The sequence below is a fragment of the Pelobates fuscus genome, chromosome 2 (assembly GCF_036172605.1).
Source record: "Pelobates fuscus isolate aPelFus1 chromosome 2, aPelFus1.pri, whole genome shotgun sequence".
In the NCBI taxonomy this organism is placed as follows: domain Eukaryota; kingdom Metazoa; phylum Chordata; class Amphibia; order Anura; family Pelobatidae; genus Pelobates; species Pelobates fuscus.
Genome location: NC_086318.1, coordinates 86,721,961 through 86,823,454, shown reverse-complemented (window position 1 = coordinate 86,823,454; position 101,494 = coordinate 86,721,961). Strand labels below are relative to the sequence as shown.

At 43.6% G+C, this 101,494-nt stretch overlaps 3 protein-coding genes across 5 annotated transcripts; 2 read left to right on the top strand and 1 right to left on the bottom strand.

Annotated features, from left to right (window-relative positions):
- The first annotated feature begins 13,590 nt into the window (after nt 1-13,590).
- On the top strand, nt 13,591-19,460 carry DTYMK (deoxythymidylate kinase). Its single transcript, XM_063440974.1, has 5 exons — nt 13,591-13,804; nt 14,973-15,081; nt 16,560-16,650; nt 17,356-17,553; nt 19,174-19,460. Exons 1-5 carry the CDS (start codon nt 13,666-13,668, stop codon nt 19,288-19,290), a joined length of 654 nt encoding a protein of 217 aa, XP_063297044.1. The 5' UTR covers nt 13,591-13,665; the 3' UTR covers nt 19,291-19,460.
- Nucleotides 19,461-28,255: 8,795 nt separating this feature from the next.
- Nucleotides 28,256-47,942, bottom strand: ATG4B (autophagy related 4B cysteine peptidase). Its single transcript, XM_063442425.1, has 13 exons — nt 47,660-47,942; nt 46,736-46,837; nt 41,652-41,723; nt 41,041-41,139; nt 38,917-39,015; nt 38,477-38,549; nt 38,286-38,365; nt 37,866-38,026; nt 33,815-33,893; nt 32,797-32,942; nt 32,665-32,721; nt 30,792-30,885; nt 28,256-28,993 (listed from the first exon to the last, which is right to left on the bottom strand). Exons 1-13 carry the CDS (start codon nt 47,670-47,672, stop codon nt 28,920-28,922), a joined length of 1,149 nt encoding a protein of 382 aa, XP_063298495.1. The 5' UTR covers nt 47,673-47,942; the 3' UTR covers nt 28,256-28,919.
- A 107-nt stretch (nt 47,943-48,049) lies between these two features.
- Nucleotides 48,050-97,361, top strand: THAP4 (THAP domain containing 4). Of its 3 annotated transcripts, XM_063442422.1 has the most exons (6): nt 48,050-48,182; nt 54,243-55,189; nt 94,407-94,566; nt 94,957-95,066; nt 96,002-96,105; nt 97,124-97,361. In XM_063442422.1, the coding sequence occupies exons 1-6, from the start codon at nt 48,106-48,108 to the stop codon at nt 97,241-97,243; spliced, it is 1,518 nt and encodes a 505-aa protein (XP_063298492.1). In that variant the 5' UTR covers nt 48,050-48,105; the 3' UTR covers nt 97,244-97,361. The 3 variants fall into 3 exon arrangements, with proteins under 3 accessions (XP_063298492.1, XP_063298494.1, XP_063298493.1); XM_063442424.1 differs by lacking the exons at nt 48,050-48,182; nt 54,243-55,189 and adding an exon at nt 79,022-79,107; XM_063442423.1 differs by lacking the exons at nt 48,050-48,182; nt 54,243-55,189 and adding an exon at nt 94,197-94,279.
- The last annotated feature ends 4,133 nt before the right edge of the window (nt 97,362-101,494 follow it).

Genomic DNA, 101,494 nt, shown 5'->3' with positions numbered 1-101,494 from the left:
TTGTGCTAAAAACAGAAGATCAGCCTTACTCTCTGCATATGGTATTACTAGCAGGCTGCACTTGTCTATGGTCACTATGAGCGGGTGGTTAAAGGGACACTCCAGGCACCCAGACCACTTCGGCTCATTGGAGTGGTCTGGGTGCCAACTCCCACTACACTTAACCCTGCAAGTGTAATTATTGCAGTTTTTTTTAAACTGCAATAATTACCTTGCAGGGTTAAGTCCTCCCCTAGTGGCTGTCTATTAGACAGCCACTAGAGGACACTTCCTGCTCTATAGCACAGGTTTTCTGTGCTAGAGCGTCGCTGGACGTCCTCACTCTGTGTGAGGACCTCCAGCGTCGCTCTATTCCCCATAGGGAAGCGTTGAAATTCATTTTCAATGCTTTCCTATGGGGTGTGCTAATGCGCATGCGCGGCATTGACGCGCATGCGCATTAGGTCTCCTCGGCCGGCTGGCGAGATCAGTCTCGCCCACCGGCCGACGTAAGCAGAAGGAGGAGCGGCGGGGGAGGAGGAAGCGTCGACGAGGGACCTGTCGCTGCCCCTGGTAAGTCACTGAAGGGGTTTTCACCCCTTCAGCAACTGGGGGGTGGGAGGGAGAGGGACCCTTCAGTGCCAGGAAAACTGATTGTTTTCCTGGCACTGGAGTTTCCCTTTAACCCCTTAGGAACACATGACATGTCTTTTATTCCAGAAGTTTAGTCCTTAAGGGGTTAATATACCCAGGGAAACATCATGGCCTGGAGATAGTCTAGCACAGCTTAGCTACCAGCTCTGGTAAATGCACGGTGCGTGCTGTGGGTTTTATTCAGAAAATAGAGGACTGGTAGGGAGGGGAACAGATGCCTTTCAATATTAGGTTTAGGAATGATCGTGTAAGCCTGGTTAAAATGTTTCAGTTGTAAGTAGACCGCGTTGTCTTTATGATATAGGCCATGCTTTGAGACCTTATGTGTATGATCAGATTGGCTGGCAGAGAGTGTGCGCAGTGGAGTCCATTGAATTTGGATGTGGCCACAAGGTATTTTCCCCTCAAGGTAAAGGCCATGTGATGTTACTGCAGTCATGCGACAGGAGGTCACATGATACAAGTTGCTCCCGGAAGTAAAGAGCAGGGAAAATTAATCTCTGGCAGTGAGTTGAGTCTGCCAATCTGTCACAGACTTTATGGAGCTTGGGCTCCTGGGGGAGACAACTTACCAGTTTTCAGGCTGACTGCAAATATTTATAAGCACCATGACCGCTGTGGTGATTTGAAGTGGTCATGGTACTTGTAGTCTGTATGTGCAAGTGTTTCACTATGACACAAGTTTAACACCTTTGCTGCTGGAGGTGTTGGTTCATTTATGGCAGTGTAATATGTCGGCCAAGACAATATCAGTCTGGAAATATGTTCATTCTGTTCATATTTCATTCATTGGTTGAGAGCAGAAGCCAGATACAACTAATCCGATCTCCAAAGACCCATGGTGACACATCAGTGTGCTGTACTGGTTATGATGGTTGTTTCATTTTGTTTACTCTGCAACAGAGTGGATTAAAAAAAAATTGTGTCTAAACAACTCAAAGAGATACTTATCTTCATATCTTTAGAGACACTGCAATAATTACATTGTATGTTAACTCCACCTAGAGAGGTGCTTCCTGAACTTGGACAGAGTTTAACCCCTTAAGGACACATGACATGTCATGATTCCCTTTTATTCCAGAAATTTGGTTCTTAAGGGGTTAAAGGAGGACGTCCAGCGTCTTCAAATCCCCTTATAGGAAGCATTGATTCAATGCTTTCTTATGGGGAAGGCCCATGTAAATGCTGTGTTCGCAGAGCATGCACATTAGGTTTCCACATCTGTGAGGCTTCGGGGGATGAGATTGAGCTGAAATGAGACAAATGTTAAAAGGCTGTTTTAACCATTCAAACACGGGTGCAGACCTTTAGGTATTGGCAGAAGGACATTATTATTTTATTATTTATATAGTACCAGCAAATTCCATAGTGCTGTACAATGGGTGGACTAACAGACACGTAATTGTAACCAGACAAATGGACGCACAGTGACAGAGGGGTTAAGGGCCCTGCTCAATGAGCTTACATGCTAAAAGGAGTGTGGTATAGTGACACAAAGGGTCAAAGTAGGGGTAATGAAATAGGTTGCTAGACAAGTAATCACTGAAAATTTAGGTTATTTTTGACAGTTGCAGGAGAGAAGTCATGGGGAGAGAGGATGAAAACCCGCTAACAGTTTAAATGATATGCGTTCCTGAAGAAGTGTATTTTTTTTTTTTACAATATACTTTTTATTTGATTTTGAAGCATAAGTACATAAACAGATTATGATACATTTCAAGAACAATACATGGATTGTAACAAAACATCATTTGGGTAATCATGTGAAACAATAGGGTTAGGGTACAGGGGGGATTCGGGTTACCGAGGTACCATGAATTAATGAACAATTTTTTCAAGAAGGTTTACGTATATAGAGCTAACTTAACGTTAGTCTTAGATATCTATAACTAGGTCTGGGGGTTTGATTTGTTAAATACTGATTAAGTTCCTATCCAGCTATCTGCTGGTCATACATTTTTACCCACGGGGACCAGGTGGTGTGGAGCAATTGTGCAGAATTGGTATTAGGTGTAGACATTTTTTCGTGGATGTAGAATTGCTGTATTTTGTCCCACAACTGGGTTTTGGTAGGGCATTTTGTTGACTTCCAGTTTAAGGCTATAAGATTGCGGGCATCCAGGATTATGATGGCACTTAGTTGTTTGTGCGACTGATGTAGAATTATTTAAAAATCTTTATTGCACCTGTATTGAATTATTGTACTAACTCCATTTTAATCTCACATAACCTCACATTATGACAAACCCTCCATTTTGTCTACATTACATGACAGAATTTCCTAACAGCATTTAGTATAATGAATAGAGACTGTATTTTCTAAAAAGACATAGCTGACTCCGGAATTATTGAATCTCCTGTAACATGCAACAAAGTATAACCAAGGCCAGAGCCAAGGCCATGAGAACACTGTACTAATGAAATGTTCTATTCATAAAAGAACCTTGCACCTGCCCACAAGACTGACATCACTAACTACGTAAAATGCCGCCCAAGCCCCCCTTTCCACCGAGTAAACCTCATGCTGGGAAAGATGGCGCTTGAGCCATCTGTCCACACCCGTGTCCAGAACAATACCACCTCCCGGTGGGAGGACACCTAGCTAGTCACTCAAATCCCTGAGCCAATTAATAATATTGATGGGTGGACACTGATATAGCCACTTAACATTTAATCCAATTAATTATGTTTATTTGTTATTATCTGATATTCAATGATGATGTCATTTTGCCTTTAAAAGGGTCTGCATACCCGTTTTCTAACCAGATGCCATTAAATTTTCTGAAGTGCTTTTAACCTGAACTCCATGTGTCAGTGTGAACTTACTTCTGCGTATACGCAATTTAATCATCTCAGATTTGGACAGGAACAGATAGACATTTAAACATATTTGTTTATTTCTAAATTAATCTACATCACGAGTACGTGTATGCCTGTGGGAATCTCAGCATCAGGTACATTTCAGGGGTGCTTTGCGCGCCCGGGAGTTTGAGGGCTTGTAGTGTATTGCGCACTTCATTCCATAAGGGTTTGATTTTAGGGCACGTCCACCAGACGTGAAGTAAGGTACCAACAGCTTCGCAACATCTCCAACAGAGCGAGGGGGTGGTCGGGTAAATTTTGTGGAGTTTGTGTGGGGTTAGATACCACCTATATAGAAGCTTTTTGTGTGCTTCTATGTGCGAGTAACATTTTGTCCATTTAGACAGATCATTCAGTGCTTGTATCCATTCCTCATCTGTGAGAGCAATGGCACAATCTTTTTCCCAAAGTGTCTTACAGTGTGGTGTGTTATTGGGTGTCGTGTGCCCCCATGCTGTATAGCACAAGGAAATAGCTTTTGGTTTTGTTGGGTGTTTCCAACATCGGTCAAGTATTGCCTTTGCTGGTAGTGTAATGCTGTTGGGGTTTGTGTGTTTGTTATGCACATGTGCTGAGATGATCCCTTTGAGTTGTAAGTATGTGAAGATAGCGTTGCTGGGTAGACTCCACTTCTGTTGTAGTTCCGGAAATGGTATCACCCCTTGGGGTTGGAGTAACTGGTATATGTGCGTTATTCCTACCCGCTCCCAGCTCTTGAGACGTATGTCAGGTGAGATGGATCTAAGGGCTAGTAGAGGGGCCCTATCCTGGAATGATTGTTTTTTCCCTATAGTCTCCAAGTATGCTGTCCAGAACTGGATAGTGAGTTTTGTGGTGGGTAGTAGGTGCGGCTGCGCTGTCCTAAAGGTGTTTGGTGTCCAGAGGTATGCTAGTGCCTGATTATCCTTGAATTGGGCTTTTTCCATGTCCACCCACTGTGTGGTGCCCTCCTTGGTGTGCATTAGTATCCCTGTGGCCAACGCAGAGGCTTTGTAATAGAGGCCTATATTGGGCAACCCTACGCCCCCTTGTTTCGTATGTCTATACAGAGTCGATCTGGCTATGCATGGTTTTTTGTTACCCCAGATGAAGGCATTACATATAGCCTGGAGCGTTTTTAGAAGTGTTTGTGGGATGCAAATGGGGAGCATTCTGAAAATGTAAAGTAATTTGGGTAGTATCATCATTTTGAATGCATTTACTTTGCCCAGCCAAGAGATATGTGTCTGCGACCACTTGTGTGTGTCCTTTTTACACTGTTGTGGCAGGGTGAGGTAATTTAGTTTCTGCATTTCGGCTATGGAAGGTGCAATCTTTACACCAAGGTAAGTTAGTGCAGATGACCTCCAATCGAACACATATCGCTCCTTCAGGGAGGTCGTAATGTGAGGAGGGAGTTTTATGGGCAATGCCTGAGTTTTGTCTTGGTTTAGGCGGTAGTGTGATACCTCTCCAAACTCCTGTAGGGCCTCCATCGGGTGTGGTAGTGAGGATTGCGGGTCCCCTAGAGTCAATAGGATGTCATCTGCGAACAATGCTAATTTATATTCGCGTCCTAAGATAGTCATGCCTTGTATGTTGTGATCGTTCCTTATTTTTTGTGCAAGGGGTTCGAGAGAAAGGATGTAGAGTAAGGGCGATAAGGGACAACCCTGTCTCGTACCGTTGGAAATTTGGAAGGGGTCAGAGATGTAGCCTCCGTGGGCCACTTTAGCCGCTGGGGTCGTGTATAATGCCATAATGCCTTTGGTGAGGTCGTCAGGGAAGCCGAATTTTTTCAGCACCCGTAGCATGTATGCCCAATTGAGTCGGTCAAAGGCCTTCTCTGCATCTAGTGCCATGAGGAGGCCCCCGCCCGATCCTTTCTCTAATGTCGCCAAGATGTTGAGGACCTTACGGGTATTGTCCGAGCCTTGACGACCCTTGACGAATCCCGTTTGGTCATTGTGGATTAAGTTACCTATCACAGGTGTGAGTCTGTTACTTAATATTTTAGCGTAGAGCTTGGCATCCCCGTTTAAGAGGGAAATAAGTCTGAAGTTTTTGCAGGCGGTGGGAGGTTTGCCTGGCTTGGGCAGTGTGGAAATATGTGCTAGTAGTAGTTCCGAGGGGAGCGTACCCGTCTGAACACTGTGTTGGTATAAATTTAGTAGGTGAGGGGTCAATACTTGTGAGAAGACTTTGTAATATTTATTGGGGAGACCATCTGGCCCTGGGGATTTGTGCAATGGCAAGTCAGCTATGGCTTTAGATATTTCCTCTCCGGATAGTGGTTGGGATAGTTGGTGTATGTCATCGGGCGATAGAGTCGGAAGGTGTATATGATCTAAGAAATTGTCAATATCTGAGAGTGTGGGGACCTTTGTCTCGTTGTCGTCTTTGAGATTATACAGGTTGTGGTAATAGTCCGAGAATGCATTTACAATTTGCTTCGGATCAATGATTTTCTGACCGTTCGGTTTGTTTAGGAAGGCAATCCTGGAGGCGGGTGATCTTTGTTTGAGCTGGGAAGCCAATTTAGCTCCCGCTCTGTTTCCAGAGGCAAAGTAATTATGTTTGTGTTTTTGTAGCAGATATGTGGTTTTAGCTAATTCAAAATTTCGTAATTTGGTGTGGGCTTTCAGTAGAGCGGTCTGCGTGGTCGGTGACGGTGATCTTTTGTTTCTATGAGTTAGGGAAGTAATTTCTGAAATTAGTTCTGTGTACGTGGCTTGGCGTGCCTTTTTGGCTTGACTGGCGTGCTTTATGAAGCTGCCCCTTATTACTGCTTTATGTGCAAGCCATAGGTAGTCTGGGGACGTATCCGGGTATAAATTGTCAGTAAAGTAATTTTGGAGGTCCGTTGTGATGTGGGATACTACGATAGGGTCGTTAAGTAAAGATTCGTTTAATCGCCAAGGAATTCTATCTTCCTTGGAGAATCGCTCAGATATAGACATCGTGATAGGAGCGTGGTCTGACCAGGAAATGACGCCTATCTCTGTGTCAATTACTTTCTCTAGGGACGTACTTTTAAGTAGGAATCTGTCAATTCTAGAATAACTTATGTGCAGCGGTATAGCATGTGTAATCTATTTCCGCTGGGTGGTTTATTCTCCAGGGGTCTACAAAGTTATGTGTCTGCAGTGTGCGACAGATGTTGGCTGTTTGTGTGTGTCTTTGTTTCGTTGTTGTCGTGGTTACCGTTTTTGTGGCGGAGGAGTCCATGTTGATATCGAGAAGGAAGTTTGTGTCGCCTCCAAGAATTACCTCCCCAAAGCTATGCAACGATAGAAGAGAGAACACATTAGCTATAAACACTGGTTGATTTGCATTAGGACCATAAACATTCATTAGGGTAAACGGTTGATTATTGATGCGACATTGTAATAGCAGATATCTCCCTTTTCTATCACCTATCTTACGTAGTAATTCAAAGACAACATTTTTACTAATCAGTATCGAGACACCTCTTTTTTTTTTTGTGGAAGCACGCATGATAGGATATTGGGAACCAGGGTGAGTCGAATCTGGGTTTCGCACCCCATTTGAAGTGGGTTTCCTGGAAGAAAGCTACATGGGCACCCTGTCTCTTGGCCTCCTGAAGTGCCAACCTGCGCTTGTTGGGTGAATTTAAGCCTTTCGTATTCAGTGATAGGAATTTGACGGCCATGTCGGATGAAAAAACTGCGATATAGTATATGGCAACCACTCACATTTAGGCTCAGGTGGGGGAGTCCTATTGGGTGTGGGTATTTTCGGTGTTATGGTAGGTCGTTCCCGGTTGGGCAGGTCGGTGGGGGATGGGGGAGGAATAAAACTATGTAAAGAAATCCGTTAGCCTGTAGGGCCTGTTGCAAGGTTATGCAGACGGATATATGTTGGCCTACTCTATAAGCCTAGTGTGGGGGTGGGTGGTAAAGAAGTGTTGGATACAATAACAAATGCGTACCTTATTCGTCTATGTTAACGCAAGTAAAGTCAAATTATAGGTAAGCTGTGTAGGTACACTTTTAAATGTGAGTCACAGCACAGCAGTGAGCGGTGACTCAGCGCCGGCCATGGGCCTTTAACTATTGGCCGCCATTTTATACTGAAGCACGTTAAAACATGATACACAGGAATAAAACATTCAACCATAAACAACTGCAGTGTTTGCAATACAATAATGAACACGTTGTGTGAATTACGTGTCTGGGCGCACAGTCTGTGAGGATTTAAATAGCAGGGTCTCTGCGGTCCGGTGGTGGCGTTCTGTTCCATGGAACCTGTTGCCAGTCTCTCGCCATTTTGCGTGGCGGTGGTAGGTCTTGTCTGCGATTATCTAACACCGGAGTTGAGATATTCCAGTCCCCTATGAGCTTTAGGCCTTCTTCCAGCGACATGATGGTCCGGTCCACTCTGTTTCTTCTTACAATAAGCTTGGTAGGAAAACCCCATTTATACAGGATATTGGCGTTGCGTAGTGCTGCTGTTATGGGAGCAAATGACCGTCGTTTGGACATGGTGGTCGCTGAGAGGTCGATGAAGAGCTTGATGCCTGCATAGTCGCCCGGCAGTTCTGCGTTGAGTCTGGATGATTGCATTATCTGGTCCTTTACTGTAAAGTAATGAACTCTGGTGATTACATCTCGTGGTGTAGTTGCAGGTAAGTACTTTGGTTTAGGGAGCCTGTGGGTCCTGTCAAGGCGAAGGTCCTCCTTCGTTAGTGTAGGGATTATAGTTTGGAATAGCGTTTGCACATACTGCGCAAGTTCTTGCGGTTTGATGTTTTCAGAAATGCCGCGGATTCTGATATTATTTCTTCTATCCCGGTCTTCATTGTCAGCTATTTTCCCTTCTAAATAGGATACCTTATTCTCTAGTGCAGTATGGGCTTCTGCAAGGGCATTGTGGGCTTCTTGCAATCCTTCTGTCTGCTCCTCCAAATGTGCAGTCCTGTCCCCCAGCACTTGTATGTCAGCTCTTATGTCTGCTGCCAGTTTGTGAAAGTCTGAGCGGAGGTCTGCTCTAAGAGTATCTAGCATGGAGCTAATGGAAGCATCTGTGGCTGGGGCTGTGACCTGTGTGGATGGGGCAGTGACAGTGGAGGGAAAGCTGCTTTGACTCTCACCAGCATCTGAGTCCCATGCAGGCGATCGCGTTCCGCCGCCGCCATCTTGGATCCGTGCAGGAGTAGCAGGCTGCACTTGTAAGTGGGATTCCAGCGTTTTCTGCTTCATTTTCTTTGCGAATTTTGAAGCCATGGTGTGCAGGGTAGGTTGATCTATCTCAATGAAGGGCGGCCCGATCACTGTGGTTTCACGCTGTGGGACCCACGGCTCGGCGGAGCTCACGCCCCCAAGAAGTGTATTTTTTAAAGATTTTTTTGAAGGAGTGGAGATTGGGTGAAAGACTAACGGAGAAGGGAAGGGAGTTCCACAGAAAAGGTGCAGCCCTGGAGAAGTCTTGGAGGCGAGCCTGAGATGTGGGAGTACGGGGATAGGCGTAGGTCTTCGTCAGAGCGCAGGGGCCTCGACGGGACATATTTGTGTATTAGGGAGGATAGGTAGGTTGGAGCAGTATTATGTAGGGACTTGTAAGCAAGCACCAGAATCTTAAATTGAGCCCTATATCTAACTGGAAGCCAATGTAGGGACTGGGGAGGTGCGGGTGGACAGGAAAATGAGCCTTGCCACTGTATTCATTATAGATTGCAGAGGTGCAATCTGGGAACACGTAAGACCCCTGAGAAGGGGATTGCATTAGTCAAGGCAATAAAGAACAATGGCATGGACCAGCACCTTACCTGCATCTGGTGTTAAATAAGGGCGGATGCGAGCTATGTTTTTTAGATGGAAGCGGCAGGATTTGGTGATTGATTGGACATGAGGGGTGAAGGAGAGAGTTTAGAGTCAAAGAGAACTGTGAGATAGAACTGATGATGGTGCCGTTGACTTGAGACAGACACGGGAGTAGCAACACTTGAGGGAGGAAAGACCAGAAGTTCTGTTTTGGTCAGGTTGAGTTTAAGGAAGTGAGCAGCCATCCAGTTGGAAATCGCAGAGAAGCAGTCAGAGACACGAGTCAAGATGGGTGGAAAGAGAGATCAAGTGAGGACAGGTAGATTTGCGTGTAATCTGCATATAAACGATCACGGAAGCCAAAGGAGCTGATGAGCTAACCAAGGGAGGCAGTATAGATAGGGGACCACAGACATATCCTTGGGGAACACCAACAGAGAGGGGTTGTGAAGAAGAGGCAGAGCCAGAGAAAGATACACTGAAAAGGCGCTGAGAGTGGTAGGAGAGAGCAGTATCCCATAGACCGAGATTACAGAGAATGAGAAGAAGCTGTTGATAATCAACAGTGTCAAAGGCAGCAGAAAGATCAAGGAAAATTAGGGTAGAGTTATGGCCGCAAGATTTATCAGCGATTAAATAGTTGGATACTTTGGTCACAGCTGTTTCAACAGAGTGATGAGCGCGGAATCCAGACATTATAGAGTTAGGAATAAAGTTTTGTATTCCTAAAGCTATAGTGTTCCTTAAATTATGTAATTTGTTTTACAATTGAGTTAATAAATGTGACAAGAAGGGGTGAAAGTGACTGTTATTTATTTTTTTCAATCTGCTTTATCTCCCTCTGGGCAGTCCTACATTGTTTTTCTATTTTAAATGATTAGTTCAAAAAGTATATATAAGGACACTAGCCACAGCTGTATTGATGAAATTTGATGGCGGTAGCTCCACATTTTGTCTTTTAACAGGATTGGAATTTTAATAAAATATTTTATCTTTATGATCTGCTCAAAAAACAATTTTTGGGAGGTGTGTTACAGAGTTGGTTTAAACTCCGGATACTGGATTTAAAACTGTCCTGCTAAACCCATATTTTTAAGGTATGTATCTGGGATATTCACTACACTGAATTGTCAGAAATTGTACAGTGAATCTGTGGGAGTCTGTGGACATGGAGAGAAGCTCCTGCCTGATGCGCCCCTGCCTGATGCTACCTGAGCCTTCTGTACTGATGAAATTTAGACAGCGTAAGGACAGGGTTACACGGGCAAAGTCTCAGTTGATGTTGTGTTACAGGAACCAATTCATAACATGAATTGCTGGCAGTTACAGACTGATGCCTCTCAGCTGATGCCTCTCAATGTATCTAGCTTGATAAAGACCTGAATAGGTCGAAACGTTGCAATAAATCTGCCTGGAGAACATTCACAGTGAGTGCCTAGGATTTTTTCTATTTGCATATATTAATTGGGGTTCTTTGCTGACCCATGCTCAGTAGCACCCTGTGTTTTATTGTTGTGACTGAGTGCGACCCTATACTTTTTTTCTATCTCAATGTATCACTGTCTGCTCCCCATGATATGGTGTAAGGAGGAGCATGCCTTTGTCATATCATCATTTGAGAACAGGCTGCTGTGCACCGAGCATCCCTGCTAAATGATGTGTAAAACATTTAAAATTGATGCTGTACCTGCAGGCCCCATAACTCTTTTTGCTGTCTAAAGTTTCCTTTTTAAATACTCTGTATTACACCTTATTATGTTATAGAGTATTTAAAAGGGAATCTTAAGACTGCAAAAATGAGGGAGCATTGAATAGATCGCTCTCTGTAGACAACCTTATAGAGTCTATAAGGTTGTCCATAGAGAGCGATCTATTCAATGCTTCACTGTTATGTGCTGATAGACCTTATGTTATACTTGGGTGCTGTATAACATTGTTTCATATATTTATGCGCAATTTCCCTGCACTTAAATAAAGCGTAAAAAAAAAAAAAGACTGAATTATCTTTTTTGCCTCTAATACAAACCGTTATCTTACAAGATATCCATGTAAAAAGTATAATCTTCTGACCGTTCTATATGTTGCTGACATTACAGCTTCATAATCGAGGCTGCATGACCAACTTTTAACAATCCTCTCTCAACTTACCTTGCTTGCTGTTGTGTACCTATATTTTTAATACTTCCTTAATTGCATTCATTCTTATTCAAGAGCCTTTCATTGTCTTTCTTGTCCATTCTGAGTCAGAACCGAAAACAGTTGGGTTTTTACAATTTTATGTCTATTAATACTGATCCCTTTGAAAGTGTCAAAGTCACAGTAATTTCAGAAGTGAATATTGGGGGGTATGCAACAAGTATAGCAGCATGGAAACATTGGGGTGTATGCAACAAGTTAAATAGCAGCATGGAAATATTGTGGGTTTGTAACTAGTTAAATAGCAGTGTGAAAACATTGAGGGTTACGCAACATGTTAATAGCAATATAGAAACATTGGGGGTATGTAACTAGTTAGATATCAGTATGGACACATTGGGGGTATGTAACTAGTTAGATAGCAGTATGGAAACATTTTGGGGGTATGTAACTAGTTAGAAAGCAGTATGGAAACATTTTGGGGGTATGTAACTAGTTAGAAAGCAGTATGGAAACATTTTGGGGGTATGTAACTAGTTAGATAGCAGTATGGAAACATTGGGGGGTATGTAACTAGTTAGCAGAATAGACACATTGGGGGTATGTAACTAGTTAGATAGCAGTATGGATACATTGGGGGTATGTAACTAGTTAGATAGCAGTATGGATACATTGGGGGTATGTAACTAGTTAGATAGCAGTATGGATACATTGGGGGTATGTAACTAGTTAGATAGCAGTATAGACACATTGGGGGTATGTAACTAGTTAGATAGCAGTATGGACACATTGGGGGGATATATAACTAGTTAGCAGTATGGACACATTGGGGGGATATATAACTAGTTAGCAGTATGGACACATTGGGGGGGTATGTAACTAGTTAGATAGCAGTATGGATACATTGGGGGTATGTAACTAGTTAGATAGCAGTATAGACACATTGGGGGTATGTAACTAGTTAGATAGCAGTATGGACACATTGGGGGGATATATAACTAGTTAGCAGTATGGACACATTGGGGGGTATGTAACTAGTTAGATAGCAGTATGGACACATTGGGGGGTATGTAACTAGTTAGATAGCAGTATGGACACATTGGGGGGTATGTAACTAGTTAGATAGCAGTATGGACACATTGGGGGGTATGTAACTAGTTAGATAGCAGTATGGACACATTGGGGGGTATGTAACTAGTTAGATAGCAGTATGGACACATTGGTGGGTATGTAACTAGTTAGATAGCAGTATGGACACATTGGTGGGTATGTAACTAGTTAGATAGCAGTATGGACACATTGGCGGGTATGTAACTAGTTAGATAGCAGTATGGACACATTGGCGGGTATGTAACTAGTTAGATAGCAGTATGGACACATTGGCGGGTATGTAACTAGTTAGATAGCAGTATGGACACATTGGTGGGTATGTAACTAGTTAGATAGCAGTATGGACACATTGGGGGTATGTAACTAGTTAGATAGCAGTATGGGCACATTGGGGGTATGTAACTAGTTAGACAGCAGTATGGGCACATTGGGGGTATGTAACTAGTTAGATAGCAGTATGGACACATTGGCGGGTATGTAACTAGTTAGATAGCAGTATGGACACATTGGCGGGTATGTAACTAGTTAGATAGCAGTATGGACACATTGGTGGGTATGTAACTAGTTAGATAGCAGTATGGACACATTGGGGGTATGTAACTAGTTAGATAGCAGTATGGACACATTGGTGGGTATGTAACTAGTTAGATAGCAGTATGGACACATCAGGGGTATGTAACTAGTTAGATAGCAGTATGGACACATTGGGGGGTATGTAACTAGTGTGATAGCAGTATGGAAACATTGGGGGGTATGTAACTAGTTAGATAGCAGTATGGACAAATTGGGGGGCATGCAGTATGGAAACCTTGGGGGGCATGCAGTACGGACAGTGAAAGGTTGCATGGGATTTAGTTCTGTCACTGTGAATGGTCTATTTCCTCATTATGTCCTTTATCTGGATGGGAGCCAGCCCAGTCACTGAGAGCAGTCTGGTTCCCATCCCAGGCTATGGGGGCCCTGACCTCAAGGGCCAAAAGGTCCTTTCAGTGAATAGAAGACAGTCTGTCCATTCTGCCAGCTGCTTCCTGTCCCGTCACCCTCTGGGAACAACCGACTCCCAGGGTGTCCCACAATGCTTTGCCTCGCAGTCACTTCCTGTATGTCCCGGAAGTAGCGTGTTGGGCGCGAGCTATGATTGGGGCTGGCTGCTATAGGCCGAATGCGCAGTATGGCGGGACTCCGTGGGGCTCTCATAGTGCTGGAGGGAGCTGACAGAGCCGGCAAAAGCACGCAGGCCCGGCTGCTGGTAGACGCTCTCAGAGAGCGCGGTCACAGGGCGGAGGGCCTGCGGTTCCCAGGTAACAGGCTGCCATTATACTGGGGGACCAGGGGATATAAACACAATCACTGACACTGGCCGGGGTAACACGGACAGCTTATTACTGACACTGGCCGGTCACACAAACCGCTTATTACTGATACTGGCCGGTCACACAGACAGCTTATTACTGATACTGGCCGGTCACACAGACAGCTTATTACTGATACTGGCCGGTCACACAGACAGCTTATTACTGACACTGGCCGGGGTCACACAGACCGCTTATTACTGACACTGGCCGGGGTCACACAGACCGCTTATTACTGACACTGGCCGGGGTCACACAGACCGCTTATTACTGACACTGGCCGGGGTCACACAGACCGCTTATTACTGACACTGGCCGGGGTCACACAGACCGCTTATTACTGACACTGGCCGGGGTCACACAGACCGCTTATTACTGACACTGGCCGGGGTCACACAGACCGCTTATTACTGACACTGGCCGGGGTCACACAGACCGCTTATTACTGACACTGGCCGGGGTCACACAGACCGCTTATTACTGACACTGGCCGGGGTCACACAGACCGCTTATTACTGACACTGGCCGGGGTCACACAGACCGCTTATTACTGACACTGGCCGGGGTCACACAGACCGCTTATTACTGACACTGGCCGGGGTCACACAGACCGCTTATTACTGACACTGGCCGGTTGCTAGGGCTGTCAGTGGGAGAACATGCACATCATCATTGTGTATGTTCACAGGTAGCATGTTCTCTTGGCCCCTAATTAATAATAACCAGCTGCCTATACAGTTACAATGATTGAACCTGTTCTTAAACTCAAGTGTGTACCTGGTCTCAGTAGTGCATCTTACAGCAGACATTAAAAGTTTAATTGTATTAATGCATTATCGACCGATGAGGGCTCTAGTTTACACTGTCCCCATCAATATATTTTTTATCTAATGCTGTTTTAGGAGTCTTGTGCACACTGTACTGCCCCTTTACACAATGTGTAACTTCTAATTAGTTGAGCTTATTATGGCGGTGTGCAGACATGTAGTTTTTGTATGCACTATCTTGATCTTTTCTACTCACTGGAAAATCTTGGATGGGGTTAAGAAACTCTTGGCAGTGAGGTCTAACTCTTGATAAATGTTTTATTTATCTAATACCTTCCATCTTCTCTCAGAGCGAACAACCGAGATTGGAAAACTAATCGGCTCCTACCTTGAAAAGAAAAATAATATAGAAGATCACACTGTACATCTTCTGTTTTCTGCCAACAGATGGGAACAAGTGTAAGAACAAAGATCAAATGTATTTTTGATTACCATATGTAGGGGGGGGGGGAATCCACGCTACCAGGTTAATACAAAAACTCATCTGCCTTGCTGAGAGAGCAAAACGCAACGACCACATAACACGACCAATCTGCGTAACCCCAATGACTAGTGGGACGGTAGCAAATTGTGTTAAACACCACGTGTGGCACCCTGCAGCTAACTTACGAAACAGATGTGACTGCCCCACCAGAGTAACACCCAAGTAGGTCCCACTCCTACAGCCAAATGGAATGCGCACGGATATGGTGGCGGGCCTCAACACTCTCAAGGGCACCACAACAATGTCCTTGCCTATGCTGCACCACTCAGCACCCAAAGCCATGATGGCTCCTCCAGCTTAGACAAGTAGGCAGCATGACCTTGCACGGTCAACATGCTGGGGGTAGGGGGAGGGAGAGTGGGATAGCCACAGCTAGGTGGACCTCAGGGTACAGCGGATCAGACCCGGTCACTTAGACACGTTCACCACCATGGGCTCACTTGGGATACCCCCTTCCTCTCCCAATCTGGTAAATGTGAAATGTATGTCAACTATTCATAACAAGCATATCCTGCTAAAACAGGACACTTACTCAAAAGCAACGTGTTATTACCCTCATATACGATAAATTACAATCCCCCTGTTACTGATCTACTTCTTTTCCTAATGTGTATATCTACTTGACCATTGTATTTGTCAAAATTCTGACCTATTACTGAAAAATAAAGATTGTCTAAAAAAAAAAAAAAAAAAAAACTTAGGAAGAAATGCCTAGCAGGGTGGCTGGTGATCTATCGAAATTCATAAATATTTGTGGACACTGGGATGATGGTGACTCAGGATATTGCCCTTGCTGAAGCATATTACAGGTCAGATATGGTTAAAATTATTAAATTAATATACAACTTATTTATAATTTTCAAGGTACAAAATGTGTTTATATACATAAACAGTCCCCCCACTGCAGCTATTGGGCACACAGACTTGGACATGCAATACTTCACCAACCTATGCTTGTCACGCAGTGCATGATGAAGCCAAATTGAATTTGTAAAGTTTCACAGTGTTAAGGAAATAATCTGAAATGCCTGATGAGGAATTGAGACAAATGGGAGGGGGAAAACTGCTTTTTTAACAGGTTTTTCTCCCAATCTATACATTTACTAGCATGGGTGCCTATATTGTCCCTTAAGGATGGCAACGCATCAATATTAAAGGGAAGATCAGCTTTACTACAAACTGAAACACGTGCTTTTCTCAGTTAGGTTGGCAGAGCCTGTTTATTATAAGACTAATCTGATCAATGACAACATACCGCATGCATCATGGTTTTAAATCGCATAATCTAAAGCGTTTCATGACACTTGTTTGATTTGAAAGACGTGATCGTTTATGGGAAAGATTCTGCAACCTTTGTTACTGTTTGTCTAATTATTTTCTGTTTTGTTTGTAGTCCAATGATCAAAGAGAAATTGGCAAGTGGTGTAACTCTAGTTGTGGATCGATATGCATTTTCTGGGGTAGCATTTACAAGTTCTAAAGAGGTAAGGGTCTACTCGCACAAATGAGTTGCACTGAAATAAGCTCCATAACTTATTTTTATTACTCTGGTTATGCTGCAAGTAGGTTCCTGTACATAGCTTCCTTTGACATACTTTCTTTTAACAGCAGCTTTGTGAAAAAAAACAAACAATACAACTACAAAACCGTGTTGGTGGTATTCATCTTTCCAATTTATGCATATACAGTGCACATACTGCACACACATTTTGTTGGGAGGTTTGAAACATTGGTTTACAGTACATTATCAAAAAAAAGTCAAATCTAATGGCAGTCATTGTATGGCTGTTTATTGTGTGCCTGTGAAATATTCTCTCTAGTTGTATTAGAGATATATATCCAGTCTCCAACAAACCAAAGGGAAATAATGGCACTCTTGGTGCTCCACAGAACAGGAGTGGCACAATTCCAAATACCGATATTCATAGAAGAATCTGGGCACATAAGTGGTAGAAATGTTTTTGAATGAAGCAGAGCCACAAGACCACGTTTAGACTCCGTAGTGAAGTCTTTATCAAGTCTATGGAGTCGAAATGTTGTCTTGTGAGACTGTGCTTTAGTATATTATTTTGCCTGACTTGTCATGTTATCTCTTACAGATGTATCTATATAACTGCCCGTGTGATTCATACTGTCCCTCATTGCTCTTGGACCTTTTGTGAAATTTATAATTGCGATTTGTCTTGCAGAATTTCTCTTTAAACTGGTGTAAGCAGCCTGATGTGGGATTGCCAAAGCCAGATCTTATTCTCTTTCTGAATCTGAGTCTTGAAGCGGCTGCTGCTAGGGGAGGTTTTGGTAATGAACGATATGAAACAAATGATTTTCAAGTACAGGTACACAAACGTTACCGGGAGCTTATGGAGGATAAATCCCTTAACTGGAAGGTAATATGTGTGTAAATCAGAATTTGTCTCCTAAAGACCCTATTTAGTGTTTGCAGCTGTAGACACCCTTCTGTCACTACAGGTTAGAGGATTATGGAATTATTTTGCTATTTATCATTATGGGGTTAATGTAGTCTACTTCTATAGAATAAATTATTCTCTATGGCCAACCATGATAAAACTGCACATGACTTTACTGAATGAGTCGGGAAGTAGATTCTCGGCTCTCATAACCAGAGGGCTTGGAAGCGTGGCTTGAAGTCACGCTCTCAAGGCCTCTAATTAGTGAACTAAAGGGTTTTAGGAAGTAAGAGAGGGTGGCAGGACTGCACGCACTAGAACAAATTCAATAAAATGAATTTGTTAAAGTGCCTACAGTATCCATTAAAGACTCTATTTTAACTGCAAGGTGGTAGTGTACAGAGGTGATGATTTTTTTTTTATTTTTTGGGGGGAGGGGGAATTTTTTTTTTTTTTTTTTTTTTTTGGAGCACTATAGGGTCAGGGACACAAACATGTATTCCTGACCCTATAGGGTTAAAACCACCGTCTAGCCCCCCCTGGTCCCCTCATGCCTGCCTAAATATAAAAATCTTACTTGTATTCAGGTATGCAGCTGCTTATTTTGTCCCTGTTTCCTTTAGAGCTACCCAGTGCCTGCTGACATCAGCAGAAGTAGTAGCCTGATCCAATTAAAATTCTTCCCCATAGGATTGGCTGAGACTGACAAAAAGGCAGATCAGGGGCAGGGCCAGCACAATTCAAACACCGCCCGGCCAATCAGCATCTCCTCATAGAGCTGAATTAAATCAATGAATCTCCAAGAGGAAAATTCAGTGTCTGCATGCAGAGGGAGGACACACTCAATGTTTGGATACATTTTAGGCAGCCATGACCCAGGAAGGATCTCTAGCAGCCATCTGAGGAGTGGCCAGTGAAGTTATCACTAGGCTGTAATGTAAACACTGCATTTTCTCTGAAAAGACAGTGTTTACTTCAAAAAGCTTGAAGGTAATGATTCTACTCACCAGAACAAATTCAATAAGCTGGAGTTGTTCTGGTGACTATAGTGTCCCTTTAACTAAGGAATGTAAGTTAAAGTCTCTATTTCAGTTTCTGAAGTAAAATATTATATTTTAAAGTGAAACTAACTGTCAAAATTTGTATCTATTATTTATAGTTTGTTTTGTTTTAATTCTGTATATATGCGGATAATTAAAGTAGGTATGTAAACTTTGGTTACGTTTACAATGTTTTTTACAATCACCTACCTAGTTTACATGCCATCTTTAGCAAGCAACTCCATCTCTTGTTTAACCCCTTAAGGACACAACTTCTAAAATAAAAGGGAATCATGACGGAATATATCCGTCATGTGTCCTTAAGGGGTCAAATGCGAAGGGATTTCTGTTCTAAAAACACTTTTGTAATCAGACATCATTTGTTTTGTTCTGGTAAAATGCTAATAGGATATCAGTTATCCTCATTATTTTAGGAATTGGAGCAATACGTTATCCTATACAAAGTGTTTTAAAATAAAAATGCACAGCTTTCTTAAATTATACAAAAAGCAGACTATCCTATGGGTTTTCTGTACATTTTTTATTAATTTTTTTTTAGTTGGTTGATGCTTCTCAGAGTGTGGATGACGTTCTGAAAGTGATTACAGAGCTGAGCGAAGGAGCAATTGAAGAAGCAAAGACTCGGACTATAGGCAAGCTCTGGGTGGAAGAGTGACATTTTGGGACGGAGAGGAAGGAGAGATCATGATTATCTGAACTGGTGCAGCAAATCTAAATGAACTGCATTACAGTCCTTATTTAGTGCCATTTCCTACCACTACAGTATTCCTGGCCGTAGCTCTACAAAGGTCTTCTCTCCCCCAATTGCAATAAAACTTTTAAACATCGACTTGCCTTTTTCCAAGACCAAGGCTCCCTTTGTGCTGCTTACCTTTCTGCCTCCTATGTCAACACTGAGGAATGACCTTCTTCACTATGGTATAATCTATTGTAGATATTTTAGGACCTAATACGTGTGTGGTGTGCTCATTAAAGCTGCCCCATAGGAAAACATTGAATCAACGGTTTCCTATAGAGGCCTTGTGCCATGTGATCAGGTTTTACTTTTGTCAATAAAGTGTAAGGGCCTCTCGTGGTTGTCTTATTGACAGACACTAGAAGTGGATTTAATTTTGTAATGTAAATCTTGCAATTGCTTACAAAAATAACTGCAATATTTTTGTATTGTATGATTACAAGGACAGTGACACTCTCAATGATGTAGTCTGAGTGCAAAGTGGGCTGGGTCATAGTGTTACTTTAAATCGGAATAAAACCTATTGTGCAATTTTTATGATTAATGCTTTTTGATTGCTTAGGTGTAGAAAATATATTCTGGAAAGGATTAATAGCAGTAGATCTACACCACACAGCATTATGGAGGGGGGGAGGGGGATATTTGTCTTTAGAATTTGTTTTATATTTATATTAATCTAATCTTGCCTTTTATTGTAGTATAATTAAAGGGTTAGTCTAAGCACTATAATGGCACTAGTCTAAGCACTATAATGGCACTATGACTGCCAGTGCTTTATATATGCTGAGTGATACAATACTTTGTCAGGGTGAGGGTACTGCTTTCCTGGAATAGGTATCTATGGAGGACATAAACCGTGCATCCAACCAATGAGAACTGAATTTTTCTCTTTTTTTTTTTTTCTTCTTAATTCCATGTGCTCTTTACTTACATACATAACTAGCCATTTACCCAGAAACTTGATTATTAAAAAAACTTCATGCAAAAAAATGTTACAAGATAACCAAATAATTGCTTGATAGATTTTACAGCAGCAATTCTGAAATGCCCTTGTTTATCAACATCTAAAACTATTCTCCTGATCGATTAGCTTAGCTGAACAAACTTTTAATTGCTGCTTCAAAGATTAAGTCTTGACTGCTAACTTTTTACACACCGGTCACATCATCAAACCTGGACTCTGTATTTGCCATTCTCTGAAACAAATCCTTGATCTACTCCTTTTAAAACTATTAGCTATGGCATTAAACTGACGCATTCCCATTTTGTCTATTAATCACTAGGTTTGTGAATTTGGTTTATCCACAATTGCAATTTATCAGAATTTTAAGCCAATGTGTGGTACAGCCACATTCTGTACCTTTAAAACATCAAATGGACATATAACCGTTCAAACGAAAAATTATTTTATGACGTAAAGTTACAGGGAAAAAATGGACTTCAGCATTCGGGGAGATCAGCCTTATCCAAAGGAGCCAGATGGTGCCACAGTAACTGTCTGTCGTAAGGATTAGCCTGATGCTTTATTGGTGGTTTCTTCTAAAGCTGTGAGGATGCAGGAATAAAAAATTGCGTATCAACACATTTTGTACTAAATATGTTGAATTTAATGCTTAAATAATTATTTATATAGCGCCATCAAATTCGGCAGCGCTTTACAATGGGTGGACGAAAAGACATGTAGTTGTAACCAGACAAGTTGGACACACAGGAACAGAGGGGTTGAGGGCCCTGCTCAATGAGCTTACATGCTAGAGGGAGTGGGGTAAAGTGACACAAAAATGTAAGGATAGTATTAGACTAGTGACAGTTGCTGAAGAGGAATCCGTCTGGAGCTATTAAAAGTTCATAGTTACATAGCTGAAAAGAGACTTGCGTCTATCAAGTTCAGCCTTCCTCACATTTGGTTTTTTGCTGTTGATCCAAAAGAAGGCAAAAAAAAAAAAACTCAGTTTGAAGCACAGTTTTGCAACAAGCTAGGAAAAAAATTCCTTCTTGACCCCAGAATGGCAGTCCGATTTATCCTTGGATCAAGCAGTTATTACCCTACATTGAAAGATTATATCCTTGAATATTCTGTTTTTGCAAGTATGCATCTAGTAGCTGTTTGAACATCTGTATGGACTCTGATAAAACCACTTCTTCAGGCAGAGAATTCCACATCCTGATTGTTCTTACAGTAAAAAAACCTTTCCTTTGCCTTAGACGAAATCTTTCTTCCAGTCTAAACGCATGGCCTCATGTCCTATGTAAAGTCCTGTTTGTGAATAGATTTCCACACAATGGTTTGTATTGGCCCCGAATATATTTGTATAATGTTATCATATCCCCTCTCAGGCGACGTTTTTCTAAACTAAATAGGTTTAAATTTCTTAACCTTTGTTCATAGCCGATATGTTCCATTCCTTTTATTAAGTTCAATTGATTCACTTTTATGAAGAAGTCGGTCGTTAACGATTTTTTTTGAAGGAGTGGAGACTGGGTGAGCATCTGAAGGAGGAGGGAAGCGAGTTCCACATGAACGGTGCAGCCCTTGAGAAATCTGTAAGGTGAGCATCAGAGGTGGGAGTATGGACAGAAGATAGACGTAAGTCTTCAGCAGATCGTAAGGGCCGAGACGGGACATACTTGTGTATAAGGGAGGATAGATAGGTGGCAGCAGCATTATGTAGAGATTTGTAAGCAAGAACCAGAATTTTAAATTGAGCTCTATATCTTATAGGAAGCCAATGTAGGGACTGACAGAAGGGTGAGGCGTGGGAGGTGCGGGCAGACAGGAAGATGAGCCTCGTCCCTGCATTCATTATGGACTGTAACAGTGCAAGTTGGGAGCAAGTAAGACCACTGAGAAGCGGATTACAGTAGTCAAGGCGAGAAAGGACAGTGGAATGGACCAGCACCTTAGTCGCATCAGGCGTTAATTAGGGGCGGATGCGCGCAATGTTTTTGAGATGGAAATGACAGGATTTGGCAATAGACTGAACATGAGGCTTGATGTTGAGGTCATAGTCAAAGAGAACACCCAGGCAGCGAGCCTGCGTGTTGGAGCTGATGGTAGCATCATTGACTTGGAGGGAGACAGACACAGGAGTAACAACACTTGAAGGAGGGAAGACCAGAATTTCTGTTTTGGTCAAGTTTAGTTTAAGGAAGTGGGCAGCCATCCAGTTAGAAATAGCAGAGAGGCAGTCAGAGACACTAGTCAAGAGGTACAGGGAGAGATCAGGAGAGGACAGGTAGATTTGTGTGTCATCTGCATAGAAATGATATTGGAAGCCAAAGGAGCTAATGAGTTTACCAAGGAAGGCAGTATAGATGGAGAACAGTAGGGGACCAAGGACTGAACCTTGGGGGACACCAACAGAGAGGAGTTGGGGAAAAGAAGCAGAGCCAGAGAAAGAAACACTGAAAGAGCACTGGGAGAGGTAGGGGGAGCACTAGGAGAGAGAAATATCTTGTAGACCGATATTGCGGAGGATCAGAAGAAGCTGTTGATGATCAACACTGTCAAAAGCCGCAGACAGGTCAAGGAGAATTAGGATAGACCACAAGATTTTGCAGTGAGTAGATCATTGAATACTTTGGTCAGTGAAGCGGGTCTAGCAGAGAGTTGGACTAGAGGAAGTCTGTCAATCTCACATACATAATTCTTTCCAGGATCTTGGATGCAAAAGGCAGTAGCGAGAAATAATGCTTGTGTGTAGTATTTTATAAAAAATACAGACCTGCAAAGGTCTAAAGAAGTTAGACTATCCTTGGTAAAACATATGAAAAACCATTAGCAATTTTGATATTGCTTGATTTCAAACTAATAACTCGTGCACAAATCTCGAGTGTATACTTGCATGGTGCTGTGGGTGACCAGTCTATTGGTATAAACTGAAGCAGAATACCATCTGCACTGAAACAGTAAGTGTTATAAGCAGAACCGTCAGACTGCACGGTGCATAGACCAGATACACTGTGGTTGTGGCGGATTTTAAATTGTAACTGGGATTCACACCACTATCAACTTAATTAAATTCTCAAAGCACCATGAAAACTTCAATGATTCAAAGTGATCATGGTGCCTGTATGTGCAGTGTTTTGCTGTGAAATATGGCACATATGCATTTTAACCCCTCCAGTAGTGTCATTCATGCAGTTACACCTCACTTATTGTCATTGGAGCATCAGTCATTCCAGGCTACTTGAAGGGATACTATAGAGCTAGCAATACAAAAGTTGTGTTCCTGGCATCATAGTACCCCAACTACATAAATGGTTAAAAACACCTTTTGTTACTTACCAGAGGGACAGCAGCGCTGGATCAGGCTCTCTGCATGGGCAGCGAGCACCACAATATTGCATTGAAAATATGCTTTCTTGTGGGATTTAGCTCATGCAAAGTGTGAGGATGTCTAGTGTCAAGGGAGCAAAAGTCCATTAACCCAGAAATGCCTCTAGTGGTGGTGTAGTAGGCCACCAGTAAAAGGTGGAGATTACCCTGCAAGGTAATTATTGCAGTTTTTTTAATAACTACAATAATTACATTGCAAGGTTAAGGGGACTGGGATACTGCACCCACACCACTTAAATGAGATGTAGTGTTCTGGGTGCCCATAGTGTCCCTTTAAATTTTGAAATTTACTTTGAACTTCTGGTAATTCTCACTTTAGCAAATTACTGTTTTTAGGTTGGTTATTTTGGTCTAAAATTATTTTTCGAGAAAATCACTTTACTAAAAAACTAATTAGAGCAAATTAAAATACAAATATAACCTAAACTATCTGATCTGGAAAAATGCACACACTCCATAGTCACAGGTTGGTTGTTTAAGCCTAAATTGTGCAGTCAGCTTTCTACAATTCAGAGTTTAATGACTACCCTGAATATGTCCCCCTCCAGTTGATGTTTGCCAGAATTTCCGCTACATTTTGTTCTATACTGGGCTTCCCACAACAAATATGAGATACTAGAGCAGTGATAGCGAACCTTTTTGAGCCCGAGTGCCCAAACCGCAATACATGACACCTTTTTTTCCCTCAAAGTGCCAACACTGCAATTAAATCTGAATACTGAGGTTTAAGTTTAGAAAAAAACAACTCAACATTTGTCCGAACTAATTATCTTTTGTTTTAAAATAACACAACAGAGTTCAATGATAGAAGTTTTAAATAATGATTATAAATAAAATACGATTATATTTATTAGTATCTCCAACAAACGCAATGCCGAATACACACACACACTGCATTGAGGTTTGCATTGTATTTGTTTGTGTGTGTGGTGGGGGACAAGGGTGTTAAAGATACATTTAAAAAAAAAAAAAAAAAGATACAGAAAATCTTTATCCCTCCTCCCTTCTTCTTACCTTTGGCAAAGGAGGGGGGGAACACAGCCAGCCGTGGTGGTAAGTATGTGTCTGGCTGCAGCTCTCCTGTCCTTCCGTGCAAAGCTGTGTGGAGCGTTGTCATGGGAATGAGCAACGCTCCACACATCCTGCTCACAGGAGAGCTGCTTCCCAGATCCCTCCCCCGTCCTCCAGATACAAAAGCAGAGAAGGCGCCAGCCGTTTTGGGCAGGCAGGCGCTTACTCCGCATTGCTGTTCCCCCCTCACCCCGGCGACCTATGGCCGTGTGCCTACAGAGGGCTGTGTGCTACAGGTTCGCCATCACTGTACTAGAGTTCGATTTCTCTTGCCCCCTTCTCTTTAAATGGATATTCTAGTCATCAAAACAAAAGTAGCTTAATGAAGGCGTTTTAGTGTATAGAATTTAGATCGTACCCCTGCAGTCTCATTGCTGAATTCTCTGCTATTTGATGTTACATCACTTTTGTCATTGAATAGAATGCCCTATAGGCATTATTCCCCAGCGCTGGGCAAAGTGCTCGGCTCACTGCCATCATAGGAGACACACAGAGGTCCAATCAAAAGCTTCTCTTAGGGGAGCTGTTGGAGGATTTATCCGTCTCAGAGTGCATGCACCAGTAAGGGGAATAGAAAAAGGAGGATAGGATTAAAAAAAAAAAAAAAAAAGGAGGGGGAGAGTGAGTGAGTGAGTGTGTAAGATATACAACTAACACATACAAGCACAGATATACACACCAAAGTGAACTTCAGATTTAAAAAAAAGTAGCCAAACTGGAGTCAGAATTGAGAATTGTGACTAGGAGAAGGTTTTTTTTTTTTTTTTTTAAACACATACAGCAATAAAGCAATGTTAACTTCTGTGGCACTTGTTTTTATTATGTGCAAGAGGCAACATATTGTAAATATTAAATGTGGAAGGCAAGATCACATTTTTAATAAGTTTTACCCCACCCATTGTACATTTAAATAAACTTGCTGAATCCCAACAGGCTGCGCTAAAGTCACCAATGACACACAATACTCTGTTACCAACATTTTAAAAGTGTGATTATCACTGTATATTAGCATTTTAAGATTTTGCATATTGCATGAAATGGTTTAAAATGTGTTGGTCAGGGGGGGCGGAGCCGGCACCTAATCGAGCAGGACGCATCTCGGAGCTGCTCCGTAATTCAGCCCGAGATAAGGTCTCCAAACACCAAGAACACCCTTATAACAGACCAATACTGGAAGCTGCCTGATCCCTGACGGTATGGGCAAAAAAAATAAGAAGCTTCGTCCAGACCCGGGCTCGGGTTCCCAGGATATCGGCGCTTATATGCGCACTGCAGCGCGGCCGGCACATACCAAGATGGCGCCCACAGAGCCATATACGCACCTATCCTCAGAGGAGGACAGCAGCACCGCTGCCTTCTCCCCTCCACTGAGGCGACGAGGAGAACCACTAGTGACAACAGCACTTGGGGACCTGGCCCCGGCCACAAGGGCAGATATTAAAGCCCTGGCAGCAGAGATTCAAGTTATGTTCAAGACAGACCTGGCGCCAATACAGGAGGCGGTAGCCACCCTCACTGCCCGCATGCACACAGTGGAGGAAGGCATGGCAGGCCACAAGCTCGCACAGACACGGCCATAGGTGCGCTGCAGAGACAGTGTGCAGAACACCAGGCCCAACTAGCCAACTTAGAAGACAAAGCCAGGGCACGCAACCTAAGGATAAAATGAGTGCCAGATACTATATCAGACACAGAACTCCCCCACTACTGCAGGAGACTCCTTGCTACCCTCCTCACGCCCAAACAATCCAAGCAGCTGGTGGTGGACTCCTGCTTCAGACTCAGTAATAAAGCGGGCAACGCAACCCAGGAGGTGCCATGGGATGTACTACTCAAACTGGTGAGAGACAATGACCGGTGCATTATTATGGGGGCAATTAGAGGTACTCCCACGGTGCCCTTTGAGGGAGCTCAGCTGGCATTCTACCGTGACTTTTCCAGACATACCCTGTCCTGGCGGCGCTCTCTCAAGCACATAACCCAGATTCTTCAAGAAAACTCCATCGCTTACAAATGGGGCCCTCGCAGACTACTGTCCAATAGGGCAGGGAAAACGCACGTCTTCTCGCACCCTGCTGAAGCACCGACCTTCCTGCAAGCCCTTGGCCTGTCGGCAGCAAAACCAGACAGCAGACCACCCAGCCTGGAACGTGGTAGACATCACCCCATTTGTGCCCAGAGGGGGAGCACCCGTGACAGCGGCATTACAACCCTGACTGTGGGACTGAACTTACTTACGCACTAACCTGTGCATGATACACCTTACAAAACCCTATAACTGTTGCCTTTCTTAAAAATTCTTAAAATGTTGATACCGTTCATATATACTGCATCTGTTCTTATGTTGCTGGCTCCGTAGGCCCTAGATATAGCTTTGACTTGAAGCACCCATGTTCCTCCTCCCCACCATCTCAGCACAAAGTTCGCAGGCGACACTTCTGCGCCAAACCAGCAGTTCTCTGATTACCTAGAGCGAGACTCCGACCTCTTGGTCCAGCGCCATAAAGCGAAATCCATACCTGGCCTCGAGAGGTCCCTAGCTCACTTATACCTTAAATACGTGCCTTATAACCGCTTCTGTATTAGTGCACAACACATATTGGCCACATGGCACATATAGCCCAACTCCAGCACCCCCCTAGTTGCACGCCCAAGGACCACCGACAGGGAAGCTAGGGTGACTCTGCCTTCACTAATAAAAACCGAGTAGGCTTAGCTAGGTGGCACATGTACTCTTGTATTGAACAAATATTTTACCTGCTGCTCACAAATATCTGTTATACTGTTTGCCAATACTCGCAAAAATAAAGAATTTAAATAAAATATGTTGGTCAGGAACAGTAACCAAAATGCGACTTATTGAGTAGCAGAAAAGGGATGCTGTGCAGTGCTTAGCTCTCCTGCATTTAGATATTTCATCAGAGAGGAGATAATATGGTGACAGTTTTAAACCATATTTTTTTGCCAAAGCTTATTATAGAATTGTTTTCTTCCTGGCTATTATTTGGTATTGTGTTGCTTTCAGTAACAACTCCCCCAACAAGCAGCATTTAGAGAGCATGAAATTACATCGCATACAGCCTTCAACTATGTTTGTGATGGTTGACCTTTAGCACTGCAGATGGCTGTGCATCATGGGAAACAGTCCTCAAATGATTTAGTGTAAAAGGTTAATTAGCCATCATCCCTCATCCAGGAAGTGGTAGATAGCAATAAATATTCTGTTTGTCTTTGAAGTAGCTTAAGGGCATATTTTGCCATTATTAAACATGGCATTTCATTTGAAGCCAAGTTTGGTTTGGAAATTACTGATCTTTCAGTATAGATTTTCACATTGGAAAATTTTTGCAAATGTAATGCAGCTAAAGGACTGTGCGTAAAAAAAATAAATAAAAAAAACCCCAAAAACCTGAAAAGTATTAATATAATAAAACTCCTCACACACTTTATAAATAGATCACAAATAAGCAATATTTAGGAAATTGACCATTTTAGGAGGGATAATGTTAAACATAAATAATGCTTGGTTTGAGAATCATTTCTACATAACACAAACTCTCATATCCCTGGAAATGGTTACTGTCTAGCAGGCCTGTATTGCAGCCCCAAAGTTATCAGTGTCAGCCCACTGTCTCTGTGACACAAATACTAGTTATTCTCAACACTCCTTTCTAGAAAGATTATTTAGAAGATCCAACCGTGTCACTCTGCCAGGCGGGGGGGAAATAGGTTTTAAAGGTTTTTCACCACATCTTTCTGAAAGACTGCACTAGGTTGGTGCCATATGCACCTCTCCATGTAACTCACGAGTCAGTTTCTCAGCATCGGTCCATGCAGGTTTTCTCTCCACCTTAGCATTATTTATTTAGTGGCCTTCTTTCTCTGTGCATGGAATGTAACAAAACCTAAGCGTGAAAAAAAAAAAAAAGATAAAACTCCAGCTGGGTCCAGTTGCAGTATCCCCTGCAGGAAAACATAGGTGAGACCTTAGGGTGTGAATCCTTCAGCTGCCCCAAGAACTGCCTTGGGGAGGGTACAATATCCAGCAAATGTTCAAGAGCGTTTACACCACAAGCCTTTATTGTGGAGTATTAAGTATTTTGCTTTTTCTGTGGTCAGTTACTTTAGTTCAGCGAGTTCAAAATGATAAAATTTCAAATTCCTCATCTTCAGAGTCAAAAAATCTGTCAAGTCGGTCAGCATCTGATGAATCTAATGGCAAGAAACGAGGGATAAACAATTGTATTATGAATTAAGTGTGCCACCAGGTTATTTATTAACTAAAATACCTCATCTCTTTATTCATCCTTGTTATTTTATCTAAGGAGATCTCCTCAAAGCATTTCTCATTTTGATTGCAAGCAACAAGGCTGTCCTCTCCTACCAATCCTTTCCTTCTTAAAATGCATACAGAGGCTCATATTACACAAGAATATACAATCTGTAGATCACTCTACATTATCAAGCTTTAAGTTAAAGGGTCATTAAGCACCATTACCAAACAATTGTATTTGTAAAGATCACGACTCTCTGGCTGCAGTCCAGTTTATCTGCCAAAACATTTGGCAAAACTTAGATTCCAAATAGCCGGGTATTTTATGCTGTAGAGGTTTCAAATCTCAATTCTCTCTCCAAAATTGGACAACAATAAAAAGATGTGAATGACGGGGCAGCTAGTCCAGAATTTGCAGCCTATCACTGCAATCCAAATCTGACAGGATTTATACACATACATGGTTATCTTCTAAAGTGGGAATTGCTGGGTATGCATAGTGAGTTTCGAATTTAAGGCCGCCGTAGCTATAGGGAAAACAGCTGACAGAATATTTCCAATTTTCCATTAAACACCACAATAAGCTGTAATGGTTATGGTTCCAACAGTAATCATTTGAACCAGTTAAATAAGAAGCTATTGCTGTGGATATGGCACTAGCAACTCTTAGATTCAACATTACTTTCTAACTTTATTTAAGCATAATATCTAATTGGAGCAAGCATCATAGATTGTCTATATGTTTATGTTCTGATTCTGGATCCTCAACCATTCTGACTCCATAATGTGCAACAACCAGCCTCTCAAGGTTATAACTGTATTTCCCTTATCCTGAAGAAGGCCCAGAGTGGGGCTGAAATGTTGATTGTTTTTTTAATGTATATCTAATAAAGTATTTTGGATTTTAAAAGAAGACTGTGGAGTGCAGCCATCAATTTTTGAATATGTATGATATCCAGCCAGCTGGCTCATGCACCCGGTATTACTAAGGACAGCGTGAGTGCAAGGAACCTTTTTGTATTATATATAAAATTTGTTCTCATTAACCTGAGATAGATAGAGATATATATATATATATATATATATATATATATATATTATATATATATATATATATATATATATATATATACACACGCTTGAAAATAATGAAATTTTCTTAGATCAGCTTTGTGTGACTTTCTATATAACTAAAAAAAAAATTAGATAGATAGAGATATATATCTATCTATCTATCTATCTATCTATCTATCTAAATAGGTTATGGTGGGGAAAAATTGTGATTGAAAACCCCTTCCACCTGAAGTCTGTGGATAGTGAATACAATGTTAAACAAAAATCTGCACACCAGTCAAGCAAGACTTGCTTTTCCCACAGAAATCCAAAAACTGCAGCGATGTTACAACCGCAAAGGATTCTGGGTGGGCATATGCAAATTAGTTTAACAAATAATCACATTTTTGCCTCGTTCCATTTTAAACATGATTTCCTTTTAATCTGTTATATATATATATATATATATATATATATCACACATTTTTTTAAATTTTTTTTGTTATATAGAAAGTCACACCAAGCTGATCTAAGAAAATTTTAATTATTTTCAAGCACATTGTACCTCTTCGTTATCTGGGTCACTGCTGGCATATGGTCACCTATTCACTCTTTAGTGCTAACCTAGAAGTTACTGTAAAGAAGGTATACACAGAATGTAGTAAGACAAATAACAAGCGTTACCTGGCGTTAGGTTTAGTACATCTGGATTGGATAAATGTAAAGGTAACTGCTCCACCACCTCAAACATCGGTAATGCCCCTTCAGTCAACGAAAGCTAAAGAGATAAGAGTATCAAGAGTTAAGTAATGTAGGGGGGGGAATGAAGCTGAGCCTTGTATTCAGTATGATGGTAGGTTTATTTTACTAGAGCTTTTATTGTACATCATTTAAAGCAGTTATCTGCATCCTGTATGTTTCTTCCATAACAGGTAAAATAAATCAACCCTTTCTTAATGGGCACAACATGTACTTAAACCAGGGCTCAACAATCCCCATGCAGCTCTCTGTGCACCGGGACGAAGTGAAGAACTGCAATGACTTCCAGTGCAGAGGCAGCGCAGGGCAATGGCAAGCTAACCTGGCAGGACACGAGGTAAAGACGGTGCTGCTCCCCGCCTCCATGCCGCATAGCCAACCCTGCTCACCGCCCCCATGCCGCAGACCCAACCCTACTCCTCACCCCCATGCCGCATAGGCGGCCGGCCTTTACCCTGCGTGACCTCAGCACCGCGAGGATGTTATTACATTTACCTTCACTTCATCCTGGCGCACACAGAGTTGCACGGGGCTGGAGAGATATGAAGCGGAAGGAGGGAGTGTGGAACAACTAACCAGATGTTACCTGCTGCTGCCCAGTCCCACTGGACCCCAGGGGAGCCACTCTCCTGAGCCAAAAAGGTAGGAGGGTGGCTAAAAATTTATTTTTCATTTTTAAATTTGTGTATGTATTTGTCTGTGTGTATGTATGTATGAATGTTCGTGTGCATATTTAAGTGTATAAATAGTTTGTGTGTGTCTGTCTCCTTGTCTGTCTCAGTTTCGGTCTCTGTCTGTCTCTCTTCGTGTCGGTCTGTGCAACTTCTGTCACTATTTCAGTGCAACACAGCGTCATTTCTTAGCTTGGTGTTCTCAAAGCTTTGTGAACAAGAAGGAATAGAAAATAGATACAGAGAATGCATACTTAATCATTTAAGTATTTAATGTATATTTCTCCCAATTCTTTTTGTATGTCATACAATTAGTAACAATGATAGTGCTTAGTAAGGTAACATTTAAAAATAAGGGACACAGTGTGTCAACCATTAACTTCATTGTTGCTGTTCTTTTAGAATTTTTGCATACATAACTGAAGTTTATATATATATAAAAAAGACTAATTCTAAGGCATATTTCTAAAAGTAAAGCAACATTCAACTGGTTTCCATGGTGATTGCTCCAAACTTTGGCCTATAATTATTCTTTATATAAAAACCCAGGGGGTTGAGCTATACAAAACAAACAAATACAAACTGAACACATACAATCTATAGTGTTGTATCCAATGTATCACCCTCTGGGGAAAATTCCTGAACTGGTTACTAACTCTAAAATATACTTTGAGAACTGAGTTAGGAGGAATATAATAAACATTCACACTGGCTGTAATGGTTTAATACAGATCTTATCAAGCATGAGTGTAAAACATGTCAGGCAATTAATTACTTTTGCCCTAAATGCTCTAAGTACAATTTAACATTGATAAAACCAGTGTTAGGCAAAGCTAGAAGGGAAAAAAAAAAAAAGGCAGAATAGTTAAACATTTAAGCAAATCGTTGTCAGTGGGATGCTCACTAGTTATTGAACGTATCCATTACTTTCCTAATCAAAGCCTTCCCACAGACTGCATTAGAAAGGCCTCTTAGGAGTTGAATGTCGACAAGCTGGGAAGTTTCCCTTCTCATAGTTACTGATCTCACAGGATCCAAGGTTACGAATGATACCAGCAAGTTTTTCCCACTAAAGACTTGTCAAGTTGACTCTTTATCTTTGACAGACCCTTGGCGTATATACCCACCTTTTTAATATTCTTACACCAGTCTTCAAAATCTTCTTCAGTCTTGCAGAAAAAGCCCTAAAATAAATAAGATGGTAGTTAATACAAATTGAAGAATGGCTATCTTTCGGCAGGGTTATAAATGACACTGACCACAGCAATTGAGGGATCAATCTCAGACACATGCATTCGGCAAGGCGGGTGCTGGCAATGGAAGCTTTCATCTGCTACAAAACTGGAATCACTAGGATCTACTGCAGGCTGGGTAGTATGGGGGTCCAAATAGATCAATTCCTCCCCTGTAGGAAAAATGGAATGATGTAATAACTCAGCAATGTGGAAAACGATGAAGCATGTATTGTAGGAAAATAATACTAGTCATGGGTTCCACAGACATTTATAAACCAATCTTTTCATTAAGATTTACCCAAAACCAGAATGGCACTTATTCCATATTGCCAAGGTAAATCACTAATTGAACGTAAAATGTTAGATTACATCATTTTGATGATCGTGCACATCATACATCTCACTACCTGAAACGAAGTCTGGGGACAGAGGGGGAAAACAAATAATGGCTGTGGAGACAAGCACACATAAAGATGCATACAGGGAGGGAAACCCCCCAGAAAATTAACGCATTAAACATGCAGAATAAAGTACTGACAGAAACAGACTATTTGCAGCTGTGCATTAGAAATCTACTCATTTATTTTTTGTGATATTTGAAAGTAAAAAAACAACAACAAAAAAACCATAAGATTAGATACATATTTGATATGTGCTGTAGATCGTCACTTTTTTCCAATTCTCTAGAATAGAATATTCATTATAGAAGGCAAGATGAGGGGAGCACTGCAAAATGTGTTTTTTCATGAAAGGGACCAGTTCCCTTTAGAGTTGCCTAGATATTTAAACTTCTACCTGAATGGTAAATAGTAATATATATTTTATCAATTTCATCTAATTTGCCAAAACACTATACTCTACTTTTACACTATAAAATCCTTACATCTTTCATGACAAACATGCCATTGGGTTTCTCAGACTCTTACAACAATCCCTTTAATTACCCATCTTTTAACATTTAAATGAAATCACAAATGTTTTGCATGCTGCACAGAGAAACACAGACATAGTGTGGAGCTAGTTCATCTAAACAAATACCTACCTACATATCCTATGAAATAATGAGCACTATTGGGCCGTCCACCAATAACTCCTAACGATTGGGGTACCATGAAGCAGTGCTGTGAAAGAGAGACAAGAAAATAAATACAATATATATATATATATATATATATATATATATACACACACACACACACACATATACACACACACACGTGTATAGGTGTTACAAGTGCTTCTGTAATTTCCTGCATGACCATTTAATGATGAAAGCGAAAAATATGGAAGTAAGTCAGCTATTGGTAAATAACATTTAACCCCATTTAACTGAAAGGCAAATAGAACTTTGTTTGTTTGGTCTGACAAACTTGCCTACATCAAAGTAATATAAAAAATATTTCAGCTATAATCCTTCAAGCACAAGTAGGCCATCAGGGATTTTTAATAAATGGGGCACCGTGGTGAACCAACAAGGAAATTGCAAATTTAGCCAGAATTACATTTACAATTCCCTTGTACATTCTCCACAATTCCTACTTTAGTAAATTAACCATTTTTGTTGTTGTTGTTTTTGTTGTCACTTTGTTTTTATTGAGGCATATGATAAAACAATACAGAAAATAAAGCAAAGAGTTAGTGCACATAGAACATATGGCATGCATTACATGGAGAGAGCAATATCGATGCTGGAACTCCCGCATATATCAGCCTATTTTTATATATGTTGCAACAATGTATTACTGTGCAGGTTAAACAGGTATATACAGTTTAGTTAATGTTAAGAAGAGTAGTCAAGCCTTAAATAGCATATATGGTAAACTGTATTCAACTCACAAGATTAATAACAAGGTATATATGCAAGAGTTTTGCGTTATATGGCATTTTGCTAGTTCTGCACAATAGGTTAGAGGTATCAGGCAAGGTAACAAATTAGTATAAAGTAAATTGTGCCAGAATTGCAGGCTATTCTGGTGTGCATCGCTCTTAGGTACAAAGAAGGGCTGTCATAGCAGTCCTGGGTGTGCAAGTCTAATGTTCGCCAGAGCTGAAGTTAGGTTTGACTAGTTGGGCATGTATGCATAAACCTAGGAAAAACTAGGAACTGAGCAAGACTGTGCCGTTCAGGAGTAACTGAAAGAATCTAAAACATACAAAATATTTAAGCCACCGAGTCCCCACGTACCCATGCGCTACTGAGACTTCAGCGTATAGTAAACCCGACAAACATGATGTGCTATGTGTGCTGGTCATGGCGTGTTATGCGGTGGATGTAAATGGTAAATTGTGGAGTGAAAACGTATGTAGCCTGACCTCCGCATAAGGTAGTCTACATGACAAGCTAAACAACATGGCTGAGTACATAATATTTAGGCTGGGACTAGTTAGCCACTGGTATCAGTATCTGCGTTTGCTAAACTACTGCAAGTCGTATGGTTATGGCAGTTGCTGGTGGGTCACAGCCAGTAGGTCAGTTCAGTTTGAGAGCTTCATAGCCCTTACATTGGCTTCCTGTATGCTATAGGAGTCAATTCAAGGTACTAACTCACACCTATAAAGCACTGAACAACTCTAGCCCCTCTTATATCTCCTCACAGATCCATAGGTATGTCCCTTCTCGGTCTCTCCGTTCTGCCCGTGACCACCTCCTGTCCGTTGTCCGCACTCGTACGGCCAACTCGCGCTTGCAGGACTTCTCGCGGGCGGCTCCCTTCCTATGGAATAGCCTGCCTACCGCCATCAGACTCTCCCCTAGTCTTGCATCTTTTAAGAAGTGCCTTAAAACCCATCTCTTTAGGAAAGACTAACCCTTACCTCACATACCTGTCTCTTGCCCTCTCCTAAAGGGCAGCCCACCTTATTTGATTGTAAATTCCTGTCCTAATGTGTTTTACACCCCACCTCCTATAGAATGTAAGCTTGTTAGAGCAGGGTCCTCTTCAACCTATTGTTCCTGTAAGTTTATTTGTAATTGTCCTATTTATATTTAAATCCCCCTCTCATAATATTGTAAAGCGCTACGGAATCTGTTGGCGCTATATAAATGGCAATAATAAATAAATAAATAATAGCCCACCGGTCCTCAGTTAGTTAAATCAAGATAGGTGGCTTCTGTGGGTGTCATGGAGTCATGAGTACTGAGCCCCAGCCCCTGCAATGGTGAGCAAGTTCACGTTTAGCCCACTCCTGTAATCGGGAGGCGAAGGCGGTCCGCGTGCTGGTCATGGCACACAGGAGGGCGACAAGCAAGCAAGTTCCCCCAGCCTCTGGCCTTTGTAAAAGCCAACGTTTTTAGTCCACAGGCTCGGTACCTTTGTGTGGCCAAGTCCATGCCCCCCAAGGGGCAGGTGGAAGGTCTAGATGATGTCTGCCGCCAGCAGCGTGCAATCTTCCCCCTGTGTGGTTGAAGTCTTGAGGTCATGCCTCTGGTGGCTTTCGGCCTAGGCAGGCGGTGGGTTGCGTAGTGAGTCGCTTGGGTAGGTGCTCTGCCCATGGGAAGCCTTCCCACCACCGTCCCCTGTGAGCCTTTCTCCGTCCCCTGTGCAGATCGGTTGGTACTGAAACGCGCTTGAAGCTTGTCCCAGAAGGCCTGGAATATCGCCTCCCGCCTGGAGTCTAAGGAGTCGAAGTGGGTCTCATTTGTCTGGCTGAGGGTTGGCGAGGTCTGTGAAGGGGCCTCCACCATCTTGTGTGGTTTGGGTGCTGCCTCGTGTCTGCTGTGCACAATGTGTGGTAGGGTGGGAGCAGGGCCTCCAGTGGGGACCAGGATAACCCCCACCGGTCCAAGGGGGGGTGGGTAAGGAGACCATCAGTGTTGTTTGTTGGGTCCGGCACTAGGAAAGCGGCCGCCTCCCCACAGCTCCATCTCCAGTAGGCCGCACATGGTTTCCCGGTTCCCTGGCTCCGACGGGCTTCTCAAACGATTCGGTGGTGCACTCCCAGTGTGGGTAGTGCACCCCTGTAAGGCTGTGGGGTTTATAGCCGCTGATTTTACCCCAAATTCCGCCCGCTCGGCAGGAGCTCGTGCCACTCACATCTGTTCAGCTCCAAGGTCAGGCTCCGTCCCCCAATGAACCGTGTTAATCTACTTGGTTTACTTACAAATCAGGAAAACCATAACAACTCACTGCTAGTTATTCTAGCAGGAATATTTGTAAGGAGCCTTTGCAAATAAAACCTGACCTCTCAGACTCCAATAGCACTATTTTTTTTTTTTTTTTTTTAAATGGGTGAAGAATGTTTAGAAATGAGGAAAAAGGTCCATCTCAGTATGACTTTCTTGAAAAACAATTGTTATATGTATAGTTAATACAGCTGTATAGCCAATACAGCAATTGCATTCAGGTCTTTAAACACATCTCTGTTCAAAAGATCACTTTAAACAGGGATGATTATTTTACATTACATAATATATAAAGAAAAATCATAAAATACCAGTTTTAATTTGCAAATAGTTATACCAGAGCAGCTTGCAAATGTCCGAAATAGCAGTTATAGTAAAAAAGTGATCCTTATATCTGGGCCCTGTGCTGTGCAATTAGCACCCTATAGATTCTGTCCCAGAATAATTATATTTTTTTTGTACACAGAGAAAGCAAGGGTCCAGTAACCCACTGAAACCAAGTATGGCTATTCTTCTCTTGACAAAGATAGATTACATCTGTTACTACGTGTATCGGGTGTATTAATTAAAAGGCTAACAAATGTAAAAAATTACAGAATAAAACTGAACTGTCATATTTGACATCATATTGCATACACAATTAGTTTCAATCAAATCATTAAATTTACTGTAATGTATTTAAAAAGTGCATTTTCTCAGTCTACAAACACCACGGGTAGAACAAAATCACGACAGTTTAATGAGGATATAATGAACTTACAATACAACAGTCCAACTTTACAAACACAATTTACCTGGCTTTATGTACATTAAATAAGAGCAGTGATCCATTTATCCACCTGTAGCTGTATACATATTTGCACTGACCCAAGTCACTTTGGTTGTTAAAATAAATAAGCAATATATAAAAAGCATTTGAATTAGTCCCATAAATGGTTTTAAATTTATGGAGGAAGAAAGAAAGAAATACCTTTAATGTTGCAATATATGCTTCATTGATCTCACTTAGTCCCAAGCGTAGTGGTATAAGTAGTACAAGAGGTTTCCACAAAACATCTGTTGTCTCTGAATGACCATTACACAGCAGGCCAGCCCCACAACTATCCGCACATCTGGCTTTGCACAACCTCCCTGCAGACAGCAAGCGTTTAGTAAAAGTTCACACTTTTTAATAGTCCCAAGGAGAGCTATGATAACTTCTAACACAATAAGCATGCAGAGGGTATAAGAAGTAGATATTGTACAAACAATATATAGTCAACAGAATGTTTGAATAGAATCTGAATTAAGCAACAATCAATTTACATTATAAAAAAAAATAAAAAAAATATAAATCTGAATTCTGCAAAATATAAGTATCGACTGATCCCAACAACCAACAAGTACTTACTTATCTCTTCAATTACCACTGTGTTATCCATTGCTATGTGGACGGCCAAGAAACTCCACTGGTCAAAAGCAGCTAGCTTCCTAAAGTAGCAACACAAAATTATGACTGAAATTAAGCACAATTAACTAAAAGGTGACAGTAAAGGTAGAAGGTAGGGATTTTATTGGAGATGACAGTCGTATTGCATGTACCTGAGTACTTGTGCCACTGTGTTTGGCCCGTACCACTGTCCAATGTATTTGCCTTCTCCAACTCCCATCTGGGCTGTAATAACAAATATAAACCATTTTATTAAGATGTGCTAATCCATGGATGACCAAAAAGGTAGTCCCCAGCAGGTAAGACACATGTGAATTTGGCTTGACAAAAGCCAACGAAGTGGCCAAAATGTTTATTTGACTGTTATTGGAAGCAATTAAAAGGATGCTGATTATAAGAAGGTGTTCTGGACCAGATTTGTATATTTGCTATATACTTCACTGCAGATCCAGGGGTCAGGTGCACTAGTTTAATATCTAAATTTGAGTGCCTGACACTATTTTTCTTATGTCACAAGAGTGTTCTGCTGTTTTGGGTTTTTAACACACAAACATTATTTTACGCAGGTGCAATTTTACACACAAACTCTCACCGATCTGATGAATTGAATAGTAGCTGTCTTTCTTGTCGAGAAAAGCAGTTAGGATGTTGAGGTATTCTCCATGGGGCTTTTGTTTATCCCACCTCCAATCTACAAACAAGAGGCACCATGATAAATTGTATATTTACAGACAATGAAGGGAGATAAATAAATACAGTCATACAGATTGTCAATTTAGCAGTGATAACACACATACACAGGGTCTACCATAAGACAAAGTAGTCCCTGCTATGTCATTTGGTAAATTTTGATTATATCTTTATAAGAATACTGATAAGTGACACTACAGTGTTAGGAATACAAAGCTTTATTGCCAACTCCATAGTGTCCCTCTGCCCCATGTCTCCGCCTACCCCCCTCTTCCCTCCACCATAAAAAGGGATAACTAACCCATTAAACAAACGATTATCTGATTCCAGTTCTGCTGTCCCTTGTGCTGGTTTAGGCTCCTCTTCCGCTGGCGTCAGCCAATGGGGGAAACCTAATGTGCATGCACAGAAAACGCTCTGCGCATCATTCCTTTCCTATAGGAAAGCATTTATTCAATGGGGGTTTTCCAACATGCTGAACCTCCTCATGCACAGCGTGAGGACATCCAGTGTCATTTCACAGAGCTTGACTCTGAAACTGCAGGAAGTTCTGGCAGTGGCTGTCTCTTTAGATGTTACATTAGAGGGTTAAGGGAACAGGGACACTGCACTCAGATAACTTCAATGAAATAAAGTAGTCTGGGTTTCTATAGTGTCCCTTTAAGGATATCTCTGTATTTTACTGCATTCAGCTTTCCTTCAACCCTGACCAGTCTCCTACTCAGAAAGAATCTGAATAAACGGTGTGTAGAATATTATATATACACACATACATACAAAATATATACATATACACACACGCTCAGGCACAAAAAAAAAAATTAAAAAAAATAAGGAATATATAATCACATATACACACACACACACACACACATACCCTCTCTCTAACAACAGAATGGCATGCTACATTTAATAGGAACCATTGGATATAGTGTGAAATGTGAGTCATAGACCCATGGGTCTATGGTGGGGCCTATATCGAGTCACCTTTTAAATATAAAGTCTAAGCAATAGCATTTTCCAATACTGAAATGAGTAATAACACATTCCCATAAATGAGAAGGATAAGCCGGTAAGCAAAGCCTGTAGTTGTGGGAGGAGTTACGCGGCCTATAAATACAAAGACCTCTACTTCCTCTGGGCCGAGACCAGCTGGTTCAGCCCACCCACCACTCCCTTTATTAAGCCAGTCATCTTGGTGGGCCATCTTTTACAGGCCTACCCGAACATCGGTTCCGGCACACCACAACCGACTTATACCACTATTACTATAACTCTGCTTATTGTATCGGATAACAACTATAACTTAGTAAAGATTTAGTTCAGATCATACCAATAATCTGCAAACAGACTGGGGAAAATATGTTCACTCTAAAAGCACCAGTGCTTGCAAATTGCAGATTAGGTCACAGTTACTTATGCTTGATTGGTGGTTTTGTTTTCAATTAATCTTTAAAAAAAAAAAAAAAAACATTTTGCAGTAGAAGATCACCCGTAGGTTTCTACAAGTTGTAGTTCACCTTTCAGATTTCTATAGTATTAAAGCTGAAACCAATCTACAACTCCAAGAAACCCATTGGGTCAGCTCACAGCCTGACTACACAACCTGGGTTTCCTAACACATAAATGCGGTATATCAAATTTTTATTTATTTCATTTTTGATTTTAAATATATGATCTATATGATTAAATTTCAAAATAATGGCTTGAGTACATCCTGGAGTGTATATTTAATAAATCATAGGAAGGAAATAAACAGTAGTTCAACTGGCAACTCCCAAGATGAATCACAAATAAATACAGTACGGTCATGTGTTTCAATTAAGGACCTACACCTGTGAACAAACAAACATTCATATGCAACCAATATTTGCTTGTGAACGTTTATATTTAGTCATAACCAGTACCCTAGATTCCGGAGAGATCTAAATTAACGATATATTTAAATGCTCCTATCTCAATATATCCTGCAATGTTCAACATGGCTCTCTAATCCGGGAATGAATACTACACCGAACCGGTTTACCTCGTCCTATATGCCGACAAAGAAGAGCTTGCGCAAAAATCATCTGTCCACAGCGTAGCATGCAACCCCAACCTGTGTCCGAGGTTGGTCCTGTGCCTCCTAGTCAGAATAAAAAAAAAAAATTTAAAAATACAATATATAAATCAATCAGGAATATAGATTTAAAAAAAAAAAAAAAAAAAACAGAAAAAAAAAGTTTCCTTAACATATATGCAGATGAGACACTAGTGGTCTTTTCCTGAAACAAATGGAATAAAACAAAGTCTAACTTTATGATTATGCACCAACATTGACTGGCCCTCCATCTTCATAATTGCTTAATGACCAAAGACTACATAAACAGGGAATATAACTTGCAGAGTTAGCATTGTCGGTACTGTAGTCATTACACGAAAGGGTCATTCAATGACAGAACAGATTATTATGCTTGTCACTGACCCTAAAGAGGGTAACAAGATTGAACAAAAATTATACAAACACCCACAAATGTACTAGCTGAAAAAAGGCTACCTTACAGGAAAGGTTTAGATAGGCATAAACAGCTTAACTCTGTAAATGGCCATACACAACTCCAACATAATGAAAAAAATATTGTATTAGTTCCTACCCACCAATTGCTGAGAAATTTCTTCTGTAAGTGAACCAGAGCCTGGACGTGACATCCTTCAACAGCTCGTCCTTTTCTGCAATGAAAGACAAGCTGAAGTAGTACATTGGGGGCGGAAGAACAAGGATAGAAGGCATAGAGACAGACCAATGTGGAAATAAATTTTTTTTTTTTTTTGTAAATATGTTTTTATTGAAAGCATATCATCATTTTAGGTATTTTCCACAATGAACAATGTGAGACTCGCAGGTCTCTCGAATCACCTGAAATTGCATGGACGCGCAGGTCCAGCTGTCGGTTTACATATAAGCAGATAAACAATTGAAACCAGCCGTATGGCTTTGAACAAAAGTCTAATTCGGCATATTTATATCCCCATCGTAATTACTAAGAGAGAGTAAATGAATCGAGGGTTAAACATACAGTTTCTAGGTCTACGCAGTGCGCTCTGGATTGTAGGCCTAGTGCCGTTCCGTTTGTATATGGAACGAAGGCTTAAATACCTGGGAGGCAGGATCACGGATACTATTGTTTAATACTAGACTAAAGTATTTGTATTTGTATGAATGGATTTTCGGGGGAAGGGGCAGCATAATCATCCATTAGTCTGGATACCGAGTGGGGAGCCGAATGAGTGGATAAACAAACCCCCAATACAACGAAACAAGAACCGTTCAGAACTTCTACTGGCCTGTACCCTGTCTGAGTCACAGGCACTTGTTTTCGGCCACAGTACCTAAAAATGGTGCATTCTATATATGTTCTGATAGAGCAAACAAGTTGCAGAAAGTACGAGCAACTAGCATTTAGCATTCTAAGATATCATTTATAGCTAGTTCAAAAGTACACGGATACTGGCGCACTTCCACCCCCTACCCCCGTGAGGCCGTAGGCTGTTTTGGGTACCGCATAAAGCCGCACCCCATCAGGCGTCGTAGCCCCACTTACGCCCCCGTGGGGCTGGTCCCCGCCCAGCTCCCCGGGCCCCCGATCCCTCGCTCCGCCTGGACCGGACATGGGGTGGGGTGGGTGGGATAGGGTGTGGGAAGGAAGTACTGAGTTTTGAGCCGAGTGTGGATTATTCCGTTAGTCTCCTAGTGTCTCCTCCTGGGGATCGTCAGTTCCTCCCCCCATTTGTAAATGCACAGTCCGAAATGCCTCTGTACCCACCCGTGTCAACCAGGGTGCCGATGTGTCTAAGTATGTCTGCATTCGGTCTTGGGCTGAATACCAGCTTTCCTCTGTCACTCGTAACTCCTCCATTCTAGTAAACCACAGGGAGAGCGGTGGGGTTGTGTCTTTTTTCCAGTGTAAAGGAATTAGGTGCTTTGCGACATTAAGAATTCGGATGGTCAGGGAGCGTTTGTATCGTGGCGTGGGGGTTGTCGTGTGGTGTAGGAGATACGGGGCGGGCTGGAAGGGTGGGGCGTTGTCCGTGAACAGGGCCACTATGGCAGCTATTTTCTCCCAGAACGGTACTATGAGTGAGCATTCCCACCATATGTGGAGGAAGGATCCAACCCCTCTCCTGCACCTCCAACATAGGCCGTCCGTGTCTAAGTGCATTCTCTGTAAACGTTCTGGTGTCAGGTACCATTGTGTGAGGACCTTGTAGGCCGTTTCCTGTGTTTTGCTAGCTATTGCGCAGTGGTGTACTAGGTCACAGATCTTGTGCCACTGGGTCTCGGTGAGTATTTCTCCTATGGCGGTCTCCCATTTGGACATGAAAGGGGGTGGGGGTGTCCCTGTTGTCGTTGTAGCATAGAGTAAAGGAAGGATACGCTATGGGGCAAGGGCTCCGGGTCCTGGCACAACTGTTCGAATGGTGTAAGGTCCCTGTATACGTCGGGGTGTTGTGGTATGGCGGTGATGTAGTTCTTAATTTGGGTGTATCTGAATGTCGTCATGAAGGGGTGGGTGGGTGTGCCCGTTAGCGTCTGTAGGGGCAAGATTTTCCCATTGGCCGTCGTGTCTCGGAGTCTGGGTAAGTTTTGTGGGAGGACGCAGCGGAGGTTTCCTGGTCTTGCCCCCGGTTCAAAGTCCGGGTTGTATACCAAAGGTAGCAGTGGGGATGGGAAGGAGGAGAGGCGTAGTTTCCTCGCTTGTGAGTGCCATAAGGTTAGAGTGGCGGCGATGAAGGGTTGTTGGTGCACTGACCGCCTACCAATCGAGGGGTCCAACCACAGAAGGGCCGCGAGGGGCCTGCCTGCGTGATGTGTTTCGATGGCCTTCCAGGGTTTGCTGATTCCCTCCTTTGCCCATTCCAGGGCCCGTTGCATGTGGCATGCTTGGTAATACAGTTTGAGGTCAGGAACTGCCAGGCCACCTGCCGTTTTGGGGAGTGTGAGTTGTGTGTACTTGAGTCTGGGTTTAGTGCCTTTCCAGATAAATTTAATGAGGAGGGTTCGGAGTGCTGAGAAGAAGGTGGTAGGAAGTGAGATTGGTATTGTCTGAAATAGGTACAGTACCGTGGGAGAATGTTCATTTTGGCGATGGCAACCCTGCCAAGCCAGGAAAAGTGAGGTGTGGCCCATTCTGTCAGATTCTTCCGTATGGTTCCCAGCAGTGGGGTGAAGTTAGTATGGTAAAGTTTGGAGAGGTCGGCCGTGAGCCTCACGCCCAGGTATTTAATAGCGGTGTCTTGCCATTGGAAGGGGAAGTTTCGTCGGATTTGGTCTGCCCTCCCCCTGGGGGAGCCAATGTTGAGGATAGAGGATTTAGCATAATTAATCTTGAGGTTGGCGATTTGGCCGTATGTCTTAAACTCAGCCATGAGGTTTGGGAGGGAGATTTCTGGGTTAGTGATGAAGAAAAGCATATCATCCGCGTATGCTGCGATTTTGTGGTGGTCTGCCCCCACCGTCACCCCCGAGATATCTGGGTTGTCCCTTACTGCTTGTAGGAACGGCTCCAGGGCCAGGATGAATAAGAGTGGCGATAGGGGGCAGCCCTGCCTAGTTCCGTTCTTAACCGGGAATGCATCTGTATAGACCCCGTTTATGCACACCCTGGCCGTGGGGGAAGAGTAAAGAGATTCTATCCACTGGCGCATATGGGTCCCCAGGCCGACGTGTTTCAGTACCGAGAATAGGTAGTCCCACGCCACCCTGTCGAAGGCCTTCTCCGCATCCGTAGAGAGGAGGAGAAGGCTCTCCGGAGTGCGCTGCGCGTGGTGGATCAGAGAAAGGGCCCGGACCGTATTATCCCTGGCTTCCCTGTGGGGGACGAATCCTACTTGGTCGGGAGAGATTAAGTCTGGTATGTGTGGGGTCAACCTCCTAGCTAGTATTTTAGCGAACAGGCGTAGGTCGCAGTTAAGTAGCGATATCGGTCGGTAGCCCGTACACCGTTCGGAATCCCCCCCCTCCTTTGGCAATAGGACAATGTTGGCCGCCAGTGTTTGCTGGGGGATGGCATTTCCCTCTGTTATGGAGTTGAAGGCCGAGACATATTGGGGGGACAGTGTGTCCAGGAAGGTTTTATAGTATTTGAGGGGGAGGCCATCTGGGCCCGGGCTTTTTCCTATCTTTGAGGTTTTGATGGCCATGGCCAGTTCCCCCTCCGTCAGGGGCGCCTCCAGGGCCTCCGCTGCGTCTGGGGAGAGTTTTGTCTTAGTGTATTTAGTGAGGTATGCGTTCATGCGGGTCTTTCCCAGTTTCGGGTCTGCTCGAGGGGCGTGGGGAGGGATCGCGTAAAGGTCCGTGTAGAAACGGGTTACAGCTGTCGCGATTTGGTCTGGCATGTGGTGCAATTGGCCTGTGGCGTCGCGCATTCGTGCAATATATGTCATGGACCGTTTTTTATTCATCATTCTGGCTAGCAACCTGCCGCACTTGTCTCCTTCCATGTGGAAAAGAGATTTAGTGCGCTGGAGGGCCCTAGTGTACGATTGCCGCAGGACCCGTGCTAGTTCTTCACGGGCTGTTGTGAGTTCCTGGAGAAGCGTGTTGTCTAGTGTCCGTTTATGGGCTTGTGTTAGGGTCCCTATCTTGGCGGTTAGTTCTCGGATCGTATGTTCCCGTGCCTTTTTCAGGGCAGAGGAGTGTGAGATAAGGATCCCTCTAATCACACACTTGTGGGCCTCCCATGTCAAGAGGGGGGACGTGTCTTGTGGTAGGTTCTCGGCGAAGTAATTCGTCAGGGCTTGTTGTACGTCTTGGGCCACCTGCGGGTTGGATAGAAGATTTTCGTGGAGCCGCCATGTCGTGGTTTTGGGTTTGTGTAGTGGCGATGTGAGTTGAATCGTGAGTGGTGCGTGGTCGGACCACATTGTCCCCCCTATGGCGGAGTCCCGCAATCTGGGTAGATGGTAATATGGAAGGAAGAAGTAGTCGATGCGTGTGTAACAGTCATTCGGGGTCGAGTAGAAAGTGTAGTCCCTAGCCGTCGGGTGGGTCGCCCTCCAGCAATCTGTAAGTCTGTAATGGTGGAGAAGTGTACGAATTTTGAGCAGTGTGTGGGGGGGTGTCGATGAGTGGCCCCTGGATGCGTCCATCGTCGGGTGTAAGGCGATGTTGAAGTCCCCTCCCAGGACCAGACAGCCTGTCGCGAAGTCGTGGAGGGCCCGGAGTGTGACCCGAAGGAATTTGTCCTGTCGCGTGTTTGGGGCATAGATGTTGGCAAACGTATAGGTTTCGTCCAGGATTTTACCCCTAACAAATACGTATCTGCCCGAGTTAGAAATAAATTTAATGAAAGCTAACAGAACACACAATTAAGGCAGATGTATGTTAAGAGAGACCAACAAGTAGATAGATTAGAGAAAAGGATAATGCATTAAAGAAGACAACATGAAGGTAGAAACGAAAAGGAAATGTGGTGGTGATTAATGGAAAATGGTGAAAAGAGAACAATGATAGAATATATATTAATAATATTAGCATGGTTATTTAACTAAAGTGAGAATTTTGGGGAATTCAAAGTAAATCTCATATTTTAGACCAAATTAGCCGAACTGGAAGCACAGACAACTTAAGGCATTTTTTCCCAATTTGGCTATTTTGGCCTTACAGTAGAAAATCACTTTTCAATCCCATCAATTCTCACTTTAGTAACTACACCTGTTAAGAGTTCATTTGAGATCAGTACCTGTCAATGCACTGTATTTCCGACCCAGTACCCAAACAGGTTCTGCTGTTTCTGGAAAATCTGGGGTGTCAGCAAAACGCAGCGTGTCATAGGTGAGGGTTGCTGTGGTAAAGAAAAATTATATGCAGTTACCAAATTAGGACTAAAAGTGTGTCATCTTTTTACATATAAAATATAGATGTTAAACACACGGTCTTATTAACTGTCTGAATAATTATTTTTTTAAAAAAAACTACCCTTTTCAGAATACATTTTTATTTTCAACCTCATGTAAATATATATTATCATTGTTAGCTTTCCTACACATATCCACAAAAATATGAGCTGTGCAGTTCTACTATAAAACTTTTATAATTGTCTAGGCACACATTCCCCATGTCTAATTTAATTAATTAGAGCTGTATTTAAAGTTTTCAGGTTTACATCAACCATCATATAACATCAGATTACACAAAATGTACATAAATTTGTTTGTTTGCATTTAAATATTGCTAAATCACCATTAAACATTGATATTAGAAGAGACAAATTATTTTTTAGAAACAAAGACAATACGAGAGGGCACAGTTTTTAACTATTCCATATGTTTATTTTACATTAAAAAAAAAATCAAAGTGTCTAGGATTTAATGCTTAATAAGTTACACGATGGACCTTTGTGTAGGCCCATTAGAAATAATAATAATAGTAGCCCAGTGTGAGCCATAGTACATAACACCGGCTATGATAAGTTGTGACACACTAACTGGTTAGTTAGTAAAGCAGGAGCTTAGCTGGAAACCTTCACAGATCAGACATGCTGTTAATGTGACCAATTTGGCCTAAATGGTATAACTGACACTGAGTTAGATAGCCCTGTGTGTGAGACCTGACACAATGTTATTCCCAGTAACCTGGACAGCTGTCAGACATCACAAGGACCCACCTGCGTCCATCATTCCTTCTACTTCACCCACTTATAACGAACAGCAACAAAACCAATCCCAATCACTGCCTCTACGGAAGCCGGGGGCAGCCAACTGCGAGCAGCCCTGGGGGAATGCATGCAAATACGGAAGCGTTCCCAGCCAGCAGTAAGCCGCCATGTTGCTGTACGGAATAAGGGATGGTGTTTCTATGTCGTTATTTCTTCATTATCTATAAGGAGGTCACCCAATCCGCCGGATTTTACCCCCCGGTGATGATAATGTATTGCAGATAACAGTTTGTGGGAGAAACCATTTTTGTTGTTGTTGTTGTTTTCCGTACGGACGGGTCGCTTCCGGTTGAAAGGGTGACGCCATGTTTTTGTACGGACGTGGCTGCGTGACTGTTTCCGGTGGCTGCAGCCGGGCTGACATCTTGTTGTACGGTGTGCGGAGGGGCTTGGTCATGGTTATCTGCTGCGCGGCGCCGAATTGCACCAATCGGCAAGGAAAGGGCAGCAGGGGCCGCGTATCTTTCCACAGGTGATGGGGGGAACGGGTCTTTTGCCGCTTTTAACGTCACCCATAGAACTTGCCTAGCTAGTGGGCGTGGCTTCTTAGCAAAAGGGGCGTGGGTATGTTCCCAGTCCAATCACTGTCCGTTACGTCATTTGTGGGCGTGGCCAATATATTTCAAAACATGTCAAGTAATGCTGTTTGTGGTTATTCCAGTGCCAGGATGTTCAGGGTTTACATTTATTAAACTGGTGTAAATGTTTAAATATAAAACAGTGTTGTTTTTTTAATGAAAAGTGATGCAAGCATGGACAATGGGGAATACTCACCAATTTAATGTGCCTGCTGGTTCCACTGGTTTCCATAGTGACTGCCCTACCTTTTGTACTGTAGGCCACTTTCCATAAAACTACACTTTTTTTTTATAAATGATCCCTTTAGTTTAACTAAGCCATTTTTTTCTGGATACTGTTGAATTGTGTGTTTTGTCAGGTGGGTTCTGGCAGAATGCAGCATTCATGTGCTCCCAGGCTGAAGTCGATTACCACTAACAGCCAGGCACCTGAACAAGGTGCCATGGTTTGATAATCAGGCTGGCATTCTGGTTTACAGACAGGAAACAATAAATCCTATCTAAACTCTCTCAGTCATAAGGGACTTTATAGGCACCTTTGTTTTAACCCTGCATCTGAAAACTGCCGTTCTAGTGACCGCGCTTCCGCTGAAATGGTGGAGTAAAACTCAACTCTTTCAACCATATGCTTTCAGAGCAACCATCTAATTATTGTAGCCTGCCAGTGGTTTTCCTATGGGAAAGCATTGGATTGGCTGTGATTATCTTTCTTGATATCAGAGATAAAAAGGAGGAGGAGAATGCCAGAGATCAGTGCTGCGAGTGAGAAAATTAGGCAAAACCACATTTTTTTAAAATTCTTTATTTTTGCGTGCAACAAGGTTCACTCGGCTCGCAGAGCCACAATATACAGGTCAAACAGTAAATGCATAATTCGTGGGGTAACTTTCTGGCTTATTGTACTCCTGCACAGTTTTGTTTTTTGTGGGTCTTAGGTTCTTGCTCAAGTGTCTCTTTATTTTTAGTGTAAGTTTTGCAGGTCTAACGAAAATGCTTTAAAAACGGTTGTTAACATAGTGAATTTGGGTACCTGTCTAGATGGGTATCCTGCCTGTTAGTTGGGGGGTTATCTATACTAGGGCCTCAAGAGTGTGCCTCAGGTGGCAGGTATGTGCTGGGGCTAATGTTACACCTCCAGCCCTCGATTATAGCTGGTCTTGTGGGTCGATGGTGGGCGAGGCGGGGGGGTTGTAGCCACGGCGTGGGTCACAGCTTAGGGGCTTGAAACGGAAAAATCACAGTACAATGGAGGGGGGCTATGGAGTTAGATGGGCAAAGTCTAGTTAACTTCAGTCCATTGTATCTTGGCGAGGAGGGTCCTCCACATCAAGGTTGTTTCTCAGGTTGTCGCTGCGGTGGTTGCCGTGGGCACTTTCCCTTTCGGGTAGAATGGTGTTATGGCATTCAGGTTCCAGTGTTGGGTTGGTAGCTTGGTGGTGTGGGTGCCAGGTGGTTGTAGTGAGTCCCCTGTTATGCAGAGCTTGGTGAGGAGTGCTGGTGCTTCAGTGATGTCTGTGATGGAGTATGATGCTTCTCCTTGTTTCACTCGTAGGGTACGTGGGGATCTCCAGTATTATTCTATGTTATGGTTTCTGAGCAGTACCGTGAGGGGTTGCAGTGTTTTGCGCCAATGAAGTGTCTCTCCAGTGAGGTCCCCGAAGAACCAGAGGGCCATATTTTCAAAGTTGAGTGGGGTAGTCCCCTTTAAGGCTGCGTGTACCAGCGCCTTATCCAATCCACTCAGATCCCTAGACGCCTGTTCTGGCGCTCTGTTGGGCTTTGGTATTCTGAAGTGCCCGTCTAGGGTGATATTTTTTGCCTGTTTGGGCTCCAATAGGTGAGTCATGAGCCTCCGGAGGAAGTGTGGGAGCTCAGACGTGGGCATGCTCTCTGGGATTCCCCGGATTTTTCAAATTATTGCGGCTTCTTGAGTCCTCCAGCGCGGCAAATCGGAGGTCGGAGACAGCCTGACGTTTTGGTAAGTGCTTGCACTTCTAGTTGAAGTTGGGCTACTGTTTGGGTTAGGTGCTCCGTGGTGGTTTCCACTGCGCCTATGCGGCCTACCAGGCCTGTGATGTCTGTGCGGAGCAAGGCCACATCCGCTTGTATAGTTTTCTGCAGGGCCCCCAACATGTTCTCCAGCATAGATGCTGTCACTGGTCTGGAGTTGTTGGTTGCAGACTTCTGGGGGGGTTGTAGTGGCAGTACTTGCCCCTCTCCCTATTCATCTGGGGATAGCTCCTCGGAGTCATAGAAGTCAGCCATGTCGGCGGCCATCTTGGGTCCATGCGCCCCGTATGCTTGGCGGAACAGATCGCTGATACTGGAGCCCGCTTTAGGTTTTTCGGGCTTCAGCTTTTTGGATTTCCTGCCCATGGTTGTTAGGGGTGAGTTGGCTGCCGTGTTGTGGCTCAATTAAAAAAAATTTCACCGGGTATCGGGTGTTTTACCCCGGAGCTTGTCGCTCGTGCGGCCGCTTGGATCAGTTGCTTGTCTCTGCCCCCCGCAAAACCATATTTTTAACCCTGGTAGCAGGTGACTGGGGCACTCTTGAGTTAGGAATACACATTTTTATTCCTAAAGCTACTTCATGACATTTGTCTCTCACCATTTGTACCTCCTGTGTCTCTCCCCAATCCTCTCCTTCTGTATCTCTACACATTATCCAACATGTGCCTGTTTTCCTCTCCTTTATGTAAATACTAAATTCCACAATTTATTTATCGTTGTGCTTCCACTAATGTTGTAACTAACAGTCATAGGGGTCGCAGCTGTGAGCAGGCCCATCACTTCAGGGGGCCCGGCGACCCCTGCGATCATGAGCCGGCATCACTTTAGGACCACACTGGCCTTGGGCGCAGGTCACTGTATGTAGTGTGGCTGAGCGGACTGCGGTCTGACAAGGAGTACTCACTGTGGTCCGCTCGGCAAAGCTACCATGAGGTGAGCAGGTACAGGAGAGGATGGGGGGAGAGACATGGAGGAATTGGGGGTGGGAGAGAGACATGGAGGAATTGGGGTGGGAGAGAGACATGGAGGAATTGGGGTGGGAGAGAGACATGGAGGGGGTTGGGGTGGGAGAAATACATGGAGGAATTGGGGGAGAGACACATGGGTGGGTGTAAGAGACCCTTTGAGGGCTGTGGGTGTAGGAGAGACACATGGAGGGGCTGGGGGGTGGGAGAGACATATGGAGGGGATGGAGCGGTAGGAGAGACGTATGGTGTGTTGGGCGAGAGACACATGGAGGGTGTGGGGGAGAGACACATGGAGGGGATGGGGGGGTGAATAAAACACATGGGGAGGGTGGAAGAGACACATGGAGGTGTTGGGAGTTTATGAGACACATGGAGGGTCTGGTGTGGCATGAAACATGGAGGGCCTAAGGGGGAAGAATGAGACACATGGAGGGTGTGGTAGGAGATACACATGGAGGGGCTGGAGCAGTGGGAGAGGCGTAAGGTGTGTTGGGCTAGAGACACATGGAGGGGCTGGAGGAGAGACACATGGAGTGGATGTAGGGAGAGACACATGGAGGGGATGGGGGTGAATAAAACACATGGGGATGGTGGAAGAGATACATGGAGGTGTTGGGAGTTTATGAGACACATGGATGGGCTAAGGGGAAAGAATGAGACACATGGAGGGTGTGGGGTGGGAGATACACATGGACAGGCTGGGATGAAACACAGGCGGGAGGGGGGGCAGGGACATGGGGTGCCCCAGGGCAATTTTTTTACACCAGGTCTGGTGGTTTCTAATTACGCCTCTGGCTTCCAAACATCATCCACTGTCAGAATTATTTTCTTATATACATTTTTTAAAAATAAAATTTACAGACGTCTTCACATTCCACTATGTGGCGGAGACAATATCTATTCTCCTGCTCCTGTTCTGCGGTTGGACTTTGTGTGATGTGGTATTGTGAGCATGGAATACATTCCTACTAAAATATGTAAGCTGTGGGCACTTAGATGCATTTGTATTTAATTAGCTCTACTTCTTCCTAATGTTCAGGATGTAAGAATGAATTTTGTGGGCTTCTTCTCACACTGCCTGTGTACTGGTATGTGCATCGGGCTGTTATTAAGATTGCTATTGATTGGTAAAATCAATGGAGTGTGTTATTCTTTGTATGTGAAGTTATGCATACGGACAGTACTGTCCCTTGGGAGCTCTTCAGGGATTCTTTGTGCTTCATGTCCATCAAGCAGATTCAGTGTGACATTTTCTCCTGCACCTTCCTGTGTGTGTACACCTTGGTTTTTATTTGTTCGGTTGTTTTTGGTGTTTTGTTATCTTTTTAGTCTGTTTTTTTAAGATGACTGTAGTAAATGTTTAAGATTCAGAATTACTTATCAGGAATTCATTTGGAGCTCATTATCACATGGTTTTAAAGGAGCATTATGGGCATCATAATGTAGTGGTTATGGTTCCATTAGGCCATGGTTGCCATACCACTGTTCTCGATTAAAAAGTTTTTGAGTAAATTGGTAAATAAAAAAAAATGTATGTCCTAGGCACTCAGCCTCCGTATCGCTTATGTAATAGTCCTCTTCCATAACGTAATCCTATTTTCCCCAGCATTGTTTGGCGACGCAGGTCATGTGATCCTTTAGACTGAAATAGACATGCCATTACTGTAGCCAAGTTAGAGATTTTGTTTCCAAATCTACTACTGTTATCTAAATTTTGCCATTTGGATTTCAGTTCACTACAATTTACAGTATAGCGAGTAAACCTTAGTGTCAGTCATGTGGTGTCCAAGTCATAGCACAACATGGTCATAATTTAAAATACACCATTGACTTATTTTTTGCCAAACAGTAATATTCATACCCCGAAACACTGGAAAAACATTATGCAGGCAATATTGATACCGGAGAAACTGACGGAAGCCAAGCACAGAGAGATGGACACAGGTTTCTTCAGGAAGGAAGAGATTCTTTATTCGATTCACCGAACGGGACTCAGAGGGACTAATGTCACCAAAATACAACAAGATCTGAGCCCCGGACAATAGTGTAGGCTCCTTATATAGGCATGTAACTCCTCCCATAATAAGCTCCACCCACACATACTCTTACCCAATCAATCGAACAAGAACTAACTTCCTGTTTGACCGCATGGCTTGCCCAGCACAATGGAGGAGGGGAATACTACATCCGGTATTCTCGCACATGCTCCGTACACTACTGATTGTATCTTTGCCACGTGCAACCAACCGACCGATACACCAGTATATGCACGTACACATGCCACGTGGTAATCTCGGCCTACTAAATTTATTTTTACCGAGATTCCACCACAATATGATAAAAAATAAAATCTGCTTCTTTGTGATACTTGCCTAACCTTAATTCAGCTCTCTCTTGTTCTAGAAAATCTTATGAGGTTCGCTGGTTGTTGCTCCCTGCTTCCACCACATCCAATCGAGAGCCAGTAGCTCTTTGAGTTGAAAGGGACACTATAGGCATCCAGACCACTTCAGCTTATTAACCCTACAAAGCTAACTATTGCACTTTTTAAGAAGCTGCAATAATTAGCTTGGTGGGTTAACTCCACCTCTAGTGGCTGTCTGGTAGAAGGGCTTCCAGGTAGTTAGGTGATTTTTATTCATGGGGATGACAAGATAGGTGTATATCATTGTATAATGCTTTCCAATGGGGGAAATCCTAATGTGAGCGCGGCTATTGCCGTACATGCGCATTAGGTCACCCCGCTGGCTGATGAGGGAAGGAGTGAAATTAGACCCAAGCCAGCACAATTTAACCATTTTAAAATGGTTTAAATACGATGGGGGCACCAGGGTACAGCTGGTAAAGAATGCAGTAATGGTTATGGTGCGGGGTTCATGCTGTTTTTTTCTTGGTACAATGTTAAAATGTTTTTTTCTTTCTATATTGCAGTTATTTTTCCTCTTGATGTTTTTTATAATTTTTTCTTTCCCACAGATTTCCTCTAAAAGACCCGGCTCGTCTTGCTACCTGGACAGTTGCCCTGCAACGCAGAGATTGGACCCCCGGCCCTTACTCTTTCCTTTGCAGCGATCACTTCAGCTCCGACAGCTTTGCATCACGTATGCCTGATCAGATCCCGCTTCTCAAACCCAATGCCGTGCCATCTGTCTTCCTTAACAGAAAGGCAAGCAAAAAGAAATTGGTTACAAGATCACACGGCAAAGGCATACCAGTTGTAAAAAAGAAATCTGTGCAAAAAAATCCTTTACCCATAATACAGGATCAGGCGGCTCTTATGCTCCCTGGTGAGGACATTGTGACTGAAGGTATATACCAAACTGACATCTTTGATAGCAGTGATCTGAAAGATCAAAGTAGCCTTCTTATGTCTGGTGTGTCGTCAAATAGACCCTCGGCTGGTAAATTTATCTCTTCTTTGCACTCCTATAGCAGGACAACTGTATCCTCTGCCACACAAAAATCAGGATCTAATGCCAAACCTAAAGGCTATAAAATAGATATAGGAAGGATAGAACATGCATGCAATGAACATTCTTCATCAGAAAACCGCAAAGATTATGTTGAGGTCAGTGGTGTCTTCTCATCTGATGTGCCCGAGTCTGTGGACCATATAAAGGTGGAACATGACCATTCCTTGAGGTTGAAGTCCATGGTTCCACTTTCCCTTCATCAAAATGAATCTCATTGTGAAACGTCAGACATGTTACCACTGGAAGATGCAGATCAACCCTGTTACTTTAAAGGTTTAAAAGACTGTTTCATTACACAAGAACAGGATCTATTAACACCACATGCAATTAATTCCCTTCATTCATACTGCTCCCCATCCAAATCTTTATCTGGCAAACAACAGGAGCTTAAGGAGAAGACCTGGGCAGATGGCGGGAAGTACTGTGACATGTCTGCCCTACTCATTAAAGGTATGTCTTAAAAAAACACCAGAAACTGTGCAGTCTGTATATGCATGTAGCACACAGATGCTTTTTTCCTACGGTTGGAACATTTGTTTTCCCTTTTCATTAGCCCTGCTTTATTAAAGGACTACTCCAATGTTTTTTTTCAAACCTTTATTAGATATACACCCAATTAAAACATGCATGTATTTAATGCGGTAAATCTAAAACAGCTTGCAGAGGCTGCAGATCTGATTTCTGCAGTCTTTGCAAGCCCTCCTTTTTTTTTTTACCCAGCACAGACTTTCACTCTGTGCTGAAGAATGCTCCAATTATAGGTCTCTCATTTAGAAGCCTCTGATTTTTAGTCGTGAGCATGGATGAGCACGTGTGCTTGAGGCTTGCAGCTCAAATTCTCCAGGCTAAAAGACAGGGAGACAGCGAACAGGGCTAATGTGGGCGCTAAAGGTGTACACAAACATGCGCCAACAGGCACACTTGTATTTGAGGCAGAAGGCAGGAGGAGGGGGGTTCTCCTGCCTCTCCGTGGCACTAATGGATTCGGCACTAAAGCCTCCTTGGCTGTCTGACTGAAAGGTGTTTCTGAAATGCGTTTTAAAAGTGCTGATTTCAAATAGAAATACACACTAACATATAAATATATTGTTTGTAGCCAATGTATAAAGTCATGCAAAAGAACTCAACGTCCAGCGGAAGACCAAAAGACCTTGCACTAGAGTTGGTTTGGTTGCAGGGTATAAGGGCATAACCCTAAAAATATTATATGAGAAGAGAAAGAGGCTGGACAGGGATTAGAGTGGAATCCTCCCCATTCACAGTCCCTATACCCCGAAGTAATACTTGTTCATAATAGAGTGGCAAAAAAATGCCCGTATAGAACTTGAATGAAATATAAAGAAAATAATAAATTTTTATTAATCCCTCTTAGGGCGAAAATAAAATAGAAAATAGGTGAGAAAATCCATGAAAAGTGTGTATAAACAGTAATAAAATAAACATATATACAGGAATCGTCTATTGTTTGCTAAATGCTCCGTGCACCTTTAAGTAATAGTACCAAGCTACTTGAAATAGGTTTCTGAGACAGACAGTGTAAATGTGTATTCATATAGTTTGTAACAGTGTCTCAGTGACCACAGTAGCTATTTAAGTGTGCAGGAGAGGGAAGGTGAATCGCTGTGCTGACAGCCCCCTCAAGGGTTAAAGCTGATAGATATCACCCCTAAAGGGAGATAGAAGAGTTATTGGATGTCTGCCATATATTCAGGGTATAACCGAAGAAACAGGGAGCTACTACTTTGCCTTAATCTGTGGCTAAAATTCGTCAGGATAATTTCTATTTTATTTTCACCCTAAGAGGGATTAATAAAAATGTATTATTTTCTTTATATTTCATTCAAGTTCTATACGGGCATTTTTTTGCCACTCTATTATGAACAAGTATTACTTCAGGGTATAGGGACTGTGAATGGGGAGGATTCCACTCTAATCCCTGTCCAGCCTCTTTCTCTTCTCAATGTATAAAGTCAGATTATATTGAATATTAAAATAAATAAGACTTACCTGCACTGTGTATATCTAAATATTTACATGAATGCTGTAACGCTGTGGCAGAACAACTCCCTGTGTGGCTGTAACAGGGCTCTCAAGCGACTGCTCCTTCCATCACCCCACTGCTAGTGGCTCCCTCCACTCTGTTAATATCTTCTTTTCCCAGCTGTAGCCTTGTGCCAGACCCAGGATGCAGCAGTCCACTGAACATTTCCAGCTTACTGGTTGTAAGATTACCTTTGTGTGACTGCAGCATCTCCCATAGCTTCCATCATTCTTGTGCCTGTTCTGACTCCGATCCCTTACTTCCTTCTGGAGTCACTTTTGAATGAATGCTAGTGTTGCTGTCATGTATTATAATAGTGACACACAGCCTCTATGGGTATACTCCAATCCGCTTCATGATCATTGCCCTGATTTGCTTCTGGTCCTAATAGTGTGTTTACACTGTGGTATAAACTATTCCCTGGTATCCTTGTCTCTTGCTTACCTGATCTCTGGTTCCCGCTGACTCCAGTTTTTCTTTGACCTCTCTGAAACCACCAGGGACAGACACATAGCAATGTACTACTGGTCCTTAGAGTAACATATTCTCTGTGCTGGGGTATATACCTTGACACTAGTAGGCCAGTCCGACTCCTTTTTAACCCCTTCAGCAAAATTAATTAGGAAAATCCAATGATATTATGATATTTATAACACAGGTTTAAGTGTCTTGTATACAATTTTATGTATTGCATTCTGTTTAATCCAACAGAGGGGAAAAAAAACCTGCTGACAGTGAGCAATCCCTTTAAGCACATCCCCGTTAGTTATCCCTGAATATATGCAGAGAGAGAAATAAAAACCATTCCTTTAGAAAAAAATGACTTTTTTTTTTAATGTTTAAACTGGTTACCTACAAACCTTCTTTATATTTGTATTTAACTTCCAGTCCTGCTTTGGTAGAAGGTATTGCCCCACAAAGAGTAAATCTAAAGAATGAAATCAAGGTAAAGTTCCACATTTTTACAAATAGAAGAGGAGAGTGGAAGAGACATAACACAGATCGAATTAACTTGACTCTTAGCATTTACAATGCTGTGGATCTATTCCAAAAGCAGTGAAACCAATTCTCTATGCAGTGACTGAGTCACTTAAAGTGACACTATAGTCACCAAGACCACCTCATTGAAGTTGTCTGGATGCAGTGTCCCAGTATCACTTAGTCTTGTGGTGTTTTAATAAACTGCAGTAATTACCTCTTGAGCGTTAACTCCACGGGGGACTTCCAGGTCGTTGGTCGCCTAATTTACTACGCTGGACATCCTCACACTATGCATGAGAACATAAAGCGTCACCCAAAACTAATGCGAGGACAGCCACCGCCACGAGCAGAGGCGGAGCCTGAACCTGCGGCGCTGGAATCAGGTAAGTGGCAAGAGTTTTTAAGCCCTTCTGCATCACGGAGGGGGGGCAGGGCCGGCGCCACCTGTAAGGCGACCTAGGCAGCCGCCTAGGGCGCAACTTACCAGGGGGCGGCGGATCCCTGTCCCCGCTGCGCCTCCTCATGCTGCGCCGCCTGAGTGCTTTAACAAGCCCCAGGCGGCGCAGCACTGCTGCATGGAGGGCGGCCGGGTTTGAGTGACCGGCAGGAGGGAAGCGCAGAGCGCTCCCTCCTGCCGGTCTCTCCATGTAGCGTGGCCGGGCGGCACGGAACGCGGGACAGGAACCTTTGTTTCCTGTACCCGGCCGCCGGCGGAATGACAGGAAGTGCTCACTGAGTGAGCACTTCCTGTCATTCCGCCGGCGGCCGGGTACAGGAAACAGAGGTTCCTGTCCCGCGTTCCGCGCCGCCCGGCCACGCTACATGGGCAGGAGGGGAGGGTAAGGACCACCAGGGGAGGGAGGGTGTGTGTGTGTGTGTGTAAGGACCACTAGGGGAGGGAGGGAGGGGGTGTGTGTAAGGACAACTAGGGGAGGGGGGGGTGTGTAAGGACCACTAGGGGAGGGGGGGTATAAGGACCACTAGGGGAGGGGGGGTATAAGGACCACTAGGGGAGGGGGGGTATAAGGACCACTAGGGGAGGGGGGGTATAAGGACCACTAGGGGAGGGGGGGTATAAGGACCACTAGGGGAGGGGGGGGGGTATAAGGACCACTAGGGGAGGGAGGGGGGTGTGTATAAGGACCACTAGGGGAGGGAGGGGGGGTGTGTATAAGGACCACTAGGGGAGGGAGGGGGGGTGTGTATAAGGACCACTAGGGACGGGAGGGGGGTGTGTGTATAAGGACCACTATGGGAGGGATGGGGGGTATAAGGACCACTAGGGGAGGGAGGGGGGGTATAAGGACCACTAGGGGAGGGAGGGGGGGGTATAAGGACCACTAGGGGAGGGGGGGGGGTAAGGACCACTAGAGGATGGAGGGGGGGATAAGGACCACTAGGGGAGGGGAGGGGTGAGTAAGGACCACTAGGGGAGTGGAAGGTAAGGACACGTAGGGGTGGGGAGGGGGGGGAGCAAGGAACACTAGGGGAGGGGAGGGTAAGGACCACTAGGGGAGGGGAGGGGAGGGGGAAGTAAGGACCACTAGGGGAGGGGAGGGTAAGGACCACTAGGGGAGGGGTGAGTCAGGATCACTGGGGGAAAGGGGTGAAGGAACACAGGGGGAAAGGGGGTGGGGAGGTCCACTAGGGGTTTGGGAGAGGGAGGACCACTAAGGGGGGGAAGGACCACCAAAGGGGGGTAAGGAGGGAGGACTACTAAGGAGAGGGGAGGAGGGTAAGGACCACTAAGGGGGGGGAGATTACCACTAAGGGGGTGGGGGGAGTAGGGGAAGGTCTACTAAGGGGTTTGGGAGAGGGAGGACCACTAAGGGGGGGAGGGGGGAGTGAGAAGACCACCAAGGGGGGACTGCAGAGGGACAGGGGGCCAAGGGAGAGCACTAAGTGACAGAAGGGGAGAACACGGAGGGACAGAAGGGAAGGGGAAATCAATAATTGACCGGAGGGGAGAGCACTATGAATTTTTTTTTTTTTTTAAATAAAGAGCTGTTCCCCTCTCAGTCCCTATCCTACCCCACAAACCCTCTCTTTTACACTACACACATACACAATGCATCCCCCCCCACACACACACACACACAAACATACAATGCATTCCTACTCACACACAGACACACCCGAAACACACAATGCATCCCTTATGTTCTCTTACATAATTAATGCACCGCTTACAGACACACACTGCATTCAATTACATACACAGAAACACACCTTGCACCCCTTACACACAGAAACATACAATGCATTCCTTACACGCAAACACACACTACATCCCCTATACAAATTGCACACATAAAACATCCCCAACTCATGGATGGGCCATGTAGGTGGATTTATGGGTGGGCATTGTAGGCGTATGCCCCCTGGGGGCCCAGACCTTGAGCTGTTTAAGGGGCCCTAAAAAATGGAGCTGCTTCCTGTTCGTTAATTGTTGTGAGCACTGTTAAAAACAGTCTCCAGAGAGAGCCTCTTCTACACCAGACCTGTGGAGCCAGACTGAGCCCATCATGAGCCTCTTGTCCTCATCTGGTGGTAAGTAGGCAATCCAATATATTATTAGTGGCACTAATCTCTAATTTACCTCACATTAAATGGATACTATAGTCACCAGAAGCACTACAGCATAATGTAGTGGTTCTGGTGTCTATAGCCTGTGCCTGTAGGCTTTTTAATGTAAAAGACACTTTGTGAAGACTGGCGTTGGCGCATATGGCAGAGCATATGGGCGGGGCATTGTGATGTCACATGGTGGGCAGGACATATGGGGGGGCGGCAAATTTTTTTTTGCCTAGGGCGGCAAAAATCCTTGCACCGGCCCTGAGGGGGGGTTAAAAACTCTTAGTTGATGTGCCTAAAAAGTGCAAAACAGAGAGGGGGGGGGGGGGGGGGGGCTTCTATGGTGAAGTAAGTTTATTCAAAACAAGGAAAATAATAAAAATATAATAAATAAAACTATAATACATAAAAGGTAGTACCTAAAAATACTTGATAAACACACAAAGTCCCCTGTAATACAAACCCACCCTCTCCTTGTAGTCTACTCACAAGATAGTGTGTGTGTGTCAGACACAGAAAAATCGGTGTGCCGGTGAGTGGAACACTGGGAAATGCTTAGTAGTGTGCAGGTCCTAACTGAAAAGTAGGATCACCTGGGGGGGGGGATAATAAATATTCCGTACGCCCAGATGGATGTGTAGCTCAAAAGATGTTGCAGAGCCAAAATAGCAGTTCCATCGGTGGCACGTCAAACTTTACCGGGAACTTGAGTACGGAAGATCACAGGGGACAAACCAGTTCGGAACAATCCATAATCATCTGCTCCTAGGTGTTTCGTGAGTGTGCACTCCCTTTCTTGGAGGGTTTGGACGATCACCGATACAACCATAGATATATACACCCTCCTTGTTGAAATAATTGTGATTCTTAAAGAGATAGATATACCCAGAATGAGAGAAGGGATTATTAACCAAACTCTATTTCAAACATGCTTTAATATAATAAAGCAGGGGTTCGTGTGTGTATATCTGATACACACACACACTTGCACATAGCAGCACACATTGACACACAGTGTGTATATGTATGTGTATCTGTGTTTGTTTTGTATGTGCCAGTGTGTGTATATCTGTGTTTGTATGTGTCTGTGTGTGTTTATGTATATATCTGACACACAGATATACACACACTGGGGGCGGAGCTTGACCATCAACCTGCACGGACGCCATGCTCGTCAGGTCCTCAGCACAAACACCCAAAAACGCAAATAACCCAAAAGTGAGAGCCCATCCTGACCCCAAAAGCAGCCAGCTACAACGAGCATCGACTCCTGAGGCGATAGATGCCCTTTTTTCAACAAAAGGCCCAGCCAAGACGGAAGCGGAGAACTGGGGCCTACCCCGCGCTGTCCCTCTCAGGCTTGGAGACACTACTCACGCGGCAAGTGAGCAGCGACTACCCTCAAATCTTGCCCGACAGCCTGATCCACATGCCAGCTATGGGCCGCTGCTCGCAGAAGACGACGGCGACGGATAACAGGGATATTGGGACCATGTTCCAAAGGCCAGCACCACCCCAACCCGCTCTTACGGAGGCCACGCGGCCTGTCACTACCCTGCGGCCTGTCACTACCCTGCGGCCTACTACCTCCACCCAAATGAGCAAACAGGGGCTGAACGATCGGTAGCCACTCACCCGATGGCGCCTGCAGATCCTGCCGACTGCACACCGACGACCAGACATGACCTGAAGGTCCTATTAACAGACTTCCATAAAATACTAGCGAATGAACTCGCTCCCATAAAAACAGACATGAAGGCCATCCGAGGTGCAGGCCTCGGAGAGGGACATTGCAGATGTCCAAGCGCAGATGACTGAGCTCCAGAGTACGGTGCAACAGGTCTGGTCCCATCAGAGGACCATCACTGCTCAAATCACGGCCATGGAAGACCGCCAACGCCGCACCAACATTAAAGTGAGAGGCATCCCAATGACAGTCGCGGTGGACGAACTACCCCACTATGTCAGACGATTGCTGACCTCCATCCTGTCCCATGCGGTGGCCAAAAAGCTAAACATCGAAGGGATTTACCGCTTACCAGGGCCAACGGGGGCATCCACTATGGCGACGAGAGACGTCATTCTCCGATGTGCCACAACCCATGAAAAAATACTAATAATGTCGGCGATCAAGGGAAAAACACCTCTACGTTTCAAAGAGGCATCCCTGACATTCTATCAAGACCTTACAAAGGCAACTCTCCTGTGGCGTAAAACGCTCACGCCTGTGACCAGCATACTTCGCTCAGCCAACATGAGCTACAGGTGGGGCATGAATGGATCCCTGACAGTGACCCTAAATGGCAGCCTACATACACTCACCTCGATGGAAGACGCAACTCCGTTCCTGACGGCCCTGGGCCTGGATCACTTACCGGAAAACACACAAACGAGAGCGCCCATCCCCACTTCCACTTGGGACCCGGTACACGCACCATCCTTCGTTCCGAGGTCGGCAATTGCGGGAGCGGCAGTGCCAGGAACAAGCTCAATGGACGACCCGACCTGAAGCACTTATTGCCGGACCGGAGACCTGCTTACCCGGCCTGCCAACCCTTAACTTATGGGACTATCTGTCCGGGACTTTACATAGGACTCTCAACCGATGATGTATACCCTAATGTTATTCCTATCTTTTCCTTTCCCCCTTTTTATAACTCACTTTTGCGATTTGGTACCCCATTCACGCAAACACTGGGGCAATGACAGCTTCCAGGCACAACAGCTAAGGTGGGGGACCCAGTAGTGACAAACCTCCTCACAATAGGGAGCGTTAATCCACCACCACGCACTGACACTGAGGTATCCCTGAACCTCCTCACACATCTCTCCCCCCCCCCCGCTACTCCCTAGGTAAGGAGTAATCAAACCCAATACACTGTGTGACTGGACATCTCACGACCATCAGGCCTTAGATTATCCCCAAGTGGGACACACAGCTTTTAGGCCAGCACGACATGTATATATCACACTTCGACACATATACACCAGCTGACGACTACAGCCGCAGGACCCTCTGATCACAACCACAGCGTACTGTAAACTCACGCTCTTGACAGCAAAGGTACACCTCACCTGAACACCCTACGTCCCATGGGCGACTCACCAGCTGTCGGGACTCAGACAAACACGTTTAGCATGTAAACTAATCCTGTAATATCACAAATGTACACAGAATATGAACCCTCTTTGTTTGACTATCGTTTAAAAAAAAAATAAAAAAATTGTGCGGCACTATCATATGCCACAAATCTCATGCCTCTTGAAATGCCTGTTTGTAATTGTTGTGGCTTGTATGCTTAACCCTTGCACACAAAAATAAAGAATTAAAAAAAAAAAAAAGATATACACACACTGACACACATTTTGACTCACAAATACACACTGTGGCAGGATGGCCAGGCTCTTCACAATAAACTTCAAATGCAACAGTCAGGATACAATTCATACAAGGTTGTGCTCTCCCACAAAAGAAAACAAAAAGAAAATAAATCCTACTCTAACTTGGAGACTTACTAAACAACAGTGTTACTAACTATCCAACTGGCCAGCTAATCTGGTTCCCAGTTTTAAACAAAATGAAATACAGCACTTTAAGCAGGTTTCACACAGTACCTTTTTCTCAGAGTCTCAGCCTTAACTACCTCCTCTCTCCCAGCTGTTAGACTCTCTGATGTCTTCAGATGCTAACCTTTTAAAATCCTAGTGCTGGTTAATTACATTCACCTGGTTGATAACATTCAAGGGGTGACTCCCACCCATTAACCCCATCATGCTGGGAATCGAGAGCGCTCCAATCTATTACTAACATAGAAAGCCTCTCTGACCTTGCCACAACACACACTCAGATACACACAGTGACATACACACACTTGCACCCACAGATACACACTGGCACATACACACACTGACACACTCAGATACACATACACACAAACACACACAGGCACATACAAACACACTGATGCACACTGGCACATACAACGTCAAACACATTGACCTTTTCTGTGATTTGAGGTCTCTGGAGTCTGTATGGACAGCGTTTTGCTAAGAAACACTGTACATACAAAGTTTAACCCATTTGCTGCTGGCAGTGTTACGCCATCTCTGGCAGCATCATTGGAGCATCATTATCCAGCTCAGAACAAGGGTTCCGGGCTGGCTAATGTCAATTTTCTAAATATTTCTATGCAGAGATGCTCATTCATTGGAGAGTGGTGTCCTACCTAGGTTTGCCGTGCGGCAACCACGAAGATCCCGGTCCCACGCTGCTCTTACTAGGTTGAACGCTGCGTTGCTGGACACCTCCAACTCAGAGGTCATGCCCCGTTCTCTCCATGGAACTGCAGACAGCTCTGCACTATCTGCAAGGTTACCGGATTTCCATTGCAACCTCACGCCACTTACAGGCGTTCTTTGAAATTACTTTATACTTCCCTGGATGTCTTGCACAGGCCACACCCCTTTGTGTGTCCTGATGCAGGGTGATGATGGTGTCCAATAGTATTCTTTCTAGACCTATATAAGGGCAATGGGAATCATTGCCCTGTTGTGATTATTGTTAGGCTGAGCGTTCGTTTATTATTATTGTGTTTTTCCTGTTGCTGACCAGGTTACGTATTTTGACTATTCTGACTCTCTGTATCCCTTTGACCTTGGCTTGTTTTTCTGGTTCTTGTGTGCCTCTGCATTCCTTGACCTAGGATTCCTTTATTACTAAGATTTCTTGCCTTTTTAGGCATACGTTCAATGCGGTCACTCTAAAGTCCGGTATACGTATCCTGTTCTTCCTTTTATTTTGGCTAATATCCTTCTCCCTGTGTGTAGGGGTTACCCCAATCCTGACAAGTGGTCGGCTGACGCTCCCAGCCAATAATTTAACAGAAGGATCAGCATACGGCTTCTGTAGCTCTGCAGAAGCCGGATATCATTAACCCGGCCTCAGAGCAAGGACCCAGGTAAAAGGGATAACTGTTGCTTAATGGAATGCGGTAAGTAGTCAAACAATTTTTAGTATGGTTTTACCTGGTGTCTGCAAGGCACCCTACCTCTACTATATTCCAAAGATCCGGAAGGTCCTGTTTAGGAACGTCCACTAGCTTTCCTGAGCCAAGCCCGGTAGTGCAGAACTAGCTCATTGATTGAGCGTGTCAGCTGATTGGCAGAGAGCAATCCGCTGACACTTTCAGCCAATGAACTTGCCCTGCACACTGCCAGGCTTAGCTGAACCGAAAAGTTTCCTGGCTTGCTGTGGGCTGTAGTGGCGATGGGGAACAGGGACCTGCAATACCCAGGTGGGAGGTCAAACCCTTCTAAAATGTTTTGACTACTTTCACTAGATTGGAGCCGGGACACTTCTGGCACCATAACCACTACAGCATGCTTTAGTGTCTCTAGTGTTTAAAGTGTTCCTTTAAATATGTAGTTAATGAGTCCCGGAGTTGTTTTGTAAATGAAAGAACATGAGAGAAGAAAAATATTTACTATTTATTTATTTATTTATTTTTAATGAAGGAGAAAAAAACATTTTTATACAAAAGGAAAACTATCTACATCGACAGGTTTATTCAATAAACTCTAAATTGAAACAATATGGTAGAGAAATGAACATTCACTTCACGGGCAACAGCTCTGGTGGACATTCCTGCAGTCAGCATGCCAACTGCACGCTCCCTCAAAACTTGCGAAATCTGTGGCATTATGCTGTGTGATAAAACTGCACATTTTAGAGTGACCTTTTATTGTGGCCATCCTAAGCCACACCTGTGCAATAATAATGCTGTCTAATCAGCATCTTGATATGCCACACCTGTGAGGTGGATGGATTAACTCGGCAAAGTAGAAGTGCTCACTAACAAAGATTTAGACAGATTTGTGAACACTATTTGAGAGAAATAGGCCTTTTGGATCTTTGAGTTCAGCTCATGAAAAATAGGGGCAAAAACAAAAGTGTTGCGTTTATAATTTTGTTCAGTGTATATATAATGATATATAGTAATTTAAGAATACACTTAGAATGAAATTATTTATATCTTAAGAAAACCCCATAAAACCTTTACATGGGGGGTGCTGTTGTGCTCGGAGACTTCGCTGAACGCCAAGATGAGTCTGTGATGTAATTCCAGTAAAATACAAGTTTAGCAGGCTAAGATTGCCACAAGGCATATGTATGTATATGTGTTTGTAGTATCAGTTAGTTAATAACACGTAGCTAAGATACTGTCATCACTGTACTGACCAGGTGCAGGAATGTAAGAACTGGAATTACGCGTCCCTCTCCTTTGTATCAGATGAGCCACGTGGTTAGACCGGATGGATGAGTTTAGACTCTATTCATTAAATAGGTTAAGGGTATGTGTGGGTGTAGTTAATTGTGGGAGGAGCTACAGTGCTATATAAGGAATGTACTCTATGTATTCAGTACTCAGACTTTGCTGTATTTTGGTGACGCTAGTCCCTCTGAGTCCCGATCGGTGATCCAATAAAGAATCTCTTCCTTCCTGAAGAAACCTGTGTCCATCTCTCTGTGCTTGGCTTCCGTCAGTTTCTCCGGTATCATTTGGTGCATTGGCCGGGAAGCTCATCGTTCAACGGTAGCTGAGAGGCAGAGGCGTGAGACGGTCTATCTTTGCCCACGTTCTCTACGGCTGCACCCCTGAACTTCTGCGTGGACCTCCCTTCGTCTCGGCGCCACTGGTCTGTTGTCCAGGAGATCATCGGCCTCTACGTGAGAAGTGCTGGGGTGTCCCCGTCGATGAGTGTGAACTCAGGTTCAGGAACGAGGAGGTAAGATAACTGCTGTTTTAGACGGCAGGACCCGCTAGGGGTATACCGATTGTGCGGTAGGCCCAAAGGGGTTTTTGAATCTGTATCTGCCCCCTCTGTCGGAGGGAAGGAGCGAAGGCGCACCGCTCGATCGAACGCTCTTTAGTCAGACCGTTTGATTTGGTTAGTCAGGCGGGGTCCTGGTGTAAGATAGCCCTAGCCGGACACCGGTGTCTTGTCTAGACTAGCGTTCTAGGGTGTATATTACGTTCGCTAGGTCGGAGGGACCGGGAGACTAAGCGGCGCCTGTGTAAATTCGGTTCGCTAGTTCTCATCCTATCTGGGCTAAGTGGGAAGGCGTGTAAATTTGGAACCCACTAGACTTTTGATAGTACGACTAAGAGGCGCCTGTGTAAATTCGGATCTCTAGCTCGTTGTATAGTGCGACTAAGAGGCGCCTGTGTAAATTCGGTTCTCTAGCTCGCTATGTATATGTGGTGATTGGGCAGTGTGGCTAACCAAAACGGGTGTATATAGTTTTAGGTAGTCCATTCAAGGTACTGGCCAATAGTTTAGTTGGGAATTGTAAATGTGTTAACGATTGTTTTAGTAAAGTGTATATCTTGTTAGATAGCGCGAGCTCAGCCGTCTAGCGAGAGTGTTAATAGTGTGTTGCTGTATTATAGTGCACGGTACCATAACCCTGTATATTTACTGACATTATATAATAAGTACTAATCATTGTCGTCCATTGCATGTTTAACACCATAACCACTAATAATTGTATTGTGACCTTAACTTGTGCTTTGACCTATGCTAACCGTACTGTAACCGCTATTTGTAAAAGACGATGTTACTGGGGTGTGTTATAGACGGGTAATTCGTATATAGAGAATTATAGCGTGGGTGACTGTGTAGTTACGCCAAAGGGCATAATATTGATTATATAGTGACTGGTGTAGCAGCTGTGTGTGTACGGGAATTCCCTGAGTGTTTATTGTTATTGTGTACGTTTCACTTGGTAACCGTACCACGTGGTGCTGTTGCCAGAGGAAACGGGTGTGACTGTTGAATAGTACGCGTGTATAGTAATCGTTGTCGACGACGTTCCACTGTTAAATATGGGTGCGTCGCAGTCAACGATTCCGGATCCCTTAGGATGTATGGTTAAGAATTTTAAAAAGGGATTCAAAGTTTGTGATTTTGGGGTTAAGATGTCCCCTGTACGTTTGGTCACTTTGTGCACTAGGGAGTGGCCTACTTTGGTTGCGGCATGGCCGCCACGTGGCAGTTTGGATCCAACTCTGGTACAGCGCTTACACGTGGCTGTATCAGGTAGGCCTGAACTTTACGGCCAGTTTCCTTATATTGATTGTTGGAGACAGGCCGTAAATGACTCGCCAAAATGGCTCCGGACATGCCACGAGGAGCAGTGTCGCCTCATGGTAGCTAGGACTTGTTCGTCCACTAGGACTGGTGTTAGGCCCATTTTGGACACGCCCCCTGAGTCCGAGATCCCTTTGCCGCCCCCTTACTTTCCGGTAAGAGGAAGTGACGCAAATACAGGAAGTCCTGTAACCCTTCCCTCATTACCCTCATCCACTTCCGCTTCCTCCTCCAGTACAGGATCCACCCCCCCTCGTACTAAATCTCCCCTTCCGGAACCAGAACCCACCCCCATTAGAAACGAATATCCTGATTTGGCGCCACTTCAGACTTCCGGTCAAGCTTCATCTAGCTCGGCCCGAAGTGTTCTATTCACTACCTTTTCCCAAAACCAACCTCCCACATCCCCATACCCTATATCTCCCCGACCGGAACCCATGACTGACGCTTCCCTACGTAGCCCCATCCAAACCCGACAGTTGACTGGTGCCCAACAATTAAAGCACTATCAGATGCCTCTTCGCTTAAATCCCGGGTCAGCTTATATCGATGCCGCAGGTCAAATGGCACACGCTGACCCTGTCTTCGTATATGTCCCTTTCACCACTACCGACCTTTTAAACTGGAAGACCCATAATTCCTCGTATACTGAGAAACCACAAGCCATGACTGATCTGTTCACCTCAATAGTACAGACACATAATCCGACATGGGCTGATTGCCAGCAGTTATTAATGACTTTATTTAACAATGAGGAAAGGACAAGAATAAATCAAGCAGCCATTAAAGCATTAGAGGATAGAGCCCGTGCTTTGAACCAAGCTAATCCAGCAGCATGGGCCGCAACACATTATCCCAACACTGATCCCGATTGGAACGTAAATGGTGCTGATATGGTTCAACTCAGAGCCTATAGAGACGCTATAATTGCTGGCATGAAAGCCGGAGGAAAGAAAGCCATTAACATGTCGAAGACAGTTGAGGTGATCCAGAAAAGCGATGAAGCGCCCAGTGTCTTTTATGACCGATTATTGGAGGCGTACCGCTTGTACACCCCCTTTAATCCGGAAGACGCAGACAATTCCCGAATGGTTAACTCCGCCTTTGTCAGCCAAGCTTACGGAGATATTAAGCGCAAGCTACAAAAGTTAGAAGGGTTTGCAGGTATGTCAATCTCCCAACTAATGGAGGTAGCTAATAAGGTCTATATGAATAGGGAAACAGAAAGCAAGAAAGAGGAGGAGCGCAAGATGCGTAAAAAGGCTGATATGCTAGCGGTAGCGATCGCAGGCGTAGATAAACGGGGCCCAGATAGAGGCAATAATAGATGGAGTAGGGAGCCTTTGAGTAGGGATCAGTGTGCGTATTGCAAGGAAGAAGGGCATTGGAGGAACGAATGTCCGCAAAGAGAGCAGTACGAGAGAGACCAACCCAGGGCAGGCTACGGAAACTTTAGAGGCAGAGCGAGAGGTAGAGGAGGTCCCGGAGGGAGTAATGGTTATAGAGGGAGTAATGGGAACAGAGGAAGTGTTAGGGAAGACAGGTATATTCCAGCAGCGCAAAGGTCTCGCGATAGAGAAGGTAGGGACTTTGTAGGATTGGCTGACACGGTCATGGAGGACTATTGATACCGACCGGGCTCCATCCCCCTTGGTCGAGCGGAGCCTATGGTCGATGTATCAATAGGGGGGAAAAGGAGTGCGTTCATGATCGACACTGGTGCTGAACATTCAGTGGTGACTAATCTAGTTGCTCCTCCATCTGGAAGGACTATTACTGTGATAGGAGCAACTGGAAGAAGTGCTGAAAGACCGGTTCTTAAAAGTCGACTCTGTACATTGGGAGGCCACGTAGTAAAACACCAATTCCTTTATATGCCTGAATGTCCAGTCCAATTGCTGGGACGTGATATGCTATCCAAATTACAAGCGCAGATTACGTTCCTACCAGATGGAACAACATCTTTAAAGTTTAATGGACCTTCAGGTATTATGACTTTATCCGTACCAAAGGAAGAAGAGTGGCGACTTTATACAGTGTTGACTAGCCAAAACCCTAGGAGTGATGAGACATTGTTTAACATACCAGGAGTTTGGGCAGAGAACAACCCACCAGGACTGGCCCGCAATATTCCACCAATAAAAATTGAACTGAAACATGGGGTTTATCCAGTGAGCCTAAGACAATATCACATTCCGCAGAAGGCTAAGAAGAACATCCAATCCTATCTGGATAAGTTCATACGGTATGGTATCCTAAAATTCTGTACTTCCCCCTGGAACACCCCATTGCTGCCTGTTCAAAAGCCCGGCACAGATGAGTATCGACCTGTGCAGGACTTAAGAGCAGTCAATGATGCGGTTGTTAGTATACATCCAGTTGTACCCAATCCATATAACCTGCTTGCTTTAATTCCGGGCGGGGCTACTTACTTCACAGTCTTAGATCTCAAAGATGCCTTCTTTTGCCTCCGAATTGCCGCAGAAAGTCAATGTATTTTCGCTTTCCAGTGGGAGAACGCTGTAACGGGCTCAAAACGCCAAATGACTTGGACAAGACTGCCCCAAGGGTTTAAAAATTCACCTACCCTATTTGGTTCAGCCCTAAGTCAAGATCTATTGGATTTCGAGTCCATCCCAGGAGAGTGTGTATTGTTACAATATGTAGATGACTTGTTGATAGCAGCAGTTACAAAAGAAATCTGTCAGCAAGCAACGCACGATCTACTACACATTCTCTGGAAGGCAGGATACAAGGTGTCTAGAAAGAAGGCTCAGTTGTGTTTGCCAACTGTCAAGTATCTAGGATTCCATATCTCTGAAGGTCAAAGAATTATGGGGCCAGAGAGAAAAGAAGCTGTCTGCCAAATACCAATACCCAAGAATAGAAGACAAGTGCGAGAATTCTTGGGGGCAGCAGGCTTCTGTAGGATATGGATTCCCAGTTATGCGATACTAGCAAAACCTCTGTACGCAGCTATCAAAGGTACAGAGCACGACCCCTTCTTATGGACCCAAGAACAGCAAACGGCATTTGAAGATGTGAAGAAGGCTTTGATGAGTGCCCCAGCATTAGGTCTACCTGATCACACACGACCATTCTACTTATATGTACACGAGCAAAGAAGAATGGCTGTGGGAGTATTGACACAGTACTTGGGATCATGGCAAAGACCTGTTGCCTACATGTCTAAGCAACTGGATGCAGTGGCCAGCGGACTTCCACCTTGTCTAAGAGCCGTAGCTGCAGCCGCCCTGCTAGTAGCTGAAGCCGATAAACTCACTCTGGGTCAAGAACTTTATGTACGAGTCCCACATGCAGTACAGACGTTGTTGGATTACAAAGGAAATCATTGGTTTAGTAATAGCCGTATGACCAAGTATCAAGCAATGTTGTGTGAAAACCCAAGAGTGCATTTAGAGACTGTAAACACCTTAAATCCAGCTACCCTTTTGCCACAACCTACTGAAAGTCAACATGATTGTTTGGAAGTAATGGATGAAGTATTCTCAAGTAGACCAGATCTTCGTGATTTTCCCATCCAGAACCCCGATGTTCAATATTACACCGACGGCAGTAGTTATGTGAAAGAAGGGATCCGCTATGCAGGATATGCAGTGACAACAATAGACAAGGTGATAGAAGCTCGGCCACTGGCGAAAGGAACATCAGCACAAAAGGCAGAATTAATAGCACTAACACGAGCGTTACAATTGGCTGAAGGTTTAAGAGTAAATATCTATACGGACTCTAAGTATGCGTTTTTAACCACTCATGCCCACGGAGCTTTGTATAAAGAAAGAGGACTACTGAATTCAGAAGGCAAAGAAATCAAGTACGCAGCTGAAATCCTACAACTATTGGAAGCAGTGTGGGAGCCGAAAGAAGTCGGTATCATACATTGTCGAGCGCATCTGAGAGGAGATGGTGATGTAACCAAGGGAAATCGGATGGCAGATAGTGCAGCTAAGCGTGCTGCTGAATCAGGAAGACAGGAGTATGTAGGGCATATAGCTGCTCTTATACCAACTCCACTGTCCCAATGGACTCCAGTTTATACAGCTCAAGAAGAGGAGTGGTTAAAGACTGAACCGGGAAAGTATCTGGAGAACAAGTGGTATCAGCTAGAAGATGGAAGAATAGTTATACCAGCATCGCTAGCGGTAGAAATTGTCCAAAATTATCACAACGGGACACATTCTGGGAGAGACCGTACTGAAGAATCTCTTAGAAAACATTTCTACATACCAAGATTGTCCAACTTGACTCAGGCCATTGTACGCAGATGTGTAACGTGTGCTAAGAATAATGCAAGACAAGGACCAGTAAAGCCACCAGGAGTTCAGTTTATGGGGGGACTCCCCATGTCCGATCTACAAATAGACTTTACAGTGATGCCTAAATCGGGTGGACATCGTTACCTGCTGGTAATTGTGTGCACCTATTCAGGCTGGGTAGAAGCATGTCCTACTCGTACAGAGAAAGCAGGAGAAGTTGTGAGATTCCTGCTACGAGAAATAATACCCCGATATGGACTACCCTGTTCTATAGGATCGGACAATGGTCCAGCTTTTGTTCATCAGTGCCTACAACAACTGACTCATATGCTTGGTATAAAGTGGAGGCTTCATACTGCATATAGACCCCAGAGTTCTGGTAAGGTAGAGAGAATGAATAGAACTATAAAGAACCAGTTGGCTAAAATGTGTCAGGAAACCCAACTTAAGTGGAACGTTCTCTTACCTATAGCCTTATTGCGAATCCGCAGTACCCCTACCAGAAGGATGGGCCTCTCTCCTTTTGAAATCATGTATGGGCGACCACCTCCCGTACTTGGTAACTTAAGGGGGGACTTGAGTCAGTTGGGAGAAGGAATTACCCGGCAGCAGGTTGTAGAGTTGGGTAAGACTATGGAGGAGGTACAGAAATGGGTACAAGATAGATTACCTGTGAATATTTATCCCCCTGTTCATAGTTATCATCCAGGAGATCAAGTGTGGATTAAAGAGTGGAATAATGTACCGTTAGGGCCCAAGTGGAGAGGTCCTTATGTTGTTCTTTTGTCTACCCCTACAGCGATAAAAGTAGCAGAAGTTACTCCGTGGATACATCACTCCAGGGTTAAACCAGCAGCAGTCGATTCTTGGCAAGTTACAGCAGATCCAGAGAATCCCTGCAAGATCCGGTTAAAACGCACTACTCAGTCGGAGTAACGAGGAATTATTGTGGATTACAAATTTTATTGTTACAGGTGTGAGTGAGAAGGCCATAATAAAGCCTGTCCGCTTACCATCACATAGTGTATAAGCCAGGAAAGTCTCGAAGGGACACCTGTGAAGATGAGCAGAACTCCATTCCCTGCAGCCCCTCACATCCTGGAAGCTGAGGCGCCATCGCACGGACGAAGACTGAGGATGACGGCGAAAGATGTGCTTTTGATAGTGTTTATTTATATGTGTTTTTATATTCAGGAAGGTAGAGGTACCGACACTCCTAGCTGTGAGGTATGCATTAAGACTACGAGAACAGGTAACCATATTTCCCAAACCCTAATTTGGCATTCACAATACGAATGTAAAGGAGATGTATCGAGATGTAGATACTTAAATATAGATTATAGTGTGTGCCATTTAGGAGTAGGAGAACCTAAGTGCTTCAGTCCGGAGTATCAGCCTCGTACAATTTGGTTGACTCTCAGGAATGGAGATCCTCAGGGGACCCTAATTAATAAAACGGTGTTAGAATCCGTACATTCTTCGGGTGTTCTGCTATTTGATGCGTGTAAAGCGATATCGAGTGGTAGAAAGCCGTGGAATGTATGTGGGGATCTTAGATGGGAGAGGACGTATGGGTCTAACGATAAATATATTTGTCCCAGTAGCAAAAATAAATATGTAAGTCCTAGATGCCCAAATAGAGATTATAACTTTTGCCCATATTGGTCTTGTGTGGGGTGGGCAACTTGGGGACAGACAGTAGACAAAGACATGATAGTGACTAAGTTGCCGACTAGCCCTTATTGTAAGTCTATGGAATGCAACCCAGTCCATATACTCATTAATAACCCCGACAAGTTCTTAGATAAGTATGGAAATTTATTTGGGTTTCAAATATACGGGACGGGTTTAGATCCTGGGACATTATTGTTTATAGGAATAGAGACTGATACGGTATCCTCCCAGACTCATCAAGTATACCATTCCTTTTACGAAGAGATGAGTATAGATAATAAGATCCCCCATAATGCTAAAAACCTGTTCATCGATTTAGCTGAAAGTATTGCCGGTAGTCTTAATGTTACCAACTGCTATGTGTGTGGAGGTACTAACATGGGAGACCAATGGCCTTGGGAAGCAAAGGAGGTAATGTCCGGTTCTGAGGCAGTTGACCAATTAATATCTACACAAGCCGATTATCATATGAGTGTTAGAGGTAAATCTGAGTGGAGATTAAAGACCTCCATCATAGGTTATGTTTGCATAGCAAGGAAAGGAATAATGTATAATACTTCTGTAGGAGAATTAACTTGTCTAGGGCAAAAAGCTTATGATGATGATACAAAGAATACAACTTGGTGGTCGGCTTCAAATGTCTCAGAACCATCTAACCCGTTTGCTAGATATGCCAATTTAAAGGATGTGTGGTTTGATCTATCCATCACATCTACTTGGAGAGCCCCAGCAAATTTGTACTGGATCTGTGGTAAGAAAGCCTATTCGGAGCTGCCACAGGACTGGGAAGGGGCATGTGTGTTGGGTATGCTCAAACCATCCTTCTTCTTGTTACCGATTGAAACAGGTGAGACTTTAGGTGTTAAAGTGTATGATGTGAATCATAGGAAGAAAAGGGGACCCATAGAGATAGGCGCCTGGGAAGATGATGAATGGCCTCCCCAGCGTATTATAGATTACTATGGGCCAGCCACGTGGGCTGAGGATGGTACCTTTGGTTATAGAACCCCTATTTATATGCTCAACCGTATTATAAGATTACAGGCGGTGGTTGAGATTATCACAAATGAGACATCACAAGCGCTCAATCTTCTAGCGAAGCATAACACCAGGATGAGGACAGCAGTCTACCAAAATAGATTAGCCTTGGATTACCTTTTGGCAGTAGAGGGAGGTGTATGTGGGAAGTTTAACCTAAGTAATTGCTGTCTTCAAATAGATGACGAAGGGCAAGCAATAGCTGAGCTTACTAGCCATATGGTTAAACTAGCGCATGTGCCTACTCAGGTATGGAAAGGGTACAATCCAAGTAGTTGGTTTGGTAGCTGGTATGAGTGGTTTGGAGGGCTTAAGGCAGTGGTAGGTGGAGTCCTACTGATTTTACTGTTGTGTCTACTCCTACCGTGTCTTATACCCTTAGTAGTTAGGTCTGTGCAAAGCCTGATAGGAAGTATAGCAGAGAGGAAGGCTGCTGCACAGATAATGGCGATATATAAGTATAAGGCTCTAGATCAGGGAGAACCAATGCAAGAAGATGAATGTTGAAGATTCACATCATAAGATAAGTCTGGTCTGGTTCATGGTAACCTGAGGTATATGCAAACCAAGGTTAAGTGATGCCTCAAGTAATTGTGAAATATCAGAGGCATCAAAGGGGGGAATGTGATGTAATTCCAGTAAAATACAAGTTTAGCAGGCTAAGATTGCCACAAGGCATATGTATGTATATGTGTTTGTAGTATCAGTTAGTTAATAACACGTAGCTAAGATACTGTCATCACTGTACTGACCAGGTGCAGGAATGTAAGAACTGGAATTACGCGTCCCTCTCCTTTGTATCAGATGAGCCACGTGGTTAGACCGGATGGATGAGTTTAGACTCTATTCATTAAATAGGTTAAGGGTATGTGTGGGTGTAGTTAATTGTGGGAGGAGCTACAGTGCTATATAAGGAATGTACTCTATGTATTCAGTACTCAGACTTTGCTGTATTTTGGTGACGCTAGTCCCTCTGAGTCCCGATCGGTGATCCAATAAAGAATCTCTTCCTTCCTGAAGAAACCTGTGTCCATCTCTCTGTGCTTGGCTTCCGTCAGTTTCTCCGGTATCAAGTCTTTCAAAACAGTAAAACGTATCATGACAAAGATTTCATCAGTGCAAGTGCCGTTTGTGGATGAAAAATGCAATAACAAATATGAATGCTAACTTTGGCCATGGTTTGTGACTAAGTGGCTACTAGAAAAGACTGGACACAGCTCACTCTACACACACGCAATACCACAAGCAGGATCCAAACACATGGACAATACTCTTTCATGGCATTTTTGTCTCCTGGTATCCATTAATAGAGACACCAGAGACAAGTTGCAAGGAAACACAGTGCAAGCATGTTATTAAATTTGCTTGCGCTGTGCAGAACAAATACAGGGCTTTTTTCTCATGCTAGAGCTCTTCAGCAGAGCTCTGCGCATGGTCTGCCCTGGAAGAGCATTGAACCAACATGCTCACTTTGAGAGGGGGCGTGTTTGTCATTAGTGATGACAAAACACACCCTCTCTGCCCCGCTCCATTCTTAGTGGGCAGCTGTGATAAAAAAATGCCCGGGCCATATTTTTTTCCCCAGTCCGGCCATGCACTTAGTATGAAAGAGGTAAATTATGATTGAACAGACATATAGCTCAAATTCCAGGTTTTGTTTTGATTAGAACTTGTACAATTGGCTTCGTCCTTAAGGGGTTAAAGGGACACTCCACTGCCCAAATACAGAATAAATAATCACTGTTTAGTAGGTAAACCCCAAATGAAAACTTACATGGATATAATGATGCATTTTTAACTGGAGTTCTAGCTATAAACAGCTTGCTAAAACTGCAGTTCTCTTGTCTGCAGCCTTTGCAAGCCCTCCCCTTCTAACCCCGCCCAGACTTTATGCAACTGTCCAATCACAGACTTCCAATGCAGATCAATAAGGTGCTCCTGACAATTGCTGCCCCTAGAATTCAGTGCAATAAGCTAACCAAGCCAGTAAGTAACATTACCTGCTTGAAAAGCAAGGGGGTGTAACCAGTATAATTTATAAAAGTGTCAATTTAATTACCAATCAAATATTGACAACCATTAACTAACATCATGAGCAACTTGTGCAAACAGCATGGTGAAAGCATATAACAAATCATAGCTCTAGCATTTATCTAGGGGGGTGTAATAGGTGGGATTTTTTTTAGTATAGAAGGGTGTAGAGTTAGGGTCTTCTTAGAAAAGGGAGGAGCAAAGAGGGTCATGTGCCAAACTACGCATGTGATGTCCTTGCAATGTTTAGGGCTGTTAGTCTTATGATTCAGCTGAACTGAAATTTACCCTTTCAGTATCCCATTAAGGCAGACAAAGTTATGACGTTGCCTGACTTACAGTGTTGTGAGTTACAGTCCACAGCATGTACTCTTAAGGCCTCTCAACAGAAAGTGTTTCAACAAAGATAAACTCAACTCTGAGCTGAGCAGCATTATTTTTAACCGCATTTTTTTAAAAAATGAATAATTGTGATTGCTATCATATAACTGTTTAGCAGGGACAGTTAGAATTTTTAACAGCAATTTAAATATATACAGGAATGTCCAACATTTAGCCTCCAGCTGTTTTGGATCGACATTTCCGAGAATTGTATATTATATTGATATATATGATAGCTACATAGATACTCCAACTCAAATGAGCAGGTTCCTTTTTTTGATAATGCTTCCATTTAGATGTTCTCTCTAAAACACAGGTTTTCTTAATGGAAAAAGCCATAAGAGACAGCTGCTTTTTCCTATATGTTATTTATATTAAAGGGACTCTCCAGTGCCAGGAAAACAATCCGTTTTCCTGGCACTGCAGGTCCCCTCTCCCAACCACCACCCATCCCCGGTTGCTTAAGGGGTGAAAACCCCTTCAGTGACTTACCTGAGACCCCCGCCGCTGTGCCTCGGCGGTGGTTTCGGGTCGCCGCCACTTCCCCCCTCTTCATCACGTCAGCCGACGTCGGAGACTGATCCCGCCCACCGCCCATGCGCATTAGAGCTCTCCATAGGAAAGCATTGAAAATGCTTTTCAATGCTTTCCTATGGGGAATTGAGCGACACTGGAGGTCCTCACACAGCGTGAGGACGTCCAGCGACGCTCTAGCACAGAAAACCTGTAATATGAAGCAGGAACTAGACAGCCACTAGAGGAGGAGTTAACCCTGCAAGGTAATTATTGCAGTTTCTGAAAAATGCAATAATTACAGTTGCAGGGTTAAGGGTAGTGGGAGTTGGCACCCAGACCACTCCAATGGGCAGAAGTGGTTTGGGTGCCTGGAGTGTCCCTTTAATTTGTTACTACCACTTTTAAATATGTTTAGCTGCACAGACATATTTTCAGCTGTGAGCTGTGTGTCCTAGCTATTATAATATATAGAACTGCTGCAAAATTGTTGTTTAGTCTGTTTACAATTAGCCCTCAACAATCTGTCACATTCTGTGTAAATAAGTGGTTTTATCAGGTGAACAGCATGTAATGCTCTCTAGGAACCTGTCACTGTATTCCAGAGAGTAACATGAAACTATATCTCCCACAATGCATTGTATGTGTGACCTTCCTTCCTGCCTTCTGCAAGCAGTGAAGGAAAATGTCCAGTGCAGTAGATTCAGGTACACTCTGTCTCTGCAAACTATTGCAATTATAGAGGAGTAGATGCTGTAATGTGATTTCTTTTATGTGTGCACATTTGTGCAGTTATTTCTGCCTGTTAAACATGGACTAGCCTGTGGCTACAAGGAAGTAAAAATCAAGGAATCCTGAGGTTTATGGTTATGTGTTCATGTTAAAGGGACAGTCTAAGCACCATAAAAACTTCATGTTAATTAAGTAATTTTGGGGGTGTAGATGCTGCTCCTGTAGCCTTGCTGCTGTTAACTGCTGAGACACTGTTTTCACTTTGCAGGCTGTCAGACAGACATCCGCTAGGTGCTTCTTATGATTTGCTTATTAAATCTATTTGACATTTAATGTGTGTGCATCCAGTGCTTCTTGTTTAGAAACATTGGTTTCAAGGTTTATACACAATCATTGGATTAGAGAATTGCAGCATTTAACACACTTGTGCCGTGTTTCCCAAATCCTTCTCTTGTTAGCATGACTGGAGGAGGAACAAGCTGTATTGAGGAATAAGTTATCGCACTGCAAAATGTTTATTTTAATGGGTTTGTTAATTTACTTTGAATTAAAAATGGGGGGAGGGGGTTGGAGGTTAGAAATATAAAACAAGGAATGCTTTATACATATATATATACATATATATATATATACAAAATACCCAAGCCAGGCACTCCTCCGTGTTTATAATTTAGGTATTCTGAGCCTAGGTGCAATCCCGCGTTTTATATATCCAAAGGTAGTAAAGGGAGCACACTAGGTCTTGTAAATAGTGCAAAAAAGTATTTATTGCATTCAAAAGGAATACAACGCTGTGGTACAGCAAATCAACGTTTCGACCCTGCAGGGTCGAAACGTTGATTTGCTGTACCACAGCGTTGTATTCCTTTTGAATGCAATAAATACTTTTTTGCACTATTTACAAGACCTAGTGTGCTCCCTTTACTACCTTTGGATATATATATATATATATATATAGTGTGGCTAGTTCCATTTAATTAGAAAATTTACACTAACTGGAGAATACTTTTTTTTTTTTTTTTTATATATACTATAAATATGGGTCACTTCTCAGCCTCTGTTTAAAATAAAGTGTAGGAGCCATATAGTGTGACATGTAGAAACATTGATCCTCTGCTCTGAAGTGCTGTTAAAGATTGAGGGGCTACTGAGCCACAAGGTCTGGTTTCCCAAGCATGTAACGTTTTACATACACAGACATGGAAGTTGAGAGCAACACAGCCATTTTCGAGGATGTGTGTGACAAAACCCCTATTTTGCCTTCCCAGTCTTCCTCAGTTCGGGAATCCGGTCTAAACTTTGTTTTTTTTTTTTTTTTTAATTCTTTATTTATTCCAGTGCAAAACATCACAAGCAATACATGCACAGTAATACAGAAATTCCAAACATAAAGCAAGTATATTGATACCGTTACATGAAATACCAACAAGAGGAGTGAACTAGCATGAATTTCCAGGTCACCCTGTCTCGTATCCCCATAAGCATGCCCAACTCCCGTTCACCACAGAAATCAAAAACCCCACAGGAGCTTGGATGTTCCGCCTGGCTTTTTTGTTATTATATAAAACAGTAATCGGTTAACCGATGAATAAGGTCGGCCGCACCTCCATCGCAAATTTGAGGAAAGAAGCATCTCGATAGAGTTTAGCACCCCAGCGTACTACCTTTCCTGTAGCATTAGTGTCACTCAAAAATAGTTCCGCTACGTGCGGCTCAGCCGTAAGAAGATTAAGAGACAGGAGAAAAGAGAAAGATGAAAGGTAGAGCCCGAGAGGTCGGGGCCTTAGAGAATGGGATAGAGAGAGAAGGAGGAGGGGGGGGGGGAGGGGGGGGTATCCGAGGAGTGAAGCCCCTCACGAAGCCTCGTGAGGGGTATGATGCCCGCTCACCACTATCTCATACAGGATTAATTAGTTCTTCTCCCTGTAGGTCGTATCTAGTCCGCCTAAAAAAAACGCCTAACACAGAGGTCCCCTAGTAACATCTAGACGCCCCAATCAGTCCCTACCGTCTTAATCGCTGACAGTGCAATCTATCCAGGGGCCCCAAAGTTTGTCAAATTTCTTCGTTGTCCCCCTCACCCGAGCTGTCAACTTGTCCATCAGAAAGGTGTCTTTTATTTTTTGTATCACCGTCGCTATCGTAGGGGTCTCCCCCTGTAGCCATACCTGCGCCAGAGCTCTCCTAGCCGACAGATTTATCTTTTGGACAAGGGCCTGTTCCATTTTCGTCCAACCATCTATGGATCTAGACAGTAGGAACACCCACGGGTCTAGCCTCACTTCCCTGCCTAAAATTTCCCTCAGTAAAGCAGCTACTCGTTTCCAATAGGCTTGCGCCTCCAGGCACTCCCACCACATGTGGATATACGTGCCCTTGTGACCGCAACCTCTCCAACAGAGGTCCGTCGGGTTTTTGCCCATCCGGTGCAGCGTTACTGGGGTTGTGTACCACCTGAATAACGTCTTATAGGATTGTTCCTGCAGCGAGACGCACACCGACGATTTTGCCGCGGCCTCCCATATCTCTTGCCATTCTATTCCTTCCAATACCTCGTTAAGATCTGCCTCCCACCTATGTATGTATGTGATGTCACCCCATTCTAGCGTACTTGTGCTCAAGTGGGAATACAAGCACGAGATCAGGCCCGTAGGGAACTGTTCCCTCTTACACATTTTTTCAAAGAATGTTAATTGCATCGTTGCAGCCGCCTTGATCCTGAAACCCCGGGCAAAATCTCTGAGCTGCAAGTACCGGAAGTAATCAAAGGGACGCAGAGGAGCTCTGCTCTGTAGTGCATCGAATGTGATGAAGGTGCCGTTTTCAAAGAGGTCGCACAACCGCTGTAATCCTGAGTTTTCTATACCCTTGAAATCTCGAGGGCACATGCCCGGTATAAACTTTTTATTTCGCAAAAATGGGGTCATGGGTGATGGTACAGAAGCCAGTCTGTATTTAAGTACTGCAGCGTCCCAGACCCTAAGGGAAGTGTGAATCGCTGCGCAATCCACTCGATCTGCTGGTCTATGTTCCTTAGGAATCCACATAAGAAATTGTGGTCTATCTGGGCCCATCATGGTGGATTCCAGATCCACCCACCTCCGCTCCCCTGGGGGGGAGTGCCACAGTGCAATCTGAGTCAATTGAGCCGCCACATAATAAAAATATAAGTTCGGGAGACCAAGGCCTCCCCTGTCTTTTGCCCTATACAGGACGTTGCGGGAAACCCTTTGCCTTTTATTCTGCCAGATAAACCTTCCTATGGCCTGTTGAAGCGGTCCCAAGGCGGATTTACTCAAGTGGACTGGCAGAGCCTGGAACAAAAAAAGTATCCTAGGCAGCACATTCATTTTTACTGAATGCAATCTTCCGATCCACGAGATCGGCTTGTCTACCCATGTCTCCATGTCAGCTATCAACTGTCTAATCAGTGGGATATAATTTTGCCTATGGAGTTGAGAGGGGTCCGCTGTCAACCAAATGCCCAGGTATTTAATCTGGTCCTTCTCTATCCGTAGGTGATAGGTCCTCCCTATAGACGCTGCGTCTTCGTCCGTCATACCTAAGGGGATCGCGCTCGATTTATGCAGGTTGACCTTATATCCCGACACCTCCCCGTATGCTTCCAGCATCCTAGTCAGTGCCTCCATGGAGGCCTCCGGTTCTGTTAACGTCAACAAGACGTCATCTGCGAAACCCGAAACAACGTATTGTGTGTCTCCCACCAAGATACCCTTAACATCAGGAGCTTCTCGTATGGCCTGCATGAGGGGCTCCAGCGAGAGCACGAATAGCAGCGGTGAAAGAGGGCAACCCTGCCTCGTACCATTGCTCAGGTGGAACGGTTCGACTCGCGCTCCCGAAATTTGAATCTGTGCCCTAACGTTGGAGTACATAGCTTGAATAGTTGTAATAAACGGGGCCGGCACGCCATAGTGTCGCAACACCTCAAATAAGTAAGGCCATTTCACTCTATCGAATGCCTTTTCGGCATCTAGGGACAACAGTAGTGTCGGGGTGCCCTTCGTGACCTGCCTCCCTATGAGATCTATATTGCGTCTCGTGTTCTCGAAAAGTTGTCTCCCAGGTATAAAGCCCACCTGATCCGGGTGAATCATACCCGTAAGGAGTGGGCCTAATCTGCCCGCAAGCACCTTTGCCAAGATCTTTGAGTCGTGGTTGATCAAGGAAATAGGGCGAAAGTTCTCCGGGACCGAGTCGTCCCTTCCAGGTTTGGGCAATAGAACGATATTCGCCAAGGACATATCTCTATCAGGCGTCCCCCCATCCATCAACTCATTAAACCAGGGTTCCAAGTGAGGGAGGAGTTCTTCCCGGAAGGTTTTATAGTAGCTCCCCGAAAAGCCATCAGGTCCAGGTGCTTTGTTGCTTTTCAAGGCGGATATTGCCGCGTCTATCTCCTCTCCCGTGATACGGCTTCCCAGTACATTCGAAACCGCTGCTTCTAGTTTAGGGAGTCGTAATCCAGATAGGAAATTCTGAATCCCTTCTAGTTCCCGGCCCGTGTCCGTGGCGCCTTCCGAAGAGTGGTTATAAAGTTTAGCGTAAAAATCTGAGAACACCGTGGCTATGTCTGTGGGGTTTGTCTGGTAGATACCCGCTTCATTCTTGATCCTCGTAATGTGTGTGCTCCTTTGCCGTGGTCGAAGGGATCTAGCTAGCAAGGTATCCATCTTGTTCGCCTTCTCATAGAAGGTGCGCTTGGCCCATATCATAGCCCTTGCGGTATCATCCAGGAGCGTTTCTCTAATCGAGATCCTTATGTTCTGCAATGATGTCAAATTGGCAGGCGTAGGGTCCGATTTGTGTCTGTTTTCCGCCGTTCTCAATGCTTCCAGTAATGTGGCCAATCGTTGAAATTTACGTCGCTTCCTCAACGTCGCTTCTCTGATCAGTACACCCCTAATGACCGTCTTATGGGCTGCCCACACCGTAGCCTTCGTAACTCCTGACTCCGCTTCCCTTTCAAAGTAGTCCCTGAGTTCCGAACGAATAATCTCTACAATAGCTGGATCTTGGAGTAGAGACGTATTCAACCGCCACGACCAAGGGGACGCCGCGCTTAGCCTGTCTAGGGTTAGGGAGATATCTGCGTGATCCGACCAGGTTATGGACCCCACCCTGGACTCTGATACCCTGGGAACAGTTAGTGAGTTTACAAGAAACAGGTCTATCCTTGAATACGTGTCGTGAGGTGGCGAGTAGAACGTATAGTCAGTATCGTCTGGATGTTGAGCCCTCCATATATCCAGCAAATCAGTGTGTTGTATAAAAGTGTGTAACAATTTATCTTGCCCTCCCCGTTTGTGCGATCTCGGAGCTCCCCTACAGGGCCCCCTGTCCATTGCTGGGGATGGAGCCGCGTTAAAATCCCCCCCTACGATGACCATACCATGTGGCAGCGAGTTGACCACGCGGGTCATCTCTGTCCAGAATTCCCTGGACTGCTCGTTAGGGGCGTAGAGATTGAGAACATGGATAGTGTGAGAGTGTAAGGACCCTGATACTAAAACATAGCGTCCGCTCGGATCCGTACTGACCTTGCTAACCCTGAGCGGGCATCTATGATGTATAAGAATAGCTACCCCGTTCCTCTTATTGAGTGCTCTGGCCTCAAACGAGGTTCGAAATGTATGATCTTTAAGGGCAAACTTAGCTGATTTCGGCAGGTGCGTCTCCTGCAGGAAGGCTATATCCGGGTTCATGCGCTTCAGTTCCCGAAACATGAGACGTCGCTTTTTAGGGGCATTTAGACCCTTAACATTAAGGGACATTAGTTTCACAGGCATAACTCATCTTGTGGAATATCGCTATTGTGGAGCCTACCGACACTACCATCTGTGGCCAAGATACTGAGGGCGTTCCTCGATTCCCCCCCCAGAGGAGAGATATGATGGGAAAGGGCAGAGTGGAGAGGGAATAGAAAAAGTAGAGAGAAGAAGAAGGAAGAACAACATAACATATTGTACAAAAGTCGCCTGGTCTTACCTAAAGCCAGGCTTATCCGGGGTATATGTCCCGTCATCCCCATAACTAAGAAAAGGTTCTGGGATGCTCGGGACATGGACCAGCCAATAATGGCACTACTTGAGTGCCAACTGAAGTTAAATATAGGAAAAAAACACTGCAGACCCTGCATAACCCTTAACGGCAGGGAGGGCAAACAAAACCGAGTAAATGAGCCAGAGTATCTAATATCTTATGCTCCAATATGCATAACCAGAGGAGACATAGTTGAGAAGGTATTAATCGTAATTGAACAAATGTATTTCTTTTTGTTGTTTTATTTTGTATTTTTTTTTTTTTCCCCTTTTTTTTTTTCTTTCTTTTTTTTTTTTTTTTTTTTTTTTATTAACTATTATTCTTGTTTTTTTTTTTTCTAATATAAGATATATAGTTTTTTTTTTTTTTTTTTTGCTAAGTAGAAGTCGTACACACCAATAAAGCAAGCCTAATATAAGGCAATGAATAAACGAATAACCCGGTGCTGAGAGAGTGCTGCAAAAGAAATAAACGAATGAGTACATAGGTATAGTGCAAGAATAAACTCGGGCGGATGGCCGCCGGTGCGGAGGGGCGTCCCCCAAGGTGAGACTACGTTCCCAAGCCGGGGATAGGAGGGGCCAGGAGCAGGGAGGGGAAGGTCACTCTACCCCATACTACCTAGGGGGATCCCGGCGCCATCTCGTGGCTCCGGCCCAGACACCACCCTCCCCCACCCATACGGGGACGAGAGAGCGAGCCCACGCTTCCATGCCCCCTGTAGGGCCTAACCATCTAAGCCAACCATAGCAATTTCACCTCAAAAAACTAGGGCCCTATTGCCTACCCGGCTCCCCACGGTTCCGTCCCCCACCCGTGCAAACATAATACAACGCAATACAATTGCGCAAAAAAGTACATAGCGACATACATAACAGTAGCCAGACATCATCCCCCCACCTCCCTCCTTGCGGCCGTGGGTTATATAAAAACAGTAGCCCGGGAGAGAGAAAAAAAAAAAGAAAAAGGGAGAGGGGGGGGACAATATCGTCTAAAGGCATGATAGTTCCGTAGTCTACTTTGAGATGCTGGCTAGGAAGCAAATGACCCCCAGTCCCGATCCTCTCCGATCCCCGCACCCCAACATGAGAAAACAGAAATATAAAAATAAACGGTGAATCTGACCACCCCGGCGTGCAGCCCATAAAGAAAAAACATAGGGGGCACGCATAATCAATGAAGGGGCGTCATGTCTCAGCAACCCTAACCCACCCAATAAGGGGAATAGGTGCTCCACGAACCCACCCGGGCCCGAGGGCCTTCTCAGGGACCCTCACGGGAGCTCCCCAACCATGCCCCCACTGGGTGAGCCCCAATGGAAATTAGGCTCCAAAAACCCGCCATACCATCCGCATCTTAAGAGCCCCCCCTCCGGAGTGGAGAGACAAAAAACCCGATCTCCTCTCCGCCAACCACCGCCGGATCCGGGTCGGCCTACCACACCGGGACTCACTCACCCGCCGTGTCCCACTCACCGGGGAGGGGACGCAGCTCCTCTACGGCAGGAGGAAGCTCCGACAGCTCGATCTGGTCTCGGATATCCAGGCTCCTCAGAAACGCCGCCGGGTCTCCGTCCGCGTACAAGGTTTTGGTGCGACCATCCCGGAACGCCAACAAACGGAATGGAAAGCCCCAAGCGTATTTCACTCCATGCCTCTGTAGGAGCCCCGTCACAGGGCGCCACAGCCTTCTTTTTTGGAGTGTGGCCGGTGTCAGGTCTTGAAACAGGGTGAGTTCTACCCCGCCATACCTGATTGGGCCCTCTCTACTCCTCTTCAGCAGGGCTTCTTTCGTCTGGTAGAAGAGAAACTTAATAATCACGTCCCTCGGGCGGTTGTCAGTCGCTCTTCTTGCCCTGAGAGCTCTGTGCGCTCTCTCGATATGCCACTGATTATCCGGCATGTCCGGCAGCAAAGGCTTCAGGATCTTAGTGACCACTTCCAGCAGCGGGCCCTCACCTTCCTGTTCGGGTAGACCCCGAAGCCTGATGTTGTTCCGCCTGGACCTGTTCCCCAGGTCGTCCAGGGCAGATTCCGCCGCGGTCAATCTGGAAGACAGCTGGTTAATCTGAGCCGTAGCGGCATTGTGGGCCACGACCGTGGACTCCACACGCTGCTCCAGCACCGCCGTCCTCGCTCCCAAGGCCTGAATTTCGGCCTTGACCTCGTGTGTGTTTCTGGTGATTTCCGCAGCTAAGTAACCGCGAACCTCCGCCAGTTTTGCTAGGATTTGCGCAGTATTAGCTTCCGACACTTCCGAGGCCGCCGCCGCTCCCGGGCTAGAGGGTGATCTCGGAGCCATCGGGCTTTCCCGTCCGCCATCTTGGGCTTGCGATCGCATGGCGCGGGAGGCCGCAAACAGATCAGTCACCGTGGCTCCGTGTTCCGATGGCTTTTTGGACTGTTTCTTCGGTGCCCGCCTGTCCATAATGGCTCCCCCGGTTATTTTCTCGTCCAGGTCAGTGTTTTTAGCGCTATTGTAAGCTTATGGCATCGTGGTCCTAACGGAGCTTCAGGAGGACACGTCCATCTTGCTCCGGCTTCAGACCACGCCCCTCTAAACTTTGTTTTATGCCTTCCTCACATTCAGTATTATAAAGTACCGAACACCGACCACCCCCTGGCTCATTAAGTTTAAAAAAAAAACAAAAACGCAAGAATTAAGTGCTCTCTCTGTGTGGCCGCCGTTAGTATAACCGAACGCCACGTGGTGGAGTAAATGGCGGCCTTCTTGTCGCATGAAAGCAGACAGCGGGACCTGGTCGTCGAGTGTCTGGAACTCCAAGAGGGACACTCAAGGGCGCGAACACCAGTGAAACTACGCGAGCGCCTGCTTCCTTGTCCGGCAAGCTAGGAGAGCGCTGTTCGGTAGGTTTGTTCGTATGGACCTCACGAACAAATGCTACCATTGAGCCAGGGGAACCGTTCTCCTTTTCGTATATTTTGGAACTCCCGAACATGACCGACCGCTACCTCAAACTATGGAACTATTTTGGGCGGGCGCCTCACGAGCGGTCGGTTAAAACTTGTTCGTGGGATCTGAACGCTTTTCGGATATGTTGGGAGTTCAGATCCAGGCTATTGGGGGATGTATGAACTATGGGAGTTCCTCTATGTGAAATATGTAATTTTGTGTGTTTTTTTTATAATTAGTCATTTTATGCTTAGCCATGGTGACATGGCATTTTGGGGACATTTTGTGGGTGTGTTTATGGGAGTGTCATGGGCGTGTTTACTGTGTCCCTGTATTGTATAAAAGCAGGCCATTGAGCCTGGATTAAACAGATCATGTTACCCCTTCATTAAGTCTAGGCTAATGTTTGGGGGACTGAGAGCTATAATCACTATGGCACTTGGGAGATTCTTCGCGGATATACTTAGCAGGAGTATTGGGATCCATTACTTATTTTGTCTCCAAGTCCCTTGGCCTAGACTTTGCATTTAGGCATGAGATACCTTTTTGTTCACATTTATCCCAGTGCTTGTGCCAGCAATATCTTTATTCATTCCATGGTGCAAGAGGAGGAGAGGACTATGAACCAATCAGTGTTTTGTTTTTTGTTTTTTTTTATGCACAAGATTGGCATGGGACATCAGGTTGAGTCGAAAGCAGCAACCATGAACATCTTGCATGTCTTGAGTTTCAAAAAAATGTTTGGTTACAAGGAAGTAAAAGCAACTGGTGGTCTGTGAGATGTTTCAGTGGGACACATTGCCTAAAATACGGCTGTCTCAGCTTGTTCCTATACCTAACCAGCTGCATATCTTGACAGTTCATGGTTTGTATTAGATAATGTGGCCTTGCTTATCAAGGATGGCTGAACAGAATCCTTACAGTAAAGGAACACTGTAGTCACCCAGTCCACTACATCTCAATTATATGATCTGGGTGCGGTGTCCCTGTCCCCTTAGCCTTGCAATGTAAATCATGGCAGTTTATGAGAAATTGCAATTTTTGCATTGCAAGGTCAAGTCCATCTATAGTGGCTGCCAGTATGACAGCCACTAGAGGTCTGATAGCGTAAAACTCATAAAAGGAGAAACCCTATAGGAAAGCATTGATTCACTGCTTTCCTATGGGAAAGTTTGAATGTGCGCACAGGGCTCACCATGCATGCTCATTAGGTCCCCAATGCTGCTCAGTGACTCAGCTGGAGGTGGAGAGATGAACAGGAGTAAGGGAGCCTCGGTGCTGTAAAAAGATAAATCTTTTAATTTAAATTTTATTTTTTGCACTGAGGGTGGGGGAGTCTGACTACAACTAGCACTACAGCGTTAGATATACAGAATTGGGGATACGTGACCCGACCTCGAGCTGCATGGCAGTGTGGTAAAGGAGATCTGCTGCAATATGTCCAATGTGCTGTGCTTCAGAGACTGTGTTCTCAGACCTTCTAGTGAAATCGCTCTTGGCAAAACAGTCACAACAGAAAGACTACAGACCTGATACACCAGATATCTATTATCTGCTTGTATGAAAAAAAATGGCAGCAAATACGCTCCACACTAGCAAAGCCACAAAAGAGGCATGCGAGATGTGGGTCTACTTTCTACTCATTTCGAAATAACAGAATAGACAAACTCATAATACCGAGTTGCGCATGGAACACATATCGAATTATTGATCAAGAACAAACCACAGCAGGTAGAAATAACAGCATCCATTTCTTCACTTGGACAGTAGATTGAAATAAAGGAAAATATACACATTGGGTTCTTCAGAGCCACCCACATGAACTTGAAGACCATCCCTTTCCTCTTCTTTCAGTACTACCCTGTAATAAATTTGCTTCTTCTGTGTCTTTTTCCAGTTGATTAAAATATATATTTTTTTTATATATAATATATATATATATATCTTATTGGGGAAAAAGGCTCGTCATTCAGTTTTTTTTTTGTTTGTTTGTTTTACAGGTACTTAGTCATTGTTCCCCCCTCACTATTTTTAGGGTGTGGGGGGTAGGTAGGATTTATAAAAAAAAATTTGGGAGGGGGGGGTGACTAGGGGGGGGGGGGTGACTAGGGGATTGGGGACCCCTAGACACCTGGGGGATTAACATTTTTATTTAGAGACCCCACCCGCTGCTCAGGGGTGGGGGCCGGGGGGACGACAATAGGTCCCCCCTCCCTCCCCCCCCCCCATTATTTTACTTTAGGGTCCCCACCCGCCGCTCAGGGGTGGGGGCCAGGGGGGAGGACAATAGGTCCCCCCCCTTATTCTTTAGGGCCCCCGCCCCCGGGGGGAAGGACAATATGTGTGTGTCCCCTTATTTTACTTTAGGGCCCCCACCCGCCGCTTAGGGGTGGGGTCTGGGGTGGCAATAGATCCCCCCCTTCAGTTTAAAAGCCCCCACTTGCGAGCCTCGGGAGGGGGGACACAGTTTTTTTTTGTTGTTTTTTTTTAACAGTGAGCATCCACAAGCTGCTCATTGTTTAATAGACCTACTCGCAGTATAGTGAGAAGGGTCAGACTTTACTAATACTAAGTAATTTTTACTTGGTATTAGTAGATTTGGCTGAAAGACCTAAATTGGGAATTAGGGAGTTATCTACTTAGCGGCTGCAAGAGAACATTCGAAGTTCCGAATTTCAGAATGCCGAACCGAATATTTTCCCCATGCACATCCCTAGTTGATATACGTCTATATTAACCAAAAATACTAATCCGCAATCTGACTTACGGTTTCTTCAGGTCTATTCTTAGTTACGGATACATAATAAAACAACAATGGATGTTGAACAGCAGATGGTAATTGCTGGACTCCTGAAGGGATCGTTAGACTACATAGTTAGACAGTCGGACAAGAAGAACAACCTCAGCAGCAAGCAACAGCAAGACCAAGTGGTCCTTTGTCCCCTATTCTATATAGCGATGACCATTATGACATCAGACCTTTTAAATATAACCCTAGCCATATAAGGACAAGACCACCAATTACAACATTCCAGAGTTCACATGGTACAGCATAGCAAAGTACCATCTGCTCTTTTTAATCCATTAGACTTCCATGCCAACTATGAATATAAATGAATATAAATATATGTATTCTACATACCCACATTTACACCGCTGTTTATTTAATGTCACAGATGGGATTTTGTCTAAATTGGAAAAAGAAAGAGACTGAACAGGGATTACAAAAAGATCCTCCCAGTATTCAGTCCCTATACCCCAAAGGAAAATAGTTCATAATTAAATGGCAGTAAATTGCCAATATAGAACCTACACGAAATATATGAAAAATAATACATTTTATTGACCCCTCTTAGGGAAAACAATAATAAATGAATACTAGTTATGAAGTGTACATACAGTGAAAGAGTAAAAAGTATATAGGAAACATCTGTTGTGTGCTATATGTGCAACACACTCTTTCAACTAAGCTCCAAAATTGGCTGCTGAGATAAACCGTGTAAAATGTAATTTATAAATTGCAACAATGTCTCAGTAGCCAATATAGTTGTTGGTGTGTAGAAAGAGGAAAAGAGTCACTGTATTAGTCACCTCAAGAATTTGAGGTGAATATATAGAAATCCCCTTAGACCCAATCACTAAGTTAGCAGATTGCGATCAAGATAAAATGTGGAACTGGGGGTATAAACCAGATGAAAATGGTCATAAGCTCTGACTAAAGCAAAAATCGTCAGAATAATAGTCAGTTGGAATAGTACTATAATATCTGGAACAGCCCCTCATTAAATATATAGTAGTGATAAAAGGATATATAGGGTAAAATCTAAAGCACCCAAATAGTAATTAATAGGGTGTAAGTAAAGGAAGCCCCTCATCCTATAAACAGAAAATGCCAGGTGGAAATTTAGAATGACGAAAAGACTCCTACAAACCTCGCCAGTGAGGCTTGATAACTTAGAATGCTCAGAGTATAGTAGTGTGATCACTGCTCTAGTGTATAGACCCAATTCTGAGAATCAACATTAAATTGTAATTGCTAAAGTAGCGAGAAAAGAAGCCTCAAAAGGAGCAGACTGGAACCCTAAGTCCTAATACGTGACCGGAACCTTCCTAATTTGAAATGCAGCAAACAGATGCCTAAACTAGTTTATGACCAAGTGGTCTCGGTTAAAAGCTCAACGCGCGTTTCGGCGCTACCGGAATGGGAGATCGCGCCACAATTTTAAACCCCATATTCTCCGCCCATAGAATCCCTGACGTCATCGGCACTCCCGAGTAGCGTCAGTTAGTGGGCGGGGAATGGGTAGTTGAGTGGCAGAAGCATCCATTCTGCTAGGGAATAACGCTAGTTAACCCTGTATTTGCCTTTTACCTAGCTGGATGCTAGAAAAATCCTAAGATAGGACGTGTTATGAAGTATTAACAGTATATTTCAGAATTATTGAGCTGATAATTTAAGGATATTTGTATGGTTGATTATGTTATAATTGAAAATAAAAATTAAATTAAAATTAAAAAATGCAGAAAAAGAGTGTAATTGAGTGAGAAGAGCAAGAATACAGTGGAAGTATTTACATTTATACACAGCAACATATACAGGAAGAAATGAATTGTCCAATTGTATATAAAAATCCAAGTAGCAAGTAGTCAATGATTATAATGCTTCTTACATGTCTGTAAGGGTATGAATGTTCACAAGAGTATAAGATCATTGGTTAGTCATTTGAATACTGGTAATCATGATGGATGACATTTATATTTGCTATATGACACAAAATATAATCATATGAATAATTTAACACCAAGTCATATTTCCAGTATATGATTGAATGAATATTCTCGTGTATCCACTATTTTAAGGAGACCCATTGTAGTTCTAGAGTTGATACTAAATGGCCATAGTGTTTAAATAAATGGTGCAAAGGAAAATCCTTCATTTAGTCCTTTTGGTTGTAGCGTCTTAAGTCTATGAATCCAACAACTATATTGGCTACTGAGACATTGTTGCAATTTATAAATTACATTTTACACGGTTTATCTCCGCAGCCAATTTTGGAGCTTAGTTGAAAGAGTGTGTTGCACATATAGCACACAACAGATGTTTCCTATATACTTTTTACTCTTTCTCTGTATGTACACTTCATCACTAGTATTCATTTATTATTGTTTTCCCTAAGAGGGGTCAATAAAATTTATTACTTTTCATATATTTCGTGTAGGTTCTATATTGGCGATTTACTGCCATTTAATTATGAACTATTTTCCTTTGGGGTACAGGGACTGAATACTGGGAGGATCTTTTTGTAATCCCTGCAACCCTGCAACCTTTTTTTGTCTAAATTGGTTAGTGTGTCTAAATACCATCAAATGTATATTTACTGTACAGAACCACAGCACTATGGGAAATTGGTGATTATAATTGATGGTAATGGCTGCCTGTGATGCAATAACTTCAATAAAGTGTATTCCTCAATTGTATTCCTAATGCCATAATGTTCCTTTAAAGGACCACTCTAGGCACCCAGACCACTTCAGCTTAATGAAGTGGTCTGTGTGCCAGGTCCAGCTAGGGTTAACCCATTTTTTTATAAACATAGCAGTTTCAGAGAAACTGCTATGTTTATTAATGGGTTAAGCCTTCCCCCAAATCCTCTAGTGGCTGTCTCATTGACAGCCGCTAGAGGCGCTTGCGTGATTCTCACTGTGAAAATCACAGTGAGAGCACGCAAGCGTCCATAGGAAAGCATTGTAAATGCTTTCCTATGCGACCGGCTGAATGCGCGCGCAGCTCTTGCCGCGCGTGCGCATTCAGCCGACGGGGCGGAACGGAGGAGGATCGGAGGTAGAGATCTCCCCGCCCAGCGCTGGAAAAAGGTAAGTTTTACCCCTTTTCCCCTTTCCAGAGCCGGGCGGGAGGGGAACCCTGAGGGTGGGGGCACCCTTAGGGCACTATAGTGCCAGGAAAACTAGTATGTTTTCCTGGCACTAGAGTGGTCCTTTAAATGGTTTATAGTGAGACCATGTAAAATTGTGTTTGAGTTTTTAATTGCAATTTACATGAAACCATTGAATATCATTTTTAGCTATGAATAATACTCACCACAAGGAGGTGGTAGAGAACCATGAATCTCACAGTTCTAGAACTCAGTATGCAGTCCACCAGCTACAATGGTAAATGGCAAACACTCCTATCCCCTAAATCATTCCTGCTTGGAGACGATGATTGTAAAGATTGTATAGTTTCTATTTTTATGTTTAATGCGATGCTGAACTTTGCATATTTGTATTGTTTTTGTAGACGCGCCTCCTTTAAATCCAGCTATTTCCCCTCTGGCCTGGATGCTGGGAACCTGGGTGTCTGAACCAGCTGGGAAAGGCGAGTTTCCAACCATTACCCCATTCAACTACAAGGAGGAAGCGGTCATCTCTCATGCAGGACAACCAATGCTGAATTTCACGTGAGTGAAAAGTGGACTCAATCTTTAGCTTCAACATTAATAGATGATCTCTGCATTAAATGTATATCAGAAACTAGATTGCAAAGCTGTTTCTTATTTGTGGAAAGTAGACTGCAGAAAACAACATTTTAATATTAGTGCCAAGAACAAGATTACAACCACATGTTCATGGAGAACGGCCTGGGATTCTGGTGGTTTAAAGCAATGTTTAGCCCTCATATGACACCACAATAAATTGACTTGCTTGATGCATGCTGAGACTTTCCTGATATTTATTTAACCACTCATTTTATTTTCGTGCAAAACTCTGCATTTTTATCTTCTGTTTTACCCATAATGCACAGTGTAATAGGTGCAGTGTAATAAGTGCATTTAATGTCATGTTTGCAGGTTTTGTTCGTCTAACCCTGATACCGGGAAAGCATTACATAGAGAATGTGGGTTCATCCGAATCAACCCTGGCACCAATCAAGTGGCATTTATTTGTGCTCAGAATATAGGTAACCAAAGTTGTTCTTTTTATAGTCAGAGCCAGTCTTGAAGCAGCTAAATATTATGTTCCTGAGTACACCGGTATCAGGGATTGTTTTAGGCTGTAATATAGGATATTCTGTGTTCGGGATCAAAGAACAGGGATTTTTTACATCAGACATCTGTTTATCTATCTGTATCTATAGAGCAAAAATAACCTTGAGTAAAGTGACCGATAATACATGTTAACAGAGGACACTCTTGCAGTTTTTTTTTTTTGTTTTTTGTTTTTTTAATTCTTTATTTAGTTTGTGCGTTGACATAGAAATAAGTAACAATGCATCAGTTGACATTTTGGTGCGGTGATCAGTTATACATCTTACATTGTGGCATCAATTTTGTTCATATATAAAGTACAGTATGCGAGGTGGATTCAACATACGTCGTGTTTTGCACAGTTTTAGGTTTATGTTGTGTTCGTCGGGGGGGTAGTCTAGGTTATTAGGTGCAGGGGTTGCAGGTACTTGCCATGTTCTGGGGATTTGAGGGGGTTAGGAGGTGGTTTATTCTGGTGGGGTGTAATTGGGTGGGGGTGTTGGGGGGGTGTGTTGCCAGTTGTGATAAGGTCTTATGACTTCCTTAGTCTTGGATGCTTACGTTACTAGTGGCGCTTACGTGGTCCTTTTGCCGTAGTGTGGTGTGGGCTAGGGTAGGGGCGAGAGGAGAGAGAGGATGATAGAGAATTTTTTTTTTTTTTTTTTTAAATAAAAAACCAGTAGAACACCCCTTTGGGTGTAGGGCACTCTTGCAGTTTTTGGTACACGTAGGGGTTAAAATAACATTACAGAAAACAATCTACCACTCTTCAGATAACAGTCTGTAGGTTCACCTTTGCTGTTATAAAAATATTATAACTATGAGGAGCCACAGTGCCATTGTTAGAACAGCTTTTGTTTGTCCTCAGGTGTTGTGGAGATTGAGGAAGGGCAAGTGGAGGGAGAGCAGCTAACTCTGACGTCACACTCGCTCAGCAGGATGAGTTTTGCCAAGGAACCTCATGTCCAGCAGGTAAGAAAAGGGGAAACAATATCATATTCAGTAAACCCAAAACAGGTGCTTCTCATTCACCTTGTTATGCGTCATGCAGTGCTCTACAGGTCTCAGCTAGTAATATTTATTAGCAATAATAACAATTGAGCAGAATATGCAGGTCCCACTGACGTTCTGCCACAGAGAAGGTCCTTTACATTATCATCGACATTAAATCTAATCTGACAATTTACTGCTCGGCCTTCTGATGTATCCAATACTCTCTGCAGACAAGGTATATGTCCATGCTGTATTACCTTATGTTTTGTGTCATCTGCAAACACTCACACTTGACTTTTTTTTATTGATTTATTTTTCCTTTTTAATAATTTTTCTTTTAATTAAACATTTCAATACGCAATACATACAAATTAAGGCAAGCAGCAAAGTAAAACAAATTCTTGCATATTATAATAATGATACTTTTATGGCAGCCATAACTATGGGCTCACTATGGGTTTGACAAAGTCAAACCTTATTTTAATGCCTGACCTTAAGAAGTGCCAATTATTTCAGTAGAGTGATATTGTAAGCCTGCATACTGCGCTTAAATACATATTTTCGCTTTTTGGACACCTTCTATATCAAAGTGACCCTTAGAGTATTTGATTGGAAGTAGTATGTCAGCTATTTGATCATTTAGTGTTGAATTATTGGTCTATATTAATCCCACGCACTAACTCAATAGAGGTTGGGAGGTTTTAGCAGTGATTTATAAATGACCTTTGTTACAGTAAAACAAGGTGCATTATTTGTCAACTCATTTTACCCCCCTTACCCACCTAATTTTACCCAAATTAAAGTAGACATTGGTTAACGTAGTTATTTGATAGCTCCTTAATGTCTTGCTTAGAGTCTTTGTCGTCCCATCAGATCACAAGGACATCAACACTAATTGAAGTCTGTGATCATGGTTTATGAATGCATATATTAATGTGGTTCGTGAAACTATTTTATTCATTTTTTTTTTTTACGTCTTATGTGTCCAAATCTACAGATTTGCCGCAAGTTCTGTCTGACTGCTGAAGGGAAGCTGGAGCAGACTGTTTCCATGACAACAAGTACACAAACTTTAGCTCCTCACCTACACGTTACATACAGAAAGCTTGTCTCATGAATGGTCTGGTCCAAGATTCTAAAACCATTCCTGTACTAGTCACATAGCCTTAAATTCACTGGAGGCTGAGCTCTTGTGTGTCTGTGTGTAATAATAAAATTACTTATTTTTCCAGGAATTTGCATACCAAGAGTATGATTTACTAATCCAGTTGTTAAGCTCCTTATTCATAGGATGTACTTAGAACATTGTAGAAGTCGTGCCTGTAAAGCTTTCAGTACACATCTATGCATGGAGTTATATGCTGTGCTTGTTAATCTTTTCCCTGTCCTTGCCTTTCTTACAGTAGCCTACCTATAGGACTAGAGCAATGTTGCATCATTCCTTACATGAGGCCACCTTCCTGTTCTCTACACTTTGTTGATTAAGCCCATTAAGAATGATATACAGTTTCCTATGGCAAACAGCGGTGTGTAAATAATGATTATAAAGCTGTGGTCACCAATTTTTGTGAACTATAAGGCTGGCAGACAATCATCGGAATTGGAGACCCAGAAATCCCAGCAGTGACTGTAGTTCAACACTGCTGTAGTGACCTCTCCTCAACAAGTCCTCATTGGGACAAGTGTGAACCTATTTAAAAGAAAACTTAACTTCTATATAAAATGTAACATGTAATATTTCAGATCTCAATGTGGGCCTTCATTTTGTGTGGCTAAAATGCAATTTACTCAAATTTAGCATTCTCTCTAATTTTATAAGGAATGACAATAATTATGACGAAATAAAATCTTTGCCCTACTGAATAAAACCAAATTATTCTACTGCTTCCCCACTCAACAAAAATAAACTTACCCGTGGCTTATTTAATCAAAAGTTAGGGAGCTCCAGAAATAATAATTTTGATAGGTTCTGGATTCAGTATGTTTCACAACTGACTGAGAGCCATAAGAAATCTTTCCACTGTTCTAGAGATCTTCAAAACATTTCCATAACAAATCAAAAGCTGCTTAATGTTTTTCCAAACCCACACTCTGGACCACCAGGGATGAAGATGTCTTCAGATGACCTTCTGCACATGCCAAAAGTTTATTAAATGCAATAATATTTCTTCTCATCAAGAAATAATAATACAGGAATAATATTGAGGTAATTAAACAGTAGTTATGTAATAGTCATATAACAGTACATGACTTTCTATGGTATCTGATATTAAACATCTTATACGATAACAAGAGCAGTGTATGTAGCAAATGTATTACAGGAAAGAAATTTGTGTAGTCAGATTTATCACGGTAATAAATGTGTGTTGCACTGATGAAATTACATAGCAAATTGGGTTAAAGTTTGTAATTCTCTGTAAGTAAGCCAATATATCAGCATTGCTATATAAATATTATCTCCAAAGAGACATAACCTATTCCCCCTGTACCCTTATTTTTTCACTATTGTCCTCCCACTCCTTGATGAAGGACCGTGTCCAGTGAAATGGAACAAGAATGTGATCAAACACCTCATCATTGAGTTTTGTTAATGTGACATTGAGCTTGAAAGGTTCTGAAGTAGCTATGAGACAAGAATGACATTTGAGATGCTTCAAAACCATAGTAAGAGCTTTATATTGGGTGCCAGTACACTGTTGTGTTACAGTCCACAGATGTTCTGTTTCCAAATCAGAGTGATATTACTAGCATTGAGTGTTAATGATTGTGGAGGGATCTGGTCAGTTTTGTTCCAGGCTAACTCCTGTTGAAAAAAAAAATGCTCCAAATATTCTGCAGAAATAGTCATATATCAGTAGATGAGCATAATAAAAGGACATACAATTCAAGTTGGACAATCAGCCAGCAACAGTAAGAATAAATTATAACGTAAGAAAATAAAATATATGATTATAAACATGCTTATCATAACGTTGGAAACATGCTGGTACCACTGGAATCTGCAAGTTTACGGAGAACTGTAGCTAAACTTGAGGACTTCCCTACATACTAATCCCCTCTAAAAGAGAAACCCTTATAACAACCCCATCACAGTGTGAGAGTGATTTAAAAAAAAAAAACTGCAGTTTTGACGCACCTTTCAGGCCTTAGTCGGCAACTAACAATAGTGGCAACTATACCCCATTTCTTCCGGGCTTAAGCGGCCATAGCCTGCCCAAGATGATGTCATATTGCTTAATGCCACCTCCCCCCTGAAATTAAGTGGAAATTCAAAGGCCACATTATAAAGGGCCAGTGTTTTGTCAGCTCCTTGGTCTAATTTAACATAAATTTAAATCTAGACATAAATAACTGTATATAGAATCGCTCTTTACATGAGCGAGAGGGTAGACAAATCTACTAGTAGCTGCACGTGTGCGGTTCAAATTGTCGGTATTAGAAAAACAATTTAAGAAGCGTCCCCATTATATAAAGCTTGTATAAATTACACACGCCATTAATCATTCTCAAGGGAGGGGACGTATCTACAGTAGTTCATAAAAAACATAGTGAACAATATACAAACAGAATGGTAAGAAATGGAACCTTAACCCCTTAAGGACACATGACATGTGTGACATGTCATGATTCCCTTTTATTCCAGAAGTTTGGTCCTTAAGGGGTTAAACTTCTGCAATGAAGGTTGTATGATGTACAGTATAAATATGTCTACATTCTGTCCACAAATGGAGCACTCCAGGAATAATAACCTAAAATTGATATATACAAGCCACAATACACATAACATATAAAGCCTGTAACTGTAAGATCTGACACCGAGGTAATGAGTAGGATTATTGAAAGAAAATTAAGTACACAATGTATTTAATAGACCAATAGATATAAAAAGATGGTAAAATGGAAAGGGCTACCAAAGTGTTTCTCTCCCATAGACAATAATGTAGATGTTAATTTCAATCCCTGCACATGTAACCCTCTCGGGTGGAGGGTTTTTAATCTATGTATCCATTGACATTTGAGTTGTCTTAACATCTTGTCTTAATCACCTTCTCTTGGGTTTCTCTTGACAAATTCAATGCCACAAAATCCCAATCCACTGGTATCTCCTGAGCGGTAAGCTTTGAGGTATCTGGAGATCAGTCTCTCAATCAGGTTCTTGACATGTGCACAGTCGTTATTCGGCATGTGCTAAACCCGTAATAAAATGACACCTGGACACAAATTTCTGTTGGAGTATAAAGTCCACAGCTTTATTAAATTAAATATATAAATTAAACAATTTAACAATTTAGGGTCATTGTCCCAAGTATTAAATTACGTCCGACCTTCTTGCCCAATACCCCCGACAATGACCCTACCAAATAACAATAATAAACATTCCAAATAACATAACATTTTAACACATGGCCTACCAACGAGGCCCCTTAACCATATGTTTAACTGTAGGGGTGTACCCAGACACCCCTACACCCCCAGGTTCGTAGCCACCAACGAGCTTGAACCTACCAACCATTTTCCACTCCGGCATACACCAGCCTAGACCTTGGCCTGCCCACTTCCAATTCTCCCTAAATCCTCTTTTAGCCCACGCCCTATTCCGCCACAGCACATGACTTGATCCCCTTAAGGACATGTGCGACCCCCACCACACATAAACAGGGCCTGGGCAATACCGTCTTGGAAACCCAAATTAAGCAAGTCCGAACCCACATCGGATAGATGTACCCCGTCCTTCCTGAAATAACCAGGCAGCATGCCCTCCAACTCCCTGTGACGCACAACCACGCCACCCATCCTTCTCACAAATACCGCCATGGTCTTGTTGACCTTCCCTCTACTTCGTGCTACCGCTGCAGGATCCCTAGCATGTCTCCACACAAAACGAGGCACCATCTCCGACCAGACCACTACAACGTCAGGAACCAGCTCCCGCAACTTGTCTAAGTCCCTTTTCATCCTCCTCAACAATTCCCGCTGGGGGAACAAACCCAGATCGTTCCCCCCACCGTGAATCAATATGACGTCTGGGGGAGATCCCCACCGCAACTTATTAAACAATACCGTACTGATGCTCTGCCAGCTGAAACCCCTGAACCCCATCCATATTAAAACAGTCGTCTCCTTTGGGAAGCCCAGTTGTGCACCATTGCATCTCATCACGGCCCTCTTCTGCGCCCAATACACGTACGAATGTCCAATCAGCCATACCAATCGACCTAAAATAGACAGAACAATGAACAGCAGAGCAACATAACAAGAAAAACGCCATCAACCCTCCCCATTATACCAACCTGTCGGGTCTAATGTACGAGCGGAATCGAATGGATTCCCACCTCCCTATCCGCTTGATCCGCTCGTCGCCCAACCC

Bases quoted from the DNA above. Each gene is read 5' to 3' on its own strand.
- DTYMK (XM_063440974.1), top strand. From the start codon at position 13,666: ATGCGCAGTATGGCGGGACTCCGTGGGGCTCTCATAGTGCTGGAGGGA. The intron at 13,805-14,972 runs GTAACAGGCTGC...ATCTTCTCTCAG, and splicing joins GGAGGGCCTGCGGTTCCCAG to AGCGAACAACCGAGATTGGA. The intron at 17,554-19,173 runs GTAATATGTGTG...ATTTTTTTTTAG, and splicing joins ATAAATCCCTTAACTGGAAG to TTGGTTGATGCTTCTCAGAG.
- ATG4B (XM_063442425.1), bottom strand. The intron at 38,550-38,916 runs GTGAGAGTTTGT...TTGTTATTACAG, and splicing joins CTATTCAATTCATCAGATCG to CCCAGATGGGAGTTGGAGAA. The intron at 32,722-32,796 runs GTCAGTGTCATT...TATTTATTTTAG, and splicing joins TTGATCCCTCAATTGCTGTG to GGCTTTTTCTGCAAGACTGA.
- THAP4 (XM_063442422.1), top strand. From the start codon at position 48,106: ATGGTTATCTGCTGCGCGGCGCCGAATTGCACCAATCGGCAAGGAAAG. The intron at 48,183-54,242 runs GTGATGGGGGGA...TCTTTCCCACAG, and splicing joins GGCCGCGTATCTTTCCACAG to ATTTCCTCTAAAAGACCCGG. The intron at 96,106-97,123 runs GTAAGAAAAGGG...CCAAATCTACAG, and splicing joins AGGAACCTCATGTCCAGCAG to ATTTGCCGCAAGTTCTGTCT.